Below are 115109 nucleotides of genomic sequence, written 5' to 3' on the forward strand. Positions count from 1 at the left end.
TCCTTTCCTTTCCTTTCCTTTCCTTTCCTTTCCTTTCCTTTCCTTCCTAAACCTTCCCAAACCTTCCCTTCCCTTCCCTTCCCTTCCCAAACCTTCCCTTCCCTTCCCAAACCTTCCCTTCCCAAACCTTCCCTTCCCTTCCCAAACCTTCCCTTCCCAAACCTTCCCAAACCTTCCCTTCCCCTTCCCCTTCCCTTCCCTTTTCCTTCTCTTTCCCTTTTCCTTCCCTTTTCCTTCTCTTTCCCTTTCTTCTTCCTTAAAAGGTTTTGGAGTTCTGGGAGCTTTTGGAGGATGGAGAGCGAGGCTGTTGGCATGGCATCTTTGCTTTGGCCATCAGTTTCTAGAAGTACCCTTCTCAGGAGTTACACTGCAGTTGAATTCCCTGAGCCAAGATTGCCCCAGGGAGTCCTGGAAGGGAGAGTGGAAAATAATGTCAATTGCCATAGATTTTCGAAAGGGAAAGGGATCATAGCTGTATTTCCAGATTAAGGTAAAAACTAGCACACTCTTCCAAAATAGAAGTTTTGTACAGTTGTCTGTATCCTTCAGTTAGGTTCCATGGATTTCAGAAATGCTGCATTCATATATATGAGCATCATTCTGTGCCTGTGTTCTGGTATTTATTGCTTGTATGATTGTTTAATGTGAACAGAATCGCTTATATATTCTTACTCTTTTATTGTGCTGTGACCACCAAAGTGTTGACTGCAAAAACTGTTGAAAGAGCAATCCATTATCAGAGTCCTGACAGAGAGCGGTATTTCAGGTTTTCCAGTGTTGTCCTGACAGGAACATTCATATTTTGCTAGAGATAAGGTGAGTTTAGCTGTCATGCCATCTGCATTCTCAGCCATTCCTAATCATAAACAAATACTTGTAGCATAGGGCCAAATGATGGGGCCAAATTCAATCGTCATTGATAACTATTGTCTTCACTACAATTAAAAGTTAACTGGGGCACAAAATAATCCTAAGGATATCAGGTGGGATTTTTTTGTGATAGCCATTAAACTGTTATATATTTGGTAAGCTCAAAGATCTGAAGAGTTTGAGTCTGTGATTCATGTATTATATTGATACTGACACACGGCATCCTTATAGGTTAAGCTCAAGTGACTTTAGAAAGAGGAACTGCTCACTGGTTGATAGTGTTTCTTTATATTTTTTTTAAATCTTCCACCAGATGATTTTGTCAATCTCTGAATTATGCATTTGAATACTTTAAATGGTACATTTTCTCCCTGACTTCTCCCAGAGAGATCAAACTTGTAGTTCAATACTTTTACTTTTTCATTTTACATGCTGTAAATATATTCCAGTGTAATTGAACAAATGGTCATCCTGAGCAACTATTCACAAACCATATTATAGAAACTGCAGAAACGGAGTAGTGATCAAAGACTATGGCACTATTTCCTACAGCTTGGAGCATCAATAGTCAGCAAATAACATATATATTGTATAGCACCTGATACTTACTTCTTAGTTGTAAAGTAGTTTTAGGGATGTATTGCCATTAGCAGCTAATCACTATAAACTGGATAAAAGCCATGTTCTCCTTCTTATAATTCTTTTTTTCTATCTCCTGGAATTATTTTTTGTGGTGTGGGTATCTTCTAGGTTTTTTGAGGGAGGATACCATTTTGTAATGAATGAAAACAGAACAAGCTCTGAGTTCGATTCCAGACTTCTTTCATATCTGACAGGAAGATGAACAAATAAAACTGATTTCATTCCACATAAAAATAATACTTTTTTTCTCATTCCTTTTTATTCAGTTATACTGTTACAGTCCATTGTGTTTGGAAGGGCTGTAAAGAAACGAAAAGGTCCATCTGTGAATCTCATTGCTTCAAGATTCCCTGTAACATTCAAATTCAGCCAACTGGCAGGAATTTGCCTCTCACCATTTTTACTCAGCAATTCATCTAATTTCCCTTTCTGTTTCTTTTAATAAAAGTAAAGTCACATGACTCCTAAACATCCAAGAAAAAAAATCAGCTATTGGATGAGGTCAGTTAACTTCCAAACCAAAATAAAGACTTGAATGCTTTACTGTGCACGAGTTGAACCTTCATAATTCACCTAGGTTGAACACAACTCCATTTAATAGAGTTAGACAATCAATACAGTGTTTTCCTGCATTTCTGTAACTTACCATTTTGCATCAAGAAAACCCATCTCTCCGAGTTCAGGACAGAACTTGTTATTTAGTTACATAATCAACTGCTTGATTCAAGCCCAGATGTGTAATATGGGAGATGTATCTGAGTGTTTTGGCATTAAGTTTTACACATACTTTCCATCACTTATGGGGGGGCCAAGTAAAGAGACTCAGAAACATACCTAGAATGAAAATGTTGGTAAAAAGTACCACTGCAACAATATAAAGCTCACTGTATCTTCCTCGTGAGTTTTCTTTTGAAGAATTTCATCCTCATGTAACTTCTTATTGAAGTCTTTGGTTGGGTTTGTTTGGGTTTTTTAATTAAAAGATGATACTATATCAGACAAGCCAGCTTGATCTTGGACAAGTTTCTGTGGAGGCCTGAGTGCTATGCTAGTCAAGCAAAATAATCTGTGTGCATGCTCGTCAGGCATGTAGCCTGAACAACACACTTTCATTTCCATTATAGCTCAGAAAAGGGAAATACTTGAGAGGGAAATTGCACAGATTTTTAGGTGTCAGGTTCAGAAAAGCTGTGTCAAATTAAATGCATTCTTGTCACGTTGCACTGGTTTTGAAATGCCAGTGATAACTGATGCAAAGGAAAACTCATGCTCCATGTCAGATGGGACTGGATAAGGACTTCTGACAGTTGATAAAAGCACTGTTTCTTGTAGGTGCTTTCTGCGAAGCTGTGAATGCCTGACATGACTGACATGCTTCTCAGGAATAACGGAATTATTTTTATATTTTTGGAAAACATAGTTGTATTATAGTGACACGGTATTTTTGGGGGGTATATCTGCCTCAAGAAGAAAAGCTATGCAAGTCATTGTACTCAGCTATTCTTCTCTGTACTAAAACCTTTGCCACATTCGGAAGTTAAAGGAAGCAAAAATTGAGAAATATTTTTTGTGATCAGACTTGGCCACTAGACAGTGTTTTTAGTAGGATTATAGTATGATTTTCAACCTTCATTTAGTGATTTTAATTTTTTTTTCCTTTTCGGTCATTTTGATTTGAATAGTTGCACTTTTGAACATTATTATTTTTGGTACTCTTTCCTCTCTTCTCTCCGTATGACTCAAAATCATCAAAATAAAGCCCTCTTTGGCTGGTTAACTTCTCTTTGAAGATGTAGCAAAATGGTAAATTCTCTCACAGTGCTATTAATATTCTCTGTGTACTGAGCAAGTTTCAGAGACATAACGGTATTTAAGTCTTTCATGTCCATATGGGATTTGCTTTGATAAAATCATAGCTTTACTTGAATGTTCGCACATACACTCAACAATTATATATTTGCTGTCCTTTGAATTGAAAAATTGCATTTTTCATCCTACAATATATAAAGCAAAACTAATGGAATATTAGTATGGTTTAGGGTTTTTTGCTTTTCAGGAATTAAACTCATTTGGGTAGTTCTTGACTAAATATGTTATAAATGTCTTAAAAGAATAAGCTCAATAGTCAGGTCCTTTTTCCCCCCTTCACATTGTAATTGTGTATGGGTGTTTACATGTGTATGTGCTTCTACTATGTATCTGAAAGTTTAATTTTTCTCAAAAACCAAGATGTGCACATGATTAATTTTGTAAAAGTTATTGTTGTGGAATGGAGTATTTATTTTTAAACTAAATTCTTAAGGAGACCTTGACTGTAAATAAAAGACTATATTTTCCTCCTCAGTACTTTTGATCATTGTTTCAGTTGTCTTTTTTGTATGCAAAATACATTGTTGAGATACTGTATGTTTCTCTGTTTGAAAAATTCTGTCTAAATAACTTTTTATTTCCGCTGTTTTACTGATACGTGTAATATGCCAGGTTCAGTGTGCTTGTTAAAAAGACACACAATATTTCACAGATCTGCAAGGAATTCGAATACCTAGCTTACTGATGTCAATTTCTTGAAGGTGTTTTTTGGTGGGTGCATCTGAAACGATTTGCACAGGTATGAAGATGTAGATTTCCTTTAGTTCTCATCCCACTTTTTGCAACTTGTCACATTTCCAGGTGCATAATATGGAAAAGCTTTTCAGTAACTTGGAGCATACTGCCCACAAAATTATAATAAAATGGCATCTCAAAGGTATGTGTTTTCTGTGTGTCCAGACGTTTGGGCTCTATTTTCTAAGGGGGGAAAAAGATCTATAAATTGAATTATAATTTTATATGTATTTTGCCATTACTTATATATTGATAGTGTAAGAAACCTTAATATCATGAGTGTATTTTTTTCCTGTTTCCCTATAGTCAGAATAGAAAACAATTACAATTTAAGTATAAAATTGTGTTGTGATTTCATCTAGCAGCTGACCATTTTGGGGAGTACAGAAACTGGAAGCATCTTCACCAGGATGCTCAACAACTCTCCAAAGATAGCTGGGTATATTTTAGCCAGTTTTGAGGGGGGTTTTAGCATCACACATCACAAATTTAAAACTGAAAGACTGTGATTTGGTTTTAGATGTTTCTGAGAACATTATTAGTGTGTTTGTTTGAAAATCATTATCCTTAGCCAAGCAGAAGTTGCAGTGATCATGTCAACAGACAGCAAGAGCAGATGCATACTATGAAGGACCTTGAAAATCATAACTACTCAGGTTAAAAGAGGGAGTCAGTGGAGAAACTCAACAAAGCTACAGAAGCATGATCAAGCCAATGGATTTTGGTTTGAAGGGCTGCATTTCTCCTCACAGAAGAGACTAATGCATTGAGACTGGAGAAAACAAGAACCTGAGCAAGATTTCAGCTACATAAATTAATTGGAGATATACTGCCACATAGAAATAATCACCAAGATGTAAACATTAACCAAATCTGAAGAAGCGTTTGCAATCAATTTTCTGTAGAAGAGAGGGAGACACAGATATTGGGACCATCCTGGTCTAATGGAAGGTGTCTGCACCCATGGCAGGGGGGTTGGAATGAGATGGTCTTCACAGAGTCCCTTCCAACCCAAACCATTCTAAGATTCCATAAAGACATAGTACATGCTTAAGTACCACAATGATGAGCATGTTGGAAGTATCTAGATAGACACTGAACAGCTACGCAAGGACGTAATTAGTTACATCATCCTAATTAAAAATACTTGAGCAAATCAATCCAACTTGCAGGCAGTTGCTCTCTGTTCCTCATATTATTTACTGTCTAGTTTCTTGATCCTCTGACACAAAAAAAATTGTGTGCTTCTGAAAAGATGGACATTATAGACTTTTTTCTTGAAATCCTATTGATATGCCAAGAAGTCAGATGACAGATTGTTTATCCACATGAACAGTTGATTTACTGTTCATTAAGAACCTAAATTTGACCCTTCTGTCCAAAAGGAGTGCTGGACTCCTGTAGTTCATGAACTGTCCTTATGCTTCTTGGAATACAACACACAGGATCTAGCCAAAGAGCAGTATTTGCTATGGTGCTGTGCCTCTGTTATTCTGAGAGACAAATGCCACATGCAGGGAAGCAAATACAACAGATAAAATTATTTTATTTTCTAGAATAAGCCTACATGATAACACCATGTTGGAAAGAAATCCAAAATTGTGAGACCAATCCTGAAGGTAAAAAATAAATCCTACTCTTCTGAACATACAAAGCACTCATCAGACATAAAGCTTATTTTCTGTGACGTGTAATTCTTTATTATTTCCTAATGTATTTCAGCTCTGGGGTTATTGAAAAGTGTTATTTCATAAATACAGAGTGAATTTATGATATACTGATTTTAAATACTATAATACATCTACTTCTAATTAATAGGCAGATTAGATCTATATAATTAAATAATTTCAGAGATGCATTGGTTCATGTCTGTAAATATCACAACTATTTATCCAGGGGTTAAAGCTGGAGATAAAAGCAGGCAACTGTTAAGTTACTTTATTTATAAATATGCAGGTACATATGTATGCATACATATATTTTTAAAAATATGTGTACATGCATCCGTAATACAAGCTATGCTACTGATATAGCAAAAGAAATTGATCCATTCATAGATCTATTATCTATTTCAGTAATATATAATGAAATTTTCATACATTCATTTGTTCAGGAAATGATAGTTCATGCAAAATCAATAGTAAAAGCTGGAATAATGTACTTATTGAAATAATTTAAAAGCAAATGAGCATTTGAGATGCATTTGTCAGAAAACTTTAATCAAAGCAGACTGGGGATTTCTATGTGTAACCTCTTTCATGAGACAAATCCCAAGGTCCTTTACAAAATAATGAAATTAGCAATACAAATATTGATAAATACACTAGGTCAAACAAAGCAGTCTTGAAAGGGCTACTACTGTGAGTCAATAAACCAAGGGATTCCAGTGCAAAAAAAATAGAAGCCCCAAAGCCAGCCCAACTGGGAGATCTGCCTTTCAAGGCATGCTGGGTTCTTGGGAGGGATGAAAAAACAATGTGCAGAACAGTTTATAAGTCCTGTTTTTGTTTTCTACATAATTGTTACGTTTCATTGTGTCTAGTTGCTCTAGGTTTCTTGCATCTTACAAGCAATCTTTGATGCATTCATGAATGTGCCAAATCTTCTGTAAGATGGTGGATGAACAGATGTATGGACTTCAAAAGTTCCTAGGTTGCATATAGGTCATCTACTGTATGGACTGCTGCTGGAAGAAATACTGTTCTTATTATGTATGTTCTTATATTTCCCAGACACTTGGGAAACGTTAAGGGTTTTCAAGTTTGGTCTTATAGTACTGTTTTATCTACCCCTGACAAGAGAAACTAAAGCTCCACAGATCACAGCTGAAGACAGGCTCAAAAGAAATGAGTGGTGATTTAACTTTTACAACTTATTCTTTCTGAGTGAAACTTGTTTAGGCATGCTGAGCCTTCATGAAAACCCTCTGCAGCTTTGTAAAAAGAATGTGAGGGGTGAGTGAGGAATAATATTTTCAGTCACAGTGTGTTATAAGACTTCTAAGACTTCTTTCTTTTCTTTTCCTTTTGCATTGTTTCCTCTTTGTAAATTTTTCTGTCTTCCTCTTTCTCCTCCCTGTTTAAGAAACCATTGCTAGCTTCATGTGCATTTATCCAGCTCCAGCATTTGTTCATTGCTAATAATGAAATTTATTCCAACTGCAAATTCCAGGACTGCAATGATTAAGCTATTTGAAATAGCTCCAGTAATTGATCCCTAAATTTCTCAGCCAAATTGTTGGACATACTTGTAAGTATTTTTATTAATATTTACAAGTTTTCATTTCAGATTCAATTAGTCACAGAGTCAGGCCCAAAAACCTACCATACCATTTATAACTAATCAAGGTAGTGTCAATAAACACTTTGATTCAATTGAGAATTCTACAGTTATGTAATTAGCTGAGCAGTAATATTTGAAATTAACTTGTTTTGAAAAGCTTAACCCACAAATGGCCATATAAAGTGAGCTGCAAAGGACCATGCATGAGTTAAGAGAAACATTTTAAATGTTGATGTCTATGTTTTTTATCTTTTGCTTCTCTTATTAACCTCAAAAATGGAAACATGATGATGTTTTGAAGCTTTCTTTGCTAGTCTCACTTGCAGCATCTGTAGCAGTATTTTGGGCTGTTGATTGGCTGTGAATAAGACAGAAGTGTGTTATGCCCTTTTTTTTCACTTTGAGCATCTTTGATTTCCATTAAAGTGTTGATGAAGGCTGACAATGCTAGTTTTATATGTGACAATGCTGGTTTTATATGTGATTCAGAGTAGCCATGACAATCCTATGTTTCAGAGGTGCAATGGTACAGTGCAAATGTTCTGAGGAGGCTATGCATTCATGGTAGGGTTTTAATTATAAATCACATTGCTACCCTTAGGTTCTGAATTTCAGTGATATTAAAGATTTGAAAGATTTTTAAAGACCTCTGAATTTTAAAGGAAAGCACAATGTAAGATGTATTCTCTGATTACAGAAATTATTTTCTATAGGATGAATAAGAGACAAGGCTGGGGCAGGGGGAGGAGAAGGTGTTCCACCATTTAAATTTTGCCCTCTCTTCCAAATTTGAAATCATCATTAGAAACTCTCGTATAATGATTTTCCCCACCACACCCCTTGGATGATACATTCCAACATTCCAAAATTGTGATGCAGATCCAAGATGGTTTTCTGCTTCATGCACACACTATTGAAATTGTCGTCTTAATTGGTAACATACAGTAGTATCTTTTTGGAAGTTTTCACAGTATCGCAAGAATACTTCTTTCTACTCACTGCTCTCTAGTGACACTGCCACAGAAGGCAAGTTGTGGGACCATATACTATGTCCCAGCAAAAAGAACCCCTTGAGATTTTAAAAGAAGTTTCCCATCTCTTCTGGTCTTAAGCGTCTTCTAAAATATCAAACCAAATTGACCTGCAAGCCTATTGTGAAACTAATATATTAAGAAAAAACGTGAAGGGAATACAGTTTCCAGAAGCTGAGAAAAGAGTTTAGATTCTTAAAAAGATAACAACTTACATATGAATCTGAAGATCCTATTCGCAGTCAGGCAGATAATCAGGATATTTTCCAAAAGCAAGAGCCAATGTAAATTTGCATCACACTGTGATGCTAGTGTGTCCTTTCCTTAAAGCAGCATTGAACAGCTAAGAAGTATTCACCTTAATTTAGCAGATTTTTTTAGAGAACAGGGGCAAAGACAATATTAATTTTAAGTAGTGTGAGCACAAGAAACCTGATGCCAAACTGCCCTTTTTGCTCCTGGGATTGTGTAGAGCTAATTCCCAAGGCATCTTTCTGAAAATGTATCCTTTAGACTGAAAAAAACAAAAAGGGAAAACCCACCCTCTTGGACCCTACTATTTTAGTTCCCTGTATGAGCCTTCTGGTTTGATTTAGGAATGTGCTGCTTGGTTCCCATGTGCGTTGTTGTTGTAGTATTTACTTTGGAAGGAAAAGTGAGCATACGGTTCACGCCTTAACCTTGTCAAGCTTTCCCCTTACCAGCTTGAACTGACACCATACAAATTCTGAAAGGAAAGGCCACAGCCAAAATTAATCATAAACATTATCCATAAAATATTACTCTTGACCCTACCAAGGGGGAGACCTCTAGGAATAACATCCTGCTCCTTAAGAAAATAACATCCCTCTCCAACCGAGAGGTGCAGACGGTCTCATCTATGCATGACGGACATGCTGACCTGTGCCTCAGGGTGTAACATCCGATTCCAACTCAGAGGGAATGTGCACTCCAGGTCTTACATTGTGAAAGTCAAACACAGCCCTACATATAAGCTTTGGCAACTTGCATCCTCTGCGTAAAACTAGTCCTGTCTGAGGCTGTGCTGTAAGGTTAGGGTTTTGTGCAAAGCCAAACAGACTGAGGCTGAAGCTGGAACATTTAGAGCTGCCACCCCAGCTTCCAGGCTATTTTGACCTGAATGAATACTGTATATATAGTTCACATCATTGTACCAACAATGAGCCCTGAGGAAAGGCTGCAGTCTTTAGCTGATATGTAACATTTCACTTGAATGGACTCTATGATTAGTTTATTCTTAGAGGCACAATCCACAGACTGGAGATCCTATTTCCATAGCTATCAGGCAGTATGTTGTTCAGCAGTAAATTGAATTAATTAAACCTTTGAAATCTGAAAAATCCAGAACCGAAACTAATCAGTATTGCTCCATACTAGTTTTATTTGGAAAAGAAATAATAAATCAAAGAAAAACATACTTACTGCAAATCACTGGAAATGAAACATAGGAGCTTAAATCAAGCAAGACCTGCAACATCAAATGAAGCATTCCTTAAGCATCACAAAAAAATCTTGCATGTAGCAATAAACCAGATTGCTTCCCAGGAGACGTTGGTTGTACTGGCATTGATAGAGAGACATTTCATCAGCAAGCTGTTGAACGTGTGTCAAGGGTGCCCTGCAGACATATCTCTGATATTGCATGCCTCTCTGAATCCATTCTCTTGCAAGCAAGATGCAAGTAGCACCAAACCTCACTTTGCAGGGGTTCCCCTGAGCATGAACTCTCTCCTCAGTGTCACCTCACCAAGTAATTTTGGTCTTCCTTTCCCCAATGTACCAGCCCCAGATGGAAGCTAAGCTGCTGTTGGGACTAACAGTTTAAGTGGGAAGAGAACTGGGGAAAGAATAGGACATCATCCTCAATGTTGGTGTGCTTAGCAATGATGTGGTGTAATTGTTACAGAAGATTGAAAGATTTCCCTGGTAACTGTTGTTTTTTGCTGTGGGAGAAAGCAGAGTTTGTTTCACCCATCGACAGATGCTAATTAAAGGATAAACTTCCAGCTTTTGAAATTAAATTATTACTTGTAAAAAAGTTCATGAGGTTAAAACTTCTCTGGGATTTCTATGTCATGCTGATGTACAGCTATGCCCCCCTGTAAGTCAATGTAACAGATTTGATAATGATAGTGGAGATTACTGCAGTGTCATCTGCTGGATAAATGCCTTGAAGTACATGAATATTTTTACAAGAATTGATCTGTGCTGGATTTCTACTGATGTAGTCTATTTATATCTAACAAATATAAACTGTATTCTACCCAGATGGCTTACTTCTGACAATGCAATACAAACTGACTACACTCCTTTCACACTAATGCCAATACATCTCTCCTGTTATTAATAAGCTATTTATATACATTCTGACAGCAGACTAGACCTCATCTTTGAGATCAGTACTTGATGCTCATATTTCTTTCCCCTTGCCCTCTGTTTCTTTCCACCATCCATCACACTGACTCTTACATCCTATCCTCTCCTGTGAAATAGACACTACCTTCTTTTTTCACCAACAGTAAAACAGATCAAGGGAGTTCCGTGTGTTGGTAAAGATAAATGTCGAGGCTAAAATCTTTCCTTGTGTGGCTTCCATTAAATTTCATTGGGTAGCATTTGTACACTTTTCCACTATGATACACAAAAGCTAGTGCCGCGAAAGATTTTCAGTCTCAAAACATCATGCCTTTTTAGGAAACCAGTGCCTTTTTAGGAAATCAGTGCTTCTGCAATGATTTGAAATCAAATCATTGACAAAATGTGCCTTGGAATTATGCAAACAGTATTTCAATGTAATAGTGATAAACAAAGATGTTTTCACTCTGGAGATATAGCAAAGATAAGGAAGAAAAGATGTGAAGATGCATTTGAACAATTCTCATGGGAAGAGTCTTTTGCTTTACCCAGCTTCTCTCTTGAGGTGACGTGATTGCAAGTCTTCTCACTTATCATGCTTATGTGATAGAAAGAAAATATTTATTTCTATGCATGTGTGCATAATATTTTGTCCCTGGTAATGAACTAAAATATTTGGCTCTGAAGGAAGGAATTTTTCTTTTGGTTTACAAAGGAGTTTGTTGAAAGAACTAAACTTGGTGGTACAGGAGTAGGGAGGCTGCCAACTTCTGATAGTCCATCAATGCTGACTGTTTAAGAAGACCTGTCAGAGTAGCTCTTCTCTCAGTTGGCTGAGTGATGGGAGTTTCATCACCAGATAAAATTCAGAATTTCCTTCAGAGGAAAACTGACTCTGACTTTTTGAACTTTCAGACTACTGGGCTGAGCAGAATAAAAGCAATTGTTGAGACATCATGCATGGATCTAAAGGACAGATGGCTCCGAACTATGCCAGAGAATCATGATAAGACATTCAGGGTGTATACCAGGATTTTTTTTTATTTGTTTCTTTTTAATCATTGTTCTTGCTCTACTGTTTGTTCTCAGTCTCACTTGCTTTTCACCATTTCTCAGTAATAGTGAATATACAAGATACTCTGCTAGAAACCTGAGACCACTTAAAAAACAGCTGTAAGATGAGTTTACACATTCACAGAGCAATGGCCTCCTTGGATGTGAAGATGCAAACTGAAGGCAAGTTGAACACCTCTTGGATGTTATGATTTCTCAGAGGCTTTTACTAGTGTCTTCAGCAGCAGCTCTCCTTTTAAAAAGCATATTCTGTACAAAAAGAATCCTAAAAGCAACTCAATGGTGAAATTAGAGATCCACACAGATTATACTCCCAGTGCAAAGGAATGGATTAGCTTAACTTTCAACTCCTGCTGCTTAATGTTGATTTAATATATTGTCTTGACTTTTAATAAGGTTATTGAAAGATAAAAGCATAAGGAGCTGTGGCACAGATGCGACAGTCAGAACATCATATGCAAAATAAAAAGAGACATTATAATAAAATGAAAATTGAATGTTGCTTGTATAAAATCTGGCTTTGTTTTGATGCATAAAACAGCAAACACTGTTCCATACTGAGGTTTTCAAGAATGTCTTAAGTATACAGTGCTTCTGATGCCACCCCAGTTGCCTATATATAGATCTGTCTTGTGTAAAGAATTTAAAAAGCATTAGAATGAAGAAATCAAAGAGACAATAAATTTTAAACCAATCTTATTGTCTGCAGCCTAAAGTGTTATTAAGATCAAAGTGGAGCAAACATCTGGCATTTGCCTTTCTGCAAAAATTAGATCAAATTACCTACCATAGGATTTAGATCCATTCAATAAGTCCGTTCCATTGTACACATAGTTTTCTTTCTCCTTTTTATTTGCTAAATCTAATTTAACACCCAAATTCTAGCCTCTTCATTCATTTGAAGTTGAAACAAATTAACAACAAAAATAGAAATCATGTTCCTCTTGAACATCTGTTTCCAAAGGAACATTCAAGGTCCTTCAGGTCTCAAAGAAAGAAGTTCAGCAAGGCTTCATCTTTGCCATTAAGTGTAATTTTCTAGAAATAAACTTTACCGAGTACACACAACTCTGTCTCCATCCTTGAAAAATAAATTCTTCTTGACTACTATTGTAACTAGTGTCATTGTTGGCTTTATTCCATATTAATCACTCTTAAAGTGTGTAATTAAGAAGCTTGGCTCAATGGCCAATACTTTTATGTATAATCTTATCCAATATACATTTTTCAGACTTTTAAATATATCTAATGTGAACCTAGGGTTTTGATACCTTTGTTTAAAGAGATAAATACATTTATGTTACATCTATTTAGCACAATTTTTTAATTGTCTCTATATAAGTATGCATTAATACCGAGCTAAGACTGAGAATATGTCTCTTTTCTTAAATACAGAAAATACTGTGCCTTTACACCTCAACAAACTAATTACAAAAGTTGAATTTAAAGAAAAACAATATTAAGGTCTGCAAATTCATCATTATATGAATCAAACAATCTCAACAGTGCTCAGTAGTGATGCCATGCAACAACTAAAAAATTATGATTAATGAATTGGAGTGTTCTGTCCCAGATGAGCTGTAACTGACACATTAATTTTTTTCAGTTGCCTTATTGCTGGAAACTTTATGGATATTACTAGGCAGAAGGATAAGATATAGCTCTCAAATAATCTAGAGAGAGATATTTTTTAACCATTTTTCTTTTACTCCCTTGTAATATGAATTGGAATATGACATTTTCCACAAGGCATTCTTTAAAATGAAATGCAAACATAGGAATTCAAATTTTCTTTGCAGAACATTTATTGTGAGCCAATGTAATTTCTCTATTTGATCCATCCCCAAGCTATGTGATTTACATTTGTATCACAGCAAGGAGAAGTTATTACTTATCACAACCTAGAAGTTTGGGAGGTTTTAATGTGATCCCAAACAAGGATATTTTATGTCAGTATAGAAATTAATCCTTGTATCTTACTCTTTGATCATTCAACAAAAGCCAATTATGAATTTTATTTTCAAGACTCTTAAAAAATATTAAGAAAGGGAGCAAGTGGCAGTTAAAATTTCTGTACTCCTCCATCCAGACCCACGAAAGCTAGAGGAGGAATTCAGGCAGCCAAAAGTCACACATTGTCAAAGAGCACCTTAGAGTCATCAGCTAGATTTTCAGGCAGGCAGTGAAGATAGGCTTCAGATGTTTTTGTGAAGTTACATTACAAGATAGTATCAAAAATCTGCACTGGGATTCCTTGTGATATCTATGCATTGCTGTGAAGTTGTGGTTTCAGTCTCAGCTGATTAAAAAAATAAAACAAGGTGTCTGAGTCTTATTATGACTAATATTTTTGATATCTTCATTGTTTTGCCTAAATCCAAATACACATTAATTTTTCACTCCATGAAATTTTAAATCATGCAACTATCACCTTCAGAAGTATTCAGAAATTTAGTTAGTACAACCATCCAAGTAAGCAGCATGACTCAGAATAAATATTGGGCCTTCTTCTGCCAGTATTGACTGTTGTGTCTCAGTAATAATGAAGTGATTTCTAAGGCAGGTTTGAGTTATTTGGAGTGAATAGGATCTAAGTTTTTTAAAATGCAAAGGAAGAGTGTGCAAGGGCATAATTTTGTTAAGCAAACAGGACTTCTCAGTCTTCTGCCACTGAGTTGGTTGCTCTCCTTCAGGAAACCTTTTGGAACTAAAAACTCTGTTTATTCCTGTACGCTGGAAAAGGAACATCAGTCCCCAAGGGCGCAGTTGTAATTGCTCTCATTTTTTTATTTTTTTTCCTCTACTCAGAAGAAGGTAAATTACAAGGTGAAGTTACCACATTGTTTTTGCAAATGCAATGTCCCTCTTCTCAGCCAGGCACCACTGCTGACAGGCAGCTGGAGCAGAGCCACAATGCTGTCTGTCCCACTGACCCATCCAGGCCACACTATACCTACTGTGTGCATCTGCTGCTCAGATGTGCACACGTGCTTAGCAAATCTAACATTCTCCTGATGCCTCAGTCCTATAACGCATGTGTGAATCAACCCTGCGGCACATGGGTGACAGCACACACAGAAATCTAGCCTATCTCACTGGGGAGAGAGAGAAGAATAGTCTTATTTCTATCTGCATCCCTGGAAGCAGATTAAGGTGTGTGAATTCTCTCTCTGTTATCTTCTTTGGATCAGCGTAATTATCTGTAAAGCCCATGGGACTTCACGGTGAAAGTATCATTAATTCAAAGCTGGTATGTAGGACAAATATGAATTATAATGAATGTCTGAGCTTGTTAGCATGTAAATAATAAGACCATGGTACTACAGAGTACTACAAAGGTAAGGCCACAAGATTTTTCTCTGTTTAAAATATTCAAATAAAGATATATATGCACATCTTTTCAAGGAAACATTCTACACAGCTGTGCCTATATCTCAGACCAGAAAAAGTCAATCACCTTCTAAAAATAATGATTATTAGCTAATGTTATTATCTTTTCAGTAAGTTTTACAAGCACAAAAATACTAGAAGACAAGGAAGACTAAACTAAAAAACCTTTAGAAGTCCCCAAACAACCAGTACTACTGGACTGTTCAGCTCCATTCTTGTGTCAGGGAAGAACACACTGGATCTTACCAGCACCCAGCTTTTCAGAGCTGGAAATGGGACATCTGACCTTTTTTCTCTAGTTGTCGCTCTGTGTGTCACAGGAAAACACTGCATGTTGTTCCCCTATATAACTGTGTATCTGACTATGTCACTCATTTCTTTGAACTAAAAAGCGTAAGTCTGAAAATTACTAGGCCTGTATCACTGCTCAGAGGTTCACATGAAATCAGAGGAGGTTCTCAGCCTAGTTCAACAGGATGGCAGTCCCTAGCAAAGCAGCTGGCATCACAAGGGCAGCCAATGCCACCACTACTGGAGATGGCAGCACTGCATGGAGCTCTGCCCTGCCTGAACCCAGTCCATCACAGGTCTGACAAGGTGGCAGGTTGGAGAGTTAAAATTTATATCACTACTGCCTGTTTCCCACTGGTGATATAGAAAGTTTGAAGAAACCTGTTCTCTCTAGTTGCAGTCCTTCCTCAACCCTGGCCTTGTGCCAATGCTGCCAGCAGGGGCAAATCTCCCTGTTCTCTTTTATAATTGTTTTTCATCTCCTCTGTCCCTATTTGCAACTTGTAATGTGCTGTATTGTAAAGGTGTTCCTTACTCTTTTTCGTAAAAGTAGGACTAAACTGCTAGCTAGACTGAGATATGGTGTAAGGCAGGCATGCCGATTCCAACTAACACTCCAACAATTCAAGACTGATTTATGTTTTGAACTGTCACTATATGGTTTACAAGGGGGAAAGTGTGAGTTAAGATTGAGATTTTCCTTCTATAAATTGTGGAAGGGTGAGGGGGAAGTGACAGATCTCATTTAAAAACCTTATTGAAGTAGCCATGTTGAATGATGATGCCATTGCTTGTCTCTGTGTCTTGCTGTCATAATGTAAACCCCTTTATAATTAGAAGAAACCACAGAAGTCAGAGTAAAGTACAACATATCCAGAAAGAGCTGGAAACTTAAGGAAGAAAGAAAAAAAAACCAACAAACAACAATAGACACAGGCTGGAGAAGATATTTTATTTATTTGTTACTAGTAGTTAAAATGACGTACAAAATGCTGGGAAAAAAAACTCCAATTCTATTCAGTTACAAAATAATTAAAACTTCATTTTAAACCAAGTTTTGCTTTGTGAGACTGAGCATGAAAATACTCCAGCCTTAGGTTATATAGTCCATTGTTTTTAGAATAAAGCAGACATTTAAATACATATTGTGGTTGATATTAAATATCTAGTGTAATTGTAAGTTAGCAGAACTTTCTTACTCTCAGGCAATAACTAGCAATTCATAAAAGTTCTTTGTATAAAATTTACACGGGGGAGGGAAGGATCTGCCTCAAGGGGAGTTCCGTCACGATCTATGCACAGGCGGTTTTGGAGCATAAGGATTTTGAATACTTTTATCAATTTTCCTTCAGAATGCTAGCCTAATCTTAAATAAAGGAGACAATAATGTTTGAAGCTTTGCTTAACAGCTAAGAGTAAAGGGACATAGCCATCCCTGTCAAAGACAATGGGAATTCTGCTGTCAAATTTACATGAAGAAAAAATTCATTCTTAAGGTGTTCCCATTTCCTGGACAGAAACCTAAGCTAGTCCAAAACTTTCAGTCATGACTGAGGTTGGCCCTTTCCTCTGAAAAAAAATAAAAATCAAACAAGTAATTTAAAGGAAAACAATCCCTGCCTATTATCAGTGAAAGAGAATTTGTATTAATAATAACATTAAATATCTGTATCTTTCTGTTTAACTATTCACATTCCACACAGTGGAAATCTACCTCCTGTAATTCCAGATTTTAAAATTGGATTCTAAAATCCATGAAGAAATGTGTCAAACCTGCTGAGTGAGAGTACAACGAATGAAATGCATTTTTATAATATCAATCAGTGAGTTGCAATCTCTTCGTCTTACAACGCAGACTACACAGCAGTGGATTTTAAAGTAAAAATAGATTAGTTGTAGAGATGCAGGATATCACCAATAAATGCCTGATGCACTGTATAACAGGTGGGACAACTAATACAATGAGTCCACACGGGACGAATCTGTGACTTGCCACTCATTGTGTATTTTTCCCTTTGGACATGTTACTAAGGGTGGAATTGTCTTCCTCAGCATTCAATGGCAAGAAATGGTGTCAAAATAATCACCTTGTGGCTGAGAGAGGCATCTGGTGTGAGAGAGAACAGTTATGCAGATAGTGGATACTGGAAAATATTGCTGCTGGGTGGGGAAACCTAGTTCTGAACTATCAGTGACTCTTCATATATTAAGTGTGGACCTAACTCCCATATCACTCATATCAGTGAGGTCAGGGTTGCTTTCAGGCCCGGTACTGACTCTCGCACAGGAACACTCCTTTAGTTCGGCACCCACTGGACAGGATCAGCTGCCAAGGCTCTGCAGGTACAAGCACAGCACAGGCAGGGAGGTTGCAGCACCCTGTAAGCTCTTCAGCACCTGGCCTGAAAGTGCCCTTGCAAAGGCAGCACCCAGGACAGCAGGAGCAGTCTGCACACCATGTGCTGTGAGATGCTGCCAGGGAGACAACTGCCAGGCTTCCCATTGAGCACCTGGGAAAGCAAGGGCTACATGCGTGGAAGGGCTGCCTCTCTGGTCCAATGGCGCAGAACACACCCCGCTAAACCAACTTCTTTTGCAGGGCCTTCTGTGCTCTTACAAAACCCCCTGATCAAGTTTAAGCTTCTAATCCTGAAGGAAAGAAAAGGCAGGATAACCTCACAGGTGAGAGTCATCGAGCTGTCAGAAGCAGTGCATCCCCCTTTTATGTTTTTTTTCCCCCAAATGAGAGGGTCAGTTAGCCCTCAATTTTCAGGAAATTTTCTGTACTTACTCCAAAACCAGTTTAAATGCAAGTCTGTGGTAAAAGATATAAAAAGAAGATTATTGCTGGCAAAGTTCTGCATCTCTGTTTCAACAAACTGCATGCCTGTGGCAAAGCTAAAATAACAATAACAATGCAATGTTTACTAGTCATGAATGTCGTGTCTTTTGTCTCTTGTGTGGTTATTGCATTTGAAGTCACATGATGCTTGTTTTAATTTTTGCTTTGCTCTTTATGTACTAAATTACTGTCATTCTGTACTTGATCTGGGTTAGCAAGATTTTTGTGCTGTAGTTATGTATTTTTATGTCTGTGTGTGAAAAAGAGAAGGAGTTTGGATACACACACTGAAGTATGCATACTGATTGCATGTATGTATAGATATCACCGACTAAAAGATACTGCATATACATATATATGTAGATATGAAGAATAACTGATATGAGAAATACAAGACATCAAATGGATCTAGTAGCATAAGAGTGGGGTTTGATTGGTTTAGAGAACCATTAGAATTCAGAAGTATATTTATAGCCTTGTATATAGTTTCTTTTTAATTTATGTAATATACGACTAGGTATATAAATTAAAGCAAAACATAAACAGAAGACAATATCTCTTCCTCTGTGTCTTCCTATTTGTGTAGCTTTCCTTTTTCTACTCCCTTTTGTACTCTCCCTGTCTACTTGCTTTGGCCTTTTTCTTTCTAAGTTGATGTAGCTCTGTTTTCCATCCACCTATAGTGACTTTTCAACACTACCACATCCCCCCATTGTTCCCCAGACATGGCTTTTGGATTACAGCTATTTTTCTGAAGAAGCATGTTACAAACTCTTGACATGGCTGCTATTTTCAGTGATGGCTTTGCTACACTTTAAACTGCATTTTGTCTATTTTGTATATAAGAATAGATTCATGCTTTCAAATGTATTGTCCTCTCACTTTGATGTTTCATGTAATACAGTAAAAGCAAATAGCACAAAAGGTGAACATTCACAAAACCCACAGCTCCACTTTTCCAGCAAGCCACAAAAATGTGGATATACACTAGGAACCCTAATTCATAATTGTGAGTAAATAGCGTTTTTTCAATACTTCATACCCCTGTTAATTTTTTTTTTTGCAGTGAACATTGAGATATTTGCTTATACATATCCATTTTCTCCCTTACACACACACACATGCATGCCCTTCCTTTACATCAATTTTTTTTCTTTCTTTTTGTAGGGTTTTTGCTGGTTTTAGGTGATTCACTAGGTCCCTTTCAGTTTTGTCCAGCCTTGAAGGTATGCTAGTTCATGCCACTCACTCTCACGCTGGCAATGATTGGGTACAGTTAGAGTGCAATTGCTACTTTTGTCTCAGTTTAGTCCAGGTCAATAGATATACACCGGCATTCCTTAACTCGGGTGATTCTTTTCTTCTTTCTCGGGGGCTGAAGCTCAGGGCAATTCAGTGTAACAGTCATGGTCGTGAATTTCTTGGGCTTACAGAAGGAACAAGACTGGAAGGAGCCTTCTTCTTTACGGACATGCCTGGGAATGTAGAAGGAATTGCACTGGCCATAGCAGAACCTGTTGATAATGGTACGACTGTTGCAGCCTTCTTCATGGATAGTTTGTTTGAGAGGTTGAGTTTTACACCAATCTCGCTTTAGGTATTTGCGCTCAGTGATGTGCAAAGCCTCCTGACTGGATTCCAGCACCTCTTCAGCAGGCATCGAGGTGCCTTTTCCTCGTTCTCGATGCCTGGAGCCTGACTGCTGCTGTGTCTGCATTTGCTCTGAATCATTGGGCTGATCTTTGTCAGGAGGAGGGATAGCACCTTGAGATCCACGATTCCTCTTTCTCCCTTCCACTGTTGGAAGCAGAAATCCCATCAAAAGAAACAAGGCACCGATGGCATACAGTGTGCGGACCATCCTGTATGAAGGAAGTTGAGGAAATAAAGCACAGTTGTGGATTTCAGATATCAACAGAAGCCAGATATGCAGTAAATTTTCAGTTCCATAAAAGAACTGTATGTACACACACACACTTGTAAAAAGATAAGCATTCAGACTCTACCAGCTGGACAGATGTTTCCAAATTACCAAGTGATAAAAGCTTTCAAATAGTGATTGAAAGTCAGAGGCTAAAGTAAGACCAAACATAATTTTATTTTGTGTACCCTCCATCTTTTTCCAGATCTTTTCCCCATGTATATTACCCTAGTTCTCATTCCCTTCTTATAGCTCACTGACATTAGGAAGATTGCTCCTGACTTATAATGGTGGAAGAATAAATTTTACATTACACAAGGATTTATTATTATGACACAGCTATCTACTATACCAGAGGACTAAAGTTTTTGACTCAGCAGATCTAGTCTAGCTATGTGTTCCTTAGTTGGAGTCGCTTTGTACAGCTTCTTGCATAATATACATCTAGTATGTAACGTGTATGCTGTATCCACATGTTGCCTGAATTACACCACCCCAAGCTCTGTCACTCTGCACCTCTAAAGGGGACCAATGCACCTGAGTGTAATAATGCTTAAGCTGAGATATGCAATAAGTGAGGCAACTAAAATGAAAGAATATTTAGGTATAGGTTAAAACAGATGCATCAATAATTTCAAACTACACCTTCTCGCACATTACCCTGAATCCTTGACAGAAGTAATACAGATGCAATCCAAGCGTTAAGAATTTTTCAGACCTCTGAGTTTTATTCATTATATGCAGGATGATATTGAAAGGACATAGGAGGATGACAGAATTTCATATATGAGCTTAAATATCATAGAATTTGTGCACACAATAGAAAGACCACTTCAAGAAGTGCTGTTAAGTGGAGATGATCAGGTCCTGCAAAGCTGCATGCCTGCTCCAACCTGATTAATAGCATAGCAACAACCTTTTTTGCCTCCCTTATTCCACTTTTTCTCCTCTTCCCAAAGCTCTGAGTTCTTTAGGCTTTTCAGTCAGCTCAAGACAGCAACCAGCCCAGGAGAAACTCATCAGCTGTTACACTTCCCCCTTCGAAATGTATTGTGGTCTCTGAGTTCTTCTGAAAGCCAGGGATATGGTAGCAAGATAGACAGATGAGGGAATCTCCGAGGGACCCTCCCCATGGGAGCTTGGAAGAAGCCACTAGAAATGAGCAACTACTTACAAAAAAACCCCAACCTGTAAAACTCTAAAACTGTAAAGGAGCACAGGCATTAAAAAGGCGAAGGACTGTGAAAAAAACCCTGAGGAAGTCAGTGTCTTCTACCTGCTTGGAATGCTGCAGTTGTATCCCTTATTAGATTCATTTTATCAGTATGGAAAAATTTAGTTTTTCAGCTGAAGAGTCCTGCTTGTGTTACTACCCAAGAAACATACAAAACCAAGGGCACTGTCCTGGACGGCTTTATCCGCTCTGCCTGAGACCACACAACTAGGTAGGAAAGCAGCCAAATGCCAATGCTGTGAGGGCCACCTAGAGACTCAGCAGAGGCTCAGGGTCACTACCATTTGCTATAAAAGATAACTGCTAATTTCTCAGTTACTAGGTCTTTCCAGTCACATGGAGAAAATAAATGTTATGCTGTTCAAAAAGCATTTCTCATCAAATGGATTGGGAAAGGAATTTCTGACGTGGAAATGTATCATAAGGGTGTTCCATTATACTCAGGAAGATGCTTTTAAGTCTTTGTCTACAGATTTTTAGAGCCCCTAGAGCTCATAATATATATCATAAATATATGCATTCATTTTATTCATTTATATTTATGCACCAGCATGTCCTATGTTTGTCAGGCTTCAAGCAAGGGGTGCAAGAATGACACTATTGCTGACTCCAACAGACAATTTGGAAGGGTTGCTTTTAATATGTAAATGAAATATGATACGGAACACACAATTTTAATAACCAGACTTCACAAATGTCAGCCCAGACTTCACATTTGCTGCTTTTTCCTCATTTCTATTGCAGCCTGAATGTTATTTAAACACGTTTCTTTTTAATTTTAATTTTGTTTTAAAAATATTTTTTAAAAAGGGTTATAAACCAGTGCTTATTTTCTCAGGAGACCAGAATGATTCCTTTCAAAACTGTTCCTACTTCTCTGGTGACTGTATACCCATGCTCTATTATACAGTATTTTAATATGCACTTATTTGTTCAACATGGTATCAGAGTCATAAAAGGAAAAAAAAAAGTAATTGCATGCAAATGAAAATAAATTGCTAGTTTATAAGCAGTGCCAGAAAAATTCAGGTGTTTGTTTAGTGTTCCACAACTTAGTTGAGGTTCCATGAGCATGCATATTCCTGGACTACTTTTACTTTTAAAACTGATGACCTGCACAATGCTTCACCTTTTTTTCCCCATAGATGTGCAATTGATGACACAAGTAAGGTCTAGTCATATGAAAATGAAGTGTACTTCAGGATGGGAATTTGGAGGAAATTTCATTATAATATTCACTATTGAAAGGTCTGTATCCCAGATTCATGCATCTTTATTAACCACGTACTTAACCCTAAGGAAATGCAAGCATGTGTTTCAATGTAATCCTAAACGGGGGGGGGGTGTGAAAGTAATTTTTCTCTGAGTTGGTTTCCAGCCTTAAAGGAAGCTACATTACATTCTCATGAAAGAAGTTGTGATTCAAATGAAAATTAGCCACTCAGCAGAAACATTTGTTATGGTCACTTCCAAAAAACACTTCTAAAAGTAAAATTAATCCAGTCATTTAGGGATAAATACAGATTAAACACAGAAGAGGCTGTGTGAACTTCAAGATCCCCACCGCAGTTCAAGCAGGATCCTTTTCTAATAATAAGTTATTAAACATTTATTAAAAGATTAAGGGATAGGGTTTTAAATGTAAAATACAAAGGAACATGAGGGGGTATGCCTCAGGAAGGAAAGCAGTCAAAATGCAGTGCAGGCACCTTTGGTCCCAGGGCAATGCATTTGCTTATGAGAGAAGATGACACCTTTGCTTACATTAGGAAGTGAAGTGGTTCATCTATCTATGAGTTAGAAGTTGTGAATGTTTCTTTAACAAGGTCTTTTTATTACTTAAAAAAAAAAAGGAACACAGAAGAGGATAGTAGAAGCAACTAAAATCAACGTCACCATACATGGCATTTTACTGAAGAGAAATCTCTCTGAAGTAAATGTTTTTTCTCCTCACTACTGTCATAATTCTGCAGAAGTGATAGCCCTAGAGCTTCGGTAGAAGCTGTGAGAATCAGGCTGCAAAAGCTTATATTCCAAATTTCTGCAAAATTTTTATTACTTGACACTGTACTGGATGTTACACTGGCATAACCAGAAATCCTTTTGACAATTCATTTAAGAATCCTTTGAACAAACAGATGACCACAACCAACATGGTCAATTCCCACTTATTTCATTCAGTATAGAATTAATATTTATTTTTAATAGTAACTCAATAATCAAAAAATCTATTCTTCCATATTTTACTGCTGAGTTCCACTTTTCATCATCTGTAAAGTCTTAATCACAAAGCCAAAAGAAATTTTATTTCTGACTTCAAATAGGAGAAGAATTGTGCTCTAACATTGATATCGCTTCATATGGGGATTATCTAGAGCTGAGATCTCATCATCTAAAACAGATTAAGAAATTTGTGGATCAATATTAGCAACCATTGATATGTATATGCTTTCAGGTTTATTATTTCATACAAATAAGATGTAATTTTTAATTTATACATTTTCTGCTGCAAATTAAGGACCTCCACATGTCAGTTCATAGACAGAATTTCCCTATGAGTTCCCAGGCAGAGTCAGAAAGTCACTACTGAAATTTTTAGCACAAAGCAACTTGTTTAAAACAACTGGATGGAAACCTGGTTCTGTTGAAATATACAGCAAAATTCTCACAGACCTCAGCAGGCCTATAATTTCATCTGTGAACCATATTTGCTAGGATAATATCATGACAAGCCATGGGCTCCTGTGCTTCACAGAAAACATGAAAGATAATCTGATGAAGACCTAAAAGAAAAATGTATTTGGCAGGCTTCAAATACTAGCCAAAGAAAGCGGAAAAACACAATCCCTTTGACTACTTAGAAAATTGAAGTGGTTTATGTCCCAAAGGATCAGAATAATTTTATGGCTCACTTATTACATATGAATTACAGAAATAGTCTTATGTAATGTTTTTATAGTTCATAGATCTATATTTTTAAATATTAAAAAAGGCATGGCAACTGCAGTTCCCAGAGAACTGCAATTTTTTTTTAAGACAGTTTGGTAGAATTTGGATACATTTACATTTCAGATAATTTCTTCTTGAGGATCATAGAGATGGGCCTTTTTGAGACATGTAATGAGCATAGGCAGCAATTTAAAAACAAAGAAACCAAAATAAACAAAAAAAACCCTTGAAACTTTGAGAATTCCCCCTTTAAGAGAGCATTTTTCTGCAGGACGTCCTAAAGGACTCCAGGGAAGCTGAAGATCATGGTGGGCATGGCTGGCACCAAACCCGAATTAGCCTTGCCTTGAAGACGTCCACGCAGCCCGACAGCTCCATTTCCCAGCACAAAACTCCCTTCTGACAGATTTGCTCACGGAGCCCTAAAACGACCGGAATAGCTTTGCTCCCGTGCACAGCCATGCGTGCTGAAAAGGAGAGAGCATTCAGCAGAGGCTACGCATTTCTGGGTGGCGTTGGCGAGAGAAAAAGAAAATGGTTTAGGACAGCTTGGCACTAGATGCTAAATAGAAGCAGAGAGCTACGGGCATCAGTGCCCTTTATACTTTACATACAGCCTCACCGCACGCTGCTTGGTTACTGTGGGGCTTGTCGGGTCAGCGAGAGTGGGGCAGGAGCAGAGCGCTTCTCCAGCTCCCGGCTCACCGAGCTGGGCTCAGGGGCAGCTGGGGTTGGGGGCCCAACTGGCGCTGCACCCGAAAGTCTCCGCTCACAAAACGGATGACCAAACCCCATGTCCCGTCAGCAGCAGGGAGAGCCAAACGCACATTGGTGTTTCAGAACCTCTGTCTATGCAAAAGGAAGTTTTCCCAACGCTGGATCTCAGCCCTGATGACCGAAACGGGCTTCGCTTGCGATCCTGTCACCGAAAGGAGCCACAAGCTGGACACCAGGAGCGAGGCCGCAGCTGATGGCCGGAGAGGGATGCTGCGGCTCAGAACAGCGGGCCGGGGGCCGCGCACCTTCCCAGCCCGCCGGGACGCGGGGACGGCACACCCTCCCAGCCCACTGCCGCCGCGGCGCTCCCCGTGTTGGACAGAACGGCCCCGGCTTGGGCAGGACAGCCCCGCCGCACCGCCCAAGCCGACGAGGTAAGACGCAGCTGTGACTGAGCACAGCCTGGCTGCGGCGCAGGGACCGTCGGCGGCCTTCAGATGGGAGAGGCCGCAGGCTTGATTGGCTTGGCTTGTCCGGGAGCGGCTCGGCCCGATACCCCGCGGGCGCGGACGCTCCTCACGGTGGCTGGGAACACACCGCCCGGCTCTCCCGCCGGGCCGCCGTCTAGGTTTACCCCACGGAGAACGAACTCCCTAAGGTGACTGCTGACCCCCCGGGGGTCGCAGTGGAAAGGACGGGGCAAGTAAGAAGCCTTCTCCGGGAGGGAAAAGCCCTGCTCCAAGTCGCGCCACTGGCCCGGGGCCGAGGGGAGAGCGGCCCGTCCGCGGGGCCGCAGGGGCCCGACGCGCTGCGGGGAGGGCTCCGGTCACTCCGGCCTGGCTGAGAGGCCTGTCAGGGCAGGGAAGGGGAGCGGTGGTCGACAGATACATAGAACCGTCGGGCGACAAAAAGCCCTTGGCTCCGAGTCAGGTGGGAGGGCAGGGCCAGGAGGCAGCGGCAGGCGCCGAGCGCAGCGGTGAGCCGCGTCCCGTTCCGCCCGACGGCGCCCGAGGCCGCGCGATGACAGACGCACGGCGCTGCCCACGGTCACTGCCGGTGCAGACCCTTCCCCTCGCGGCCCCCGATCCCGCTGACACACACCGAGTCTCCCGGGCGGTACGGTCCCCCGCACCCGGGAGCTCCTAGGGCACCAGGGGGACTCTTCTCCGAGGAGCAGAGGTTTGCAAAGGCGGGTCAGGGCAGAGCCGGGGGCTGAGCGACCTCGTAGAGGGCCGCTCGACGGGACGAGACAGGGCTGGCACCTGGGGATCTGCCCCCGCCCCACTCCGTACAGAGGCCGGGCCGGGATTTTTCCGTGTCTCGGGTGGGCGCCGAATCCAATTTGTCGGGAGTGATGCTGTAGGCGGAGATGAGAGGCAGAGCTAACGGGGCTTTTGCAGTCCCTGTGCTTGTCAGGGGAAAGAGATGTAACAGCACCCTAACCCCCAGCACTGCAGCAGAAGGGTCGGGCCACCTCACTCCCGCTGACGGGAGGGACGGGTGTCACCCCCTGCAAAACTGAGTCGTCCCGGAGTTTTGCTAGAAATCAGTGAACGACTCCTCCCCTTCCCTCTCCCCGAAGGTAGGATAAAGAACTTAAAATTTTGCTTCCTACAGAGACTGACCGATCTCCACAGCTGCCGGACCCATCTGCGCCCCCGCTGTGCGCGCAGCGCGTCCCGTCCCGGCTCACCTGCGCGGCGGCGGCTCCTCGGCGGGACCCGGCTCGTCGGCGGCGGCTCGGGTTCTGCGGGGTTCTTCCCGGCGGGTCACTCGGTGGAGAGGGAGGCGTGGGAGCCCGGAGCTGCCCGGGAGTCCATAGAGAGAGAGAGTCTCGAATCCTGACTACAAATTGCAGCAGCGCCGAGCTGTCTCCCATTTAAATGTCTGCCAGCTGAGATCTGCTCTCCAAGCCCCTCCAGATCATTGGACAAGCTCCTCCAAAGCCCGTGTTATCCGCCCCTTTTAACACTTCCATAAACTTCCACCAGGGAAAGCTTTCAGTCATCCAGATAAACACTCGACTACTTTCCTCTCATAAGAGAATCGGTGCTAAAGGTCACTACCCCAAGGAATTGTTCCTGGAATGCACAGAAAATTCACATTTTCCATCCCCGTTAAAGTATGACATTTAAGAAGAGTTAAATCCTACTCCACCCCGCCTCCACTGCCCTTCCGTGCACGCTGCTCTGGCCGCAGGCTGGGCTGCCGGGGCGCTCCACTGCCCATGAGCCGGCCGGACCAGTGAGGCCGCCGCGGGGAGCCGCTGACCAGCCTACCTTTGCGGTCCTCCTTCTTACAAGTTGGATTTGCTGAGGTTCTGCAATACGCCGGGAGTAACACAGCTTTGAAAAAAAAAAAAAAAAAAGAACAAACCACCACAAACCCTGCGGTTATGTCTGTGTGCAGAGGGTATTCAACCGTGGCTCCCGTCCGCAGACCCGCGCTCATAGCTCTGTATCAGGGAGGGTTTGTTGTTTGGGTGTTTTGTCTTTTTTCCTTTTTTTTTGTCTTTTTTTCCTTTTTTTTTTGTCCTGCAAGAGGCGGGACACCGCGAGTGTCCCGTCACTGCGTCTCTTGGACAGCTGCGGGATCCTCAGGCATCCCGCGGGGGGCAGGGACGGCGGAGGAGCGCCGCGTTCTGCCGAGGCTGAGCGCGGAGGTGGCCGGAGCCGCCCGATCGTCGGGGCGGCCGTGGGAGCAGCGCAGCGCCGTAGGGCCGCTCCGGAGGCCTAAGGCAGGGCGGCGGCGACGCCCGAGCCAGCCCACACGGGGGCCCAGCGGTCCCTCGAAATTAGGCAAAAAACAGCGGGGGCTTAGCGTTTTGCGGACCGAACCCTTCGCAGCCGTAACCCTGCGGCTGCCCGAAGCATATCCCAAATCTGCAGCCAGCATGGGGCTAGGGGCATCGAGGGATAGAGCCTTGGAGGGCGGAGGAACTCCACCGCTCCGCAGTGAAACCTGCACTTCCTTCGGTGCCAGCCGGCTAACCCGTCCTCCAGGCGCTCCAGCACCAGCACTCGTCTACTGCGGACTTTTTACCACGGAGAGATGCAACGCAGCTGATGGTCACTACGGGCAGGAGCAGCCTCCGAAACAAGGACTGACTTTTGGGCTTCCTAATTAAACGGAGATGTTTGTCAGCTGCTGCTTCAAGCTGTGGGCATCACCCAGCTGAAAACAAAGCTGAGAGAAGCTCTGCAAGGAACCTCGGCGCTGCAGGTGGTGCTGCAACGGTCTGTGCTCTCCTTACTGTCAGGCACAAGTTACTGCCCGTGAACCAAAACAGCCCTGCTCCTCAGTCACCCAGCAGTCAGCATCCACCTTGAGCTGCAGAGAGGCCCGGATCTCACCTGACAAAGAGATAGTTTTATTGTGCCTGGTTTTGCAGAGGGGGAAGACGAATTAAAATGAAAGGATCTGCTTTATTAGGGATGCCGGGGCTATGCAAGATGCCAAGTTTTCCACAGTAGTTTTCATAGGACTTAGCAATAGCTTGTTCTTTGCTAAGGCCAAAGCATGGTTCCCCTTAGTGCCAGTTACGTAGGTGAGTGCTTAGCAACAGCTTGTTAAAAAAGAATCACTTCAGTCACCGAGCAAGTGGCCGTAGTGCGGTGGTAGGTGGCAGCATCAGAGAGAAAATGAGTTAATGTGCAGGAGCCATTGAAATTCAAATACAATTATTGGGGGAAGGATTACTGGCAAAGAACTACAGCAAATGGTACCTAGATGGATAGAAGGAGAGGCCCAGGGAACTTTTAGGATTTTTTGTTATTTTACTCATAAAAGTGCTATAAAATTAATACATGTTTTTAATTAATTGGGGTACTTCCTTTGTGAATTCAAAGAAAAAGTCACAATTCCCCTCTCTCCATATGTTGACAGACTTTATGTTCCTTTTTTTTTTCTTCTCTTAACTGGTTGTACTGAAAGAGAAGGGTCTATGCACCTCTCATCTGCTCTTTTTCACTCTGATTACCAGCCCTGGAGACAGGCTGGGGAGCTGCTCTGTGCTGCACCTTCCCCAGGGCCATGGTCTGACCACTTGACTGGTGCTGGAGGAAGTGTTTTCTGCAGTTGCCCTGAGCTCCTTGTGGTGCCTGATGATGGCCCTGGCTCTGCATGTGCTTCCAGGCAGGCAACCTGCCTCTCTTCTGTATTTTTATGGGATGTCATTTACATGCCACTCTGGTACTGACTTTCCTAGATGATACTTCTGGGCATCTATTGCAGAGCGGATATGCCCACTTAATGCCTTACTGTCATCTAGCCAGAGCTGGTCATCTGGAGTAGATGTCACTCTGAATTAAAGCAAACTAAGAAACACTAAGAAGCAGCTCCTGGTGTGGAAGTTGTGATCCCTCCTCAAGAACCATCTTCATTTCTTGCAGTTGAATGTCCTACACCATATTTTCTCATCTGGTTTCTTTCTCTCAGTTTAATCCACACAGTGTTTCAAGTAAACACTAGCTGCTTGGATCAAGCAAGACAAGTGTTCAAATTTCTTTGACAATTGGAAAGTAGAATTATTCCTGCAAGCACTTATCTGCTCATTCACAAAAATAAACCACTTGGGTACCAACAAGGTAAACAATTGCAGCTGCAGCTGCTTTCTTGGATTGGATGAAGATATAAATAAATAAATAGATAAATAAATAAATAAATAAAAAGACTTGTCAAAAAAGAAGAAACATTTGTGTCTATTTTTATTTCTTTGTGATTGAGGGAGGCAGGGAAAAGACATCATTTTCCTCATTGTTCTTTCTTTAACATCAGGTATCCAGATCATTTCCAGCTTGGAAGATTGTATTCTTTATTTCTGCTGGAGTCTTTAAAAAAACATTCCCTGCGGTTACTCCAAAAGTTCAGCTGTGCTGGTCAGATCCCAACCATAGACTGGTTAAAAAAGGACCCAGTGCTTAAAGGGAAATACTTCTTCCTTATCCACACTTGAAATTCTGTTGAAGCTCACCAGTGCTGCTAATTGGAGCTGCAATACCGATGGAGAAATGTTGTGTAATTATTTAGTATTAAAGAGGCCTATGGGAATCTGCATGTTTTTGTTAGAAAGATTTAGATGAAGAGCTTCCATGTCATGGAGTAGTAGCAGTGTGTACTGTACTGTGAACCTGACTGATTTCAACCACCCGCTTGCTATTGTTTTGTTGGGCTTTTTTTTTTATTTCCTCTCCCGTTTCTTGCTGGTATTCACTGTGTGAGTTGTTCTTTGTTTTAGTGGAACAGTAAGAATTGTGTAAGCTTAAAAGAAGTGCTGTACTTAATTCTTGCAGAGAAAAATATTGTTGGGCTGAGCTCCTGTCTGCTACTGCTAACTTCGAGTGCTACTCAATATATCCTCACTGCCAGGACAGTTGGTATCTTATTAAAAGCCTTTGCAGAGAAGTCAAAGACTCACAGGGACCAGATCCTCTTCTTTAGTAAATTGAAATAGTTTATAATGACTTCAGGGAGATGTAACTGCTCTGTGACAGCTGAAAGCTGGCCCTAATATACCTAGAAAGCCAATATCTCTCACTTCTAGATGTGTCCTCCAGGTCAGAAGTAAGGCGAGCTGTCCGACAGAGACAGGGCACATCTGAACTGCCTTACTTGTTATTTTGAACTGTACTGCTAAAGAGAGAAAGGACCTTGGTATACAGGGCTATGAATCTGGCACTGATTTACAGAGAAAAACCTAAGGGTGTACATAACACTCAACCATTGATGACAAAATCTCTAATGTTTAAAGTGCTTTTTCTATGGCAGTCACTTGAGATGTTTCCTTTCTGTTGGTAACATTCAAGAAGAGTATTGCCAAGCCACTCTATTCATGCGTTTTAAAGGAGAAAATATGAATGTATGCACCTACGTATCAACCTACCAGCATGCCTCAGCTTCTTTTTAATACAGAGATAGTGATGTTTTGCTGTGCTTCTTGCCCTTTAAAATTCCAATGGTGCCTGTGAAAAACGTGTGAAAATTAAGGAATGAAATGTTAAGGAAGAATTTATCTCGCCAACACAACAGTAACTTTTCTGATTGAGCTTGTAACAAGGCTAGAAGCAAACACTGACTTCCACTGCAGTCTGCTGCTTGCCACCTGCCATTCTCGGGGGGTTTGAAGCTGTCCAGTGGAGGTGTGAGGCTATAAAATTTGTTATCCGATGTGACAAAAGATATGTGCGTTGCAGAGATGTCTGGTTTCAGAAACAAATTTTGTGGTACATTCTCTCTCTCAGAGATGAGGGATATCTTTACATTGTGGGATATTGTTGAGCTTCTGGTACACTGCTATCTTCCTGACTTGATGGGAAAGAGGAGCAGTGTCTCAGAAGTTATTCATGACTTGGGGCATAAGCAAGATAATATGTACTGTGTGTTGGATGGGCCATGCATGGAATTCTTGCCCAGGTGTTTGAGCTTCTTTGCTATACAGGGCAAGAAGACTACATATTTTGTCATACAAAATAATTGATACTTGAAGAATCCAGTTCCCTGTGGCTCATTTAAGTAGCACTGAACTTCATATCAAGCCACATGAGACAGTACCGGAAAAAAGACTGAGGTTAGTCTGAATTGAGTTACATTTCTCATAAAATCTACTAGAGAATCAAGCTTGAGATTGTGCTTCACTTTGGCAAAATTCTGTTTAATTAAGGATTTTTAATCTTATTTGTGTTTTAGAATTAATGTCTGAGTGATGGATGCTCCGCCACACAGGCTGACAAGAAAGATTTTGATAATATTGTACTTACTGAAAAAAACAGTATTTTAGATTTATGTTGACAGAACATCAACATTGTAATGTATAGATTTCCATCAGCTGAATGAGAGAAAGTTAAGTATGGAAAAATGCTTATTTTAGGGCTGGGGTTTTTTTGAGAATGAAATATTTTCATTTTTTTATTTTCAAAATATTGCTTGCTCTAGAAATAATTTGCAAATCTTCAGAAATAAGATACTGGACATCAAAAGAATAAATGAGTTAGAGAGAAAAGCTTGAAATCTGGGATTCTGCTCTGAAAAGTATGATATCCTGGTATGCTTGAAAAGCTTTCTTGTTTAGCATACAATGCATGTAGAGTGAGGTTGTAGGCTTGCAGTCATCTCCACACCTAGGAGACATGGTCACCCACCAGCATTCCACTCTGTATGTGCTGCAGACATAGAACAAAAAATATGTTTTGTGGCCTTAAAATACCTACAGACATAATTGAATCCATATGTGACTATTTTTTCAGAAGTGATTTACAAAAGCTTATTTTATTAGGATGAAGTTTGACTGCTGGATAAATATAAACTTTCATGCCAAATGAAGAAATACCATTTGTCAAGCTAACCTTTTTATAACTCTTCTCACAATTTTTTTGATGCATCTTATGTATTTGATGACTATAAAAGAATTTACTAAGAAAATGAAAGCCATAAAATACCCATGAAAAATTCCTCTACCCTCATGCCTTTGTTTTTCTTTTTCTTCTGCCTCCTGAAGCTGTAGGAGGTGTTTGCTGACACTCTTTGCTTTCATGGCACCTCTGGAGCAACATGATACAAGTGACTTAGCTAAGCAAACTGAGGTTGTGTGAACATAAGAAGCCCTTACAGTCTGAAGTTATAACTGGGAATTATGAAAAGAGGCTTCTAAGGAGCTCAATGTATTATTTACATACATATTTCCCTCCAAGGATATGACAACTACGAAATACAGTTTCCAGTTTTGCTGCAAAAGTAAAAGACTATCTTCTCACACCTTACTGCATCCCAGCATCTTAGACAAATTACACTTTTTGACATGCATAGATGTACACAGTTCTGGCAAAATAGGCCCTTTTACTTTGCAGGAATGAAAGAGCTGAAGCCCTTTTTTTTGTCTGAGACAACAACTTCCTTAGACTGTGTAGACTTTTTGCATTTTATACTTGAAATCCAGTGTCACAAAAAATGACTGCTGTGTTACAGGAAGGAAGGAATTCTGTTAAACAGTTGTACTGCTTTAGCATCAGTTACTTCACTTCTCGGAATAAATACTAATGCAGGTGGTAAGAAACCAAAGTCTTTTCACTGATATTTTTTATTTAGATGGTCTCTACAGCAAAAAGAAGAGGTATAAGAGGCACAAATGCATTCTCCCTTCATCCTTTACCTTGTTTCACTCCCGCTGATTTTCTCTTGACTCCATTTTCCCACCTATAAAACTGCTGTAAGGAACAGAGTTTTCAAAGGAGACAGAATAATTTTGGCCTAAATCCTTAAAGTTAATTGGGTACCAAACTTCCCATGCAATAAGCAATTTATAAGAGAAATTGAGAGTTCCACTTAATCTGGGAAGATGAAACATACTTTTTTTTAACTTTCATCTCTTCTCTGTCTACATGCTTAAATACATCCATTTTGAAATTTCTAAATGCTTTTAACAAGGAAGAAGGCCTTTTAACTTCTGTAATTCTCACCAAAAAAAAAAAAAAAGGATATTTCCAGTGAATAAGCCAAGTTTTCACCGTTCTGGACAAAAAAAAATCTAAAGGCAGACAAAGAAGTGTTTAACCAGTTGTCATTACCTAAAAAGAACTGCTGGTTGTCTTATATACCATTTTAACTATATACATAAGCGCAAACAGATAGTTAAGTGCCTTGGTAAGAAAGGTGGATTTGTGCACATACTTCATTTTTCTGCTAAACTTAGATTTGGACCCGAATCCTGCAGGGACTTTGTTTGGCCAGATGCTTGACTTTGTTTTCAGTGGGACTACTCAGAGTGTATAAAGCACACACAACAATCCAAGAGACTGGAGTCAGGCGAGCCTTTCTAAAAGACCTAAAAAAAATTTATATATACTTCTTTCCCCTGTTAAAGGACTTTCTAGTTGATGTGCATATTAGAATGCTAAACTTTACGAACTTAAGAATTAAAAATACAATAATAATAAAATACAAAAATAGTCTACTTTTTATCTGTATTGTTACCAAAAATTTACTCTTTTAAAAATTGCCAAAAAAAAAATCACTTCTGGGAAACTATACAGGCAAACCTGGGGCCAAATTTCTTTTCTTGATATTTCCAACAACTGCTCTGTTTTACTTCTTCTGTTTCCTTGTCAAAAGTATCCTGTTTAGCCTATTTGGCTAAGGACAGTTAGATATTATTCATTGATCTTTCCCTTTCTTACATTATCTTGAATTCTAATTAGCGTTTTTCAAGTCCTTTTACTTTACTCTCCAAACAAGCTACAACAGATATCACTCTTCCCTTTCTGTAGGGCTGTTAGAGCTGTCATCTTAAATTCTGGGACTAACCACACTGCCCAGCAATTCTGCACTAGCTGCTTTCATTGGCAGTTTGTTAAATGATTTCCCCCCCCAAAGAACATGCAATTCAAAGTGCCTGGGAAAGTGTTAAGTCACTTGATGTTAGGAGGGATTCTGTAAATAGGACTGGGAGCAGTCCTTTAGGTGTTTGTAATTAATCAGGCACCAAACACTTGGAGCTTTTGGATGCACTTGTAAAAAGTCTAAAAATGTAAACAGTTTTCTTTCCCCTCCCCAGGAAGTCTTAATGCACTAAAGACTTAAGTGAAGAAGTTAAATTGCAAGTGATCAAATCAATTACACTTCAGATCAGACTGTGGCAAGGCTGTTTGGTTCTCAACCAGATGGAACTAGACTCCTTGTGAAGGAGGTATTATTATTTCTTGCCAGGGTTTAAAATGAGCATATGAATTCATAGTAAAAAAATAACAATTTTTTTTTAAAATATACTAGAACACTTAAGAGGAAAGAGTCTTTGGAAGCCAGCGTCACCAAAAGTTATCAGACATATTTAAAAAAAAAAAAAAAAAGAAAAAATCATCGTAGCCATTTCTTGTTCTTCTAATCTTACCAAAGAGAAAACAGAAACGAACAGGATATTCTCCTGCACGCAAGGCAAAGAAGGAACCCTTCTTTTTAATATAGTAAATTCTTGGATTCAGAATTTATGCATTCTTTTGACTATGCCTTTACTGTAGGCTGAAGTTTTTACATTGAGAAAGCTATTATGAAGTAAAGGCATACAAGAAACAAAATGCAGTAGGTTTTATCTTGATGTAATTAGTTGAAATAAATCCAGCTGAGGGCACAGGCTGTCTGGAGGCAAAAAGCATTTTTTTATCCAGTGGAGATAGGATGATTTGTTTCAAAAGTCTCTATGCATTAGAGGGGAGTGTCTACTGCAGTCAGGTCTAACAAAACCTTCTTCCCAAGTAGAAAAAAAGCCACCATAATGAAATGTGATTTCTTTGTTTCTCATTTGGAGAAGTACTTTGTAAGACCAAGTGCTTTTACGTTTTAGTCTTTCTAGTCAAATTGTTTGTTTGATCTGGGGTCCAGATCCCTCTTAGCTTTGACTGTACTGCCACCAGCTTATGGAAAAGCTTTGGAAACCCCTTCAGTATTTGGCCCTTTAATAGGGCAAATATGTGTTTTAATAGAGCAAATTCCACTTGAAAACACATTGAACAGAATTATTTGTGATGGAGTGGAGAAAAAGACTGTGTCTTAGCTTTGGTGCTGAAAATACTTACAATAAGACATCTCTTGCTAAAAGGAGCTGTGTTAGCAATGCTAACAGGATCCCTTAGGCTCACTGGAGCTCTTTGTCAGCAAATCCCATATATGACAATGATAGCAAGATCAAATTTGTCACTGGAATGCTAATAGTGAGTAAGGGAGTGGGGTTTTTAAGTGCTTCCTTTTCAACGGATGCAAAATGATCAGTAAGATATTTTTAAAGTTACTAGAATAAAGAATGTACAGTCAAGCAAATGAAGTCTTGCTAGTTTCCAAGTCTTGCTAAATGTAACATTCTTCCAATAATTTGGATAGCAGCTAAATACATCTAACTTTCCTGAAAAAACAATACATTAAAAGTGAGTGAAAGAAAGCTGGTGTTGTTTCAGGAGTCAGAAAAGAAATGGTTGTGGTGTCTATCTATTCACTGGAGGCGTGCAAACCTGCACCTCCAGAAGTGCAGCCTCTTAGCCCTGAATCTGGAACCTATTTGTATGAGAGGGCTCTGTACCTTCCCTGCTGGGGCTGTTCAACAATTCAGGAAAAAATTAAGACAGGGAGCCAAAATTAGCCATCTACTGGGAAGGATGGGGGTGCGCGGTTGGCTTGTTTTTGCCATGCTCTCAGACTACTTTTGTGTTTTCATCAAGTGTCTGCCTAGCTACCAAAACACTCCTTGATGAGTAGCTAGAACCCAGGTGTTACTCTGTCCTTCCTTGTGTTCAGCCTGCCATCTGAACCACTAGATGACAAATTTGTGTTTATTCTTGATCTCCCTCTCTGGTGTCATTAGAGCTTTGATTCTTTTGCCATACCTCTTACAGACACCATTTTTTTTAATTAAACTGTCTATGTCTGCTGTGGTATTTTGTTCAATGCCTGCTCCTGTAGACATGTGTAAGGTGAGTCATTGCCAGGCTGATTCCCCAGGGAATATAGGGGAGGAATTGCCAAGTTTGTGGGTTCAGGCTGGGTTTAGTACTGACAGAGATGTAGAGCTATGCAGGTTCACCAAGTTTCAAACAGTCCTAGGCATGCACAGAAGTAGAAGTTCAGGTCCCTGAGGTACATGATTACAAGAAAACATAGTTGCATATAGCCTTTAGCTACCTAAGGAATCAGGAAAGGGAGTCAAGGTTTGAGGAGCATGTGCTTGGACTTTGATATTTGCATTGGACACAAGTCCAATTGTGGGTACTTTGGCCTTTAGTGGAGTCAGCCCTCAACCTCTTTCCAACTGTTCACCCATCTTTTAATTGGAAATAATTCCCAGTTTTGTAAACCTCCAGATCAAGAACCTCCAGATACACAACTAAATAGACAAAAAGTGTTTTTTAACAAGCAACTGGTATTTTATGGGAGGCCTATGAACGTCTTCAAGTTTGTGGATAATTCTTGTTCTTTTGAAGGCTTATAGGTTGCTGTTGAGAACGTAAAAATACAGCAGAAAGTGGCCAATATGGTTAGAAATCAGAAAATAGCCTTTACTACTAAAGCAGAAAATAATTAATGTATTTTAAACCAAAAGAAATGTGTAACATTCTGGCACCTACTGCTTGCGTGCTGGATGACTTTGCATTCGTGAAAGTCCCTGAAAACAAGTCTTCCAAGACACCATAGCTTCAGACCAGTAACCATCAGAAAGGCTGAAGCAAAGCTGGAGGCACTGTGGGAGTAGCAAGAGAAAGCTGTACAGAATCAGAAGCAGGACGTACTTTTCTGCTTTTTTAACTGTGCACACGTACATTACCAACACATGCACAGACTCCTGTGGCAGCTCAGTAGTAGAGTTGTTTGGGAATTTAACCAATAGCCAGGGTCTGTGCACAAACTATGACAGCCATGCTTATCATAACAATGACTTTTACTTACTTAAATCAGTTATGACTATTTTTTAATTTGATCATTTGAGCATTAAAAATAGGCTTCTTACTTCAATTACAGTAATGCAACTTTCAAGCCCATAAAACTTACAGTCATTGCACCACCTGTTGGAATCAAAGTTTTGCAGTTGAGTTAGTGACTGTTTGCCATGTTGTTTAAAGAAAGGGAAAAAACTAACCAATGGTGAAGTATGAGTGTTTCTCTGGATGGCCTGACTTGTTCTTTCATAAGTCTGTTTTCTCCATTTAGAAATACAAAATGTCACAGTGTGGTATTTTATTTCCCAGTGTAGAAAGGTGTTCTCTATTGTGTTGAGGAATCAGGACTGCATTTCCCCATAGGGGCTATTCCACTTGAATTTCAGCCACTTTTAGAGGACTTTGGGGCATTAGAATGCATATACTGCACTGAAGAACTGCTAGGATTTTGGTGGGATTTTTGTTTTACAGAATAACGAACTAATTAAAAGAGGCTAAGATTCAATTCAGCATCAAAGTCATATGCACCTTCTGTGATCTAACAAATATGCCCAGACCTAAAAACCCTTACCATCTCTAATGGAGATCTTTGGTGGCTCCCAGGAAAGTGGCCCCTATTATACATTTAATGGTCTCTAAATAAATGACACTGGTTAGGGAATGAGGGAGAGTTTGAGGCTAGTAGCACAATATTTTTCTCTGTGCTTTCCTTCTCCTTTGCCTCACTCAGTTTACAATGAAATTTAGCCACTGACTCTCACCACTGTTTTTCTTGGAGAGAAGAGTAGGATGAAGAAACATAGTGATTAAATGTAAAAGCCAACCATACATTGCATTAGGAGCTGCATTCCATGTGTTTTGGTAACAGGAACTACAGGAAAGAATAAAAAGAGGTGATTAGAGCTACCTAATCTTTAAAGTCTGAAGCCATTCTCAATTCCTACCATCTCTACCTCTGCCGCACATAAAAATACAGACCTTGATAGTCAAACAGGTTTTTTTTTAAGCTCTTTTAGTTCCAAATGGTAACACTACTGCCATGACACTCTTATTTAACATTTGTTACACTCCCATGTGTTGAACACATGGCTAGAGGCTCTTCCAACCATCAGAATTCATGTAATCGCAGCAAAGCAGTTGGCATCATAAATAAAGCGAACATGAGAACTGAAAGTACACGCTTCCTTCTCATGGCAAATTAGGATGATGAACTGGAGTTCAATGCCACTCTTCACCTAACAGCAAAAGGCTCGAGCATGGTAGATGTGGACCATGAATGTACTTGGAAAATGGTTCATTTGAGCATTTCGCTCTGTTGTATATGAAAATCTTGGCTTAGGACCCACTCCTGTGCTAGTCAGCTACATTTGTGATTCATGGGGCCCTTCACCTACATTTCCTTTTAGTTTTTATATAGCCTGCATGTAAGCCACTCACTGTCAGTGGCTGAACCCTTCAAGGGAACTTGTCTTTGCTCATGCTTGGATTCTGTCATTGACTCTAGGCACCACAAACAGGCAGACCTTTTAAGGGACACAATAATTCTTTATTTAAAAAGACAACTTCTTATTTGAGATAATTCCTGAATATAATTCTTTTTTAACTGTATTGAAGGTAATTGCATGTCTTCAAACAAAATTAATTTTTAAGTGTATGCATATGTATCCATGTGGCAATGGAGTCAATATGTTCTTTTTGGTTTTTATTGTTGATGTCTTTCCTTTAGGGCATATTGGATTGCCCTCTTATTTGTATCAAGCATGGCAGAAATACAGTTCAATCTAATTGTCAATTCCATTAGCCTGAAACCTTGGATTTAGGTGTCTCAAAATGGGAGATAACGTCCTCTCTTTCCCTGATGGTCCTGATAGTTTCTGACTTGGATGAAGAGGTACCTTAAATCTTACCTCTAGCACACTTAGTTAATAAAATAGTGAACATACTCATTTCCCCTGTGGATCACACGAAACTGTACTTTCCTTAGACATTTCCAATTTTTGTGGGGTTGTGGTATCATCTTCTGAATCCTTCTACCTTCCCCTTCTCCTTCCATAAATCTAAGAGTGTGACTTTGACTGAAAAGTTATCTTTGAACTCTTTGTTCTATAGATCCAGACATTGCTGATTTGTGTATATATAAAAAAGAAGTAATTGCATAAAACTTCTATCACATTGCAAGTGTTACAGCATTACAAATAAGGTTAGAGTTGGTTTAGTGAGCTTACCAGCAAACAGGGCAGAAGATTCCAAGTTTGTTTTGGGTTGATGTTATTACTGGCTTTTTCCGACAAATGTAAATGTTCAAAAATTATTTTTTTGTACAGCAGGAAAATGAAAACAAAGTCTTTTCAACACTTCCACAAAGCTACTGGTTAGAGACCTGGTCTGAGGGCATGGACTCAAGTCTCCTCTTCATCATCAAAAACATACCTGTCTTCATCCTCAGCTACCGACATTTTGAAACAAAGGGGCTTGAGTGATACTTTTTCCACAACAAAGCCAAAAACTTAATTGACTTAGTAGTCATATTTCTGCCTGTGCCTTTCTTCAGTTTAACAGATGAAGATTCTTTTCATCATATTTTCATAAAATAAGCTTTAGATCAGCTTTACTTGCAATCCTGCAAGTGAGTCTTGGGACTCTGACATCAGATTCCTGGAACTATTTCCAAGTTTCTTTGGATTGCTCACGAGTTGCTGAATAGATCAGCAACGCAGTTTTGTTAGGTGAATGCAAATGTGCCAATATATAGAAGCATATCACTATTTCCCCTCCTTAGTAATTCACTAAGCATTTTTATATTACTTTCTTCTGTGGGTTAACATATTTATATTCTTCACTAGTAAGTTTATTATCAGACTATATTATCTTTTAAAAAAAGTGCATGTTAGTGTGTGTGTGTGTGTGCATACAAACATTGCACCCCCAGAGTAAGTTTTGTGTCACAAATCAAATACTATAATATGATCAGTTACATGGTGCTTTTTTTAAACGAGGGTAATAAATACTAGACAAAATCAATGTTGCATGGCAATACACTTTATTTTGTATAGCTTCTTTCAAGGACATTGTGTCTCGAATACATTAGAGGTAATCAATACAGTTGCGAATTTTAAAATACTCTAAAAAGGTTTTAATTTAATGAAAATTCTAAACAACAGTATCAATAGACATGCTTCTTAATTCACATGCATCGTAAATGTAAAAGGGCAATCACACCTGGAAGAGCTGTGCAGCTATTTAGATTCTTTATCTATTGGTTTGGTGAAGTGAGCTCTTAGTGAGGGGGATAGTTGCTATCTTTACTCAGTGACTCTGAAAGATGATTCCTAATAAAAACTCCATATACATGTTAGGACTCTTGTTGGAGAAGTAGAAGGGACAAGGGGTTTTCTTTTTGCTTGTTTTTTCATTTTTTTTTTAAATCAACATGGGACTACCAATCCCAGTACAGTAAGACAGCTCTAGTATGAAACTCAAATTAGAATAATGAATCTCATTATCACAGTGTAAGAGCTATATTTTATTAAAATTTCACAATAGTGCTATTGAGACTTCTTGGTGAAACACTCAAGCTGCCCGATGGACTCAGCAGACAGCTGCTCTCCACCATGCATTTGACTTCTTCCAGCACACAATTCCTATAAGACACACTGTTTTGTGCAATCTAAAGGGTTTTGGGTTTTTTTTGTTTGCATTTAGAGACAAAAATCACCTCTGAATTTTGATATTTTTCCTTTGCCTGCGCTGTGCAGATCTATCATACACAGGAGGACAGCTCCTCCTCTAGCCCCACCCAGGTCACAGGCAGAATCCAAAGATTCCTGTTCTGGCCAGTTTGCTGTTCTGGATTATCACATCATCCCCAGAAAGGGTGTAGTGGCCTAAAGCATTTCAAGAAATTAGATGTGAGATCACTAGTACTATTAAGCAAACAATGCTTCTTTGCCCCTCTGTTTTTAAGCCCACTATTTACCATACATACCTCCTTTTCCTATGTATTGGTCCTTACTAAGAGCTTAAAAAATGGAATTAATTGCCATTATGGTTGTTTCATTTTTGTGATTAAAATGGATTTTATTGGAGCTAATAAGGACAGAGCTATATATATAAGTATGGCCAGTCTTCGTGAACGAAGATTTTGGGACAGGTTTTTTACCTTTCGAGCCTGTGCAATGGATTTTTTAGGGGAGACACAGCATGTGCTGAACTGAGCCCACCCTTTAATCCTAAGGTTCATCTGCCGGGGCCAAGCGAGCTTGGACAATGGCAGTGAGGTCCTCAGGACGTAGGTTTGTTTAGAGTGACCTTCTCATAGATGGATGGCCTCACAGGGCTGACGAGCTCCATCTGCCTGGGGGAGTATCCCTGACCGGGAATCAAACCTGGGCCACGGCGGTGAGAGCGCCGCATCCTAACCACTAGACCACCAGGGGTCCCACTATATATATATATATATATATACACACTTTATATATATATATATAAAAATACATATACAGCATATATATACTTTTTGCTGGTTTTGGAGACAACCTTTGCAAGTTTGCAACTCTCAATACCTGGCTGAAGACTAAGCAGGAGTACAGATAAAAAGAGTAGACTTAAGGAGCAGAGATTACAAGTTCTGTCACAGGAATTGCTCCCATCCTATTCCATCCAGTGGGAGGCAGCTCTGTGATTCATAGAAATTCCTCAATTTTGTGTCATGTGTGAATATAAACCCCACTGCATTACATACTATTTAGTCTTCTCTTCCAGATTTTTTTAAAAAAGGACCTATGATGAAAGACATGATAGTTCATCCTAAAATGTCACACAGTTTTACAATCTACCCATAAATGACATGAGAGGGCCAACTCTCTACATACATAACTTATCACCAAGTGGTAGGACAAAAAAAGCAAATGCTATTGACAGTCATATTTGTGCCATCCTGTTAACTTTAATCTTGTTAGCTAGGAACTTTAGTTTCTTATCTGTTTTTTATCTAAGGGGTCATCATTATTTTACTGTGTTTTTCTGTAGGATGGGAAAGGAAACTACTTCTTTTTCCACAGACTTCAAGTTCAAAGCTGTAAATTAAGGCTCTTTTCCATAATTCCAATGCTCCGTGCACATGGCTTTAAATATTCAGATGTATTCTGAAAATAAAAAATTTTAGGTAATTTTATATTCTCCTCTTTCAGAAAGGGAGAACTGTGGAATATAAAGTTCTTCAATCTCCTAGGGGCAAAAAGGCAATTTAAGCTTCCCGGAACAACTTTAAGAGCAATGATAGCTGCCAGTGTTATTAGAGTAGCATAATTTTTCAGAAGATCAACTGTAACGACCTTCATAACCTGGATTTAGATTCAGAGGTTGTTGATATAACCTTATTAACACAGACAAATGTCTCCATCTTCATTTATAATATCCCCTGGAAGCATAATTTAAGAACACTATAATGCACAAATTCCACTGTTACTAAGACAAAGAACAGTGGGGGAGATTCCACATAACAGTTTTGTTGATAAAGAAGAAAGATGTGCAAGTGTTCAGGAAAGTTAAGGAATGATTAAAACTAACAGAAAAATATTCCAGTGAATAGAGTCAAAAAGCAGTTCTTTAATTTTTAAATTTGCACAGCAATAACAGAGACAAATGAGCCACTGAAATATTTTGGAAATGTCACTTTGCAAACCTTGTAGATTGCTTAAATGTTTATTAAAATGACCAAAAGCCAAAATTCTCTGGTAAAATAAATACTTTGTCTTTGCTAAGTAACAATATTTGCGAACAAAACATAAAACTGTAATTTTCATGTGTCAAACATAGTAACATTTAAGATTAAATGCTGGAGTCAGATTGGGCATTTTTTTCATCTTCCTATTTACAAGCTGCTCATTAGGACCATTTACCTCACGTTAGCTATTAAAATGACTAACATTTTTAAAGTTTGCTCCATGACTAAAATAAAAACAACAGAAATGTCCTTTTACCGTAACTTAACAAAAAGCAGAACCATATTTTTGTTATCTAGAACATACTGTTATACATACAGCTGTTTTTCATCTACAGTCGTATAAATAATAAGCATGCTGCCATTCACAAGGATTTTCATAGATGATTATATATAAGCAATATTACAATCTAGCAGGGGATGGCATGAGTTTTTATCTTTCGTTTTTACTGTACTTATTCAGGACCTTTGTCTTCATCCGAAAATTGTGGAACAGACTTCTTTGCTACAACATTATCCAGTCGCTGTCCTTGCAGATAGGGGTTCACACTCTGAAAAAGTGATTTAAACTTATTAGAAACAGGGAAACATATAAAAGGTAACTAGGATTAGTAAATGTATTTATGCATTTCTTATCTGTCAAACACTTGCTTCCAGAGATTAAATCTAAAAGCCAATCACTGTTTTGTTTCTACAATTTTTTTTGGTGAAAGAATTTAATTCAATCCACTGAAAGGAGTATAAGTGGAGGAGGACTTGCAAGAATACAGGACAATCTGAATTAAACACTGCCTTTTTGCTCCATTCCCCCTTTCCCCAGCTCAGCAGAGAAACCACATGAGACCTAACTACCTAATTCTTGAGGCAGGACAGAACTTGCTAGAGAAGTACAGGTAAGCTTTAGATTAAATTACTAGATGCTGATGGACATTATGCTGAGAGACAAGTTAGAGACCACCAAATCGTTTTGACCACAGTCTCTTCTTCAGCCCATCTCCTCTCCAGGAAACCCCTCCTTGCTTCCTCTCTTGATGCTGAGATAAAATAACTGCTGGCACAGAAGCAGAGCCAAGCAAGGTTTTGGCATACAAAATGGCTCTCATACCACTGCCAGAACAAGGGAATGCTGGAAAGAAGATCCCTGGAGAGGGTTTAACTTCACTTTGCACTATGCAAGCAGCACAATGTGAGGCTGAAGATGAACAGATCCTGTCTCAAAACTGTTTGGAGATTGCAGATGAAGTAACATCGAAAGCCTATGCTCAAATTTTATCTATATCAATGTAATAAAATGTATTTATTCTATTTACAAATAGCAAGCAGTTTAGTGGCACTTCAGTATTAAATATCATTTACACCTGCTTTCTGGCGTGTTACAGTGTCTGTGTAAACAAAATTCAAGTATATACTTTCTCGTTCACAGATATAGACAAAATTTCTAGTGTGCAGGTTTTTGACACCATAAAAATTGTTTGCTTAAGGACAAACTTTGGAGGAATGCACATTTTCCAGTATCTCCTGATTCTTGTCAGGCTGACTACATTACAGAAATTACTTTTTTTGAGATATTTCTGTGGTTCTTTCACCAAAACTTAGGAATCAAAAAAAAAAAAAAGGCATTCAAAATGGGCACAAAATATTTATTTTCAAATATCTCAAGTATTTCTTGAATCTCTGGAAAAGACTTGGGGTTTGTCTGCCTTCAAGTTTAAGCCCTTGGATTTCTCCAGATTTGTGGATGCTATCATTAATACTTAATCATAGCACAGAGCAGCCCTTTTGCCTACTTCCATTGGTTTTTGAGTGTTTTGCCTGCTGCAAGTAAAAACATAAAAATATTAAGAACCAGAAATGAATGTGGAAAAATCCTTGAAAATAAACTAACTCTAATTTAATGCTTTAAATTGTTAGAAATAAGACATATGTAAATGATTTGTTTGTGTTTGTTTAAAGAAGTTCTGTTTAATGTTAATTTAGTGAAATTCAACTGTTGCATAAACTTCTAGGAATTATTTTAGATTCTTAGGAAGATTAATTGGTCTTCTTTTTGGAATGGTACTTGCTTGCTACTTTTTGAAATAAAATAGAAGGGAATGAAACTACATAAAAATGTAAATCCTTCTCAACAGACAAAAGAAAACAAAATATAATGTAAAATGTTTTGGCTGATTTGTTAAAAAATGTTTAATCCTATGCAGCTGTGCAGAATTCAAAGCAATGCAAGTTCCCAAGCACCTTTGTGCACAGCTCCGAGCCCACAGCAACGTGACTCAGTGATTACAGAAGAGCTCCTGACACTTCAGGATATTGTATTATTTTCTGGACAGGACTATGCTCATGCATAGAAATGTAAAAAAGGGGAGGATTGCTAATTAAAATTAGATGTCATGTAGGCTTCCTTGTCTGGCACTACAAGCGCTACAAAAAAAATAACACAGTAGCAAATGGTAAATACACACCTTTGCTGTATGTACTGATTATTTATATATGTGCTTGCATATGTGTTTATAAATATATGAATATGCAACACATACTTATAATTTGTGGTTTTCTAGACCTCAGTAGCGCCTCTGTGACTTTTACACATTATATAGATACAACAGAGTTACTACCTACACAGTTCCATAAGCCTTGTTTTAAGCTAAAATTGGGACAATCAGACCTGAAAGACCAATTTGTTGCAAGATTCTGAAACTCTGTGTCTGTGCAGGAGGGCATGGAAGAGTGGCAGGGAGCACAGAAGGCAGCAGTGGAATCCAGTGGACGTTTCACTTTCTAGAAAAATACACTCTGCTGGTGACATCTCTAGGTTACCCTTCTGCTGATAAAGTGAAAATTCTGAATTGTTCATTAAAGCATTAGTAATCATTACGGTATTACTCTAAAATACCTTAAATTCTAATGAATTTACCATTAGGTGACATGCCTGTGCTAGGAGAATAAATCTGCTGCAAAGCAAGACGCTGAAGCTTCATCTTCAAAATTCTGGGCTACCCCTGGCCATGCAGCTGTCATGTCTCCAGCAATTGCTTCTTTTGTATTCAATTACATCAGTCATCTCACAGACAGAAAGTCTTTTTCATTTTTTCATTTTTTTTCTCTCATGTATATATTGCATGAATTCCACTTTAACATGTTGTTTTAGCTATTAATAAACATTCCACAAAACTTAAAAATTAAAATCAGATGCCTACTTTTTTTCCTTTCCCACTAACAAACTCAAAAATCAAATGTAAGCAGGAGGCAGATACTAAGTTCAGGTCAGATCATTACTCATAGTTGAACAGTGTTGATTGCCAGTGATGCGTGAATTGGTAAGAAATCAACTTACCTTCTCCCTTTCTAGTGAAGACTAAAAGTTTGAGAGTTAAATAAATAAATAATCTTCACTTATGCTTGTTATTTTAAATTAAATTTACTTCATTTGCAGTATAAACTGTGCTGTCATATTTTGAAAAGCTACTTTCTGGCAGAGAGCTAGACTTTTTAGAAAAACAGCTAAAGACTCTGACTCTGCCTGAAAATGATTTTTTTTTTAATAAAAGAAAGGCTGACGCTACCAAAGAAGAGATGGTAGTGAGGCAGATTGTGCAGAGGTTCTCTGTGATACGTGGATTGCCTTCCTTGTTCCAGGAGCAGAACAGTGAGAGCCCAGTCATCTTTGTCTTTCAAGCAAGTGGGACATAGAGATAGGAGTTTCATCCAAGATAAACTCTGCTAAAGAACTACCTCTAGTGTCATTTAAAGCCAAAAAACATATGCACATGCATGGACAGTGGTAATTAAATTTACTAATATTTTTAGGAGGGAACTTTTAAATTCTCTTTTAGACACATTTAAATAATTTTAAATGGTTTTATGCAGATAGGATCAATTTTAAAACATAGGTAATATGAAGTTTTATAATGAATGTTCTGCCTTGAACTGCAATCTCCTGAAAGTAGCAGGCTATTTAGAGAAATAAATCTTGTAGCCAGTGTACAGTTCTGAAGCTGGCTATAGTAGTTTATCACAGAGATTCCCTGACTTTACACATTATCTAAGGTATAATATGAATGCATTAGACTAACTCTTCATTTCAACAATATGATTTTAATTCTCTCTAGATTACACAAGGCTAAAAAGTATTCCAATAGTTACCCTCTTTCTTCTTTTTGGACCACCACTGATCTTTTCAAAGAGTAAATTCTTGCTCTGGAAGGGAAAAAAATAAACCAGCCATCAAATTCATTACACTCTTCTTTTAAAATACTATTTTTGATGTTAAATATTAGCAAGTTTAGAAGGGTGTGCAGTTTTATGGGAAAGATAAAGCACAAATAAATATTTTTATATTCTTGCTAACATGTGAAGTTCTTCAGGAGCATTCACAGCCTTATCAACAATTTAAAAGCCAGTAACAGTAATTTCCCACTATGTTGCACTATGTTATCACCCGTGCTAAGGCAATAAGTGATTCAAGTACATGCTGGTATAATGATACAATCTGAATGCTCCCCATCACATGATACATGGTATAAATACATGTAGACTTTTTTTTAAAAAAAAGGCAGAAGGTAAAAGATAAAAAAAAGCAGGAGGGAGAGGAAGCAGGAGTCCTGCCTCTGGTATATCTTTTTATGCATTTGAGGTGACAGAAGAACAGGAGCAAAAAAATATTTGCTTTATGAGGGATTTTCTAATGCCTTTTAAAAACAGCAATAGGCGTCATTCCTACTGTTTTGTTGTCTTTGCTTATTCCCTTCCAGATATCAACACTTCCCAGTGCAAAGTTCTGTTGAAAGGAGTTCAGTGCCAACTCTTCCTTTGTTTAAGTAGTGCCCTCAATAAAGTTTCTAAAACCCATTTGGTCTATAACGTTTTTAATGGCAAACCTTTTAAAAACTGCCAGAAACATCTTGGCAGAAAAGAAAGTTATGATGATGAGAAAAGAAAAAAGAAAAAAACCCAACACAAAAAAAAACCCCTCTGACCATAGTTTACATAAGTGTATCCACATATTGTTGTATTTCTTATAAGTAGTGAATTCTAATAAAGTCTAGAATAACACACACATGTTCACCACATTTTGTTTCAATTGTATATTATGAAGAAAACCAAACACAAACCCTAACCTGAAAATGGAAGAAGAGAAGAATTACACGTATAAAGCAGAAGACTGTATAAACAAGGCCATTAATTCGGCTATAAACAACTGACCTAACATTGATTATATAAATAGAAAGTGTAATTCTAACGCGAAACAAATTCACCAAACACTTCTACCCTCTCTGCAGCCTTGATATGAGAAAAAACAAACATTTTTGAGTGTTACAATGAAATCTGCCAAAATTGTCTGTTTTGTACTTCTCATGTTCATTAGCCCCAAATTCACAAAGCCTATCTCTTGCCCAACCTCGTTTTTTTCGTCTGAGCTGTGCCAAAAGGGAACAGAGATGAAGTTGGCCAAGAGGGACATTCTTGGCTAGTAATTTATGCAAATTCTCTTCAGGAAAACTTAAATTTAACATTTTAAGGAAACTCACATTTGCATGAATTATTCTCTTTAGGAAACAAAACACCACCAAAGCCTCTCTTTGTAAACTCTTTGACCTTACACTTTTCAGGAGAGGAAAAATAGTGTTTCTGAAATAAAAAGAATTAACTACTGGACCTAACATTTCTGTCACTCAGAAAAATTCCTCACAATTGAACCATTCCTGCTCAAGAATATCATATTTTGTTTAGTCTGCTTGGGAATCTTTTAAGACCATAACTACAGCATTATGTGGAGTACAAAGCAAATAAGGTTATGGAGCATGAGCTAAGAACATATTTGTATGGTAAAAGCAATCCTGAAAATATGTTCCACTGCGTAATGGCCTGATCTCATCAGCCACCAAAATTTGTCTCTGCAGTGCCCATCCTTCACCAAGAGGTTGTTAGGAATGAAGGCACAGAGTTTGTCCAGTTAAAGATATAGCTCATCTGGAGACATGCTGCACGATTTGCTACTTTCCTATCACTCTTGGAGCTTCCTTTGCACCCTCCTGGCTACTTGGATTAGGGTACTACAGGCTGGGATTTGGGTGGGAAAAAAAATCAGAAGTCAAAATGCTTACAACCAACTAACTAATGCCAGAGAGATTTACTCTTTGAAGTATTTCAGACTGCACTGAATCTTCAAGTCAGTATTAATCAGCAATTCTGTAACATGCGCCAGCACAACTATTGAGCAAAACTGAAAAGCATTAGCAAGGTTGCACCCTTTCACGAGGGCTTTTTTTTTTTTTTGAGTCAGGTTCCAGTGTTGCCAGGAATATCAAGCATGACAATTTCTATTACATCAAGCATACTACACTGAATTATACAATCTGTACTGTCTAAAATTGAAGAGAGGGACCAGACCCGTCATAACATATCCTAATAATCACCACTACCATCCAGATATTTAGCAATATCAGTTGGTAAAGACAGATACACTTAGGGCTGCTCACTATAACTGTAGTTGGATTAAAATAAATTCTGAGTGACTAGTTCAGGTTTCTATTAAAATTAGGACGCCACAGACAGTAACTTCTTATCAAGGATTTCACCTAGAATATTTTAAGCCCTGCTTCCCATTTGCCGTTCTTTGTACTGCCTTGGATCCCTCCACTGTGACTGATAAGCAAAACCCACATTATTTCTATGCTTAGAGTGAAACGTCATCCATTGCTTCAGTACAAAGGAGTGTTGCTGAAAAACATAGTTGCTTTTAATTTTCTGTTTGTACTGATACTGGTGTCAGAAAACACAGTTAACTTCCCTTCTCTTTTCAACCCCTACATGTGGTACTGGTTAACACCTTGGGTTTCAATAAATAACAACTTACATATAAGTGGTTTTTAGATTTGTATTGTAAATTGTATATTGTAAATGGTCTTTGTGAAAGTCTTTCTGGATGCCAACAACACGTCTTCAAACCATCTAAAGAGACAAGTTGCAAAAAAGGCAGACTCAAATGCAAAATATCTGTGTCCTGCAAGGAAAAGTCTGAACCGAGGGGAAAAAAACCCTGAAATCTTAGAAACTACACTTGTACACTGGGGTAGCAACCTCCAAAAGTCCCTCATCTTACTATTCCCACTGTCGCCTCTATGTTTTCCACATATGAGGAGAAAAAAAAAGAGTCTTAGGGGCTGGGGATGAGAGTATAAGCTGTGCATCTCACTCTATAAACAGAATCTGTTCCAGAGACTTCCCACAGGTCAGCATATTAACATATGGGGAGTTGTTCCAAAGACAAAAAATTCTTCCTCTTTCTTCCCACTCCTAACCCAGTGCACATTTATCATGATTTACATATTTATATTTTCATATGTATTAGCAGTATTTACACATAATATTTAACATCTACATGGAACCATACACTTTGCTGCATGAGACAGCTTCTAGACTTGCTTGACTTATAAAGTGTGTCTGTTATTCACAGAGTACTGCAGAGGTCTCGTACTTTGCAAGCATGACAGTCTATCATGAAAACAAACCAACCAACTTGTTTCTGTCCAATTAAGACAAGCAGGTTTTTTTTCCTGACCTGCTAATGCAAGTTGGGTTTTACTGTTGTTATGCTAAGGAATGCATGTTGGGTCCTGGAAAGGACAAGTCACTGGGAACTGTAACAGTGCCTAAACTGCACTGTGGAAGGAAAAGGCAGGAGAGAAGCTCTCCCAGGAACACATGGCAGCCCACATGGGTCCAGGAGACACGCTTGCTCTGAAGGCTTTAGATAGTGATGACAGCCTTGCACCTACAGGGCGTGTGCCAGCAGGAGCTGGTGGAAACACAGTCTGCAAGTAGACAGCCATCACAGACCTAGTGGTGTTTAGTCCTAGGCTCTTCGACACAAGAAACAGGAACAAGCAGTTGGTGGGCAGAGGGAATTTTGGTGGTCGGGGGCAGTGGGAGGATTGGATGCACACAGTTACCAGCTGGGCAGCCCACAGCCAGCTGCGCTGGTCATTTACAACCTAATGCAGATGACAGTGACTGACCTAAAAGATCTGATCTCCTTCTTTTATCAAGTCTCAAACAAATAATTTTTAGAGTGCTTCTCTGATTTTTCCAGAGAGTTAAAAATAACAAAACCAGTCATAAAAAGATACCACTGTATTTATATTTTTAATATGTAATAATATACAATGAGGAGGTAATGGAGGCAATTCTCCTAGATGTCGGCAGAGCATTTGCTCATGCACATGACCAGCTGTTTCATCTCTAATTAGAAAGATCTGGAGTTGGCTAAGTTGCAGTTAGATGTGATTACTATTTAGTACCTAAGAGTCTGTTTTAATCCATGCATGAGCAGCTTTTTCCCCTGAATTAGTAGTGATGGATGGAGATATGAAAAAAGTCCAGGATTCACTAATGATTAACTACCATTTATTACGTATATATGTTGCTAATGACAACACGCTTGACTCTAAAATAGTACTAGATGCCAAAAATTTAGTGCAAAAAAGAAGTGCTTTTATAGTCTTCAAAATAGTATTATGAAGGTAAAGTACTTATGAATAATAAGAAAATTAACAGCCTTATCTGGCATAAATAAGAAAGTTCACCATCTAGTGTTTTTAGAGGAAAACCTTTGATGATAATTACTGACACAAGTCTACAAAATTTGGATTTTTGGCATGATTCTCTCCAGAAATTTAGCACTCACATAAGTAATTAAGACTATAAATCTTACACTGGCTTGATTATGAATGATGAATTATTGTCTCACAATTACAGCAGGAGAAGAGGCTGCCAAACATGTCCATTTATCGATATATGCTTACAAAGCACTGGTTTAGGGCAATCTTTTTACAAAAATGTAAAATGAGATTTCATTATTTGCTCTAGAAGCATAAATTATGATCATTGTTATTGTTTTCCTGGCGCCTGAAAATGGATTTGGGATTGGACATTTTAACTGATGTAATCTAAGATTAAGTGGCAGAGCTTTCTTTGGAGCCTTTAGCCTGCAGAAATAGTCTAGCTGCAGTTATTATAGTCTTTGCATGCTTAGAACAAGATTTTTGCCCTTAGTGTATCTCACTGTATTTATTATATGTGACGTGTCAAATAGATTTTCAATATAGTGCACAACCTGAGCAGAGGAAGAAGCAGCATCAAGTACTCAAAAATCCTTAAGGCAGAGAGGACTCCTTAGAGCAAGCTGTCTGGTCCTAGATTTTTTTAAGGTGTTTAGGGATTGCTGCACTCCATCTTTTTTTTTCTTGCTATTTTTTATCTAAGTAGCTGAACAATGAATAGTCACTGAACCTGGATATTCTTTTGGATTAGGGTCCTGTTATGTTTTGAAATCTTGTCCTAAGATCTGCACTAATTTTGGTTACTTATTCACTGTAGTTTGAAATGTGGTTTGTTGCATTTATCAAGTACATACACAGCTGTCATGCTTTGGGACAGGTAATAAAACAAGGATTTCTACTTTCTATTTTTCTGGGGTGTGTATCAATCACAAGCACTATTTCTGTATTTTTCAGGGCAAGTTCACCTTTTTTGAGCGGTTTCCCTTAGGGTGATATTTTTTCCAGAAATAAGGACAATATATTCCTTGTGGTTTCATAGTATCACACCCAGCAGACAATATCCAGTTTCACATGCAAAAAAATAAGCAAGAAGCATGTACTCACCCACTTGCCCACGTTGGGGTAGTCATGCTCTGGATCAAAAAGGTGTTGGTGCAGCTGGTATTCCCTGCTGAACTCTGCTGTGTCAGGGGTGTTTTCTAGACACCCATCATCAACTGCAAAAGTATGTTAGAAAGCAGTGAGTACTTAGTAGCTTTGAAACACACAATATGTGCCACATTAGTCATCACATTTCTTAAATGCAATCATGCAGTTAAAAAAAATAAAGAATGGGATGACTAGAAAATACCAGTTTTCTTTTCTTTTGAAATGAATTTGTCAGGATGTATTTAATTTAAAAAAACCCAAAACCTTGCAACCTAATGAAACTTCAAAACTAAACAAAATTTATTTTCCAAGCTCTCCTCCTCCTTTTTGTTTTTCTTTTCATTATTGCACTGATTTTATGTAGAACTGTGTCCCGTTCTTATTCAGAAGGGATCTTTTTTTCTTTTTTAAATCCTCACAGGTAGTTTTAGAAATGGTTTAGGCAATGGTAAAACACTGCTGTGAACAAAGACTGAATTTCCTTCACTGAGCAGCTCTTCATGGAGCTCCATTTCTGGTTTGCTACTTTGTTAAAATTGGCTGCAAATCATTTATGTATCATAAGATCTCCTAAAAATGCAATGTTGCAGAAGTTTTATGATGAAGACATTTCTGCAGATTGGTAACTAGTCTGATTGGTCTAGAAACCTCCTTTAACCACAATGGATGGTTCTGTAGACAGTGTCACGTCAAGATAATACCCATTTAAAAATCAACTTACAGTCTTTTTACCAAAACAAGTTATCTTTAGATTAAACAAAGTTTCAGCAACTTGGGGCCAGAGTATTTTTTAGACAGTCTGCTCCTGGAGCTCCCTCTGCTTTGCCAGCATGGGGAGCTTGCAGTCCAAGTTCTTCTCAGACACACCAAAGAAGATCCTTCCAGCCAGGGCATGATGCTGCTGGGCATCCAAGCAGCTACATCTGCCAGAACACAGGCACTCTGGAGCACACACCTGTGGACTTTCCTTTTGTCCTTGTGTGTCATCATGTGAAAAGATTTGCAGATGGATTATTTTTTTCTCTTAGATGTGGGAAACAATAAAGGCTTGACTTAAAATTGAGTTGATGTAATGACCTGAGGAGGTTATTCTGAGTTCAACAGATCCTGCTTTCCCTATTTGCTCCATAGGATGGGGAAAAAAAATTAAGTTGCCAACAGAAAACAGGGGAAAACTATATATATTGGTTAAGTAACTCAGATATCATTAAAGCACTTAAAAATTATTTCAGTCCCAGCAGGGACAAGGTTATCTCAAGAGAGAAACAGGTGACAAGAGAAGTGTGGTGAATCTTCTCAGAGCATGTGTGTCTTTTGCTAGAAAACACAAAGGGCAGCTGGACATATGTGTGCCCTCTGTGACTGCTAATCTAAAAGTCTTCAAGCTCAAGTGCTCCAGGCTTATGTATTCCTGCTGTGGAATGTGCATATGTAGACAGTGACTGGAAAAATTGTTTTCCATTAAGCAAATCCACAGACCTGATTGAGGAAGGCCTCTGGTAATTTGTATGCATAATACAGTCAGCACTTGAATTTCCATTTAAGGCTCTGAAAAACATTTTACTCTAATCCTAGTAGATACTATCTTCACTCACAGCATACCTATGACAGAGCCATTTATCTGAGCAGGCAGCATTTCCCTTAGAATTCCCCCTGTGTTCAGATCTGACTGTATTAGCTTAGCTAACAACTATTATTTTGCCTAAGAAAGAAAAATTGGAGGGATTTTCAAAGGCATTTCCCTGGATGCCATGTTTCTAATTTATTTATCTAATCACTAACAGAAGTCTAATGGGCAAGCACAGAAGATAGAAAGTCTGTGTGTGTGCTTGTGTGTGTGAGAAAACTTAAACCCATCATTTGCAACCTGTCAAACAGCTATACTGAAAAAATTAGAAGAGGAGGTATTATTTCAGAAGAGATGTAGGCATCATCACCAAATGGGCTGTAATAGAAAACAGTAAGGAAGGGCTATTTGAAATTTTGTCAAATTTTTGAATGAAATGTAAAAATACTTCACAAAACTTTTCATGACAAATATTATTTTTGATGAATTCTAAGCTACTTAGAACATTTTTAAACAAGAATACAGACAACTGTTCTGCATTATCCAAATAACATAAAAGAAGACTAAACAGAAAACATTTTTAAAGGATATCTTAGCTCACAAATAAAAAATGAGAGAAAAATAGAGTGCTCGTTCCCAGTTCGAGCTCCCAAGGCAGCCAATGAGTGTTTTACTACTACTTTCAGTACTGGAAGTCACTCCTTGGCTCAAATAACAGGAAAAAGATCAATTCTCTTAGAGTATGTCTATATTATGCACATGCAGTGCTGCTTTAGTGATCCTTCAGCACTAGCCACCTGCAGGGCTCGGTACATGTGCAATTGCGAGTTGAGGGACACACTGGCTGTCTGGGGCACCTCTCTGGCACTCAGAGGCTGCACTGCTCCTCTGCCAGAGTGAGCCTGCATGCAACATCTTGGGGTACATCCACATAGTTCTCCATTTCTTGGCAGAGAGGCACCCTCAGTGAGCTATAAAGACACATGGATTGGAGCCAAGGTATCTTAAATATTGACTCATGGTCTGGATTGGAGATCTGGGCAGACAGTTTCATTCCTCTTGGCACAGTGAAAGTCTCTAAAATAATGGACTGTACAGAATGATAACTTTTTTCAGGGGTCAGCCTGAAAATAAAGTCCCTTGGGAACAAGATGCTATCATAAATCTCACTATCTTCTACTCTGAGGTCAATATCATTTTTTTCACATGACCTTCTCCAGCAGTCATATATCAATACAGAAGGTGCACATATTAAAAAAAAAAACAACAAGCAAGCTCATCTAAAAACACTAAAACACCCAGTTGCTCAACAGTTATACTCCTGGGGTGGAGGATGAAAGAAAACACTCATTGCTGATTTAAGTGTCATACAGCGCTGAAAGACTGGAAGATGTAGAGTGAAGACAGAGGTACAAAGGCTACAGTCAAATTACCTGTTTTTCCAATAGGGCAGGGATTTGGAGGGTCAGGATAGCCTTGATCTTCACTGAAATCCTTTGGTACGTTATCACCTGTCAGCTCAGCCACAATGTTTGGGATATTACCATAAGGACCCAAGTGCTGGAGACCCTCATGTGCACCACCTAGCAAAGACAATTTATACACACTGTCTTTTTACAAGATTAAAACTGTAAGTGCTTTAGCTGTTTCAAGTAATCCAGACTTCTACTTAAGATATATGTATCTCTCTCTGAGATGTAATTGTTTTAGAGACAGATCCAAGTTTAGATTTTAAGCATCTCTTTTAGAAATGTAACCATGTGACCTAAATCCAGTAACTTAGATAATGAAAAACGAAACTAGGAAACAAAATCATCCACATATTATTATTCTTAGGGTTGTTTTTTTCCTTACTGCTGATGCTTTTGAGAAAGCACGCAGGATCACTCTTGAGGAGAAAAGACAACACAGAAAGAATCGTGCCTTGCAGAATATACCACCTAAGGAGTCTTTCTGCTGTGCCTTTTGTAACCGGACGTGTCTATCTCGTATTGGCCTTTTTAGCCACCAGCGCGCTTGTAACAAGCGTGGGTAGAGCCCTTCCCAAATCTTCATTCGCGAAGCCTAGCCATGATGTTTTCTTCCTTAACAATGAAAGTTTTAGGCAAAAAAAATGCAAAGAAAAACGAACAGGAGACAATAATGAAACTTGATACATTTGCTGCACAATCATCTTCAGTCACTGATACTGTTCACTGTAGGAACTAATAATAGAAGATATACCAAGACAGCATCACAGCAAGAAGACAAAGTTAATGACACTGTAGAAAAAAATAACACTATCTGCACAGCCTAGAAATACATTAATAAATTAAGTCCCAAGGGGACTTAGGGCGTTAAGGTCCTTGGGGACCCAGAGTATTTTAGCAAATTTGGTTGTATACATCTCGAAAAATTATTTTTAATTCAAATCAATTCTTAAATGTAAACTTCCATTTCCTGCAGTAATGGTGAAAAGTGATGAAGAGTCCCTGTTGTTGATGGGAATTCTTATGCATGTATACATACACAGTAGTCAATTTAGTACAAAACATCACATTCAGCGACTTCTACACCTTTACTTAACAGATCAGTTCTAGATGCAGGCTTTTATATTTGCCCCGTGGGACTCGGATCACCATCACTGCAGGGTTACAACAGCAGCGTGCAGCAGGTTTTATAACTCAGTGGCAGAGGACACAATGATGGGCCCGCTGTTCTTGGGTAAATGCACACAGAAGTGGTTTGCTATGGCCTTCTTACACATATCTCAGCTGAGTGCCTTGCCTTTGACAAGTAGGGTCTTTCACTAAAGATTTGGGAAACAAGCTCAGGCCACTCCCTCTATATGCCTCTCTACAAATATTTATCTGCCCCAGATCTTTTCTGCACGCTTTGTTGACCAAATGTATCCACAGGCTAAACCCCAGCTGCTTGTGGAGTTTTCTAAATGCAGTTATATATTATTCTTTTGAATTTCAGACAAATAAAAAGTTAGTTTCAAGCATGTTCTTTTTCCCTGACATAAGACAGCCACCACACACACTCCAGCAACTGAGATGGTTGTGTGACAGCAGCACAATATTTTTTTAAAACCCTATATAAAGAGGGCTAACAACATGCAGTCAACATATGAATTCCACTAACAATGAATGAGAGGAAAAGGAATTTGATCAATTGGAAAATATGAGTTAAAGCGTGAATGCAGACATAACTGTTTGGGTAAATAGCATAATCACCATATTATCACCAAATAGTCTTATTTTCAATTAATATATTTTTCATAGATCCAGAAGACGGGAATAAAGCCTCTGAACATGAAAGCTGCTCCAAAGGAATCATTCAAGTACTCCTGTCCCAAACTACAAATAAACATGACCAGTCTAAATCATCTTTTATACAGCTAAACACTGTAAGCTAACATAATCACTTGCAAAAATTGCAAACATAAGGCAGCTGAATACAAAACACGAATTTTGTATTCCTTTTTCCATTTAAAAGTGGTAGTTGAGCCAAATTGTCTATATTTGGTAAATAATCAGTTGGACGTTTGCTACCAGAAACAAGTTAGTCTATAAGCTTATATATTTTTATTTTATTTTCACAACCATCTAAAATCTAATCAATGTGCTAATTTTCCCCCTTAGTACAAGTCTCTTACTCTGTAACACAGTGTAGCAGAAAAGTTTTACAGATATATAACAAACATAAAAGTACCCCTATAAAAAATTTACGTCTCTGTTATATGGGGCTTTCATTTGTAGCTGACCGTGAGACACAGCACTAAAAGCAGAATAGCATTATACACACTATGAACTTTATTATACATTTACAGTCCATAGTCCATACAAAGATGATGCTTGGAACACAATAATGTTACGGTGATAAGGTTAAAAAGTGTATAACATACATGCAACCTAATTTAATTTAATATAATGTCTAATGTATAGCATAACATTTCCCTTTTGTACTGATTTCCTTCACATAAAGATTGATTACATATATGTACTTAAAAGCATCAGTTTATGATTCTGCTGTAAACTACAGACCCGCATAATCAATACGTGTTTGAACATCCTGTATACAATGTGGTCCACTATGGGACAATCCATCAGATAGAAGCCTATCTATGCTTGTATGTGGTGCAGACCTCTTGGCACCAAAGCTCCATCCATAAAGAAAACAGAGGTACTTAGCAGGCTCCAGTGTGCTATATATACATGTAAGTTTAAACCAACTGCCAAGAATTCCCTTGAGTGAGTACAAACCAATCTTTTTATATTAATAAAAAGAATTGTTTCCTTTAGGTATAAATGTCCAGGATCATTTCAGGGTTTTTCCTTTCCTCTCTTTCCAAAAGAGCTGGAGACAATAGCACCTGCTCTGGTGCCATAATTTAGCACACTTGAGTGATTTAATAGCATCAGCAAAACTCATTCCTTATAATCTTTGATAAATAGTGCACTCAGCAAAGACTACAATAATAAAAATGAAATGCTATGGATATACCAAATAGGAGTATTATGTACAGTAACTCTCAAGCTGCATTAGTTTTGGTATTATAACATTACTGATTTGAAGAAACTTATTGGGATTAAATACATTGCAGCTACCAAGTCAAAATATTGTGATACAAACATACACAGTCAGCTACAAAAATAGCACAAGATGGGTCTCTTGAACCTTCAGGGAGAGTCTGAAAGAAAAAGACAAGACAACTAAATATTGAGGAACTTTTCATAATTTCCTATCCAAAGAAACCATGAGAGACACCATTGTTAAATTATTCAAACCTAGACTAGCAAAAATCCAGAATAGTACAGACAAACACTCTTGTATTGAGAAAGGATGGGCTAGATATTTTTCCCATCTCTCCTTACTCCTCATATGAACAGGCTTTTCCGTGCCACATACTAGCAGAAAAAATCCCTCCAAAATAATCAGCTTCCTTTCAAGTACAGGATTTCTGTGTAAGTAGGTATTTTACATTCCTACAGGATAAATTAGAAGCTTAGGTCTCTTGGGAGGAGATCAGTATCGTCTTAAGTAAGCTTTGGATTCCACTTAAAATATATGCATATATGTTATCAGCTGGCACTGGTCTGGAACTGTTGCTGGGTGGAAAACAATACTGGAACAATGCCTTATCTTTCTTATAATTCTGGAAAAGTATTTAATTACCTCATCAACTGTTGGTATCATCTCAATTAGAGATACTTGGAATGATTAAAAATTTAAAGTGCATACATTTCAGCTCATTTCTTTGCAGGGGCAATACTGTCTGTATGGGTCTCCCACCCATACAAACAACTTAACCACTCAATTCTTGGAGGGGAAAAGAAAAAAAATAAAAGGAAAGGAAACACAACAAGCAACTAGTTTCTTGCAAGTATTGAATATTCCCCTGACCAAACACATCCAATGGAAATGCTGTTAGTCTGCTGAAGTTCTAGCTACTGGTACCTGTCTGTTGGTAGCGTAAAGCATAGCTGAAACAAATCTGCTGTTGGGAGCAATCCTCCACATCAAATACAAACAGGCAATGCTGTCCTTCAGAAAAGTCAGTTCAAGAAAGCCAATGAGAATGGATTTTCAAAAGTGTAAAATTACTGCAAAACATTTAAAGAGAAATAATGGGATGAATTTCCCTTTCAGTCTGATTGAAGCCATTTCCCACGTAACAGTGAAGATAGGGTTACCCCACTTACAAATTCAGAAAAGAGGTAGTTTGGTCAATCTTAACAAGGAGATACAAAATAGAAAGGATCACGGTATCTGTTGTGAGCAAATAAATCCAAGATCCCAAATTAAAGCCTCTTACTTTAGAGAGTCATACTAGATGCCTTAGTCTTAGTGTCCAAGCCCCTCCAAGGTGCACAGAGGAGTATTCTCCCTGAGAAGAACTGCGCCTCTTATGATCTCGACCTAACTCCAAGCAAATATGAGCTGCAAGAGAAGCCTGCTACACCTTATCCCATTTGCCTCAGATTTCTGAGGGAGCAAATAAGATTATCAATCAGAGATGCAATACCATCTTCGCTACTTTGCAAAATCTTTTGTTAATCTGGACTATTTGTTCTATGTACTGAGATTGATTAAGCACAGGAAATGAGAAGCACTGAAAAAAAATCTAAATTAACACATTTTGACTACTCCACAGAAGCTGCTAAATAAGAGAATAGGGAAGGAGAAAAAGCATAGGAGAACAAAGAATGGAAAAATACAGACCTAGCCAACTTCCTTAACCATTCAAGAGCATGCCTCAGGAAACCCAAAAACACTACAGCTATACATGCTCAGGCATCCCAGATTCCAGAGTCAGCTTGTCTTCTTCTTAATGACACAAAGTTTCTTGAAACTATGAAGACTAATTTTCTTTTTCTCTGCAGAGGGACAAATTCCTTTCAATGTGTTTTCTAAAGCCTTAAGCACACACACCATACAATTACTGACCTTGCTTTCAGTGAAAAATTCAATTTTATCCCATATTTTAATTACAAACAGTACAAATATTTAAGATATGAAAGGCTTTTATTGTGAAATGGTTAGGACCAAAGTAATGCCCATGCCACTCACAATAAATTTATAACAGTAGCTTATATGTCATTATTCAAATTGTATACACAATAAAAAAAATCCAGCAGCTCACTTGCTGACAAAGTGAAAAAAAGGCTCTTAAGGCTCTTAAGCCTGCCTTGGTTGAACAGTCCTCTAATGGACTATATTTACTTGCCCTTCAGTCTCAGCAGAAGCTTTCACACTTCACTGTGTGGATAAGCTTACCCTTTTTACAAATGGTGCAACCTGCAGCACACAGCCGTGGGCCCCTCTGCTGCTCTGACTTCCAGCCACCCTGCATCAACAGAGTGAGGGAAAGCACATCCAGCAAATAGCACACTCCTGTCATTGCCACAGCACAACCTTGGTAATGATTACGTGTGCAGTGCATGGCTCAGGGAAACAGGGCAACTACTGGAAAACAGTGACCTCCTTTATCCCAGAGGAATGGGACAGTATTTCAATTCTATAAATGTAAATGTGCCAATGAAAGACTGGAACACTTTATTCACTGGCACTGACACCAGCTGCATGAGAAGTCCAAATGCTCCATCAATGTCAACACACTCATGGAAAAAATCCTCCTTTCACTCCTGTAATGTGAAGCATGGATGCACCAGAATCATCCAGAACAGGACCATGTTTTCTCTCTACTGCTCCACTGAACTTCAGAAAATTTTCCTATTCATTGTCCCATTCATACTCATTCAATTCCCTCTTCCATGCAGATGACTCAAAGTCCCAGCTGGTTCTTTAGCAGATATGTTTAAAACTTTCCCATGTCTATCTGGCAGCTGCTACCAGGGTAGATTTTCTAACTGCCCCAAACAGCCTCATTGTGAGCATTCCCAGTGCAGAGCCACAAGGTTCTCTAGTGTCTGTTTTGGTATAACCTCATAACTCCAAAAGCAGAGGTCTTTCTATTCAGAAGCTCTGCCAACACCACTGGAGTCAAGGTGAGGTTCCTTTTGCACTTGGATAAAAGCATTGGCACACAAAGAAGATGCAAGAGAGAGCGGTGAAATGAAGAGTCCTGAGAGGTAAGATCAGACCGAACACTGCACTTTGGTGCTACAAAGGGGACTCAGATCAGCTCACTTCATGTACTAAAGCATCCAAAGGGGAGGAACCAGCTTCTGGTTCCTGTTTATCAGCTGAGAACATTCCTCTTCTCATTTATCCCTACAACTGAGAGCACACACTATGACAAGCACAGAGAAAATAGCTCTAGAAACCTTTGGAGCGTGCCAAAGATCCTATCTCCCACGCATAACACCACAATCAAGAAGAGTAAGAGTTTCTTCTTTGTCTAGACTTCTAAAATATTTTTTCATAGAACCAAGTAAATTTAGAAGTATTTTCTTACTGCAAGTTAATTTAAAATTCAGATGGGAGCATGGGAAATGCAGCTGATTTTGAGAACAATTACAAAAAGGTATAAATCCAAGCATGCTCAAGGATTTATTTACATATCACAGAATCACAAAATATGCTGAGTTGGAAGGGATTCAGAAGGACCATAAGTCCAACTCCTGGCCATGCACAGGACCATCCCCAAGAGTCACACTATGTGCCCGAGAGTATCGCCCAAATGCTTCTTGAATTCTGTCAGGCTTGGTGCCATAACCACTGCCCTGGGGAGCCTGTTCCAGTGCCCAACCACCCTCTGGGTGAAGAACTTTTTTCTAATACCCAACCTAAACCTCCCCTGACATTCAGGACATTCCCTCAGGTCCTGTCACTGGTCACCACAGAGAAGAGAACAGTGTCTGCCCCTCCTCTTCCCTTCACAAGGAAGTTGTAACTGCAATGAGGCCTCCCCTCAGTCTCCTCTTCTCCAGACTGAACAGACCAAGTGACTCCAGCTGCTCCTCATCCGACTTCCCCTCAAGGCCCTTCACCATCCTCGTTGCCCTGCTTTGGACACTCTGTAAGAGCTTAATATCTTTCCTATATTGTGGTGCCCAACACTGCACACAATATTCAAGGTGAGGCCACACCAGTGCAAAGCAGAGCGGGGCAATCCCCTCCATCGACCGGCTGGCAATGCTTTGCCTGATGCCCCCCAGGACACCATTGGCCCTCCTGGCTGCCAGGGCACTGCTGACTCCTATTCAACTTGTCATCGACCAGGACCCCCAGGTCCCTTTCTGTGGCACTGCTCTCCAGCATCTCATTCCCCAGTTTGTATGTACATCCAGTAGGGACCCCTGGTGGCCTAGTGGTTAGCATGCAGGACTCTCACTGCTGCGACCCAGGTTCGATTCCCCGGTCCCCTGGGCAGATGGAGCTCGTTAGCCCTGTGAGGCCATCCATCTATGAGAAGGTCACTCTAAACAAACCTACGTCCTGAGGACCTCACTGCCATTGTCCAAGCGTGCTTGGCCCTGGCAGATGAACCTTAGGATTAAAGGGTGGGCTCAGTTCAGCGCATGCTGCGTCTCCCCTAAAAAATCCATTGCGCAGGCTGGAAAGGTAAAAGACCTGTCCCAAAATCTTCGTTCGCGAAGACTGGCCATTATGTACATCCAGGGTTGCCTCATCCCAGGTGCAGAATCCAGCACTTCCCCTTGTTGAACTTCATATGGTTGGGGATTGCCCAGCCCCCTAATTTGTTGAGGTCTCTCTGCAGGCCCTCCCTGCCTTCAAGAGAGTCGACAGCTCCTCCCAGTTTTGTGTCATCTGCGAACTTGCTTAGTATCCCTTCCTGTCCTGTGTCCGAATCATTTATGAAGATGTTGAAGATGAAGATGTTGAAGGTAAAGTGGAGCCCTGCAGAACACCACTAGTGACAGGTCACCAGTCTGATGTCACCCCATTCACTATTAGCCTTTGTGCTCGACCCATGAACCAATTGCTCACCTACCATATCATGTGTTTATCTAGCTGTTGGCTGGACATTTTGTCCAGAAGGATCCAGTATTGAAAGCTTTACTGAAATTCAGATTACATCAACTGGCTTCCCTTGATCAGCTAGGTGGGTTACTTTGTCATAAAAGGAAATCAAGTTGGATAAGCAGGACTTTCCTCTCCTGAAGCCATGCCGGCTGTGATCGATGACTTTCAGGTGTTTTTTAATCCCAGAATAATCTTCTTCATAAATTTACCAGGCACTGAAGTTTCCAGGGTCCTCCTTCTTGCCCTTCTTGAAAATTCAGACAACATTTGCCAGCTTCCAGTCAGGTGGGATCTCTCTGGATTCCCAAGACTGCTCAAAAATTATCGAGAGAGGTTTTGCAATGAGATCAGCAGCTCCTTGAGGATTCTTAGTTGAATCCCATCAGGCCCCAGAGATTTGTAAGGATCCAGCTGGAGCAGCAGATTCTGCAAAATTTCAGGGTCAACTGGGAGTTGATCACTTTTGCAGTCATGGTCCTCCAGCTCAGGGCACTGAGATCCCCTTGGTCTGTCATCCATGTTGAAGACAGAGGCAAAGAAAGTATTAAATTCCTCTGCCTTGTCTCTGTCCCTGTTTGTGAGGTGACCATCCTCATCCTGTAAGGGGTTGATGATATTTCTACACTGCCTATTGTCACTAATGTATTTGAAAAAACTCTTTTTATTATCCCCCACATTTCTGGTAGCTTCAACTCCAGTTGAGCTTTGGCCACGCAAATTTTCCCCCTACAGCGCCAAGCAGCATCTCTGAATTCTTCCCATGTCACTTGACCTTGCTTCCACTGACATACACCCTTCTTTTTTGCCTTATTTCCAAGAGAAGATCCCTGCTTAGCCAGGCCAGCCTTCTGCCTAGCCTGTCTTCTGACATTTGGGAAATGCCTGCTCTTGTGCCCTTAGGTGGTGATGTTTAAAAAGTGACCAGCACTGATGGACCCCAGCATCTGTAAAAATACTTTCCAGGGTACTATACTTACAAATTCCCTGAGCAGCCTGAAGTCTCCTCTCTCCTCATGTCCAGAGTTAAGGTTTTGCTGGCACTTTTCCTCCTCTCAGAGATTTTAAACTCAATCACTCCGTGGTTGCTGCGGCCAAGACGGCCACCAGTCTTCACTTCTGCTCATGAGACCCACTCTGTTGACAAGCAGCAGATCAAGGAGGACATTTTTTTGAGTCAGTTCCCTTAGGATCTGTTCCATCAAGTTGTCATCCAGGTTTATTAGGAATCTTCTGGCCCAGGTAGTACCAGCTGTGTGGTGCTCACAGTTGATTTCTGCCAAGTTGAAGTCTCCAGGAGGACAAGGGCAGTTGACTTGGGAGTGTCCCTTAGTTCCTCAAAGAATAATTTGCTGGCATCGTCGTCCTGGCTGGGAGGTCTATAGCAGACTCCCACAATGACATCCACACTATTTGTTTTGACTCGATTCTTACCCAGAAGCTCTCGACTGTGCCATTGCCAACTGTGAGCTCCATACATTCTATCCCTTTTATAACTTACAGTGCCACCCCTCCACCTCTTCTACCCTGCCTATCCCTACTGAAGAGCCTGTAAGAAGAGCCTGTAACTGTACAACAGGGCACTCCAGTTCCAGGTCTCATCAACCCACCAGGTTTCACTTATGCCAGTGATATCAAATCTCTGGGACTGGGCCAAAGCTTCGAGCTTCTCTTGTTTGTTCTTCATGCTGTGTCATTAGTTAGAAACATTTTAGGTATGTGAAAGACAAGTAGGGAAAAAAAATTATTAAAAACAAAAGCTCATCATAATTTGGCTGATCTTCACTGGCAGATTTTTTAATTCTTTGGGACCATAACTGATTGGTAGATGAAATTTTACAGTTTTGTATTAAATTTCCATATACTATCTGCCAACTCTAGAAAACATAATTACTATAAAGGATAAGACAATATAGAAGCTGTCATATTCCCTCTTCTCGTCAAGTTTCTTATCTCTCTTATTGGATTTTTTTTCCTCTAGTAACATGTACAAAAAAAGTAATTGTGGCTACAAATCCCATTCTAATTGATTAATTACCTTAAGGTACTGGAGATTCTACTTAAGTCTGAATCCCTACAGACTTGCCCTCTTTCTTTCCTGAAAGAGTCCCATCTCAAACAGCTTTCTCCTTTGATGGCATCTTTTAAAGATGACTTAATGAACAGTAGCAGTAGTCTGTACCACATAACATTGGTTAGTATGAGGTTTCAGGAGTTGGAGCTTCTTTATCTTCTTGGTTCCTCAGAAGAGATATGTGACACCTGCAGACTCTTCTGCAGTCACAAGAAGACGATGTCGTTTCAAGAAAAGGTTTCAAAACCTCAAATCTAAATAGGTCCCTTAGTCAGACCCATGGGCAAATAATGGAGATTTAGAGAGAAATAGGGATTAATACACTTTTCTTCTTGTGTTCCCCATTGACTGACTTCTCTGATGAAAACAGTAGTTTTGAGAATTTTCCCTGCATCTCCCCAGCCACACTGAGAACAGAGGAATAGTGCCTGCACCCCTCCTGCAGGGCATAGAGGAAGGGCCGTTCCCAAAATTGAGAAGTGGCAGAGTCCACAGTGGTAACACTTACTGCCTTCACTTGCTCCTCAAGAGGGAAGGTTGTAAAAAACACTGAGGTAACATGGTATGACCTCCACATAGCAACACAGACATCAACTTGGTTTTCTTATTATTCACTGCTTGTCATGGCTTATAAATTCATACGGAATCAAGGATATTATGGGCCAAATTTTCAAAGATTTTTCTTTAATAAAAGTAAAGTCATACCACCTCATTATTTTCCTGTTTGTGGAGTTAGAGGTATAAACATTTTATGTGCAGCTTCTTCATAGACCTGTGCCATATCACTCACTCAGATAAAGAAAATCCACAATAAGCGCCACTGATGTCATCTAGCACTGTCATCTGTCACTGTAATTTGCTTTTAAATTCAGAAATTAGAATTCTAAAGTACCTCTCTTTCAACATGCACCACCACTGCCTGATACTCAAATTCTGGTTATGTTTAATAATACAATTTGCAGAATAAAATACAAAGAAAATACAAATCTAGATATCTACCATATTAATATATAAAAAATTAGCTTTACCACTTTCATTTTATGTTACAAACTTGAGACGTCCATGTTAAATTTTGAAACAATATTTCTTGGGCTATTTGAGTAATTTTGAAAAAAAAAAAAAACAACAACAAAAAAACCAAAAACAACAAACAAAACCTGAAAGCAGAGACTAGTAGAGTGATGTTGGGGTTTGATTTTCTTTGTTAAATGCCAGGCCCATAACACAGTGCTTGATTAAAGTCACGTGTGCAAAAGCAGTCCCAATGTGAATGTGACTTTATGTCTTAACTGCAGCAAGAGTTTCTCTATTGAACAGGTATAATAATCCCAATCTCAAATGATTGTGTGGTCTCTTTGCACTAACAAAGCAGCCGTGAATCAGCAGGGCAGGCTGTGGGAGGTCTGCCCAGCTCAGCCGCACGGCCGGCCCCAGGACTCCACTGCTATCCCTGAAGGCTGGCACGGAGGATGTAAACTAGAGCAAAGAGGACACAGACGTCACACTGCCATGTTTGCTGACCCCCAGATATCATACAATAACCATTGACTTCTAGTCACCTGAGGAAGTCCAAATATATTTGAGTATAAGAATAGCACACATTAGCCCAAAAGTGAATGAGTGCAAAGCGCATTTCTGCACCGGTTTCACCCAGTGCATTCATCAGCAAAAGTTTTTGCAACTTTCTAATACAAATATTTTACTGTCCTTGTAGGAAACAAGTAGCAGTCTTGCAGGTATGATACAGGACAGACAGCAAAGTTATACAGCACTTAAGTTTTCTTATTAGTAAAATGCAAACAAAACATACATTATTAACATGCATGAGTAATCTGCATAATTTTGCAGACAGTAGGTTTCATGCAAAGTGCTATTTGTACAGAGTCTGTGCTGACAAGTCATTAACTACCAGTTGTTAGTAGAAATATTTGCAAAATGTTCCAGACTCTCTTATCATCTCAATCAGGGAAACAGTAACAACATTTTTCTGAAGCAATAAACAGGTATTCATTTCCTTTCAAAATAATCAAACAAACCCCAGTCTTTTCTCAGTAGCTACAAGCAGTCTCAGCAGGAGAGTCAAAAGCCTCCCTAAGAGGCATCATATTTTTCATATTTTCTTATGCCTACAAACGAATAGGATTTAGGATACATCATTTAATGTTGTCTCTGAGGTTGACAACATTGTGCCTCTTCTGCAGATGGAAAACTTCAGACCTAGGCTGTCACGTCAGCACCTTTACCAACAATCATTTCACTTGAAGTGCTTTTAAGAAATAAAAACAAAACAACCAAATCAAACACAAACCAACCAACCACACAAGAGGCTTTCTGGGGTACTGAATTTATGGTAGACAATGATATTTGCAAAATGAAAATAGGAGTTCATATTTCCCATTATGAATTTAAAGTGCTATAAACTGCCCGAGTTGAACTAGTGGTGCCCCCGTGTGTTTAAGTGAGATTTTTACTGTTCTCCTATGCATGGTATAGTTGTCCTGAAATTTGTATTATGTATGTCCCTTCCCCTCCTCAGGAAAACAAACAAACAAACAAATAAACAATCCCAAATCCCTTTAAATATTGGCACGAACATGTAAGCATGCAATGAAAGAAAAAAAAAGTGGTCTCTTACTTTGTAAAATTCCTGCCAAGCAGAAAAATTAACTTCTATGTTTTTGAATGTTGAATGCATTTCTTTATTTTATTCTATTGTTCTCTTTTAACACAGATGCAGCTGTCTTCTTATCTGTATAAAACTTGAATATAGCCCAGTAGGGCTTGTATAGTATTTTAGTGATAAAGCTAAACAGTAACTACTAAAACACAGCTACTCATTAAAAATTCTTATTTTGCCTTTCTATGTTTTCCCCTTTTTATAGACACTGCTAAGTGACTCCAACATAGCTTTCTGAAAAGATGAATCAACAAGGAGAGGGAATATTATTATAGAAATTAGAGTAGTTAATATGAGTTTATTAGTTTTAGGAATCAGGGGGTGTACAGAAAGAAACTCAAGTGGCCAGCAAAAGCAGCTGATCCTAAGATACCACCTTCAGGTATTTAAAACATTTTCACTCATCATGTAGGATATCTCTGGCTTCTGCCATGCTAACATGCTATGCACCATCTGCTGGCTATGGTACACAAGCATAGGGAATCAGACAGCAAATTCCCATTTCTGTGATATATTTGTCCTATTCCACTTAATTAATAGAGGAGAGCTCACACTGCCTCTGCATCCCTCTGAACTTCACAGTACTTTCTCGGTAGATTAAACTTTTTATCAGGCATTTTCTAGACTTTACTCCCATTTTAGCAGCCTGACCTGAAGTAACAGGCAAATTGACAACTGAAAAGAGAAGGAGAAGAAAAAAACCCCATGTATTTATAGATTTTAACATAAGAAAAGGCAGTAACTTCTTTCAATTAAGAAACTGTAATTTTTTTTCTATCAATCAAGAAAACTGTCTGGTCACTTCAGAAAGAGAACACATGCTACTAAATGTATTTTCTGAAAAGTGTCCAATTTTTAGTTGTCCTTGGTATAGAATAAGTTTGTGACTTCACTTTCTACAGCCAATACAGTCTCAAATTTTTTTTTTTTTTGGTGGGGGGGAGGGAGGCGAGGGTAAGGATGGGGATGACCATGTATAGTTCCTTGTAACACATCTACCCTCTAGTTTCTAGTATTTTAAAGTCAAAATACGATGATTAACACCAGAAAAAAAATGTAGACAGCTGAGATGGAAAATGAGTATAATTCGGAAATCTGCTTGTGAACTAACAGCAATGGTATTTTTGTGGCATATAAAATTTCAGTTGGAAAAGGTTATTACAATAATCACTCAGATTTGCAAACATATCATTATAATCAGGCTGCTAGTATAAAATTGTCCATATTATGGCAGCCTAAATTTGTTTCCAAATTCCAAAGCCACAGAAATTAATTTTTTCCTGACAGTATGTTGCTTGCAAGTGTACACATATAATGGGTGAAATCTTGGCGTTTTGAAAATCAGTGGTACTTCTGAAATCATGGCCTGGCTAAAGCTGATGGCACTCACAGCTATCACCACTGCTGCAGGTCTATGCTGCTGGGGCTATTTCTGACAAAAGCATTTTGTTAAGTAAAACAATTTTCTGTAGGAACATAATTTACTAAGCTCTGACTGATAAAGGGGTTTTTTTAATGCTGAGTTGCAATTCCTGGTCAAAACGAGAAACAAATGCACCCCAGAACAGTCAGTGCACTAATGATGAAGATGCTGTCATGGGATGAACTTGATTTTAAACTGTCTACATTGGTCACTGAAACCTACAGTCTGGAAAAACATCTGGAAGTCAACACTCTTGGCAGTTCAGAATTTCTAATAAATAATAAACATTTCATACCCAATCCTACTCTCCACTACTTTCAGGCAAAAATTCCCAATGAAGACAGTGCCTCAGGAGAGTAGTTAGTGAATTACCACTTTGCCATGATGGTATTTAGAATGAAAAACTTGTTTTGCTGTGACACATTCTAATAGTTGTCAAACCTCTTTCTTCCCTTTTGCCTTAGTTTTCCTTTCTATTATCACATAGATTTTTTTAAGCACTTGCACACAGAATTATTAGCCAATGATAACAGTGTGACTACGTTGTGGAAATCCTTCAGAATTTGAAATCTTGTACTGGTGCTATTTAAAAACACATGTACTTATTTGTTCTATAACTCAACTATAAATTGATTTCTTACATGGACACCACTGGGAATATCAGTCACAAAGTCACACTGTTCCTTGTGCTGCTCAGTTCGACTCCTTGTGCATTGACCAAGAAGTACCTGAGACACAAGCAAGCTGTAAGAATGTACCGCCATCAAAAACATTTATCCAGAAAGTCCCGCAGAATTGTTTAACAGAGCAGAGATTGGTGCTTTCTCCTCTGAGAGAATTGTTTCTGCATTATGTGACTGAATATCATAAAATATGTGTGTAAGATCCATCTGTGTCCCCTTTCCTGCCCCCTCAAACAAACAAACAAACAAAAAACCATTCAGAAAAGTCACAATGTTTTTACTGTACTGAGCATTACACTTCATTTATCCATAATAGGTCATTAACTCATAGGAGTCCTCATTCAAATGCCTCCTATGCTCATTCCTCACCAGACAATGAGGTCCTTGCCTGAATCCAGCTCTACTCTCTTTTGATCAGAAAATGTTGGCTGACTGGAGCCACTGGGAGGTCAGGAATGTCAATCCCCTGTCAAGAATTGAGTAGTGGGCAGGCTGTGGGGAAAATGGTAAAAACTGCAGTTTTTGAGGCAGACACCATATACGAAAGCATTATGTATCTCTTACAGAACTAGACTGTTTTGAATAGATGTCTTACCATGCCATTTTAGCAGTTCTGTTTCCAAAGTAGATACCTAACAGAAAGTCAAACCCATCGTGCAGGTTTCTCTCCATATTAAGCAGAAATAAATATTCAAAGAGGATGAAACAGAGCCTTGTTAACTGATTAGTAATTGGTATACTCAATTGTGAAATCTTTCACAATGTAATAGTTAAAATAACCCATACGGAATGAAATGCAAGTTTTGATGGATTAACTATCCTATAATTCATGGTCTATATTTAAAGATAAACTCATGGTGAAAATTTACTGAATTTTATGTACTTTTTGAAAAAAGCAGCATGAGAAAATACTGTGTGGAACAATGAAAGACCATTTGAAACTGCAACCAACACTTCTGTAGGCTGATGTTTCCAATCAGATACATTAAAAGATATCTACCTATAGACAGACACATATCATCACAAGAAACCAAAGAAAGAGCAAATGATTACTATCTGAAAAACTTACTGAAGAACATTCCATGAAAAGCAGCATTTGTTACAAGGTCTGTTTTGATGTTTTTCGAACATAAACAATAATATTTGGAGTTGCATACCTTCAAGCTTTTGCTGTCATGCCAAAATAAAAGCTGGTTTGTACAGTTAAAATAGCAACACATTGCAACACCATCACAATACTCTAACATTTGAGCCAGATATTTCAGATGATTTACATACCTATAAATGACTTATTCCAAGGAAAACTTACACAGTGTGAGATCAGAGATATGGGCCAAAAAAATGAAGCTGAGCCCAGAGCATTCATCACAGCAATACAGTGTTGAGGTGCTACTTATGGATGCAGGGAGAGGAGCACCCATATCCTTACCACCTGCATCTTGAGCCCTGGCTTCCTCCTGTGTGCTCCAGAAGGGATCCTGCAGAATCCTACAGGGTTCTGCAGCATGAAGGAAAAATCTCAATGTAAGGTTTATCCCTTTATCTTGCATGGCACTGCAAACACTTGATCTCTTTTGGTCTGCAAATGTTTACAAAAATCCAAGAGATTTGGACTCTATAGGCCACATTTGTTTATTATAGAACATATATGTGATATATTTATGCACAATATTCAGGCATAATTTAGTAAAGCCATAGTTTTGAGGTACTAGAGATCAGACACTGCTAAGGTAACATAACTTTTTCTGCAAAGCCTGTACATTAAAAAACCCCACTACTTCTGCCAAAATCATTACATTAAGGAAGGTAGAAGATGAATGATGATATTAAAACAAAGATCAAGCAACAGCATGGTGAAGAGTCCATGATTTTAAGATCAGGATATTCTTTCTGCATCTATAAACAAAATATTAATTATTACCAAAGCATACTAATAAATTCATCACAAGTCAAAGTAGAAATCAGCTACCTTCAATGTTCTGTGGACCAACAAGATTCATAGCCTGGTGTGCTGGATATTCTACCCGGGGTCTGGCAATGCCCAATTGCTCCATAACCCCATGGAGGAGCCTTTGTATATCTGCTTCAGTAACCCTGTCAGGCATTCTAGGGCTGTGGCTAAACGCTGAAGCCAATCCAAATGCCAGCAGAAACATCATGTTGCAAAACAAGGTAGTTATCATAGTGGTAGCCACTTTTATTCTGTGAAAAAGAAAAGAATTTGATTATAAATTACAGTGGGGAAAAAAGTCCTGTACACATGGTGGAAATAACATCTGATATTACCACCGGACATCACAGTTTACTACCACAGCTTCTAGGGGCAGCTGAAAGTCTAGCCAGGTGGAAACTGGGAGTGGAGGAGGGGGGAAAACAGGGTGGGTTTGTTCTTCCCTTTTAAAAGAAATATTAAGTAGCAAACTGCAGAAATCAGTTTTCTGATTTGTATTTGCCCATAACATTCATTAACAGTCACTGCAAACAAAACGAATCCACTTTTTCATTTAATGAGAATACGTCATCCACTACACCCCTCCCCTTCCCCCTCCCCCCCATGTTTATTATGCTATTTTATAAAGCTCTGGACTAAGAACTCTTCAGGCAGGAACTGTATTTTCCAAGCCCTATTCTTGCATTGAGTGAAAAACGAATAACGAGAAACCTCTGAACAACCTAGATATGGTTTTTTTGCAGCTGAAGACAAAAGGCTTCCTACTTCGTATGCATCGTCTTTCCCACCTGAAGCAAATTGGTTTGTTTCCTTGAATCCCTTTCACTAAATAGCTGCTCAGTGTAGTTTAATTAGGAAAAAAAACCCCAAAGCCATCAACAAAAACAACAACCAAGCACCACTTACTGTCCTCTTTGAGAGGCTGAATTTCAATTAAAACGCTTGTTTTCTCAAAGCTCCTTTTCCCCTCACATCAGAAAATAATTAAAATGCATCACTTCCAATCCCTTAGATAAACAAAACCCCCTCGATTCCCCCTGGTGCCCACCCGTGTGTCCTTCACACACGCACAGCTGTCCGATTTCTCCAGACAGTTAAAGATGCTCCAACACTCCAGCCGCTCGACGGAAGGCACCTGGAAACGTCTTTGAGGCAAAAATGGCTGAAAACCCCAATGCTGGGAATATTCCCAGCTACGCCTGTGCGCGGCTCCCCCACCGCACCGCACGCCCCTCGCAACCCTCCCGCTTCATCAGCCTCTGCAGTCTCTCTATCGAGGAAAAAAGCCCGCTTTCCACAGAACACTCCCTTTAATCCGCAGAGGAGCAGGGCTGCCACTCCGCTGCCCGCACCACCGCGCCCTTCTGTGCCGCCCCCCCCGGGCAGATGGGCCGTGACCCGGCCCCAGGGCAGCTCTGCGGCAGCACCGACCCCCCGGGTCGGGCCCGGCCCCGCCGCCCCGCGGAGCGCCCCGCTCACCTCCCGCTCCCAGCGCGGCTCGGCGGCTGCGGCGGCTCCGCGGCCGCGCATCCTCCGTGCGCAGACACGGCCTCTCCCCCTTCCCCGCGCCGGGAGCTGCCCGAGGTACGTACAGGGACCGTGCCCTCGTGGCGTGGGCTTGTCCCGTTAAGATGACACAAAGCTTGGGGAGATATTAAAGATCTCCCTTTTCAGCTAAACACAATAGTCTAAAAATAAAACTGAAGGGTTGTGATGGATTAAGTTACAGAAATAAGCTATTACATATTCCTGGGACTGTATCCCTCTTCTCACTGTGATTTCTCTTCCCAGAATAATATGATTTACTTATGGAATGATAGTGTTTACCTAACTACAGGTTTACAAGGTATCAACATGGGAACCGTCTCCAAGGATTTATAGGTGAAGGTCCCCAGATTAAGCAGATCTATACACATCATCCATAGCAAAGGTTATCAAGAAGAAAACTATAAAAGAATGAAGTGCACCACTTAATAGTACTTGTCAAAATGGTAACTTCTAAAGGCTAATTTATCACATCTTCACTGCTACTGATGGGAATGTGTCACGTTCCATTTTAGGATAGCTAGCTAAAGAGAAACTCCGAGATTATACTACATAAACCCCAACAGATCCATAGCCTACACTTTCAAATATAGACTATTCTCTCTTTTTGCCGTTCTATAGTACATTATACAAGCAAGATTAAGCAGTAGGGACTTCTACTTGGCATCTTAGTGTTTCTTTCTGCAAAACATAATCAACTTTATAGACATGGATATATATCCAAACTGTTCTGCAAAACCTGTAAAAACAGAGCCTAAACTTTGACATTTTTTTTAATGGCAATTTAAAGCTTTCTTTGTCAAGGCCCTACCAAATTCTCCCTTTCTGACATCTAAGTCTAGTGGTTGAAGATTGGCTGCATCGATCATCAAAAGTAGCTTACTGCTCCATCTGGGACACATTGTCAAAGCTGCACTAGCATTCAAAATATTTGGTACATACTAATAGGAAAATAAAATCTCAAGCCTTACTCTTTAAACAAAAATTGATATGACAGCTCACTATTACAGGAGTCAGATCTCATTTTCTTCCTGACATTGCCTTCATTTCCTTCTGTCCTATTTTCAGCTCCTACCTCCTTGCATCCGCTATGAAAGCTGGCAGTTGTTTTGCTGATCCTTATTTACCTCAGTGAGAAGATACAAAATGTGGTGCTCTGGTGCCTGCATTTAATCAACTGAAGGATCTACCTGCACCAGCTAAAGGCAGAGGGTAAGAGCATATTGCCAAGAGAAGGAGCTTCCTCTTTGGATGGTGGTGAACTGTTACATCGACTCCTTTATTTCATGTAGCCGAAGCTTCCCATATTTAACCACAACACCAAGCAATCCTGTTAAGATATTCTAAAGGCTGTTTCCATAGTCCTAGATCTTAACAGTAATGTAGTAAACAGAGTGAGAGAGGAGGTTTACACCAGATCAACCAGCTGAACAGATTCAGCTTGCAAGTTGGTAGACACATGGGGAAGGAGGCAGGGAACAGAAAGAACTATTCCTTTCATTAACATACCGTTTAAGAAGGTCAGAAGACTACTGCTGATAAACTGTGTTGCACCATGCCTTTTGCTAGTTGTGAAAATCACCAAACTGTATCTAAGATGAACAAAAAAGACAGCCAGAACAGATTTGCTTCTGACTTCAGTTTTCTCAGACTTACTAATTTTGGTGCCTACAGTGTGCATATAACAACATAATCCAACTTTCTAAGTCATTATAGAAGAACAAGTTCAGAAAAGGGAAAAAAACAATGGTTTTATTAAAACCAAAATATCCAGTGCTTCAGCTCTAACATTTTGCCAATAAACAATTCGCATTTATAAAAAGCTAATGAATAGTTTTAAGTGTTTACTCTTAAATAATTTTACAACTGATGACAGACATAAACAGTTTTCATTCTAAAAATATAAACATTTGCTTCTGCGAATCAACTTTTAACACAGTATGGCTTCTTACATTCATCTCTTGCAACACTTTCAGCATCTAAAACCAGCTTCTGCACCATCTAGTTAACACTATTCTATTGCTCTAAAAATAAGTTAAAACTCCCCTCTCACATTAAGATAAAACATTTTACTGCTCACAACTGAAAATACTTGGTACCTATTGCAGAGCACATCACTGGATGAAGTTTTTAAGATTTTTTGCTTTTTGAATAAACTTCACATTTGTTTTCCATGTGTTCTAATAATTCTCCAGTGTGTGTGCACGCACGAATTTTATTTTGACATTTACCTACTCAACAAGGAAAATATGCTCCCAATTTACTCCAATAGAAATAAAAAACATTGTCTCAGAAGTAGAGCTCATATAAGATCCAACTTAGTAGTATCGAGTAGTGCTACAATACACTTAAAACTAAAAAGTAAATAACTTTAACTACCACTACTCAGCATCAAGATATTTTCTTTCCCATGTCTGTTAGTTTTGTTTTAAATATTTGAGAAGTTTGGGGTTTTTTTAAACTTGGTACTTAATCTAAATACTGCGAAAACCGTTTTGGGAGATGCAGCATGTTTTTAGAAGCTTAAATAATCAAATCTGAGATCTAACACCAACATTTGTAGAAACAGGTTATTTTTGTTTTAGAAGTTAAATTCATTTAGTTGAACTGACTAGCATTTACGAAGTTTCAGTAAATGAAAAAAACCTCAACACAAAACAAATTAATATTTGTACATCTCCACGACTCACGCAGTTAAAATAAATCAAAAATTACAAATAATTAGAGTTAAAAAAAAAAATCATAAAAATTTAGATCTTTCCAAAGGTTAACCAAGTTACAATGAACCCATTTAGACATGATATTTGATCTTATAAGTCTACTGGCTTTGCAGTTGGTAGCAATTTCACTTTAGATATTGGATTCTTTGGAGAACCTCTATAACGAACTCTTTCTTTTCCTGGAGCACTTCTTGCGATTGTAGATTTTTCTGGGGCAGCACCTTGAATATTTATATTTGCATTAACTTTCAAACTGGATTTAACCGTTTCATGATTGGTTAGATCTTCTAGAACACATTTTGATGGATGAACAGTCACTTTTTGATCACGGATTCCAGCAGGTCTGACAGAAACATCAGGCTTCTCTGATGGATTTGATGGCCTGCAAAGTGATTTGGATGTTAAGTCCAGCTGCTTATGACATACAGAAATTTGGTCACACATACTTTCACTCCTGCATGGCAAAACCATGGAATTCTTTGAGGGCTTTTCTGTGCAGGAGAATAGTGCAGAATCACAGCTCAAAGATTTAACAAGTGGTGAACAAACACTGCTCGATTTAAGTGGCTGAGAGCTTACAGATCGTCTGTTAGCCTCCAACAAGGAATTCATTCTTCTTACAGACTGTCTAACTGGAGTACGTTGAAATTTCAGAGGTGGTTTAGTTTCGCTTGCAGAATTTGAATCATTTAATGAAAGCTTGTTGAACCACTGTATGTGGTCAGAAACCTTTCCACTATCAGAAACAGTTGATGTTTTAGTTAAAGTTTTATCAGAATTTTCAGCTTTCAAGTATTGGTTGCCTACTTCATTTTGCAATTTAGGCAATTGTAAAGTAGAAAGCCGTCCTGCCGAAGAAAGTTTAGCAGTACCTTCTTCTAAATTACAGCATTTTACCACACAGTTTTCAGCTGTTTGTGAGTGTATTAATTCTACTTCCTCTTTCCTTCCAAAGAAATTTAATTTGTTTAAGTCATGTTTTGTTGAACTGTTCTGAACAGTCAACTTGTCTTCCCTGTCCAGTACTTGAGGCACAAGAAATTCTGTTACTTTTTTTGTATCTAGTTTTGGGACCTGAAGTTCAATCTCAAGAGATGTTTTGAAGTTTCTTTTCTCCAAAACTTTAATTTCAGGGGTTTTTGATTGCTGCTTATCAGCAGCAGCAGCAGATTGATTAAGTTGGTGCAACAGCTCTCTGGATTTTACGTTTGCTAGATTTTCAGAAACTTCTTCAGTTAAAAATTCTTTCCCTGGATCGAGCCCTGTGGGACACAGAGTTTCATTTAATGTTTCACCTGCCACATTCATGAGAGAAGACTTATCACCTATCAAATTGTGATGAATACTTCCAGATGCAGAGAAGGCTTGCTTAACTTTCAGTAACGTTTCTGCAGTTGAGTTACTTTCCTCTTCAGAAAGCACAAGTTCCAAGTTGTTGTCTTCTTTGCTTACAGTTGTGGATTTGAATTCATCCGGAACAACTGGTGGCTTTCCAGATAACGAAACAGATTCTGAAGAGCCAACTCTCATTTCAGGGTGTCCTGGCAGAATCTGCTCACTCTTGCTGATCACCTGAGAATCCATAACAGCAGGACTGTTCCATGACATTCGGTGAACTACCTTATTGACACATTTTGGAGTTAGCAAGTTTTCTTCTGACTTGCTTACATTCCTTGAACCTTAAAATAAATATCAATGTTTAAGAATAGTATCTTGTGATTTTAACAATAATTATAGGCAAAATTCTTACTAAAAAACTATTTGTCCAAGCAGCACTGAATTTAAAGACACCATTGCTCCCTTAAATTTCAGAAATGTGAATAAAGGTTGCAATATTAAGAACTGAAATCATGCATCTCATCTCGCTTAACTAACAAAACAGAACTACTAAAATACACTAGAAACACAACAAGCCTATCCTAAACCAATTCTTTTTCCCCAGAAGCCGCTAACACTCAAGTAACTTTAGCTAGAAACACACTTTTAATCCAATTGCTTTTATACTTTTATCCATAAAGTTACTTTTGCTTTACAAAAGCAAAAGTAAAAGTTTTCCCCATCTAATATATTCAGTAAGATAATTACCTTTCTTAGGGAATTTTTCATTGGCATATGGGCTGAAGAGTCCATCTCTTTTTCCACGTTCCATTCCGTTTTCCAAACCTTGCTGACTTGCAAGACGCCTTCCAATATTTTCAGATCTATTGCCAACTGTACATCCTGATACAATATTCTTGAACAAACACAAAGTGTTAGTTGCTTTTATATAAACTTGTAATCTCATTTACAGATGAACCTCCAGGAAAAGGCTATGCAAATCAGCCACAGCAGCATTTTCTGGCCATATTTTATCTTCTCTTGATTCTCTGTAGACCTAGGTAGGGAACAGCCTACCTGCAGTAAGGTAGACTTAATCACACTCTGAACAGAGTGATTCTGTGCATAGGCTTTGCAAGGTCAGAAGTTCAGGAGCTATGAGACCTACTGATCACAAGTGTGGTGGGGTTGATCCCAGCTGGGAGGCAAGCTCCCATTCAGCCACATGCTTGCTTTCCTCATTCCCCAACAGAATGAAGGGGAGAATTGGAAAGGTAAAAAAGGAAAGACACAGACACATCGCAGACAAAAGCAAACAAACAAAAAAACCCAAACCCACACCATACAAAGGCCATCATTTACAATAAGTAGATCGATTCTCAACAAGCCCCTGAGAAGTGGTTACTTTTCAAAAACTATCCCCATCTCAGTTTTACTAGTGAGCTTGACATTACATGGCACAGAATCGCTCCTTGGTCAATTTAGGTCAGCTGCCCTTCCCTCAGCCTCTTGCCCCATCCCAGCTAAACACAATACAAGCTGATCAGTTACTGCTATGAAAATAAACCTCAGGCTTCTTGTACTTGACAGCTAGCAGGTCCAGTTAATGCTGTGATCCCCTCCTTCTTGCTACTGAAAATCAGTGCCCAAAACTTTGGATTAAAATCTGCACCCTAACAAGAAGACTGGGTTAGAAGCAGAATACTTACCATTTCTCTATTGCTTTTCCCCAAACCAAATTTCAAGCGCAATGACCTACGAACCATTTCTTTTCGGCTTATCTTTGGAGAAAAACAACCTGTCTTTCCTGATTCAGCCCTGGGAGGAGAGAGGGGAAGAAGTGACACATAAAAAAACTTTTCAGGAGGGCAATGAAAACATCCTGACATTTATGGTTATTTCCTTTAGTTTTACTTACTATCCATCATCCCCATATCACCATTGGCGAATCAGAGCTCAAATCAGTCCAGCAGTTTAATTACCTAGGTAACATCATCTCCTCGGATGGTAAGATTGACGGGGAGATAGACAACAGGTTAGCAAAGGCATACAGTGCCTTCAGAAAGCTTCATAAAAGAGTTTGGCAAAATAAATACTTGAAGAAAAGTACAAAGATCAGTGTTTACAGAGCCATTGTACTGTCCACTCTGTTATATGGATCCGAATCGTGGGTCATTTACCGCCACCACCTGCATCTCCTAGAAGGCTTCCATTAACGCTGCCTCCGTACAATCCTAAACATCCACTGGTCAGATTATGTGACTAACACATCTGTTCTAGAACAGGCAGCAGTCATGGGTATTGAGGCCATGTTGCTGAGAACACAGCTGCGCTGGGCAGGACACGTCTCAAGGATGAAGGACCACCGCCTCCCTAAGATCCTGCTTTATGGGTGAACTTGCCACTGGCCGCCGCAAGAGAGGAGCCCCGAAGAAAAGATACAAGGACTCCCTGAAACAACATCTCAGCCTTGGCCATATTGATCTTCATCACTGGTCTACTCTGGCCTCCCATCGGGAGGCCTGGAGACACACTATCTTTAACGCTGCTGCTTCCTTTGAGAAAGCACACAGGATCACTCTCAAGGAGAAAAGACAGCACAGAAAGAATCCTGCCTTGCAGAATATACCACCTAAGGAGTCTTTCTGCTGTGCCTATCTCGTATTGGCCTTTTTAGCCACCAGCGCGCTTGTAACAAACATGGGTAGAGCCCTTCCCAAATCTTCGTTCGTGAAGCCTAGCCATGATGATGATGACGACTTACTTTATTGCCTTCTTGCCAACCTTTTTTTACTAGGCACAGGAAGCTACTATACCAGTTCTTATTTTGTTTTGAGCTCCATTTTGCCACATTGGAAGATCTGGTCATTTTAAGATTACTACACAAGTTGCTACCAAAAAAGGTAATTTTAGAGACAGGTTGAGACTTCATGTATCATTAGTCAAGAGGTGTAGACCCATCTTACCAATTTATCTTTATGTTCTGAGAGTTAAGGCAAATTACCTGTATAATTTTTTGCTTGCAAGTCTTTTACTTCTTCTGTTCCCTGTACTAGACAGATGATTTTCACCCATGGTTGAAGGAGATAGTGAGGTTTGTGATGACTCAAGAGACACACAGGGACTTGCTTCAAAGTGAACTACAGGAACAAAATTATATTTATATGAATTTAAAATAGTCACATTTTTTCAGGTAAAGACTTAACAGTTAACAAAATGAAGGCTAGGTTTTTAAACAGCACAAGATTTGTTTTCTTATTTTGTGGAGTGCTGGCTTGAAATTACTTTGACTTCCACTTTAATATTAAATGAAGCTGTTCCTTGTAGCATCCATTAAAGTGGCTGGAATGCAATTAATTACATGCTTCTGATATCACTACCTCAAGTAAGTTTCCACACTGCTATCATCAAATCATTTCCTCAAATTAAGAGCTTAGTAAGAAAAATTAGATTCAGTCTCAATATTATTTGCAGTATTTATTTTTTTACGTACCTAGCCAGAACAGTTAAAGAAACAATAAAGAAAAGAGTTGCTGTTCTACTACTGAACTTTTTTTATGAAACACATACATTATACTATCTTTACAAAACGTCATCGTTTTGATTTGCTTATGCACAAAACCAAGAATTTCAGAGGACATGAAATGATTTAATAAATAAAAGCAGTAAGTTTAAGATCACTCATTTGAGGGGGGGGGAAATAATCTTCAGGCAAAACAGCAAATTTAGAAATTTTTTTCAGACTAACTTCAGTTGGCAGGACATTAAAGAACCAAACAAAAAAAACCCCACCAGCATCTGCAGAAGAGCCTGAAGCTGAAAGTGCTCTAGTAGAATAAAGTGGTACTAAAGCACTACTAAACAAACGTAAAAACGATTCTTTAGAGTTTTGAGATTATTTAGCATCTAGAAAAAACAAGAAGTGATTGGATACAAGAAAGAACCTTTATAATAGCAACAATCATATTTCACCTAGAGCTAAGATCAGCTATTTAAGCATTTAGGAGACAGAAGGCAAAAACTTTCAAGAGGTTGGAAGCATAGGCAGTCTTCATGGATTTGTGTTCTAAAACAGAAACAGAAGTATAACCTCAATGATACAGAGGGAGGGAAAAAGTAAAAGAACATCAGGACTGCAAGTCAGAGATCAATAGAAAACTTGTGCTTTTTCTCAATCCACGTGACATGACACTACTAATGTACATAAACATACACTATGTAACAAGATGGGGAAGTTGTGCAAGGAACACTAAAGTAATGAGCATCAGTGACTGCCTAACAAGAACAGAAGACTGTACACTTAAATTAAAAAGGCACAAACAACGACTCGAAGAAAAGAGGAAAAAGTGAAGGCACTGTACCTGATGCTGGTGTTGAGCTGCTGTTAAAAATGCTAGTTGGTAAGAACTCAAAAGCAAAACTATGCTTAAAAGACCGTCTCTTCTTGCTGGAGAGGCCCTGAGAGCAATCAGTTGGAAGTTTACGCTTGGTACTTGGAGTAAGAACCACTGGAGTCACTGATGAAAGGACTGAAATAAAGAAAATCCAATTTGTAATAACAGCTTAAAAGTTTCAGGGTTTACTAAAATAAATAGTTGTTCAGGGTTTTTTAACTCGAAAAGAAAATTGTTGTAAAAGCTTAGCCAAAGTGCATGCATTTGGAACAGGCAAAGCAATCAGTATGGTTTAGGGTTCAGTTTTTTATTTTGTTGGTTTTTTGCAAGTTTAGAGTACCAGAAAGGAAAATCCAAACCCACACATTAATCAACAATACAGGTATTAGGAAGAAGTAAAAGTATAGTCATATTCCATAAGCTTAGGAGACAGAGTAAGTGTGAAAGAATTTCAGTCCTGGCAAATTCATTCCCAAGATGATAAAATGCTGCACTACTGCGCTGAAGCCTTAGTGTGCATTAGCTAAAAAGCGCAAGTTTGGTTGTGTAATCCCAGAAGTAAACCACACAGCCCACTGCTGCAGTGATTTAGCTGCTCCAAGAATTACAGTAAATGCAGTATCCTCAATAAATATGTATCTATATTCACAGTTTTAAACAATTTAAATTTAATCACTTATCTTCAACTAAGTTCTAATTCTTCAGATTAAAAAAAATTGTGGAATATAGTTAACAAATACAGAAGATACTGCATGGAATTTATTTGGTACAAATACCCCAATACCTACCGCTCTTGTCTTGTTGAGGTGTAGTGGAGGGTGTTCTGTTAGATTTAAATTTATTCAATGCTCCACTAACAATATCTGAAATGCAAGACGCACCGAGCAATCAAATTTAAATGTGAAGTTTGTCTTGCTCTATTTTCAACTCAAGTTTAACCTGTATTCTTTTCAGGGAGAAATAAAGCAAAACAGTTTAAATGTTTGTTTCATGTACCAAAACCTATAGTGCTATTGCAACCTACAGTTGTATTTCCATGTGTTCACAGGAAAGCTTAGCAAACTACAGGCTGTGGTACTTTTATGGTATCTGGTGGATATTCCGTAGTTTTTAAAAGCTCATCTTTGGAAACATAAAATGTAGTAATGCTGTGTTTTACTACATCTGAAAAAAGAGTAGAATCTACCTACTATCGGAACATGTTCCACAGAACTACCAAATTCTAACTGATTCTCCTCAAAATGTTAACATTTGTATTTATCACTTTGCAACTCCAGGATGGTCTCCCTTCTTCAGTGGAAAAGCATATTACGCAACAAAACATACCTTGGTTAAACATATACAATCATACAGCCTTAATTTCAATTGCTGTCAGGTTTAACACTCCAGCTAAACAAGCTAAATACATACCTATATTTTTATAGCAATACATACAAGATCAGTGTTATAGTGGATTTGAATCAAGTCAAGCATATGTATTCCACAGTATTTCCTCTGAGAGTGCAGAACAGAGGATATACCATTTGATTGTCCACATTTGGCAAAAAAAACCCCCCAACCCTATTGAAAATTGAAAAAAAACCCCAAACCAAACCAAACCAAACAAACCCCCAAACTAAAAAAACCACACCAAACCCCCAGATCTGTGATATCAGAGCACACAGTATCCAATAATATCAAAGTTACACTTCAAAACACAAATTAGCTACTCTAATTAAAAACAGACCTGCCATTTGTATCCTTACTTTCTCAAGACTTGACTTATCAAGGTATGCGTTAAAGTATCATTTCAAAACCAGCAAAAAAACCCCAAACCTAACCAAAACAGAACAAAAAACTCAACTTTTACTGTTTTGCAACAGGATCTGCAGCTGACTCAAGAAAAACCTGGAATATTAATTTGGGTTCACAAATCCATACAAACCAAAATATATTTTTTGGTAGACAACAGACACATTAGAATAAACTCAGAGTAAATATAAAATAAAGTAATGTGATTACTGAAGTCTTATATAGATTTTGCAAATCAAGCCCAACAAGTTTCACAGACATCTATTCTGCTTTTGGACAAAGCAAGCGCCTAGGATCAGGATACCTGAAGTTTCAATTCTCTTTTTGGTTTTGAAACTTTCACACAACACACCTACCCCCAACACTTCGGTGCCTCCTCCTCTTACATTCACTGGGAGATTCATTCTCACTGTCTTCTTGGCCCCACAGTGAGGGAGTAGATTGAAAGACATCAACACCCAACATTGCAGGAATCTTTTCCAAGATAAATTCTGGTACTTGTCCTGGATTAGTTAAGAAATATATTTTTAAGTTATTCTTAAAAGATGAGAAGAAAAGTTGGGTACAAGTTGGTGCAATGAGACATTTTGATAAACATTTATCAACTTACCGATTTCTGCTGCATGGTCAATAAGTGTTTCCACGACAGCAGCTTGCAAGCGAATTTTTTTTTCCATATTAGCTGACATCTTTTCATTTTCATTTGAGTGCAAGAGGTTGGGAGCAAAAATCACTGCCAGATTACTGCTATCCATTCTGTTTTCACTGGATCTTAAAAAGAAAAGGTTTTTTATACAAGTTAACAGGACATCAGCAATGAAAAGACCAAATAAGACAAATGCAGTTAAAAAATAAAAATGGACTAATTCACTCAAGTGCTTACATAACAAGACAAGATTAATCTGTAGATTTATGCATACCAGGCCAGGTAATTGCACAACTATGCCATTGAAATCAAGAGGATAGAGGTTATAGACCCCCTTCAGTTTTGGGGAATTGCAAAGTATCAGTTAGATTATGGTAATTTTGCTTTCCAAAGAAGAATGAGAAATACAGCTTGAACAAAGTCAAGTCTCCAGCTTGGAGATTTACGAATAAAAGACCATGACTGAATTCTAATGAATGTCTGCAGATAATAAAGTTTAAAGTTCAAACCACTCACAGAAAGTTACAGCACTTGCCTGGAAAGAGAAGTTGTTAAAGAAATTAGGCCTGTTTACAAGCACTCTCTTCACACTCACCTTAGTGACACAGTTCTCAGAAAGTTGAAAAAGTATCTCAAAGTTTCAATTATTCTGTCAGCCATCAAACACGACAGCAGCACAGTTGCAGTTTTCTTCTCATTTCCGAGCTGCTGAGCTTTGACAAGGCCTTCCTGCAGGTGAGGGGGAAGGATGGGTTCCGGTAGCTCTCTAAAGAACTGTTTGAGAAGCCCTGCAACATCACATGGCAGTGCAGCTGAGAGGCAGTTCTCTCCCTGATCCAGTTTACTCTGAAATTTTTCATAAGAAACATGATTTAAAGTCTTCAACATATCATCAGATTTTAAGTTTAGGCATTAGCCCAAGTCAGAAAAGACAATCACATCTTCCCCACAGTTAGTTTCAGCCTTGTCATGTGTTACCCAACTACAGCATCTATGATGAGACACAGGCAATGTTGTCAGACTACATGTGTAATTTACATGTTTCCCATGTACACACCCTCTAGGAGAACATTGCTAAACAAATATTCTCACAGCATCCAGTGTGCACAACTGTTAATTAGTTTGTTCAGACACAAGGCCAAAATATTTTAAAAATAAAGGGAAGCCTGTCAGTTTTTGTACTAGATCTCCTCCCATTTCTGAAGCACGTAATGTTACCAATCTACTTCCAATATTAAAACTTGAATATGACTGAAAAGAGTCTAAATATTAAAACATGCAGATGATCAAGTGAAATGCAGCTTATTAAGAAAAACAAGAGTAGCTTTACAGAATACCTTTAAAGCCTTTAAACGAACAAGAGATCCAGACTTTCTGAAGAGTCCCTCAGTATGAACATGTTCTTCCAAATATTCACAAGTATCAACCAGAAAGCTGAAAAAAGAACAGTAACATAATTCAATGCTCAGAATAAAGCTTGTTTTTCCCAGATAAACTATTTCATAGTTTTGTTATAAACTAAATATATAGAATAATTTCCGCCAGTGACAAGAAGTATAAAGAAATACAACTGAATGAGAGCTGTTGCTCTGAATTCCCCATCTGACTTCTGCATCCCTCCTTCCCCAGTTGAAACTATTCTTATATCAACCATAAGCTTTAGCAGACCTGGAAGAAATATTGCATTCCTTCTTCTGACAAGGGTTCAATACTATAAAGAGAGCAAAGTAGGTGTAAAATCTAAATATACATTGTTAATTTACCTTGGAATATAACCATATTCTGGCACAAGTGATCGTGGCAGCGCATAAAAAGATATTCCAAAGATTTTACCCTAAAATACAAAATTCAATTAATATTACTCAAAAATTGATATAATTATCAACTACATATTACAAAAAAGCACACATTCCACAAGCACAAATATAAAGGTAGTTAAGACAAAACACAAAGTCTTTCAGATAAGACAGTATTGTCTGGAAAAGCACTGTCATCTAGATATCAAAGACTATGCTGATTCTAGTTACAGGTAACACCCTAGATGATTGTGAAAGAGCACAAAGGTTTTCTGGAGTATGTTTTACACTTTTAATTTTACAAGAAGTCAGTTTTCTTATAGGGCTCCCAAATCAGTAAGGATATTAACCAGATTGTTTTGTAATCTCACCTTAGCTTTTCAAATTAACTAAAGCCTATTTTTCTTAAAATCAACATAAGACAATTGCAATAACTTCTTTTTTTAAAGTAATTTCTTTCTTCATCTCACACACTCACAATTGCTGTTTCAGGGAGGATTAAACTCAAGAGAATAATCTTCTGAACTCTCATATTTAGCATTTCAGCCAGACATTAAAGTATCTGTTACATATTAGAAAATTAGCAATCTCTTCAGTCATTACTACTGATGTTCACCTCCAGCATTTTTTAAATGTGGGTTTATTTCTGGGGTTGCTACACAGTTGTGTCAGTTATAAAAGCCCTCATTTCAACTTGCACTTTTATTTCCTTACCTCACCTCTTTTTCATTTCTATTTACAGAACATGCAAGCCAGTCCCTCTCCCCACCAGAAAAGGATTGAGATCATGCCCAACTTGTTATTAGAGATGAGTGCAACCTCTTGGTCATTTATACCTGAAACTTGAAGTGCTGACCATGTTAGAAAAATAGTTAATCAGTAACTAGCCCATTAGGCCACTTTGGGCCTATCTGTCCTAAAGAAAACAAACATAACACGATAAGGAAAGAGAAGCAACACACCTGCCATTGTGTTCCAGGTTGCTACCAAAACTAGAAAAAAGAAAATTAACTCCAAGAGATATTTTTTTCCTGTATTTACACAATTACATAATGGAGAATTCCAGTGGTTTGTAATTCAACATTTACAATTCCTAACTGATTTGCTCACTTTGCTAGGTTTTGTGTGAAGTATCTGAAGTTGTGATTTAAATTTGTAGTTGACAAACAATAAAGTTAATAAAATTATGTTCCCTCACAATAGAAATAAAATGCCCCAGCAAAATAAATGCTATTCTGTAGCTTTTCCTGCCTTCCTCAGTAGTTATTTAAATAAACATTTTCTTCCTTGCATACAATTTAAGTATTACAGACAGCAACATAGACATATTTTATTAAGACATGCATGTATTACTCACAGTTCTTATTACCTTCCCTTCAAATGGAAAAAGAAAGAAGAGTCTAGAACCATATGCTTGATATTGACAAGGGGGAGAAAACTAATTCTAAATTAACTCTTGCTTTGTCCCTTTCCAAACAACCCAACTCCAGCATGTGTTTTCACAACTTCCTTGGCCTATATTGACCAAAGATTACTGCAGCATTGCATAATACTTTCTCAGCCTAACAGAAAGCTCAGTCTGAGGATGTTCAGTTCTGTGCCACATCAGTGGCACAGGGATCTTGTTTAGGACTTGACAGTGGTCAACACTTCATAAATTAAGAGTCTACCAGAAGATCAGAGCTCTGAAATGGACTTCAGTGCTGCCACTCATATGATACTTTAGTTTTAAATAAGAGTCCTGAGGCAGAAAACGCACTTTTTTCCCTTCAACAAATTCAAAGTATTTAAGATAATGGGACAGATTTCATTCCTCGGACCACCGGCAAATCAAGGCCAGAGTTGTCGGCACCAAAATTCCTACAGTTATGTCTTATACTAGGAAATCATGCAAATAATGCTCTTTAAACAAAAAAATCTGAGGAATCAAGAAAAAGGCATAGAGCTTTTAGACACTACACAGTAGGTACATATTCCAAGAATACAATCACTAAGATTTAAATTCTGTAGTGAGAGCCATTAATCACAGTAAAGCGTAAAAAGCTCTTGCACAGATCAGAAGCAAGCGTGGGTGTTTCAGAGATACTCAAGTATACGAACAAAAGAGGAACACATCCCCTCCACCATCTGGCCCGCCTGGCAACACGCAAGTCCTGAACTGCTGGGGGCGGGGGCACCAGCATCACTGAGCCATTACCTTCCTGGATCACTACACGGCTGTCTGGCGGCCGTCGGGAGCAACTGCTCCCTGGGGAAAAGGGTAAAAAGCGACTTTCCCCATTGCAAACGAAAGAGGTCTCCCCGTGGCGGGAGGTAATGCCCCGCCACGGCCGGCGGGAGCCGCAGCATTACGGGAAGGAAACTGCTGCCAGAACCGGCGCCTGCGGCCTCACCGGGGACAGGGCAAGCCCCAGACCCGTGTGAGCTTTGGCTCTGCCCGGTCCCTCTGCGCACCCCCACCCTGCTCACCTCCGCCGCCGTCGCCGCTTCTGGCTCCTTGGCCGCCGCCAGGCAGCTCCCGCTCTTCACTTTGATCCCATACGAGGCCCGGAGCTCCTCCAGCACTGCCAGCCGCATCAGCCGCCGCCTCTGCTCCGCCATCCCGGCGCCCCTCCGCCCTCTCTCCCCCCTGTCCCGTCCCGTCCCGTCCCCTCTCAGACCCCGTACGGCACCATCACCACCCGCTCAAACCTTGAGCGGCCCCGCCCGCGCCTCCCATTGGGCCGTTTGCGTTCGAAATCAGGACCCGCCCGCCCAACGGCCCACTGGGACTGCCCCGCCGCGCCTGCCGCCCGCGCCGCCTCTTAAGTCTCCGATAGCCCAAGGCCCCGCGCGCCGCTTTCGGGCGATCGTACTGGCTACCTAAAGGCCAGGGAGAGCGGAACAGCTAGACCGGCTGCGCCCCGCGTCCCGCATCCGCCATCCCGCATCCGCCATCCCGCATCCTTCATTCCCCAGCCCCACCACGTGCCCCCCCCGTCGCTCTCAGAGGTGTCGGGCCAAGGGTGCCGAGTTCGGGGATGGTTCAGTTGGTTGGTTAATTGGAAATAAGCGTGTCTCTCTGGGAACGTTTCAATTAAAAACAGCACACCGAAGTTTTGTGAGTAAGCTGGATTCTTCCACCGAACTTGATTGCAACGGTGTTGTGTATTGGCATACGAAAAAGGTCGAGATTCTTTCCATGTGTTTCAGTCAGAGACACCGCTTTGCCCTGCATCAGCCTGGGGGTTTGTGCAGGTCCCTCTGAGGGGATTCATAATTTTCTGTTGACAAAACCACACTCCTAAATTTAAGCGGCAATTAAACCATTAGCGCCAGGTTTGTTTGGAGTTTCTAAATTTGGGGTTCCTTGCCTGTTCCATACAATGATCTCATACACCTATTCCTGACGGGTCATTTCGGGGTTTGCACTATGTTGTTATAGAAGAGCTTCTTCTTTTTTTTTTTTCTTTTTTTAAATTTTCTATTCCGAAGGTAACTCTTCAAGTGCCAATAACACTACAATTAATCAAATGCAGTCTTTCTATGTAGAGTCAGAAAAAAGCGCTGTGCTGAAAATAAGCTTTCCAGCTTTTCCCTTATGCGTGTTTTGTTACTGAATCTTACTTCACTTAGAGACAGACACTACCACAAAGTTTAGACATAGAATGATAATAAGCTTGTTACAGTGCTCTGAACACTTATGGACACAAAAACTAGAAAATAAAAAGAGAATAGCTAGAATTTTTCCCAAAGTCATGAAAATATAAACAGGAAAAAAAAACCCCAAACCTAAAAAGTTATATGGAAGAAAGACCTAGCAGCAAGAATAAATAGCAGATTAGATATGAATTTTCTCAAGTAAGCCTCCAGGATTTTGATTATGAATGTCACAATCAAATCACTGAGCAAAAGTAATATTCCTCTAAATGTAGCTTTAGTGCAAAAAAAGTAAGTATCTACTTAAGTATTTACTTACTGTAGGTATTACCATCTGTCCTGGCACTGAAATAACATGAAAATATGAAATTTCAAAACCTGAAATATCACTGATGAGAAAAAAATAAAAATGAAGGAATAAAGTAAATAGGTACCATAGAATTTAATTTAAATAATTTCTATTTTACTTAGTTTTTTGTAGTAATGATGAATTAATTACACAAGAGGGAGCTGTGATCTGATAAAAATATCAAAAGTTTTCAAGTCAAGTATTTTCTGTTCAGTATTCATGTAAGAAAAAAACACATTATAATAGTATGTGCTGCATTTTTTTACCAAAAAAAGTGGTGGAGATAATCTTTTTACATTTTGCAGAGGATAGTTAAAGTGACAGTATTATCTATTAATTTTGGTAAAAACATTTGTCAAATATTTTAATATCTTTAGGTGACTATTTTAATATATTTCTGTTTTATTTGCAAATAGAGACTAGAGCAGGAAAAATTACTTTGAAAATAAGGACTATAATTTTGGAACCAGTTGCAGCATCCCAACTCAAATCTATTACACTCGTTTGAAATTGAGTTAGAAAAAATAAACAGCTATTTTTCTTCTTCCCCCCCGCACTCCCCTCACCCCCGATTGTCTCGGAATTGATATGCCAAGCTTCTGGCATTTTAAATAGTTCTAATTTTAAGCATCTCTGGGTGAAATCCTGACCTGAGTGAAGTAAATTACGTAACTCTCTTTTGTCATCAGGAGGGCCAGGCTTACACTTCTTTTTACTTGTAATACACAAACGTATTTGTACACACACAGACACAGACACTTTTTGCGTTATTCATATATAGGTATATGTTTACATTTTGGAACTAAAAAGACCAAAACATTAGCACCTACATGGCATTTAGCATGGCATTTTGTCAATTGTGGAAGCTACACCAGAAATGAGGCCTTTGAAAGAGAAGTCAAACATTACTAATAGTCTCATTTCAATAACCACTCAGAACAGTTAGTGGTCAAACCAACCAGAAAATCAGCCAGATAAGCAAAACCAAGCTACTCCAACAAGCAGGGAAATATGAGGAGTACGAAAAACAGACCTTACTCTGAAGTACCCCTCCCTGAACAAACTCAGAACTTCGTGGGAAGGAGTGCAAGTATCCCTTGTTCTGGCAGTACAACGGCTTGTTTTGCCTTACTTCTTCAAACAAACAAGCTGAGGGAAGAAAAATCATAAGGGGAGATTATGAAAAATAAAGATCATGAGGGGAGAAAGCCAGACCATACCATACCAGACCATACAGAAGAAACTGTGAAAAGTAGCTGTACAAGGCACGTTTACGCATTGATGTCCTCAGAGTTTGACTATTAGCAGAGTTTATTCGGAACACCCTTACTCATTCTTGTTTTTTCCTGGCTTTCTCTCTTAATGAGGGATTATTTATTCCAACTCCCCGTTGTCATCTTTCCATGTTCTTCAGCCTGCACTTACGGTAGTTATGTTCCTTTTCCGTCTTCCACTTCCCCCGCTGCTTTGTCTTGTCTTCAGTAAAGAATTTGGCCCATGACTGAAAGTGCTGAGAGGGATCAGACGTATGCAATGTTGTCCCTACTTGCAACCATTCTGAATTATGTCAGAGGCAAAACAATCTGGATATTCTGAATACCATCAACATTTAAAGTTAACTGTATCACTTACTTCTGTGACTAGCATGATGAAAACTATTTACAGATCAAGAAAATTGCAAGGAAGAGGATTTAAAGTGTATTTGAAGTAAGGAAATAAAGTTAGAGAGAGAGTCCTCTAAACTGACATTCAAGATGAGTTTCCTGTGAACCATGGTTTGAGGATAGAATAATTCTATTTAACCCAAATTTCACTTGGGTTATGAATTAGTCTTAGCTTACCTGTTTCAGGATGGTAAATTTCAGGTTTTCGAAGAGACTGTTGCAGAAAACTAGATATGATGGTCTTAAAACCTTAGCATCAGTTGTATAAAGCTCTGTACCTGAGCTTGCTCCATATAAAGATTTCACAGGAACAGATTATCAAAGCTAGCTCATTTGGGTTTGAATATTCCATGCTAAGAATCATCAGTATTATGTCTGAAATATTCTAAAACTTTTTGGATTTTGTGAAAAGTGGTAATTGAATTTACTTTTTATATTTACTAGTGCTGTAGTCAAATAAGTTTTTCTAATGAAATTTTGGAACATTTATCAAATAACAGCAGTATACAGCATACCTGTCTTCACAGGGTGGATAATCTTTTACCCTCATTCGTTTTTCTTAGGGTGCTCCATTTCTCAGAGAAGATACTCATAGCAGTCTTTTGTTTCTATTCAGGATAACAATTCTAGGTTTAGGTTTTTGCTTCCAAGAAACACAAAGTAAAACCAGTTTTAAATCCTGGTTTGATAGATTTATTTAATAATAGTCTAAAATAAATTCTAGCTTCTGTTTCAGATTTGTTGTTGTTGTTTTGGTTTCGTGTGTGTTGATGGGGGGTGGGGTGGAGGGGGACTAGCTTTTGTACCCAGTATTTTTATTTTAGACTTGAAAAAGTGTCTAAGTGCTTAAAGCCTTATCTGATTGTTTTTTCCCTACCTATACCAGTTGGTTTTACAAGACCTATTATCTACAAACATAGTCTAGGGATATAGGTAGGATAATGACAGTTGCCCTGCCACTAGTGTACAGAAATGCTTTGTGTGTTTGTATCTTGCAGAGATATAAGCTTGTTTGGAAATCTGGGTATTAGCTGCTGCTGCATCTCTTTGTGCATCAGCAAAGATTGCAGATCTCCCCAGCATGGTCTCAAGGTATCTACTGCAAGTCTGCTTGTTCTCTAAACACAGGGACAACAATAGCTTATTCAATCTCAAGCGAGGTCTTCAGGGCAGAGCAAAATGGTAATTCATAGAATCATACCCAACCTGGGTTGGAAGGGATCTTAAAAATCATCTAGTTCCAACCCCTTCACCATGGTGAGGGCTGCCAGTGACTGGATCAGATTGCTCTGAGCCTGTAAGATCCCAGGTTCGAGCTACGAGCTCATCAAAGGGGTTTTACTTTAAAAATACAAAAAGCTCCAAAAATCCACTTGCCAGATCTATCAAAAGAGCCGTCAGGTCTTTTATACCTTGAGAGAGCTCATGGGAGAAGATGCTGCACATGTTTCTCAAGAGGTCAAATAACACACTTTTACTGGGAAACTTTAGAAAAAAAGGGAACTTGGCAAAAGTTTAAAGGCCAACATTCAACCAAAATAAAGCATTTCACAAAGCATTGTTTTAACACCTGCTAGCCCATACAGCTTAGCAAAATCCAACCCATCCAGCTTTTAGTTACCCAAATATCAATAAAGGAGATTAGGAGAAGAAGAAGAAGTAAAGAAAGAGAGAGAAAAAGAGAGAATTACAGCTACCACCCCAGATCCAGCATAGATCAAGCTACCAGGAGTCCAGGAGATGGCATGATCACAATCACACAATGGCTGCATGGTGCTGGTTTTATCTGCTCTGGCCCTCTGGGGCAATCTGCCCCTACCCTGAGGCGGGACTTCTGGTGTGCCAGCCAATCTGACACACACATTTAAGCTAGTCTGAGCCAATAATTAATATAGTAATCCAGTGTCTCACAGTGCCACACATTGAACCTGGTCTTGAACACTTCCAGTGATGGGGCATTCACAACTTTTCTGGGCACCCTGTTCCAGTGCCTCTCCACCCTAAGAATAAAGAATTTCTTCCTAACATTTAATCTAAATCTCTCCTCTTTTAGTTTAAAACAGTTCTTGTCACTATTTGCCCATGTAAAAAGTTGCTCTCACTCTTTTTTTATAAGCCCCCTTTAGGTACTGGAAGGCTGCAATAAGGTCTCCCTGGAGCCTTCTCTTCTCCAGGCTGAACAACCCCAGCTCTTTCAGCCTGTCTTTGCAGGAGAGGTGCTGCAGCTCCATGATCATTTCTGTGGCCCCATAAATTGCCAAACTCCTTAAATATGCATTACAATATATTGTATTGTATTGTATATATTACTGTGCAGTTCCTTAGTGCTGCACAGATAATAGTCGTTGTGCTGTTTTAAGTAATCACTCTAAAAGGGCGCTCTGAGGATAGGATTCATCTCAACAACTGGTTCTCAGAGGGAACCTCTAGTCTTCAGAGGGAACAATTGCTGAACTGGACATACTATTTCTGGAGAATTTTTAGGGCTTTTTAAGAGAATGCTGGTTTTGCTTTCAGAAGAGAAAAAAAAAAAGAAAAAAGGGAAGAAGGATGCAGATTTAATAGATTTAATAGATTTAATGCTGCTATCAGACAAAACTCCTCCAAATCATAATAGTTTCCTCTAATCAAGTCTGAATCAAGGGTCTATAGTGGCACTCAGAAGAAAAAATAACATCTCGTCCTCTTGCTTATCACCCTCCATTTTCTTTTTAAATTGCACTTAATACAAGCTCTTTTTTCAGCCTTTCATAATCTTCCTGGTAGATAAAGGTGAAATTGATTTTTTTTTCCATTAACTGTCTCCTTGTGATATCTTGTGAATCCTAAAACTTCAGGATAAAACCCAGGTAATAGGAATTTTAGTTTCCTTTTCTCAAATCTATGTAAGTAGAGACTGCATTTTTTAGAGGATTATAGGCTGCTTCTGGTAAGATACTTGAATTTTGAAATAATGAATATTTAATTCATTGAAGGGTTGGAAATTTTATATCTAAGGCAAAATCCAGGTTTTAAAAATCCCTCTGTGTCAAGAATTCAGTTTATTTGTGTAACTGCTTAGAGTATAATTGTGTGACACTGATTTGAGCTGTAAGGGAAGTAGCTGTCAGCCCCCATGGGAAGGAGTTGCTGAACTATTTTTTCAGTATTTGCTATGTGGAGAAATGATTTTCCATCCACTATCAGTAAATAATATGGGTTCTGTATTTTTCTGCTTTTGCATAAGACTCTCAAGTGCCTTGTGTCTATTATATGTGTATATTATATGTGTACCATATTTCAAGAGATGTATCTTCTCAGTTTCCACTTCAGTTGGAAAGATATGATGCATCACCTAGTTAGCTTGAGAGATGAACCAATGGCCATATGGTTTTGGGTAGGTTAACCATGGCCAGATGCCAGGTGCCCACCAATGGTGCTCTATCACCCTCCTTCTCAGCTGGACAGGGGCAAAAAAATACAACAAAAGGCTCATGGGCTGAGATAAGGACAGGGAGAGATCACTCAGCAGTTACTGTCATGGGCCAAAAAGGCTCAACTCAGGAAAACTAATTTAATTTATTACCAAAGAAATCGGAATAGCGTAATGAGAATTAAAACCAAATCTTAAAAACACCTTCCCCCCCCCTTCCCTTCTTTCCAGGCTCAACTTCACTCCTGATTTTCTCTATGTCCTCCTGCCACATGGTACAGGGGAATGGGGATTGCAGTCAGTTCCTCACACATTGTCTCTGCTGCTCCTTCCTCCTCAGTGGGGACTCCTCACATTCTTCACCTGCTCCAGTGTGCAGTCTCCCCCCTGAGAGAGGAGCCCCCCACAAACTTCTCTAATGTAAGTCCATCCCACAGGCTGCGGTTCTTCACGAGCTACTCTAGTGTGGGTCTGTTCCATAGGGTGCAGTCCTTCAGGAACAACTTGCTCCAGCGTGGGTCCCCTGTGGGGTCACAGGTTCTGCCAGCAAACCTGTTCCAGCATGGGCTCCTCTCTCCACCAGGGCCAGAGGTCCTGCTGGGAGCCTGCTCCAGTGTGGGCTTCCACTTCCTTAAGGCATCCATCTGCTCTGGTGTGGAGTCCTGCATTAGGCTGCAGGTGGATCTCTGCTCCACCATGGAGAGCAGCAGCAGATGCACAGCCTGCCTCGCCTGCCTCACCATGGTCTTTACCATGAGCTGCAGGATAATCTCTGCTCTAGTGCCTTGAGCACCTTCTCCTCCTTCTTCTTCACTGACCTTGGTGTCTGCAGAGATGTTTCCTTTCATATTCTCAATCCTGTCTCCTGCTGCTGCTCTGCAGCATTTTTTTCCTCATCCTAAATATGTTATCCCAGAGGCACTGCAACTGTTGTCAGTGGGCTCAGCCAAAGGCAGGTTCATCCTGGAGCCGGCTGGCATTGGCTCTGTCAGATATGGAGGAAGTTTCTTGCAGCTTCTCCCAGAAACCATCACTGTAGCCACTCTGCTGCCAAAACCTTGCCACGCAAACCCAATAGAGGTTTCTTCTCTGAAGAGATACGGTTTTGATCCACTGGAGCAACCATGCTGAGAATGCATTACTAAGACAATGCCTTCATTCTGAAGAACTATGGTTCTAGAGTTTAAGGGTTAATAAAACTTCCTTGGGAGAAAATAAAAGCTTCAGACTGGTATAATTCTGCAAATGGAAAGGAAATTAAAATTCATCCTGTATTACTCCACATTTATGGAGTACTGGAGATCAGAAGTGCTTCAAAAACTACATATAGGACTCAGCTCACCTGCTGAAATCCTCCATCAGTTACAAATACAAAGGCATTGACTTGAGCACACCCCAAGGCAAAAAGGTAGAGGGGAAACTGAACATCATGTCTTGTGTCACAGAACTTGTCACAATTATTCCAGAAGGACAAGATGCCTTATTTATTTATTTATTTTTGGCAACACATAAGTTTTCACAGATTATCATAGTCTAAAGCCAGAAATAACTATTAGATTGTCTAGTGTGACCTCTTGTATATCACAATCCAGCAATTTATGTACTCAGGGTAACCACTGACTGTTAGGTATTTTTTTTAATGGTAAAATTATGTATGTTTTACTCTCTTGGGCACAAAAAAGTGAAAATTGCATTCCTTGGCAAATTCTGTAACTGCTATGAAATTTTATAAAAGATGGTATAAACCTCTCCTCCAGCTGATAATAAAGTAAGAATCTGAAACTCCATTTTATAGTCTACCCAGTCCTATAAACTCATTTTGAGGAAACCTGTCAGATCATTTCTAAAGCAAGGTTTAGAATAAGGAACTAATTTCTAGATTTCAGACAACATTTGGTATGAGGTAAAATACAAGGGAAAAAAATGCCACCTCTTCTGGCATATCTTTTGTGCAGGTTCATATTCTAGATGCCTCAAGATAATAAAAATCAAAGAGCAGGAAGTTTAGATAATTCTAGTCCTGGGTGAAAGCTGTAGCAGGATACTCTGCCCTTGAACGTGGTTAAACAACTCAAACAATGCTGTATTTTGCAAGCCATCAGTCGTGGGCTGAGAGGGGGGCATCATGTGCTGTTTTTAATGTTGAATTATGCTAAAACCAGTCTGAGACATCAACCCCAGATTAACATCTTGATACTGAGGCAAAGGTTTGGCAGATAAGCTGCTAAGATGACCCAGAGACATATGACTGGCAGGGAATCACTTCATCCTATTAAAGTCCAGTTCCATGTTCATGTGGTAGATTTCTTCTAACATACTCTTCTTGGAGTGTGTGGAGTTTTCTCCCTTGAAGTGAGGATGCCTCTCAAGGATACTCCTGGAGGTTAAGAGAAAGAGATTTGCCCATGAGCATTGCTATGTGTGAGTTACATAAAATCTCCACTTAATATTTGTTTCTGTCTTTTTTGCTAGCTTTAATGCAATTGCTTTAATATAGTTGCTTTGGTATACTGCACTATACTGTATTGCACTATACACTACTAGTACTACTTTGTATTGTGTAGTAAATAATTCTGATTAAGATCCTTTGTCTAATCATTTGTCATAATAAATAATTAGTTTTATATAAATATATCCAGTTTGCCATCTATAATCCTGCAAGAAAAAGTTGTACTTCAACTGTTGGGTCTAAGTCTGGGTCTAAGACTGGATCCAGCTGCACCCAGGCTCTTGTCTAAGAGGGAGTTTAGAGAGCAAGGGGGTCCTTTTTGCACTTTGTGACTCAACGGGAGGGCTTCTCGAATAAACTTTGTCTAAAGCCCTCACTGTCACCCATGTCAAAGCACAGTGGGGATTTTAAAGTTGCTGTTTTGGACTTGTGTCTACAGTGGGATCTCAGGTGGAATGCAGCTGTCGGAGTCTTCTATGAAGCGCCCAATGCTTCAGTCAGATAACCACAGCATGTTTGAAGTAGGAGCTGTTCTGAAACATTTAGAAGTTTAACTCCAGACCCAAATCTTGGTGTTTTCTTTCCTGACTTTTGATCTCTCCCCTTCAATTGGTGTGGGAAGGAGAGATCTTAAAGCAAGCAGTGTATGGGAAATTAAAATGAGAACAATAGTCTGCCCAAATTATGCAACAAGGATCATTATGCTATAAAATTGCTCTTCAAATGTGGCTGTCATTGAAAGGTATTAAGATTTCAACAGTTATTTTCTTGATGAGGACTTAATTTCTTGCATAAAAAGGTTTTTAAGCTTGAAGTGATGCCTACATCATTAGTGTCCTTGAGTTTTTTGAATGTTTGAAGGGTGCTGAAGGATTTAAATGTTACAGAAGTATTGTTCATCACTACAGATCAGTTGTCTCAAACTACTCTCACAATAGCCTTATAATTTTAACAGATTACAATGTAATGTATCACTAGGTAAAATGATCACTGGATCATTTTGCAATGGAATGTGTGTAGTGTTAAGAACTCAGTGCAGGCTTGAGGGTTGTGCTGCTGTACCTAGGGCTAGAGTTGGGGCTGGGCAAAAACAAGCAGTAACTAAATTTCACTTGTCAATTCAAAGGAGAACTTTACTGGAATACAGCAAAAAACAGAAGCCACAGATTCCCTTTTTAACTCCATTCTCTGTTTAAGAGAAACAGAGCAAAGGGATTTTCTTGTGTGCAGTGAGGCAGAAATAAGCTTTTTAAATATACCAACAGTGAGAGTATTTGAAGAAATAAAATCTGTAGATAATATTGTTGTTTCATTTAATAAACTGCATAGTGAGGAACATATCACTGGAGGGCTCTGCTGTGCATATCAAAGTACACACTTCGGCCTATGAACAGTAACCTGATGTGTAATTTTGAGCCAACTTACTTTGAAGAGCATACACAGGCTTTTCTTCCTTAGTTTTCCCACTAATCATCCTATACTCATCAGTTACACAATTGGTAATTTTGGGGTTGTTATGATACCCCAGTGCTTGGGATGGGAAATCTGGCCCCTTTTTCTAACTCTTTCTTTCTCCTGCTCTGTGGGCCTCTTAAATCTCCATCTGTATCTACTCTGTCTACTGAATGTTTAAAGAACAGTAGATGATTATTTTGTTGGTTTATTTAATATATTTCCCTAATTCTTTTTCCATTCTCTTCATGTCTGGAGTTGCTTTAATCTAGTTTCTTTATACTAATTATCTTTTTTTCTTTCCTCCATTAGAAAATACAATTGAATATGAACAAGAATGTTCATTGTTATTTTTGTTACTTCTTTTTTACATTTTCCTTTTCTTTTTCCATATTTATATTACAAATGTGCCTGCTGGACTTAGCATTTGAGCCTCCCTATGCTAGATGCTATGTAAATCCAGTAAGAAGCAGGATCTCTTAAGAAAAACTTGGAATCCAAATAAACAAGGCAGTGGGTATTATTAGGTAGAACAGGCACAGATCAATGATATGGCTTGTCTAAGAAGGTTAATGGCTAAGATAAATATAGAATCCAGATCTCATGAAATTCAGTCCCACTAACCACACACTGACCTACGCAACCTCTTTTTTCATAAAGTATCAGTAATTCTGAGTAGAAAAAGTGGTAGTGTGTGACATAGACATACATTTCTCCTATATGGCCTGATCCTGTTACCTTTGTAATACATACAGAGACTTCTAATGGCTATTGAGTCCAGCTCATATTGGAGAGCAAATCAGCAAAGGGAGCATACCTTCAAATAAGCTTACACAAACAGTTCAACCAATGCACCAAGTACATTTTCACAAGTCAGGACTGGTTAGTAAATATTAAGAAAAACCAAACAGAGCTTGATTTAGACAATAGCAACTGTTTTAAGAGACCAGAATATAACTTCTTTATCATCTATTTTTGGATCTGAATTAGTTTACTGACAAACTTTTAGAGAAAACCACACACAAACATGCAGTGTTATTTTAGGGGTCAGTAGCATGATCACATTTATAGATCCTACTTTCATTACAGTTACTTTGACAAAAAGCACTGTCATAAGGGATTTATGTTATTGTAGATCAGAAACAGTCTTGTTACCTACAAAGCCACAATCCTGAAACCTCTTACACATATACACCTATTATCTGTGGGTGGATCTTAATCCGTTTTACAGACTCGGCATGTTGTGAGTGCAGAGAAGGTCAGGTCATCTTTCTGTGTATAACTATGGGAACTGGATCTCTGCAGTGTACGTATGTCTGGTGTGGTCATTTGTGACCCAGGGTCGGGACACAGGTTTTGTTACTCAAAGGCAGCACCACATGCCTATGGCCTGCAGCCTCCCTCGCTGGCACACATGCTTGTGGCATACCTCACTGTGTGAGCCTGCAGGCTTTTGAAACTGTCTGCACTTCCCAGCTAAGTGGTTCAGTGGTTACCCTTTCCTTTTTTACATCTCATCATATATTCTTCTAGCTTTATTACCTAACTATTAAATAATGTATGTTTTAACTATCTCACTCTTTACCTTAGATAAATTTAATATTAACATAGTCAGCAATCCTCAAAAAATAAACTTGACATTTCATGTATGAAAACTGTTTCTTTTACAATATTAGAATTGTCTGCTCATCTATTATTTTCAATTATACAGAAAACTGAAAAAGACTAAATTCATTGAGAATGAGAAGCCAGCAACTCAGAAGAAAAAAATAAAAGTTTTGTAAGACAGCTAATGAAAGATGCAAATTAGAACCTACTGCTATATGCTTATTTTTTTTCCATTTTTTGTGATCTCTGGAATTTTGCAATGTTTTTATCATGACATTTCCAAATATATCAAATTTTCAAATTGCCATGCTGGACTTTTTCCACATCTTTACTCTACTAGGCAAATGAGTTCTAATTATGTATAAATAGCTATTTTTATATATGTTATTTTAAAATCTATTTTATTTTTAGCTACTTACTTTTCCTCCTAAAAATACACGTAAGATCAGGACTCATCTAGGAAATATAGAAATTCTTTTTATTTTTGTCTCATGACTAACGATCAGTTTAGATTCTTACTGCATTGAAAAAAATTACCTGCCCTCCACTTGAAGGCATTCATGTGTCAAGATGTGTCAAGAACTTTTGCTGTGCCACCTCCAGTGAAAGGCTGTCAAAGTGAAAACACTATGTGTCATCCTAGCTTCCCACGCTACATCCAATTTTATTTTACTTTTAAGTTGCTACAGGATCTCGTGAGTCCTGTATTCTATCAAGTAAATGTTTATAATCCATATTTCCTTCAAAAATAAATAATAAATAATAAATAATTTTAAAAAGGAATACAACAAAATAATGTAATACTGCACTTTTCAGATGGTGGTATTTGTTTTTGGCAGAAAAGTGAAAATGAAACATTTCCAATAGAAACAGACTATTAATTGCACATGCTCTTGGAAGGAATTTTGCCAGGAATGGAAGACTGGGATCCACCAGCACTAGTGTCACAGATGTAGCACTGCTCTTCCCCTTTTCAAATTAGATAGTTTTCCTTTCACAGGTCAGATATTTATTTAAATAACCTACATCGTGAAATCCTCAAACAAGCAAAACTTCCCCTGTTCATGTTTTAGAGGTGTTGTGGTTTAACCCCAGCTGGCAACAAAGTACCACGCAGCCACTCACCCACTTCCCCTTCTCCCTCTCTGATGGGATGGAGAAGAGAATCAGGAAAGAAAAGAAAATAGAACTCATGGGTTGAGATAAGAACAGTTTAATAATTGAAACAAAGGAAAAAACCAATAATGATGATAATAATAATAATAACAGAGATAAAAATGAGAGGGAGAGAGGGAGATAAAACACAAGAAAGACAAGTGCTTCACAATACAATTGCTCACCAAATGTTAACTGATGCCCAGCCTGTCCCTGAGCCATGATTGGCCCCCCTTCCAGATAACTCCCCCCAGCTTATGCACTGGGCATAACTTTCTTTGGAATGGAATATCCCTTTGGCCAGTTTAGTCAGCTGCCCCAGCTATACTCCCTCCCAGCTTTTGTGCACCTCCTCACCTGCAGAGGATGAGACACTGAAAAGTCACAGAATCACAGAATATCCTGAGTTGGAAGGGACCACAAGGGTCATCAAGTCCAACTCCTGGCCCTGCACAGGACCATCCCCAAGAGTCACACTATGTGCCCAAGAGTATCATCCAAATGCTTCTTGAACTCTGTCAGCCTTGGTGCTGTCACCCCTGTCCTGGGGAGCCTATTCCAGCACCCAACCACTCTCTGGGTGAAGAACCTTTTTCTAATACCCAACCTAAACCTCCCCTGACACAACTTCAGGCCATTCCCTCAGGTCCTGTCACCGGTCCCCAGAGAGAAGAGATCAGTGACTGCCACTCTGCTTCTCCCAAGGAAGCTGTAGACTGCAATGAGGTCTCCCCTCACTCTTCTCTTCTCCAGGCTGAACAGACCTAGTGACCTCAGCTGCTCCTCATTTGACTTCCCCTCAAGGCCCTCCACCATCCTCGTTGCCCTCCTTTGAACACTCTCTAAGAGCTTAATATCTTTCTTATATTGCAGTGACCAAAACACACAATATTCAAGGTGAGGCTGCACCAATGCAGAGCAGAGCTGAAGTCCTTACCCTAAGTCAAGGGTAAGTACAACTTAGCAACAACCAAGATATCAGCGTTAGCAACATTATTCTCATATTGAATCCAAAACACAGCACTGCACCAGCTATTGAGAAGAAAATGAGCTCTATCCCAGCTAAAACCAGGACAAGAGGAAACGAAGTTATTAGCATATTATTGCATAAGCATATGGTTTCTTCTATTTGGTTTCCATCTTTCATAAATATACAAACTCTCAAGACAGCTAAATGCAGAATTGAAAAAAAACCCAACTACATTGGAATGTGAAGAAATTATCATTTTAGTAATTACATGCACTTATTTATAGCTTTATGAGAAATTTTCATGTAGTGACAGGCATACTTAACTCTATCCATCAACTCTGCACAGAAGTATCCGTTTAAAAACCTACAAAGATCAGACAATTCCTACCTCGGTTATGTTAGCTGCAGAAAAACCACCACCCCTGAAGCTGATTTCCTGTTTGAGAAACCATGAGCTAATTACAGAGCAAAAGGTACCTTTTGAGAGGTCCTCCACTTTTAGTAGTTAGTGTGTTACAGTGAATCTAAAGCAGAGAAACTTGTAAATGTTTTGCATGTTCTTTGTCAAAGACAGTCTGATTGATGCATGCTGTTAATACTGCTGGATGAGATGATATAGCATGAAGCAAAACAAGCTGCATCCTTTAGTGTCAAAAGGTTCAGTTCCAGCTGCTCCAAAGAGCATGCATTTGGGCAAAGAGTAGGCAGCTGGGGTTTTTTTCAGCCAACTCTCACCTTTACCAAGTCACTTTTCACTAGCTGCTTTTGTTAAAAAATAAAATCCTTCCCACTCTTTTCAAGGCAGTTACTGAGATTCAAACCCATGATGCCAGGATAATGTCTGTTACATGACTCACAATGAAAAGGACAATATGAAGAAAGCAACAGGTTACTTGTGGTCCTTAGCAGATTGGGGTTTTTTGTGTTTTGGTTTGGTGGGTTTTTTTACTTAAAATATATTAATTGATATTAACTTTTTATTCATTTTCCAGTGATGATGGCTCCTAGTTTTCTTCTCATTTTTCCAAGCTAAAGTTTCAGCGTATTTAAACTCAATTTTTTTCTGATAATTAAAATTATTATGATTAATTAATGAAAATACTTTAAACTTTAAAACCTTAAAAATACATTGTCAGAAGATGACCTTATTATGTTAGGTTCTAAAAGTATTTAGGCAATAGTGTGTTTAATGCTGCTAGGCCCGTGTGACATATGATAGAATGCCTTTAAACCCAGACCTTCTAACTGTCCACATAAAAGGTCTCTTAATCGAATCCTCAGGGATTTGCATGATGCCAAGGCCAGAAGACAGTCATGGCTCAGCCAAGCTGCCCCTGTCTCCTCCCCACTATGTTTGAAACCTGCCTGTGTGTGAAGGACTAGAGCAAAGGAAGCCAAGCAAAATTATCTCCAGGGCTTGCTGGTCCTGGCTTTCCATCCATCCTCACTTCACTTGGTGCACCTCTGAAATACAGACACATGCTGGAGGAACATGACAGCTGCATGGGGCAGGAGTGGCTCTATCACATTACATGGCCAGCCGAGGGACAAAGACAAGGTGCACAGGAGAGAAGAAAAAGTGTTAACATGGCTTCAGGTGATGAAAAGGATCTCACTGACAGTTACCACAGAGTCATATGATCACAGAATGGGTAAGGGTTGGAAGGGATCACTGGAGGTCATCTAGTTCAACCTCCCTGCTCAAACAGGGTCCCTTAGAGCATGTTACTGAGGATTGTGTCCAGGTGGGTTTTGAATATCTCCAGTGAGACTCCACAACTCTCTGGGCAACCTGTTCCAGTGCTCAGTCACCTGCACAGTAAAGTTCTTCCTCATATTCAGGTGGAACTTCCTGTGCCTCTTGTCCTACTGCTTTGCACCACTGAGAAGAGCCTGGCTTCATCCTCTTGATATCCACCCTTCAGATACTTGTATATATTGATAACATCCCTTCTCCAGGATAAATAGGCCTAAGTCCCTCAGCTTTTCCTCATAAGTGAGGTGCTCCAATCCCTCATATCTTCATATCCCTCCACTGGACCTGCTCCAGGAACTCCATGTCTCTCTTGTGCTGCAGAACCCAGAACTGGACACAACACACCACATGAGGCTTCACCAGGGCTGTGTAGAGGGGCAGGATCACCTCCCTTGACCTGCTGGCAATGCTGTACCCCAGGATACCACTGGACTTCTTGGCCACAGGGACACATTGCTTTTAGGCTCATGTGTCAGCACAGTCAGACTGTTACAGTTTAGCTTCTACTACTGAGACCTGCGCCCTTAAGTTAAATGGATTTCATAAACATGGCTGGAATACACTTAATATTTAAAAGAAGGGCCACAGGGGTTTAGGAGCTGTTTGAATTTAAAATATCATTTAGACTGATTATCTCAAAATATGTAGGACCTGATGCACAGCAATAGTCAGCACCAGAAATAACTGGTGTAGTCACTATTAAGTGCAGACAAAATTGCAATATCCACTCTGACTGGCACTTTTAAAAACAAAATCCAGACATAGATTTAAGGTTTTAAATGCTCTAATTTTACCCATTTAAAGATTTTCAAAACTTGGGGATGTGGATAAGAAAATGCTTCTCATCCATTGTTATCATCACTCTTTTTCCTTATTCTTATTGATTATGAGTCCAATTAACTTGTAAATCAACAGCAACTCCATTAAAATCCGTCTGGCTTTATTTATATAATTATATATTTTTATACATAGACAAATTTAAGCATTTCGGTTTAAGCTGTTCTGAACAGAACTCACAAAATCTTGATGAATCTCTGACTTCAATATTGCACAATCACAATTTTATAGAAGTTATAACACAACTTTTGATTCCCATATTACTTTTGCTGTGGAACTAATACAGTTATTCACGTGCATCAAAATTAGACATCTGCTATCACTAAGGTCAAGTAAGTTTTTTTATATTAACCAGGTAGAAGCAGAACTTCAACATAGTCCTTATTGGCCTACAAAAATATAACTCTTAGGTGAAGTTCTCTGTCAAGTGATGTAAAATTTGCAAATTGTACAATAAGCAGAGATAAATTAAGATCATTCAGATCTATTGTGAACATTTTCTCATCATGGAGGTTTCACTATAACAAGTAAATTCCTTACATACCTTTTGTATAGCAGCTTCTCTTCTAAAACTTCAAAATATCAAACAAATTGCATGTGCTACTATTGTGAAAATCCATCCTTCTACAAAACTAACGGTTGACAGCAAGAGTGGTGTAAAGATTTTGTTGGATTTTTTTTAGACTGAATGAGAAAGTCTGGCTTCCATTTTTATCCTTTGGATCTTGCTACCATTGGCAATTATTTATACTTTGCTGACAGGACAATCCAAAGAACTCCTAGAATTAAAGGAATAAAGAGCATGTATTACAAGGGGAGACTAAAACAATTTGCTAGTGTAGAAAAAAAAAAGAACAAATTCAATTGACTAGAAAGGCATTAGTTAGAGAAACCCTTCAGAGAGGAAGTAAGATGTCATTTAGATTAAGGCTGATGATAGTCAAGACACAAGTAGATACATGTGCTATGAACACATTTAGATTGTAAATGAGAAGAAAATTTCCAGCCATCAGGAAACTCAGCTTCCAAAACATCCTTACAATAAGAGTAACGGGGTGAATAACCTCACTGGCTTTAGGATGGCACCATATTACACTTACAAAAGAGATTTCATGTTTGCCTGTAAAAGGCAAAAATACTCAAAAAGTAATTTCTAATCCAAGGTTTTCTAATTCTGCTTCTTTGTTTGGGTGGGGGCAGGGTAGAGAAGGATTTATGTGGAAAAGTGAATCATTAGTGTCATGTCAGATTTTAAAAGGAGAAACAAGATAATGTGTATATATTCTCAATCATCTAAACATAAATATGGAGGAGAGCAGAAAGAGAATGTAGGAGACTAGGTTCAATTGTAAATAAATGCAGTAGAGTAAAAATGATGCAGTGGTATTTAATATTTCATGACTGTGAAGTGCATACTTATAATTTCTTGGTCTTGCAGAAAGAAGTTTTAATAGTACCGACCAATTTACATGCAGCTACATTGTTTCTATATAGGCATCCTAAGTTGTATGTATTAATGGGGAAATATGGGAGTCTTCCGTAAGGTGATTCAGAACACCTAAAATAGGGCAGCACTTTGACTTCTGACACAGATGGTCTGAATAGCCCCATAGAATTGCCTTCTGTTGTTGACTGTAGAACACTAACTTAGTCTTCCAAATTGGAGGCCTAAAATTGAGAGTGGAAATAATTGTTTCGTTTTTCTAAAAAAAATCTGTAAAGACATGAATAAGGAAAAATCCCTTCCCTGAGGGTCTTATGATGAGAAGGCAGAGCATTTCAAACACTTCCCATAACTTCAGGGGAAGTTAGTAATTTCCAGTGTGGCTCCAATTACTCTTTATCAAATAAATTAAACCTATACAGTATTATAATAAACAATATATTTTCATGCAAGTATCTTTGCATCAGCATCATTACATGTGTATTTGTGATGAAATGAAGAAGCAGATTTTTCTTATTTTTGAGGTGGAGATGTTGTATATACTCTTACAATTAACAGTTTTGTATGTGGTCATATAATGCAAATAAAGCATCTAATGCATGTTACTGTTGCAGGGCTCTTTATTTATTTTATTCTTTTTTTTAATTACCATTCTTTCCTCCTTCTTAAATGAAAAAAAGTTTTTTCCTATTTAAAACAGCTTGCAATTTAAATAGCTGCTTGTCTCTATTTTTAGCTAACTACCACTGAAAAAGTAAGATGAAGATGGTTTTCTTTGTTTTGCTATGTATTACTTGATGAAAAATCAGATTTATGAAGACCTATCACATATACTTTAGTCAAGTGGATCCTTCCATTATGCTGTAATTCATATAACAACAGAGGAGAAACAAAAGTCAAAATTACATGAGGTAAACCCACAGAGATAACAGTAAAAGGCAGGAAAGTGAGATACCTGATTTTATTTCTAACTTGTTTTTCAAATTATCTAGATACTAACATAATTTATTTCCTAAAAAAAAAATTGATTTCCTTACATATAGGTGTTTATGCTGAACTTGCCTATGTGCCTCTTCAGTAGCATTTCATGCCAAGGTTCTTGATAGATACTATAAAATATCAAAAAACTGACAGGAAAAAAAAATTCACTTTTCATCAGGAATGTAAATCACATCTGTGTCTAGTTGTGTTATCTCATGCACAGGTGGTGTTTCTCTGCACAGAAATTTATTTTTGTACTTCTTTCTTGTTCCCTAATGGAAATGAGCCCCTAGGTTCAGAGCTCAGGAAGGAATGGAATTTCCACCCTGTGGCATTTCTCTGAAACCACCCTCTGTTTGTGAATTTCTCCTTTGCTGGTAATGGAATCCCACACAGAGCCAGTCTATACTAATGATCTTAGTTGCTCCCAGCACCACTTATGACTAAGCGCAAAACCTTCTCTTCTACTAACCCCATCCCCCTCTGAACCACAAGTCTAACAAGATAACCAAGCCTTTTCTTCTCAGGTCTTCTTCACAGTGGAGCTAATTACACACAAAGACATGAACCCTTCCTTTGAGAGGAAGCCTAAAGTCACCGTATCCCTCTATGTGCTCAAAACTGCTGCACAAGTATATGTATCTAAGCCAGCTGTGAGTTCCTCCCAGTATGTTTACAAATATCTTTTTTTCTGATTTTTTTTCCCAATTGATTTTCCTTGTCATTTCCCAAAAAGTACTCTTCAGATGTTTCGGCTGTTTGGTTTCATCTATTACTTTGTGTGTGAGAACCATGCAGTGAATGATGGGCATTCTGATTGCATTGACTGTCTGATAGACTCCTACATCATTGGAAATGCTGTGCAAATCCTTTATGTGTCATGTTCTTAAGGGATGCAAAGCTGCCCATAAACTTCCTGAGAAATCCATAGGACTGGTCTTGGATATAGCAGCTCATTATCTTTCTGGATATTTCAAAAGGAAACCTAGGAATATTAGTGCAGGTTTCCTTCACTAATCTTCACTTTCAAAACTAGAATTAAAAAGGGAAGATAACCTCAGCACATTCTGCCTATTTCTCTTCAGTAATGTTTCATAAAACACACCAGAATCCCCCTGATGATGCCACATTATTGTATGACGGAGCATGTGCAGCAGAACAAGCATATACATATGCATCCCAGGGTGACTAGACAGGTCTTCATACTCTTCTATGTAACACACATTGAGATAGCTAATGCAGGCTATGACAACAAACACTACAGTTCTTTTTTTGTTGTTGTTTTAAACAAAATAAAAAATAAACAAATTATTTAACACAGCACGAATTAGCCAAGTTCTGAAAATATAACACTGGTATATGATATATTGCTCCAGGGAGATGTACCATTAACTTGGCATAAGACAATATAAACAGAAATTCCTCTTGAAATATAGATGAAAAATTGTCATAATTCAGACAGGTGGTTTCCCAGAAAAACCCCAAACTTGTTTTCAGAGAAAAAAAAGCAACCAATAAAAAGCACCAAGTCTCTCTGATTTCTGGGAGTTCACTCATTCCTAACTGATAACCTTCTGATCTTGGGGACACTAATAATGATATACCTTTCTCTCTAATTTCTAGTCTTTTCTTACAAGTCAAACAGGATTTTGCTGGTTTTGCTCAATGTGGCATAGCCAACACAGTTGCAGGTTCTGGTTCCCATATTGTTTGTCCAACTTTGTTTCATGCTTTCTCATCCAGGTGAAGATGAGATGAAGACATGATTTACCAAAAGGACAAGATGTTTATTCTATCCAGTGACTTGGATGAGTCTTGTGAAGAACAAAGCAGTCTTGCATCTCACCGGCCACATGTCACCTGGATAAAAACATGGAAAATTTGAAAAAACAAATGAGATTCTTTCCTTTGTGCAGTCCAGGTATTCACAAAATGTCAATTCTAATCAATCCAATGAGGTGCATATGCTCTCTAGTGTAACCTGCATTCTAGTTACTGTTGTACATAACTTGTTTCTTTCAGTAAAATATATATTGGTGGTCCCCTGGCAAATACATCAAGCAGCCTTAAAACAGCAATTCAAAATAAAAATCAGAACTGAGAAAAATAAATTAGGAACTTACTCTTTACATTTATATTTTGACCCCCTTTGACATGATTTATTAATTTTTATTTACAGACTCAAATGTTCTCAAATGTTGATAATGAAAATCATGTAGAAAATAAAAATGTGGCAATGCTTAGAAATAATTTCAAAAATGAGCCTCAATTTAAAAAGCTTTCTTTTCTAGCAGTTAATAGATAATGTATCTACTAATACTTGAGTTATTAATGTCCTGATTTACAACCAGATTTACTCTGGTTTACACACTTTCTGAGTCCAGTATTTTAATTTATTCCTCAATGACTGATGCAATTAATTGTAGCTATACATTAGCTACAATTTTTAACACATCAAGCTGATAGTATAGGATATTAAGAACTGGATCAAAACCAAACAAACTATGATATGCTATATATAAAACATTTTATGACTGATTAGATATTCTTTGTAACTGAATTTTCTGAAGTGCCTAAAGGAATGAATAGCCTAATGGGCTCTTTACTTTCATTTGAATTGTGCCCTGCTGTTTACCTTTTGCATCTTTTTAACTATATTTCAGTACTGTGGATTAATGGATAAAGTTGTGCTCTTGCTTACTTACTAGAGGAAGCATTTCAAAAATGAAGGATCTGCATTTGAAAATGAGTCTAGTTTTCAGACAGCATTTCAATTTGTAAGAGTTTGGCACTAGGTTCAGAATGACACCGTCCATTTTAGGCCATTTTAAAGTTTTCAATACTTAAAAATTTGCTACATGGTATATTCTCAGGGAGGTAATTTTTAGCATCAAGAAGAAATACAAGAATATCTATTGAAAGATTTAACAAGGTTCAATGGAGAAAATACTGTTTAACAACAACTTTAAAAGAAATTTATCAACTAATCCCGGTGGTAAATGGTCTGAGTTATTAAATGTAAAAATAAATCATTAAAGTGATATGACCAAGTGGTCATTATTTTGTCAACTGATGTTTCCGTTTAATTAAAATGCTCTCTTATTTTCTAAGCCACATGGAGTTCTGGTGGTTTTATTCAAATGTATTAAAATGGTTGACCTGCTGAACTCTTTTTACCTCTATATATTTTTTCAGCCTACAACAACCAGACATTAACTATACATGCAATACATGAATAATAAATATTATTTTGCATTAAAAATAATATATTTTGAGAAGTTGTCCTTTGGTAAGCCTTTTAAAAATAGCTTTTAACTAAAGAGACTACACCTCACAGGCAAGTTTTATACATTTTGAATGTTCTATTGCTTTCAAAATTATTCTTCTCTATATAGAAATGCCTGATCATTTTTCTATATGCTGTCTTCTTTTTAAAAGCTCTTTCTCTAATGGTCTTTGATGTTTCCTTACAGAACATTTTGTTATTTTCCTCTCTTTTCATTTTAGTTCCACATACTCAGGCTGTAAATGGAACATCTATTTAAGATCTCTTCAGAGCCTAAGGATATGCATTCTTCTTTGGGTCAATGCTGAATGACATAGCTTCTTCTTTAATCAAGAATTACAAAGCTCAGAAACGCTGCAATAACATCTGAAAGTTTATGGACTTATCTGCAGTAATCTCTGAAAATTGCTTCTTCCAAGTACAATGGAGATTGTCCCTTGAATGTGTAATTAAATATTGAATGCAAGGCAACTTAGGCTCTCACTAAAAAGGCTTTTTTAATGTGAAAAACATATATGTTACATTTTTCTTTTGAGGGTGAAAGTAGATATAAATAGGAGGATACATAATCTAGTCTGTTCTCATCTTAGTTTTTGACACCCTATAGGAAAACAATATTCAAGCCTGGACATTATCTCATGCACTCAGCAAGAGATGCATCTATTTGGTTATGGTCCACAGCTCTGGTCTTTCATCTGAGTGCTTGTGCATATAGTGGTGTGGTAATCAGCATACAGATGATTACTCTAGACAGTAGGCTAGAGTTTAAGTCTGATTTTTTAAATTATATATGTTACTTACATGCTTAGGTGGCTAAGTTTAAAGTAATCAGTGAATCACAGAGATTACAAGGTACAGAAATAAATTCTTAAAAGACAGCAAATAAATTACTACTTTGAGAAGAGAGGGAGAGCAAGGAAGAGAAAGAACAGAAGTGAAACCAAAGTTATATTTCTAATAGGATAAATTTTGTATTAGGTGAGCCAGCTCCTGGGAACATTTGTTCTTCTTTACTCAGTGATGCATGCATCACTGCACTTTACTCCCTTCTATCCCTTAACTAATTTGTTCCATGAGTTAAATATAATTCTCAATTGTAGAATTTATTTTAAAAATATCATATGATTTGTCAGGTGTTACATGCCATAGAAACAGAAAGGTAGAGTCTATTTGTTAAAGAAATGATACTTTTCTTATGGTATAAGTATTTACCTTACACGAAGCCTTGTCTGCACTTTCAGCTGGAATGTGAAGAAATCAAAGTTTTCATCCCATGGATTTACGATTTGAAATATGGATGATGTTCCTTTACACAGAAGCCTAGATTATGAATGGGACTTCAGCTACTACTCACTTAGAATTAATGTTACAATATCTGATTTTATGTATACGTTTTCCCCATTTTCAAACCAGAAACAAGTGCTTTTTACAGCACAAACTTAGGCTATAAATGAGTTAAAGACTTCTAGATGTTACGATGTTGTAGCATATAGCATTTACATTCAAGTTAGGCTAGTTTAGTTAATTTATTTGAAATCTGACTTCACATGTGCCTTTTTCAGACTCAATATAAGACCAAATAAGCTGATGAGCAGAATTTAAATAAACAAAATACAGCAAAGCTGGCAACATAGATTAATCTTTCAGGAGTCATTCTCAGTTTCCATAATTAAAGTTACTTGAAGAACTATAATTTAACTTACCACTCACTGATCAACACTAAGTAAAACAAAAACATAGGTGCTTGTCTTACATAATACCTATAGGAAGCATATTCAAAAAGAAAGATAATTTTTTTACTATAATTAATTCATCTGCTAAAATGGCCGATTTTTACCTTCTCTTTGAAAGGAACAGTATCAAAAGCAGAATGACCCTCTTGGTTAAAGCATATGGCAGGTGAGCTGGGTAAAGTAATGTAACATCAAGTTCATGAACATACGTATTCTGGCTTAAATCTAAGATTTCAATAAACATCTGAGAAAAAACTCTTCTCAAATGCACCTGTGCAAACTGCAGCACCTCAGAGTGTGAGAAAAGTTCAGGTCTGACTGTTCAGGAATTCTGACTAAACAGAAACTACTTGCACATGATTGAGGAAGAAAGTTAAAGAAGAAACTGCTATCTGGTGATGAGGTTAATGATCTCTTTTTTTCAGATTTTATGAAATCACTACCTGTTAGGCACAAAGATTTCTCAGAAACCACCTTTAAAAGGATGTATCATATCATGCTTTTTAGAAGCACTTATGCATGCACTATCAAAATCAAGGCAGAGCAAGGGCAGGCAGAGTAAAACCACAGCTTAAAAACAATATTCCTGTCTTTTTTTTTTTAATAGGACTGTAGATGCAATGCTTATAGGGTAAGCATTTGGTAAGCACTAAAATCCTTATGATTTTCCATAATAAGAAATTATTTTTCTTGTTTCTAACTACCTAACTACAACTATTTAGGCTGAAATTCTTCAGGCCACTGCTTACTACTAGCTGGGTATTTCTGTAAATTTCAGCTACTGTGATGGAACCCACTCTGACAGTAAAATCAAGTAAAAATAGACCATATTGTCTGCATTAAATTACCTTCTAGACTTCTGTAGACTGAAAAGATTAAATAGTGGAATCGACCTATAATGAATCTTTTCAGGCTTTGTTAAATTCACCAAGATGATGGTGTGGATTTTCCTGCCCTGATTAAAACTAGTTTCAAATGATAATTTTGTAATGACTACAGCCACTTTTACCAAATAACAATTCACAGTTAAACTCCTTTGTCTACCCAAGCAATGGTCACACATCTAGTGTCCAACACAGACATACCCAGAAGTCATTGCTCTACGGAGGGGTGGCTTGAGGAGAAAGCTGATTATTCCTGGACTCATGTGGCGGTACATGTCCCCTTTCTAGGTTAAGCCAGAGCAACAGTTTGTGAGTCACTCTGTGAACTGGAGAACTCAAATGATTTATGTTAGAAAGAAAAAAAACATACACAAACAAGGCATATTATTCTCTGACTTCACTCACAATGCAGTCC

The 115109-nt window shown here is 38.7% G+C and overlaps 3 protein-coding genes across 7 annotated transcripts; all 3 read right to left on the bottom strand.

Moving 5' to 3' along the window:
* Positions 1-19573: 19573 nt before the first annotated feature.
* GREM1 (gremlin 1, DAN family BMP antagonist) lies at positions 19574-27452 on the bottom strand. Its single transcript, XM_027708917.1, has 2 exons — positions 26917-27452; positions 19574-20264 (listed from the first exon to the last, which is right to left on the bottom strand). Exon 2 carries the CDS (start codon positions 20261-20263, stop codon positions 19709-19711), a length of 555 nt encoding a protein of 184 aa, XP_027564718.1. The 5' UTR covers position 20264; positions 26917-27452; the 3' UTR covers positions 19574-19708.
* A 15028-nt stretch (positions 27453-42480) lies between these two features.
* Positions 42481-74472, bottom strand: SCG5 (secretogranin V). 4 transcript variants are annotated; one of them, XM_027708972.1, is made up of 6 exons: positions 74346-74472; positions 72885-73117; positions 56060-56209; positions 53015-53127; positions 47493-47546; positions 42481-43903 (listed from the first exon to the last, which is right to left on the bottom strand). In XM_027708972.1, the coding sequence occupies exons 2-6, from the start codon at positions 73096-73098 to the stop codon at positions 43808-43810; spliced, it is 627 nt and encodes a 208-aa protein (XP_027564773.1). In that variant the 5' UTR covers positions 73099-73117; positions 74346-74472; the 3' UTR covers positions 42481-43807. The 4 variants fall into 4 exon arrangements, with proteins under 4 accessions (XP_027564773.1, XP_027564748.1, XP_027564754.1 ...); XM_027708947.1 differs by lacking the exon at positions 74346-74472 and adding an exon at positions 73938-74074; XM_027708953.1 differs by lacking the exon at positions 74346-74472 and adding an exon at positions 73773-74074.
* Positions 74473-76136: 1664 nt separating this feature from the next.
* Positions 76137-89713, bottom strand: ARHGAP11A (Rho GTPase activating protein 11A). Of its 2 annotated transcripts, XM_027708926.1 has the most exons (12): positions 89545-89713; positions 87043-87113; positions 86617-86713; positions 85875-86125; positions 85244-85404; positions 84990-85136; positions 83631-83705; positions 82810-82977; positions 81453-81588; positions 80158-80266; positions 79217-79364; positions 76137-78810 (listed from the first exon to the last, which is right to left on the bottom strand). In XM_027708926.1, the coding sequence occupies exons 1-12, from the start codon at positions 89674-89676 to the stop codon at positions 77222-77224; spliced, it is 3084 nt and encodes a 1027-aa protein (XP_027564727.1). In that variant the 5' UTR covers positions 89677-89713; the 3' UTR covers positions 76137-77221. The 2 variants fall into 2 exon arrangements, with proteins under 2 accessions (XP_027564727.1, XP_027564736.1); XM_027708935.1 differs by lacking the exon at positions 83631-83705 and having other exon boundaries at positions 89545-89712.
* Positions 89714-115109: the final 25396 nt, after the last annotated feature.

Source organism: Neopelma chrysocephalum, unplaced genomic scaffold (genome assembly GCF_003984885.1).
Source record: "Neopelma chrysocephalum unplaced genomic scaffold, ASM398488v2 Primary Assembly neopelma1_24, whole genome shotgun sequence".
Taxonomy (NCBI): Eukaryota; Metazoa; Chordata; class Aves; order Passeriformes; family Pipridae; genus Neopelma; species Neopelma chrysocephalum.

What these genes read in the sequence shown, in the direction of transcription:
- GREM1 (XM_027708917.1), bottom strand. Translation starts at nt 20,263, where the DNA reads ATGGTCCGCACACTGTATGCCATCGGTGCCTTGTTTCTTTTGATGGGA.
- SCG5 (XM_027708972.1), bottom strand. Translation starts at nt 73,098, where the DNA reads ATGATAACTACCTTGTTTTGCAACATGATGTTTCTGCTGGCATTTGGA. An exon ending in TGGTCCACAGAACATTGAAG is followed by an intron (nt 56,210 to 72,884) that starts GTAGCTGATTTC and finishes TGTCTTTGCTAG; the next exon opens with GTGGTGCACATGAGGGTCTC. An exon ending in ACCCCAACGTGGGCAAGTGG is followed by an intron (nt 47,547 to 53,014) that starts GTGAGTACATGC and finishes TTTCCCTTCCAG; the next exon opens with AGCAAGAATTTACTCTTTGA.
- ARHGAP11A (XM_027708926.1), bottom strand. Translation starts at nt 89,676, where the DNA reads ATGGCGGAGCAGAGGCGGCGGCTGATGCGGCTGGCAGTGCTGGAGGAG. An exon ending in CAGCTCAACACCAGCATCAG is followed by an intron (nt 81,589 to 82,809) that starts GTACAGTGCCTT and finishes TTGTTCCTGTAG; the next exon opens with TTCACTTTGAAGCAAGTCCC. An exon ending in GGAAAAGCAATAGAGAAATG is followed by an intron (nt 79,365 to 80,157) that starts GTAAGTATTCTG and finishes TGTTTGTTCAAG; the next exon opens with AATATTGTATCAGGATGTAC.